This window comes from Caretta caretta, chromosome 12 (assembly GCF_965140235.1).
Source record: "Caretta caretta isolate rCarCar2 chromosome 12, rCarCar1.hap1, whole genome shotgun sequence".
Lineage (NCBI taxonomy): Eukaryota > Metazoa > Chordata > Testudines > Cheloniidae > Caretta > Caretta caretta.
In genome coordinates, this window is record NC_134217.1 from 35,146,168 (window position 1) to 35,290,346 (window position 144,179).

General features: G+C 41.3%; 1 protein-coding gene across 2 annotated transcripts; it reads right to left on the reverse strand.

Annotated features, from left to right (window-relative positions):
* Positions 1–3,480: 3,480 nt before the first annotated feature.
* MLYCD (malonyl-CoA decarboxylase) lies at positions 3,481–50,298 on the reverse strand. Of its 2 annotated transcripts, none has more exons than XM_048870746.2 (5): positions 49,823–50,298; positions 31,847–31,959; positions 29,481–29,637; positions 28,599–28,748; positions 3,481–4,937 (listed from the first exon to the last, which is right to left on the reverse strand). In XM_048870746.2, exons 1-5 carry the CDS (start codon positions 50,195–50,197, stop codon positions 4,404–4,406), a joined length of 1,329 nt encoding a protein of 442 aa, XP_048726703.2. In that variant the 5' UTR covers positions 50,198–50,298; the 3' UTR covers positions 3,481–4,403. The 2 variants fall into 2 exon arrangements, with proteins under 2 accessions (XP_048726703.2, XP_048726701.2); XM_048870744.2 differs by having other exon boundaries at positions 49,619–50,296.
* Between the last annotated feature and the right edge of the window lie 93,881 nt (positions 50,299–144,179).

Below are 144,179 nucleotides of genomic sequence, written 5' to 3' on the forward strand. Positions count from 1 at the left end.
TTAATAGAAGTCTCTTATTTGAATTCCTCAAACCGGAGGCATTTTAGAGAACAAATATAGGGTTTTTCCTTCACAAACAGCTGTATTTATTCATATATAAAACTGAATTTCATCTTAAAACCAGGAGTATACAGATTAAATTGTACTTTCTAAACCTTGGAGAAGGGAAAAATAAATACACCTGGCTTCTGATCTCTGTTGAAAACAAAAGTGTCATGTCCTGCAGTAATGTGTTCGCTAAAAATGAGATTTTCCTAAGTGACTGACTATCTGGCTGTCAGGGTATCAGACTAAGCACTCTTTTGACAGCAGCCATTGAAAGTTCAGCACCCACACAACAGTTATCTACACATGTTCCCCCTCAGGGTTCCATGTAAAGATAATATTTAATGATGTTACAGACAAAACAGGCTGCAGAGTTCTAGAAATAATAGGGAAAGCACAGAAATGGGAAGGTACTCTTCGCTCATCTTTTCCTTGCTCTGGTCACAATTTTATGCTACAACTTTAGGCCTGATATTTAGATCCTGGCGGGCAACCGTGAGCTTGCAAGTACTTTCAAGGGCACTTTCCTACCACTATTGGCCATGTGGGCAGGTATTATAGATAATGCCTGTACCTGCAACGGTATTTTATCATATCAGTTGCAACTGCAGGTGCATGTGTTAGGAAAGCACAGGGTGGGTTAAAACCCCATTTAAAATCAGATCCTTATTTTAAAACGGGTCTTTTTCTTCATGTTGTTATAGAGAAACAGAAAATGACAGGTTTTTGTTTGTTTTGTCTTTAATTTTAAAAGGCACCAGTCTACACATAGCATTGGGGCAGGGGGGTCATACCAGGTCAGATCATTCATCCATCTAGTCTGGTATCAAACTATTGTCGAATCAAGGGGACCTTTCATAAAACTTCTACAGCACACCTACTCAGAAAGGGAGATTTTTTCCTCATCCCAGTAAGTGATCATCTTTTTCCCTAACACTATCCTTTATAACCACTCATAATTCTTATCTTAGCCAGTGTAACTTCAGATGAGTAAGTGCCTCTTGGGAATACATGCTTGAAAAATTTCAGGTTCTTAAATTTAAGCTGTTTTTCCTTAGAGAAAATATTTAACCCCCCATTTTTTGCTTTAAGTCCAAAAATTAGGTTTTTTTGAAATAAAAAAAGAAGAAGAACTTGCACACCAAGTTTCAGAAGGATGAAAGTTCAAAACGGTCCTGCTAGAACCCCTAGAAAACTGGGGTACTAACACAGAAGGAGCAACTGACTATTCACTATGGCAACACTAATGGGTGCCACTCCAGTGCAAGGTCTGGCTGACTTCATTTAGCAGGTTTTTAAACTCTTAAGTCCTTGAGAGTCTTTAAACATGGATAATATCCTCCCTTTAGGCAAAACTGACATTTTATATATAGCAAATGCTGAAATTTACTCCAAGAGCCATCGACAGGCAATTTTGGACAAGTTGAAGCGATGACTGACTGGAAAGGACCGGGTACACTCTGCACTGGGAAAATGCATCAAGAAGTACACGTGTTGTCATTCATACCTGATATTAATGGTCTCCATAGGGACGACGTTTATCCTGTGAAGTCCCAACCCTACACCTTTGGCATCCATGAAAGGTTTGTCATGGCCTTCAATAGCACCAGGATTAAGCCACTGTTTATAATGCCTATTGGCGTGTGGTGCGGAAGCCTCCCAACTCCCACTGATTTCAGTGGGGGGAGGGGAGGATCAAATTTTCAAAAGAGCTCAGTCCCCAACTGCTTTTTTTTAGCCATATAAATAACTAGGTTTTTCAGACATGCTGAGCACCCAGCAGCTCCCACTGATCTTAATGGGTGATGAGCAGGTCTGAAAACCCTAGGAAACAGCAGGTTACTCCGAACAGTAACTCTGGTTTCAGATGCTTTTTCCATATGGATCCCTCTCATGGTATGTACATGCCTCATTTATGCGTGTTTGGAACCTTTTAGCTGGCAGTGTCCATTGGGGCCACGACATGTTCCCTGCATGCCTGTGATCCCTCGCCTGAGGGCATAAAGGCAAGTACAGTCCCAAACACCACAAATGGCTTGTCCACATGGGGAGTTATTCCAGAATAGCTCTTCCTGATCAACTGTGTGTGTGGACCCTCTTAATCCAAAAGAAGAGCATCTTATTCCAAATTAGTTTAAAGTAGATTAAGCTAGTTTGGAATAAGGCACTGTTATTATGGAATAAAAGTTTCCATAAATGGAGTAAAGCAGGGATAGGTAATCCACTTTAAATTCACACCCAACCTTATTCCACATTAACCTTCATGTGTACACAAGCCCACCGTTTACTCTCACTAGTTGAGTTGGTACACAGTGGGGTCAGTCTACTCTCAGGTATTATCAGAAAAAAACACAGCACCCCAGTCCTCACCCCATCAGTGAAACACTAGTTTTAGAATTAAAATAACTGTTTTCTTGTCCTGTTGGCAGTCACCTTTACTCTAGGCCACTGACTGATTGATTAGGCTGAGCTGCTTTCCCACCACTGACTAAACACCGGACAGTGTCCAGTGGACACTACTCACACCAGAAGATTCCAGAAGTTTGAGTACTTAATTCCGTAAGTGGGAAATGCAGAGGCAAACTGAAGAATTTCCTGATTCTTCTCAAAAACTTTACAGTGTTTTTTTGGCTCATGTGCAACGAATCAGGTTAGTCAGAGCCAGTGAAAAAGCTATATTTTGGCAAGTACTGTGTTGCTCTCTGGCATTTTCACAAAAACTACAATTCAAATTGAGCAAAGAGTTGCTTAATTTTCCTTAAAAATTTTGGCAATACAATATTGCTCCCCCACAAGAAGCTGGTAGTCATTTTTTTTTTAACTGGTATCTGATCAAAATCCATGGGTTTGCCTTAATTTGTAGACATAAGAGATACCTGCTGACTAGATGTGATGGCTTTTGGAACCATTCTTAAAAACATAATGAAAGCAGCATGGCATAGGCTAGTTGCCATTGCTAATGTGAAGACCAGCTGCTATGTAAAAATGACTTTGTTCTGAAGGGAATAGTGTGTAGTGAATCCAGCCTCTCTGTATCATCACACTCAGAAATCTGCCATCAGCTGAAGCCAGGGAACCATTGAAGCCATTTAATCTCTTTAGCAGATATTTAAAACAGGCCACTCAGTAGGTGGGAAGTTTTTTGTTTAGTGAATACAAATAATTCATTTGATTGCCCTTTCTCCTGGAATGAAATGGTACATCTGGACACTTAGGGATCCCTTCACCTTTACTTGCATAGGGAAATAGAAATGTTTGTGTAATTCTCTCAGGAATCTGGTCAGGATTTCACCATACATTGAAGAAGTCAAGAATTCTGCACTCCAAATCTGCTGATATCTGATCCATTGAAGGCAGTTATCTTATTTCACTGGAGACACTAACATCAAGTGTGACTGTAACCTGAATATGGTACATTTTGAGAGAGATATCATGTAACATTTATAGGGCAAGATTTATTTTATTTTAATTTATTGCTTTACAGACCAAACCTGGCTGTTTACTATTAAAAAAGCTTCTTACCAACTTCTAAAATGCCCAATATAATTTATGGAGATTTAATATATATCCAAAAGCTTCATAATTAAGTCCTATAAGCAACAGACTCTCTTGTCTTATTCAGAACCACTGATTTTACCTATTAAACTGTAAATTTGAGCTATAGCAATCTGCAGATACACTGTTACACATACCTACAGCCTTGAGAAAAAGCCACGAAAATACAAGATATCTTGTTGCTCGATCAGAGCAATGATTCAGTGTTGGCACTTTGTACTGTACTTTGAAAGAGCAAAAGAATGGCCAAATCAAGAGGTTTTACCAAAAAAATGTCAGGAATAAAGATGAAGACGACCTTAGTGAAGAAATGCTGCAGATTGCTCTTCTGCTTATACAAATTTGAACAAAAAGTTGTCTTCGCCCATTGCTTTTATCTAGTTATTTGGATATTAATCCATTTAATATATTAGCATACTGAGGAGTTCCTCTGTGCTTTTAAAGATGTACCTTAAAACAACTATACTGATCCTGAGAACGACAACAGGGGCAGAGAACAGTCCACACAAGTTACCACTGGCTTGTAACCTTACTGAGATGAGTTTACACAGCCTTTAATACACACTTCCAGCTCATCTGAACATAAAGTATGGCAATAATTCAACCAGGCTTTGAATATCTGGCAATGCAAGTAAAGAAAGTTAAAGTAATTTTGGCAGACTATGTAATTTTTCATCCTGCTGTGACTAACAACAGAGCTCACTTTTTTATTACAAACATTCCCTTTTCAATAAGGACACCCCAAAATATCATACCCCTTCATTCAAATGAGAAATGTTTGCTCTTAAAATCTTGCTGTATATTTAAAGTTTGCTATTTTGTTGAAATTGAGACACCAAGGAAAGAACCTGTTCTGAGGCTTTGATGTGCTTTGTCCCAAGGTATCCTGCACTGATACTGGCTGTGTCCTCTAAGAAATACCGATAGTTTACCATCATGCCACATGAAGCAGTGATCCCACGGGGGCTTGTGTCTGCCATCCAGTTTATCCGCCACAGCACAGCACCATTCTGAAGATGAAAGTTTGCTACTGGATTAAGGGCATATCCACGGTGTTTCTCTCCATACAGGTACCAAGCACAGAGCCTCATAAATGGTGAATGCAATGCTTTGACCAATTTTTCTGATCTCACCCATTCGTTGTTAGTTAAGAGCCTCTTTAGCTTTTCAGCAGCAGGGTCACCTGTGATCTCAGAGATTTCTTTGCATTCTGCATCTGTAAATAGTTCATTTCTCCCCTGTTCCTTTGTTTGTGAGGACAGAAGTCCAATGAGCCACTTGGTGAATCCTGGGATAGGTGACAGACTAGAAAACACTTTGATCTGAGGAAATTTCCCCTGTAGACCAAAAGAAAAAAAAAATCAAAAATCAAGCACAATAATTGCTTTTTTAAATAAATGAGAACTCTGACTCAATAAGAACTCTCACCAACAACTGTTTAGGACAATTTACTGTCAGTAGGGACAAATGGTTTTGAGAAAAGATTATTTTCTTTAGCCAAAAGTATGATTTACTACACTAGCTACTGGTGTGTGCAAATACCATATAAAATCACCTCTGTCAATAACAGATTAGTTTCAGGTAAGTGTTTGCCATTCTGTTAATATTTTTCCTTTACAACTGATAATTATAATCTACACAGTAAACCTCATCTAGGTCTATAGGTGTGTGTGTGTTGTGCCCATCAACATAGTACTGTGCCCATTAACAATCCTACCCAGAGGAGTAAGGTGAAAGGATTTGGCCATTTTATGACTTTCCTGCATTTTTATTATAATTTTCCCCTCTTTTGATGTGAAGAAATGTATGGGTAATTAGGGAGTGAGGGAGGGAGGGAATGAGGCTTAGGCTAAATTTCTATAATAAACTCAGGAGGCTTCTTCCGATTAGATACAAAAGGCAGTGTGTCTTGTTTAGGTTTTTAGTCTTGACGTCAGTAGCCCTTTTAGATGAACTAGTGCCACTTACGCAAGGATTTTTCTGAATCCAGCGTTTACTGAAGTCTGAGAAGAGATTATGTACCATTGGAAGCTACTTTTCGTACTATCCATGTGAACTGCAAACTCTAAGATAAAATTTTATGTTGAGAATAACACAGTTGATCCCATCAATCAACATTTATAGAATCAGCTGAAGTATCTCTTAGGTACTAACAGACACATGAACAGAAACCATTCCCTTTGGTAATTATGACAAAAATGAATGCTGGTATTGAGGTGCACTGATATCAGCACTAGCTGGAACCACCAAATTCACGGTCATTTGGATTTAACACATCAGGAATTAACTTGGATATCAAACCTGATGGGTGAAGGAGGGAGGAAGAAGCCAAAGTACAACAACGCAGAGTGCTTTTTAAAATTACTTTTCACACTGAGGGGGAGGAGGTTTCAGACATTTATAGACTTTACAATAACATCTTAACGTCAACATAAAATTGCCTTCACAATACATTTTTCTATTTTGAGTATTTTCTAGATCATCATTAAAAAATCATCTTCATTCAGATGCTATCTTAAATTGACAAATGCTAACGGCAATCATGCTGCTAAGGCACTGCACAGCAAATTTACCCTGTAAATTCTAAAATACGACAGTGCCCTATCAAGTGTCAGACACAAACATTGGAAGAAGAGCCCTTTTAAACTCCTGGATTTCCAAATGTAGGACTCAATCCCCTGAGCCCCTGTGGATGCCCAAAGAAGTGAAAAAGGCTCCGATGGGATCCAGCCATATAAAACAGCTTTCAGGACTAGAGTCTAAGAAACCTGAAATATGAAACACACACACAAAACCCCAAAATGTATGTCTACACAATTTAATATTCCTAAAAACAATACAAATTCTGCAAGAATAAAGGAATCTAGTGTTTGGTTAAAATATTATGCTGGTCACCAAGAGATCAAGATCAAAATACAGTTCTATATCCACTAGTCCTGTTAAAAAATAATTAAGCATACTTGATACCCAATATAATATGGAGTCTGATTTTCAAAAATTACCCACACCTAATCTGTTTGTCAATTACTTTAAATACATACAATAGTCAGCATTTGTGCAAAGAGCTTTCAAGTCAAAATGTGTAAGTGGCTATTTGTGCAAGCCAATACCAAATATGCATGCAAAATGACATGACAGCACCCCCTCAGGGAGCTTGGTCTGGCAGGGCAGTCAGTCAGCTGCTCTTGCCCGAGTCCTTATCGTAGCCCCATTCTTGGGCTATAAAGTATGTTAGTCTCAGTCCTATTGGGGTGTTCAGATTTCCCATTACAACTGCAGGGGTTAGCTGGTCCTGGTTGTCAGGGTGTCTAGAAACCCCTTGGGGTCTTAAGTCTCTGAGGGATGGAGAGGGAAACCCAGGTGTACCCACGCCACTGGGTTGCAGCTCAGGGCCCTTAAACTAGAGAGGCAATATCAAGACTCAACAACTCATTTTGCTGTGCCTTGAGTTCTTTCCTACCTCCCTTGGTTAGATAGACTTCCCCAGCCTGTAGATCTGGTTATCCCTTTGCTGGGGTTGTCTCTGGGTGGTTTCTCACCAGCTTGCTGGCAGTACCTTCCTTCTCCAGTTTTCTTTCTCTGGGGAAACTGTCCTGCCCCCTCTGCTTCTCAGCTCTTATTCTCCCAGCTGCTGTGAAGTTGCTAATTGGCACTGACAGGTGGTTACTGCATTAACTCCTTTGTCACCAGGCCACCATGGGGTCCACAAACCTCATCACATATACGCATCTGTACATACTACAAACTGAATTTGAATGTAACTCAAAATAGATTCCCCCGCACCAAACATTTAGAAGCTTGTCTCCTGCTAAAAAAAAGTCTTAAACAAAACAAAACTCACACTTCGGCCTAATGCGACAGATATCCTCTGCCAAACATTGCAATCCAGCAACTGAGGTAGTACATTTATTAGTCAGCGGGAAACATAAAGCATGCTATTCATAATGTTAGAATGTCCTGACCAGTCATTATTTAATACTATCTGTTAGAGAAAGATCCTATTAGTGAGAAACACAAATGTTCACTCTGCAAAAGTTTGAGAAAAACGCCAAATATTTGTTAGCCAATGGAAGTAATTATTTGCCTCCTACTTTTTTAATGGTATTGCAGCAGTGCCACCAAACCAATGCCTCAAAAAAAAGTCACCGTACTGGCAGCTCTACAATGAAAAATAAATCAGGGATACCAATACCATCCCTGTAATTCTAATTCAGCTTTCCACTAAAAGCACTGCAGGACTGCTTAATGCTGCAGATAAATAGTTAGTGTATTCTAGAAATTTAGCCAAGTTACAGAAATATAGAAAACAATTGAAAACCTGTATACATCTGAACACTGAACAACACTTCTTCTTGTAGCTATGGCAACAAGTTTAAAAACATTGGTGAAAAATATAATTCTACGGCACAATTTACTAAAATACATGACTTACATCGTTTACTAATTATATTGTTTACTAATTGCTACAGTAAAGATTCATACCATAAACTGATCTCCCATGACTGACACTCCTAGAATCATCTCTCTCTTCCTATCAAATCCCACACAATTCAATTTAAAGCAAGAATGAGATTGCCAAAGAACTCAAGTCACATAGACAATACAATACAGCACTGATAGAATGAAGGCTGTGGAGCACTGAGCAGCATCACTATGTACACACAATTTTAATTTAGATATGGTATAAATTTTAGCTTGGACTGTCAAAGGAGCCCAAAAGGAATGGAAAATCAATGGAAAAATGGGAGCCTAAATTCCTTTCAAAATCTTTGCTATATTCTCTAGGTGCCTGGGAGCTAGCAAACTGTTTCACAGATTCTAAGAACTTGAAAACATGGGGGCTCTGAACAATCTCAACAAAAGCAGAATGGACAGTGAGCAGTGATCAAGTTATAGAAACCAGTGACCCTTCAGGATAAAGTCTAGGGACACATCTCTGGTTAAGGGTACACAAAGAACATCATATACAAAAAGATAAAAAAAAAAAAATCACAGAGTGTGTAGGCAGTGAGCCTCAACTTTGATGCAAAAATTAAGTTATTTTAATATATTCTGAAATGTTAGGTTGTTACAAACTTGCTTGTGCCTTTATTAAATTTGAAGAATTTCTTACAAATACTTTTATACATATGATATTGGAGAATAATAGTGTATGTATTTAGTTTTTCCTTCTTGTTTTATTAAATTTCTTTAAATGCTTAAAAATAGCATAAGCTTCTTTGGAATACTACCTGCTTAATACTACTGCCATATAAATAGTAAGATGTCTTATGGACACATATAGCATCAAATAACCTTGCTATCACTGTTTACTGATGAAACCAGTGACCCTTCAGGATACCTCTCTGGTTGAGGGTACACAAAGAACATCAGATAAAAAAAAAAGATTAACAAGATCACGGAAGTTTGTAGGCAGTAAGCCTCAACTTATATATGTATGTTTTTAATTGGGCAATTAATTATCTGGCAATTTCCCTATCAAACTCAGAAATACAAGTACCCTCTCCAAAGATTTTCAAGAAGGAACAGAATCTTCTGTGTAGACTATTTAAGCTAAAAAGGCTCTTTAAGAATCATGTAAGTTTTAAAAAGGCAATTTTGAGAACTTGACTTTTAATACAAATGTATTTGTACTTATTTGAAATAGAATTTCAAGTCCTACTAAACCCTAATAAAACTACAAGAATAGCTCAGAAAATGGGCTAAATACGAGAGTTAAAACTCTAACCTAAGATGTTCTGACAGCTCCCTCCACAAGAACAAAGACAGTTATTACAGGTTGCATATTCATGTTCTAAAGATGCTACCAGGACCACCTCACTAATGTCTTCAATCACAGAATGGGTGACAACAGTGAATATTCAATTTGAAGAACGCCCTAAAAGAGGTGTGTCTTGAACCTCTAGTCAAACTATGAAAGAATACATTTTTTCTGAATTAAGCAAGTAACATGAATTTTGCTCCCATCTGTTGACTTCAATGGCAAATCACACTCATCTCCTCTCATCCTGTTAATATCATCTCTTTAGAGCACACAAACAGCAGCATGACAACAAAGAACAAAGACGACCCCATACAGCATTAGGAAGGAACAACCTTCCAGTACAGCACTGCTTCTGGAACACAATGAGATCACTAAGATTTCAACATCAAGGGTGAAAGATTGCCAATGCACTAGATTTAATGTTTTCTTGTAATGATTTTAAATGAGATATTGAAATGCTGTTCTACTTTATGATAGTAATGGCTTCTCCTGTTAAAACACCAAATTGGTTTAGATTATATATTTCCAGAGGGGAGACATATGCTAACCTGGATAAACAGAAAGAAGCATTGGATTTAATATGAATATTAGAATTCTTAATATGCCTGTCTCAAGAGAGATCCTTGAATGACTTCTCTCAAGTAATCTAATTTAAACACCTTCTTTGCTTTCACAAGACCTAGTTAAGATCACTCAGTTTTGCCCATTTATAAACTCTTTACGTCATCTTTAATAAACTAAAAAAGCACTCACCTACCCATAAACAAAAATTTATTTCCCCATCTATAAAACACAACTCACTACTAGTGTTGAACGTGTACTTTGGTCTTAACTTATCTAGATAAAAGTGCCCCACCGGGGGCAGGCCCACTCTCAAAGGTATAATCTTGGTTAAAAAATTGCCACAGAGAAACATATACAAGAGATTGTAACTGCAGTAACCACTGTATATATATTTTTTGTTCTGTTTTTAAATTTTTCTTTCTTTCTTTAATACAGTCATAAATAATAATAGTGATTATTTTTTTATTTTTAATCGTGGTGTTCCGTAAGCCATGGCAAACAACCCCAGGTGACTCAGATAATGGGAGTCACATCCCTGAATGGATATTAAGAGAAGCAATTTGATTTGGCCTACCATTTCTTGTTTATTGAGACTACAGATTTTAGTAATTTGGGGGATAAAATTAATTGATGCTCAATATCTTAACACCACTTCTTATCCTACAAGTTAATAAGCATGAAAAATTCAATTGCAAGTTGGGTAAAGGAATTAAAAAGAAGCTATACATGTAGCCTAAAGACAAGTGTCTACCACATTAGCATTAATGAAAAAGTAGCATTAACGAAAGTAACATTCAGCTCATAAGAACAGCCATACTGGGTCAGACCAATGGTCCATCTAGCCCAGGATCCTGTCTTCCGACAGTGGCCAATGCCAGGTGCTTCAGAGGGAATGAACAGAACAAGTAATCATCAAGTGATCCATTCCCTGTTGCCCATTCCCAGCTTCTGGCAAACAGAGGCTAGAGACACCATCCCTGCCCATTCTGGCTAATAGCCATTTCATTCCTGGGTAAGCTGTTTCAATGGTTAATTACCCTCACTGTTAAGAATTTGCACCTTCTGTCTAGTATGAATGTATTTAGCTTCAGATGCCAGCTGTTGAACCTTGTTATATCCTTGTCTGGTAAAAGAGCATTAATAGAAGTTTCTCTTTACGTAGGTACTTAAACTGATCAAGTCACCTTTTTACCTTCTTTTGACTAAAAGTAAGTAGACAGTGTCTGCTATAAGGCATGTTTTCAGGACCTCAAATCATTTTTGTAGCTCTTTTCAAAACCCTTTCCACTTTGTCAGCACCCGTTTTGAAATATGGAAACTAGGAATGGATGCTGCATTTCAGTAACAGTCTCACTAACATCAACTAGAGGAAACAGCATGTCTCCACTTCTCATTGACATTTCTCCCACTAATACCTACAAGTATACACCAGCTGTCTTAGCCACACCCTCACATTGGGTGGTCATTTTCAATGGGTTAGACAAAGACCCACCCCAAATTCTTTTCAGAGTCACTGTTATGTAGGATGTTGTCCCCCATCATGTAAGTATGACCTATGTTCTTGGTGCCCAGACGTATGACCTTGCATTTGGCAGGATTCAATTGTGTGTTACTCAAAGGAGCTCAATTATTCAAAACATTTACACAAGTAATATCCACTAACAATAACCAGTTAGTGATTTATGAAAAGATAACATTTTACAGAAAATTCTTCAGGTAATATTTACCTTGCAAATAAGCACTGAACTTTAGAGAGAGAGAAAACTCATGGAAGAATCTAGGCAATCTAAATGTGTAATATTTAGTGTAGATATTGATAGAGGTTTACACAAGAGCTACTGACTTATGTGTTTTAGGCTTTGGGCATCTAGATACAAGTAAACAGGATGCATTTCCCAGGAAGCTATTGAAAATGATCACCCACTGCTGATCTGTGCTTAGCACCGGAGCTCAGGGAGAACCTCAATGAGTCTCTGATTCTGGGGCTGACAGGCCTACCTCTTGTGTAAGTTAGAGCAGCCCTATACCCAGCTGCCCATAGCTAGAGCCCCTGCGGAGATACAAAATGTGTATCTGCAAACACAGTCTGCCAATATCTGCATCTGCTCCAACAAGTCATTCCAATGTCCTGAGCTCCAGCATTAAGACAACGCATATAAGAAAAATATGTTTACATATAGTAGTATGGGGCTGCTAGTTTCTTGGGCTACTGATGACTCTGTTCATGTTTATTTTCTTGTCAGAAACACTCACACCATCAAGAAGCTGCTGGTGGTGTTGTTTTTGTTTGTTTTTTTCAGAATACTGCAGATCCCATCCTATTATTCGTGACTCATCTGAAACCGCTGCATTCCACACTAGCTGAACAATGAAAGCAACAGTCCAAGGTCACATTTTTCGCCAATGAAAGCAAAGCTTGTGTAGGAAAATAAGTTCTTACCAGGTCACCTTGAACAAATTAAAGTAGTAATTATCAACAACCCAACCAGAAAGTCAAAATCTGCTCCCAACTGTTATGTATTTTAGAAACTGTTAACCTGGGCATCCTGTCTAGTCTCAGTTTGCAGGTATAATATGTCACTGTATCAGCTTTTTACCAGTTCTCTCAAATGCACACCTTGTCGTGGTTATCCATGTCTTTGTCACCTGCAGACGGAATTACCACAATGCATATTCTGTGAAGAATATTTGAAAACTTCAGCTAGCGAGAAATGCATCTGTCCATATGCTTACCTATCTCAAGACATTTTTCACCAGTGCTCTGTAAATTACATTGGTTTTCATTTCTAGGTGCAACACAAGTTTAAACTTAAGCCCTACATGGATTTGTATCACTTGTTCCCAGAGACTACTCACCCTTGGTTATACCTGGAAGCTGAAACTAGACAAAATGCTCGAGTTAACAGTTCCTAGATTTGTACATCAGGAAACTGGTGCTAGAGTACTGTCAATGGAGAGGCTGTTGGAAAACTGTGTACTGAATTGTGCTAGTCATACATATAACCCAACCCATTAATATACTAAACAATGTTAGAGAAATTATTGTCTACATTATAGGAAGACACAAAGGATTTTTTTTGTTGTACATGTCTGATGCAGAATTTCAGAATTTAGCTGAAAAATGGTTGTGTAAGCCATGACAACTGGTTTGTGTGCCTTACTCCGTAAAACCTTGGTCTAGGTAAATAGCAGGTGAAACCATCTCACAAGAGAATTGTTAACTTCAAGTCTCCCTGCAAAACAAGTTAACATGCAAAAACCCAAGGCCACAAAAGCAGACCATTAAGATCAAAAAGAATTTGAAGGTACCAGTGGGGTTGACAGCAAAGAATAGATCACAAAAGTTAGTTTTAGTAAGGTAAGCAAAAATGTATTCGTTTAGATGTATTAGGTTAATTATTGTGATTTATGCATACAAATGTTTACTTGGGGTTTAGAATGGATCGGTATGAGGCAAAGTTATGGAACAGGGTATAAAAGACAATGATTGACAACAGGCATGGAAAAGACACAGGGGAAGAACACAGCAGATACCACAGATTTGAAAATAGCTGTCGTGTCCCCAGGAGAGGTAACTTCTCTTGCCTTAGCTGTTTTTGCTTGTATATGTAATTTATAGGTGCTAACAGCACTGTCTTAAAATGTACAAAATAAAGGCTACCAGGAACTGTTAAAGCTAAAGGGGAGTGGATCTCATCTGCCTTCCAACAAGCCCCGATTCTGAAATAGTTTGCCTCCTTGGCTCAGGGTCCAAATCTGTGGATCTTCAGGACACACCCTTGCAGGATCCCAGAGCTTGGGCTCCAGCCTGAACCCAAACATATCTACACACAATTTTTCAACCATAGCCCTGTGAGCCAAACTCAGCAGACGTGGACCAGTGTTTTTAATCCCTGCATAGACATATCTTGAAAGCTTATTTGTCTAGAGTGAGTTTGACTGGGTAGAGAGTATTTTAGCAGACACTGCCTTAATTTATCTTTAATGACTCTATTCTAATTTACATGTGAATCTAATACATTGAGTAAGGTTCATTCTATGAACTGAGATAAATATTGAGACTGGAATGTTTAGTGCAGCATACTTTCTCCCATGACTCCCTTTGTGCGTGGAACAAACCAATCTCTAAAGCCACTGTTCTGATCTCCTATAAATACCTCAGAAACCATCTCTATCTTGATGCCTATGGTAAAATGCCAGCTGATAATGGTTAGGTAGGTTGCTAGTAAGGACAACTAATATTTAAAGATCATTCCAACTGTTAATTGCTCAGTTAGGAAGATGTATTCACACATGCTATCACTGTTTGCCTTGCCATCAACTTCATAAACTCCTCTATTTGTTCTAAATTAGACTAACTCTTTTGGACAGGGGATGTGTCTTGCTATGTGATTACACAGTGCTTGGCGAAGGTGGGGAGGGTGGGTGGGTGGCTCACAGACCTAACTGGGGCTTCTTGGGCTGCAATAATACAAATAGTAGTGAAAATCCCTATTTAGAAAAACATCCATATGGGGGCATATACTTTAAAAAGTGTGTGTGCAGTTGTTTGCACCGGCAAACTGGATAGAGAGCTGGTCCTATATGTCCTCACACTTTAGTAAAAAAGCCATGTCTATATTAGGAATGTTTTGCTGGTATAGAATCATAGAATATCAGGGTTGGAAGGGACCCCAGAAGGTCATCTAGTCCAACCCCCTGCTCAAAGCAGGACCAATTCCCAGTTAAATCATCCCAGCCAGGGCTTTGTCAAGCCTGACCTTAAAAACCTCTAAGGAAGGAGATTCTACCACCTCCCTAGGTAACGCATTCCGGTGTTTCACCACCCTCTTAGTGAAAAAGTTTTTCCTAATATCCAATCTAAACCTCCCCCACTGCAACTTGAGACCATTACTCCTCGTTCTGTCATCTGCTACCATTGAGAACAGTCTAGAGCCATCCTCTTTGGAACCCCCTTTCAGGTAGTTGAAAGCAGCTATCAAATCCCCCCTCATTCTTCTCTTCTGCAGGCTAAACAATCCCAGCTCCCTCAGCCTCTCCTCATAACTCATGTGTTCCAGACCCCTAATCATTTTTGTTGCCCTTCGCTGGACTCTCTCCAATTTATCCACATCCTTCTTGTAGTGTGGGGCCCAAAACTGGACACAGTACTCCAGATGAGGCCCCACCAATGTCGAATAGAGGGGAACGATCACGTCCCTCGATCTGCTCGCTATGCCCCTACTTATACATCCCAAAATGCCATTGGCCTTCTTGGCAACAAGGGCACACTGCTGACTCATATCCAGCTTCTCGTCCACTGTCACCCCTAGGTCCTTTTCCGCAGAACTGCTGCCTAGCCATTCGGTCCCTAGTCTGTAGCTGTGCATTGGGTTCTTCCGTCCTAAGTGCAGGACCCTGCACTTATCCTTATTGAACCTCATCAGATTTCTTTTGGCCCAATCCTCCAATTTGTCTAGGTCCTTCTGTATCCTATCCCTGCCCTCCAGCGTATCTACCACTCCTCCCAGTTTAGTATCATCCGCAAATTTGCTGAGAGTGCAATCCACACCATCCTCCAGATCATTTATGAAGATATTGAACAAAACCGGCCCCAGGACCGACCCTTGGGGCACTCCACTTGATACCGGCTGCCAACTAGACATGGAGCCATTGATCACTACCCGTTGAGCCCGACAATCTAGCCAGCTTTCTACCCACCTTATAGTGCATTCATCCAGCCCATACTTCCTTAACTTGCTGACAAGAATACTGTGGGAGACCGTGTCAAAAGCTTTGCTAAAGTCAAGAAACAATACATCCACTGCTTTCCCTTCATCCACAGAACCAGTAATCTCATCATAGAAGGCGATTAGATTAGTCAGGCATGACCTTCCCTTGGTGAATCCATGCTGGCTGTTCCTGATCACTTTCCTCTCATGCAAGTGCTTCAGGACTGATTCTTTGAGGACCTGCTCCATGATTTTTCCAGGGAATGAGGTGAGGCTGACTGGCCTGTAGTTCCCAGGATCCTCCTTCTTCCCTTTTTTAAAGATTGGCACTACATTAGCCTTTTTCCAGTCATCCGGGACTTCCCCCGTTCGCCACGAGTTTTCAAAGATAATGGCCAATGGCTCTGCAATCACAGCCGCCAATTCCTTCAGCACTCTCGGATGCAACTCGTCCAGCCCCATGGACTTGTGCACGTCCAGCTTTTCTAAATAGTCCCTAACCACCTCTATCTCCACAGAGGGCTGGCCATCTCTTCCCCATTTTGTGATGCCCAGCGCAGCAGTCTGCGCTGTCTGTATAGCTATATCAGTCTGTATAGCTATATCAATATACTGTACTGCCAAAGTGTTCCTATTGTGGAAACAACTTATACGAGCAAAACTGTGCTTTTGCTGATATAGCTTAATCCAGCCAGCTTCCATCCCTGACTGAAATAAGCCATACCAGTAAAAGTGCAGTTTTGAGGTCATAAATGTGTCTATACTAGGGGCTTTTGTTGACACAGTGGTCAGATAGATATCACACCTCTTCATACCCCTGACTGCAATAGCTATGCCAACAGAAGTCTGTAATGTAGACATGGTCTTTGTCAACCTCTAATCAAGAAAATTAGGAGGAAGTTTACCATATGGGCAGGTTATTACCTAATTGCTCACTTTGAGGGTTACTTTGCAACTTCCTCTGAATTGTCTGGTACAAGCCACTGTTGGAGACAGGATACTGGACTACACAAATCAATTCCCATATTCCTATAAATTCAAAAGTCCTTCTAAATAAAGAACTAAATGCAAAGAGTGGTTATAAACATATTTCTAACTCAGTGGCTGTCTTTTCTGATTTAATGATATAACTTCATGACAGAATGTTTTGTAGCTTCCCTTATGAAAAATGGCAACAGGGGTTCCATTTTTGAAGTTATACTGGCATTTACAAGCAGATGTGTCACAGCGGTTTAAGTTAAGGCAAAGTCAGAAAAAAAATGAAGAGTTTTACTGGAGGATGAAAACAAGTTTTAAAAAATTGCAATGCCTTGGGAAATCATGAATTGAATAACCTTCTGCTGCTCAAGCAGATGTCCACAAAGGTTAACTCAAAACATGTGAAGGGTTACAGAAATGTATTAAACATTAAGTGTTTAAACTGTAAGGGAAAAAATAGATAAAATATTGCTAAAAAGTTTACTCAGTTCTCTCTCTTCCCCCTAATATTTTACGGCAGCGAAATTAAAAGACTTTTTCACCATTCCTAAACTGCATCTTTTAGCACATAGTGGTTGAAAAGATCTGTGTGTTTATTATATAACAAAGTTTGTACACAAGTTTTCCTTCTCTGTACATTACTCCCAAATCTACCTATTTTTCACATAAATAACTTAGCTTACACTGATGGCATGCAGTATCTTAACATCAACAAAATTCTTGCTGTGCTACACGTCTTAAGATGCTGCCACCAATTCACAGCTGACTCAGCACTGTAATTATATTGTTGGCCCCTTTAAAGTCACTGTGGATAGAACGGTGCTCCAAACAAATGTCTGCACTGAACTCAGGCAGCCTTGGAAAGTCCTTCACTTTTAGCTGACCCAAAATACAGAGCAAACAAATGCAATGAAGGAGTATTATCAGAAAGTTGAGCCCTTCTGCCAAAATTAGGCTGCCAATAATATTGATGATTATATGTTCCTCTTTTGCCCTCGCTGCCACAGCTCTGCAGAAGAGGTTCCATAAGACAAGTGCTTTCAGGCTGTAATGCACTAGATTCCTCCCAACTGGTGCATGTAGCTCAGTTTGGGGGGAGGAGGGGAATAAAACCTACTGTTGTGGGAGTCATACTGAGGTCATGAGCAAGGTAAACCTTAAACACGTATTCAAGTTCACCAAAGAATCACTGAGTAGTATCACTTAGACAACATAATGGTAAACACAGTATAAGAACTTAAGACGGAAAGAGGAAGAAAGGGCTCTTCCCCTTCAAATTGTCTAAGTCAATTTGGCTGAAGTCACCTGCCCCTGGTTCAGTCAGAGACTGAAATTACTGAGAGGGTAATCATGTAATCGCATTAACTGTTTTTCATTTACAGGATTGTGTATAGTATTTAAAGGATGTAAAATATCTAATGGTGGTTCAAAACAGAGCCTGTCTGGTGTTGCAGAATTTGAGACAGGAAGTTCTCCATGTGGAAAAAAAAAATCAGTTCTCCCCACACATAAAATAAATAAATAATCCCATTGAACAATCTAAGAATCTTTGTCCAAAATCTAACCCATTTCCAGGTGGCTGTACAAAGATTGTAAACAGTGCTATATTTGATATTTCAGAGTTTCAAGAAATAACATTCTCTCATTAAAAAACTAAGTCTCTCATGTTAAACTAAGTATACTTTGCTACTTATTTGGTGTCAACACAACCGCCTGTAATCAGCACTGAAAAGGGTAATTTCCATACCTGCTTTAACTGAGAGCCAAGCGGCTAATTATCACAATTTACACAAAAATCACTTCCAAAGATATAACATAAGACTTATCCTGACATTAAATTATGCCAGCATCAAGCCAGCATTTCAAAACCTTGCAGGCAAGCCATCAATTTTCCACACCTACAGGAGAAGTCTGTTTCCCCCTTCATATATAAACCCCAACCACTTCCCAACAAAACTACAGATTCATAAAGGTTAGATATCACACTGGAGTACCTAAAACAAATAATAAATACTAAAACATGTCAATTTCTCCCCTAAGAATGCAGAAGCACTGTTAATGTTATGCTAAATTATTACAGCAATGAGAGCGGCTCACACAGTCTCAACGTACTAAATTTTGACACAGCTCTCAATCCTGGCCCATGTACATTTAATTAGGCAGGATTGTGCCCGATCATATAATCCCAATCCAATTGGACACAAATTGCATCCTCCCAGGCAGCATGGGGCCATAAATTCTTGTAGTTTATAGGCACCACAATCACTAATAATGGAGAAGAGCGCTGCTAGGGAGCACGTGTGGGAAGTATGGCAAGGTGGAGTTTAACAAGGACAACAGGTAGAAAGGTATGAGAAAAAACTGAGCAATGGAACGAAGGAACAAGTGGCAAGAGGCAGAAGGAAGAGGAAACAGCCAGAAAGAGGGAGAAGGAAGAGAGGAGAGAAAGAGTAAGAGACATTACAAGACAAAGGAAGGACAGCAGAGAACCTGAGAGATACCTCTTCTCAGAGACAAACAACACTGGCTCTAATAACCTTCTATGCCCCATCTCCTTCTTGCCACCAACCTACCCAAATCACATAACAGAAAGGGGAGAAATGATGCGAGTGGAGAAGAGGAGCCACAGAACTCATCATACAAAAAGTAAAATAAAATGAGAGCGTAGCCCTTCATTTTAAATGCTGTCAAGTTCCACAAATTCCAGCGATGCGCCCTTCTCCACCTATTAGTTATGTCTATATGCTTACAGAAAGATTTTCTGAAATGTTATATTTTTTCTTATCCTTTCAGTAGACATACTGATCCTTTGTGCACCTGGGTGTTTATGTTGTCAGCATATCTTTATCCACTAAAGTAAACGAAGCTATGCTTTGATCTTAAACAAGAAATGTTGCTGAAAATTCAGTAATCAAAAGCTTTTTCTTGTCCTGAGTCCCCTCCATTATTTTCATTGAATATAGCCAATGTAACAGGCTGAGCCTCTGATTTTGTAAGACTGGAGACGCAATACATCTGTTTAAAAACAAGTGATCTTAATTTACAAGAACTGGTTGGAATTAGCCTGTTTGAAGTTGGTTAGAAATCACAGACTGATTAGTGGGGTGCCATTCACTCAGACCGAGTTTCAGAACAAAAACCGGATTTATGATACCACCTTATTTTGATTGCTATGATTCAAAAAAAATTATTTTTTAATATAAACGCTACTGGTATCCTGCTGAGTAAGCCCCTTTCTCTCCCTTCTCCCCATCCCTGTGGCAAATTACCATATTTCATATTGAAAATTAAATCTTTTCAGGATATAGTGTGCTATATGAGAGAAACATTCATAAAATATAATCGCTAGTAAACTGTGATCATTAAGTTGCTAGTTTATTGATTTAAAGCGTGTATTGATCCCAGCAAAGACAATATGCACCTAGAAATGTCATTACTATGACATTTTAAATATTTATTATTCCTTCACCTGCAGCTTTAATTTCCTTTAGGAAGCTAGTATATTTTGTTTCTGCAGCTGAGAGAAGAAGGAAACCATGACTGGTATGAATGCACTTTTGGCACCACAGAAAAGAGAACGGACAAGTGGATTGATCATTTTTGTTTTTCCAACATTATTGGATAAGGACCTATATATTCTTTACTTTAATGAGTCAAAAGGCTTCCATTTATAAGCGTCTGGCCTAACTGTAGTTCTGTATTACCTAGAGCTCCAATCAAGGCAGAGGATCCAGTTGTGCTAGGCGTTGAATAAAGAAAAACTAAACTCTCTGCCCCAGACAGATGCAATACACAAAAAAAGGGAGAGGTGCAAGGTAACAGTGGAACAGTTATGCATAACTAAGAAGGCCAACGGGACAAATGTGAACACGACATTGCACTGAAACATTGTGATGAAACATTATGTTCTATTTTAGTGTCAGCAGTATGTTGCATAGATCCTTTTGTTATTTAAAAAACAAACAAACAAACAGTTGACATCCTGAAAATGAGGTTTGCAGGACTGCTTCTTCACCCTGAAAATGTGAGACAGTCCCAGAAATACTTGGATGGGTGGAAACTATTACTGTGTAGTTTTAAACACTATGCAACTCCCGGAGAACACAGCAACAAATGATACTCACAGTATTTCTAGTGGGTTCCTACAGGAATTAGTTCTTGGACCTATGCTATTTAATATTTTTATCAGTGACCTGGAAGAGGACATAAAGTCATCCCTGATAAAGTCTGCAGATGACCCAAAAATTGGGGGAATGGTAAATAATGAATAGGACACGTCACTGATACCGAGAGATTTGGATCGCTTGGTAAGCTGGGCACAAGCAAACAATATGCATTTCAATATGGCTAAATGTAAATACAGCTGTCTAGGAACAAAGAACATAGGCCATACTTACAGGATGAGGAACTCTATCCTGAGAACCAGTGACTGAAAAATATTTGGGCATTGTGGTGGATAATTGGCTGAACATGAGCTCGTGGTGAGACACTGTGGCCAAGAGTCTAATCAGGTCCTTGGAGGCATGAACAGGGGATTCTTGAATAGGAGGAAAGAGATTATTATACCTCTGCACTTGGCATTGGTGAGACTGCTGCTGGAATACTGTGTCCAGTTCTGGTATCTACAATACAAGAATGATGTTGACAAATTGGAGAGGGCTCAAAGAAGAGTCATGAAAATCACTAAAGGATTACAAATATGCCTTATAGTGATTGAGCTTCTTGAATCTATCTATTTAGCTTAAAAAAAAGAGAAGGTTTAGGGGTCTCTTGATTACAGTCTATAAATATCTATACATGGGGAACATATATTTAATAATGGGCTCTTCAGTTTAGCAGAGAAAACATAACCCAGTACAATGGCTGGAAGTTGAGCAAGTCATATTCAGACAGGAAATAAGGCATACATTTTTAACAGTAAAGGTAATTAACCACTGGCACAATTTGCTAAGTGTCGTGGTGGATTCTCCATCACTGGCATTTTTAATGACTGGTTGTTTTTCTAAAAGACACGCTCTAGCAATAATTTTGGAGAAGCTCTGTGGCCTGTGTTGTATTGAGGAGGTCAGACTACATGATCACAATGGTCCCCTCTGGTGCTGGAATCTATTAATCTTGCTTGCCTACAGAATTTTACAGGATTCTTGTGACAGTTTCCGGTATTGTAAGATCAACATCATCTGGGACTATTTAAAACTTGAAAAGAAATCATTAAGAATGGTAGTTCTTTAAGTGTTTAAACATTCCTTCTTAAAGTTTGGCTGTAGAGGTGTTATGTGAGGAGATAGAAAAGTGCGAAGCAAAGTTTCATGATCCAATTAAAGTCTGCAAGTCAACTAGCATCTTGGCACTGCAGAAAAATAGAATAGCTAGAACCCAAACAAGGAAGAGTTGTTCTTACAAAAAGACAGACAGACAGACAGAAAGGAGTCAGACGTGGGATAAAAAGTGGCTTTTCATAGATTCATAGAGTTTAAGGCCAGAAGGTACTATTAGATCATCCTACATATCACAGGTCATGACATTTCAACCACTTACCCCTGTATTGAGCCCAATAACTTATGTTTTCTCCAAACATACCTTCCAGAAAGGTATCCAGTCTTGAAAGACTTCAAGAAATGGAGAATCTAACCAATTTCCTTAATTGTTTCTTCCAACGGTTAATCACCCCCACTGTTAAAAGAGCGTGCCTAATGTCTCATTTTAATTTGTCTGACTTCAGCTTTCAGACATTGGTTCCCTTTGATACCAGTTATTTGTGAAATGGTTTTCATTCAAAACCATGGAGACAAACCAAAATACTGTTCTGAGGTGGAGAAAGTGCGATGCCTTTTTGTAGACAAGGAGAATATTTCACTACAATAGAAAAGAAGTGGCTACGGCAGAGAAACAAAACACACTCCTTCTAGAGCTTCACACATAGTAAGAATATCCCCATTGTGTGGGAAACGAGGTTAACACAACACATCATATATTGTTATTGATTGCCTACGTGGCTAGAATAAGGTACAATGAGGCAAGGCACCAGAAGAATGGGGAAACAAGGGTGGTTGTCCGTGAATCTGAAATTTCAAGAAATCAATGAACCTGCTGCATCATTCGTTTTTACTTTATTTAATGCAAAAAAGCTGAAAGAGGACAACATACAAATTATAATAGCATATCATCTCTTTGCAGCTACACGCTGTTCCGTTACATGGCAACTCTGCCAAAATTAGGTCACTTTTCTTACAAACAGCACAATTATGTAGGCGTACCAGGCATCTCATTTATGTAATTTAATACTCTTCCTGGTAAAGTACGTTGAAAGACTAACTGTATATATATTACAGTGAGACAAAATTAGGAATGTAAACAATTAATTTTTCAGTACATTAATTCCAAACTTCTTGTGTAAATCTCCATCAGAATCATGCTTTCTCAAGTAATGCTGCATAGCATAGCAGCATGTGGCATTTTAATGATAGGCAAAGGAGGCCATCATTCCAACCTCTATCAGAGAAGGTAACACTTCCAACAAACTCAAAATCAACTAATGTTAATCATGTTACGTGCAATGATAGAAGAATCTGTCATGATATAATAGGAATATCTAGGATAGTAAATTTTCAGCACACTGACCCTTGGTAGTGTGGATTGCTAAATAGTGTTTTAGCACCTACATTATTCCACATCTACACAAATGACCAGTCAAGCTACCCTGGCACAAGATACTTTATCTACACAGATAATCTGTACATCACCACAAAGCCCAAGGAGTTTGGCATATTAGACAGTACTCTGGTGAACACCCTAGACAAGTACTATGCAGCCAACCGTCTGTAAACCCAGCAAAGATGCAAGACAGTGCATTCCATCTCAAAAAACAAGTAGCCAAATGTGAACTCAATGGCAGCTGGCTTGGGACAAAACTTAGTCATTCCATAAATCCTATATATCTTGGTGTTACTCTCAACCGCACACTCTCCTTTAGAGATCACATTGAGAAAACTAAAGCCAAGGTTAGCAGATGAATCAACATTCTCAGGAAGCCGGCTCCCAATAGTCAAGCACCTACCATCCAATGCAGGTCAGCTCTGGACTACATGGTATTGACTTCAATGACTCCGCACTGGCGTTGCCCAGTCTAGAGATGCGATGATCAAGTCAGGCTACATCACTGGCCCCAATACCTGTAACTGCGGCAGAGAGCCTCAAAATATGAAGCATCTCCTGTGATGCCAGCTGTTGAGCACACATGCTCTTCCAGTGACCTGGTGGACTGCAATGACCAGGCAATCACATGTGCACAGATGTGATGGGAAGCAGTATTGGGACACTACATAAGATTTGAATTACTCACATGAATCTGTCAAATTCTCAGTGGTTTTCCTACAACACTTTATTTGTTTAAATAATGTAGTTTCCAGCATCACCAAAAATTTTAAGCACTGCCTGACCAGACTTTTAGAAGAACACGCGTTCTATAAACAGGTGAAATAGTTTCACATTAAACAACATTTGCAGAGGGGAGAATATTTTTGTTTAAACAAATATGGCTTAAACATCTGATCTAGAATGACATAGTCCTGCAACAATGACAAGTGAGGTATACTGAATAATTATTAAATATATTTTCATGCTTCTGTTCTCCACAGAGTGTGACTATTTTAATAAATTCTAATAAATTTATGTTTCACCAATTTATTCCAGAGAAGGGGAGTTTACCAATACTGTAAATGTTACTCAAAAGAAATATGGGTCTCTTTGTAACTTAACTAGCTACAGAGCTGTCCTAAGTGTACTGTAAAATTCCAGAAAAATTTCGTCCATCCCCTCTGGAATATCCATGACTAAGACATTTGTTTCATTTGAATGAATAGCATTTGCTGCCTCTTCATCCAAATCGTTTGGCAAGCTGACACCTTGACTTGTTCTTTGGTCATAAACCTTTCTTTTTAAGCAAATCAGCACCATTTTGGCCTTTTGCTATTCATTACATTAAATCTGAATTGTGTAGTAGCCAGTGGAGCTGCAACAGACTGAGATGTTTTACATTCGATATAGTGATGCTATACCTGTATTACTTCTTTCTGAAGAAACTTCAATCATTTTCTTCTTGATTCTACTGAAGTTTGTGATTACCCAACCCATGTACAAGTTCCTGAATAAAAGACAACAAAGAATAGGTTGCTGGGAAACTTTTTAACTGCTCTTCTGACATACTTAAGCCCGTTTCATCTTTCTAATAATAAAACTTTCTGGGAAATATAAGATGAAATGAAATCCAAGTTTTTCAGTCTGAGGCAATTAAGAACTTTGAATTTCACAAAAATTCCCCCAGAAAAAGAGAAAATATGTTTCATAAATCATTCAGGTCTTAACATTTTGAACAAGCTTTCAACTCAGTTTGTAGTCTGCTGAAAGGTTATTCTTTTATGACATTAGAGCAGACTGAAATATGGTAAAACTGATGGTGACCCCACGTGCCATTTAAATCTAAAAACTACTGAATATGCAAATATCATTTCTCTCTCATACAGCGCGTTTCATCAGTAGATCTCAAAGCACTTTACAAAGAAAAGGAATAAATTGATAAATATTTATGTATTGACAAATATTTGATAAATATTTATGCAACATTCTTCAACACGTATGAATACAATGCATAATCTTAGATGGGTGTTGTGAAGTCTAAAATTAATGTCAAGTTTTTTCCATTCTACAGGTTGATTTTCAGTTGCTAATATTCTCCCCCCATCTCTTCATTTTTGGGCTGAAATCAGCCACATCTGTTCTCAGTTTGATTCCCTGTTTGGGTATTTATTCTGTTATTATTTTTTATGATTAAGCGAAAATGTTTCAGTTGTCTGAAAACCAAGAAGGTGGAAAAAAAAATACAATTCACACAACCCCCTACATTATAAAAAATAAATAGTGGCCTTTTTCACTGTACTAGTATTTCCACAGTGGTGGATATCAGAATCTATAAAGACCTTGCTTCAAGAAATATGTCATTGTACTTATTCCATAATGCAAATCCACCAAAAGTATTTCTATTTCCAACACATTGGCAAGAATTCATTTGTAACTTAACTAGCTACAGAGCTGCCCTAAGTGCACTGTAAAATTCCAGAAAAATTTCTCCAGAATTATTTCTCTTGCATAGTTCAAACATGAAGATTTGGGGGTTTTTTTGAGAAATTTTGTTTTTCCATCAAATATATTTCCCTATTACATCTGACCTAAAAACTAGTCACAGAACACGCCAAGAGTAACAGAAAACCGCTCATAGCCATCCATCACAAGAGCTTTTACAAATTATGATTACATAATCAAAATCATCAGTACACTGACATATAAAAGCACAGAGACTGTATTCCAAAATAAACACATTGTTCGGAAACCCTATGTACAGATGATCAATTTGTTCCTAAAATTTTCCAAATTCCAATACACAGTTAAAATATAGCTCCAGTATTCTGCCAAATGCTCAGCTATCAGGTTCTCACTAATTTTTACATTTAAACATTTTCAAGATGGCAACATTCAGAACATGGTCATTTCCTTAGGAAATTAAAAGTTACAGAGGCTTGAAATTAAGTGATTTGGAATTAATCAAATATAGTGGAGTGTAAACAAACAAATAATAGTACATATTTTCTCATATTGTCATTATACTCTCTTTGTTTATTCTCCCCAAGGATTATTTTTTAAAATCAAGGCATGAGAATAATATTACTGCCTAACTATCTATGGGAATGACACCCAGCAAGTAGAGCAAAACACAGTAATTTAGTTTGGCACTTAACATGAGCAAGCTAAACTTTTAATGAGACAACTTCCTAAATGCCTGTCTAAAGCCAAAATTAAAATGTTTAATGCCCAGAATGCTTGGATTTTGAATTTCACTATGTAACAACACTATGAATCCCAATTTAGGACATTAAAGGATTTCTAACTTTGTAGGGTCTAATTCTCAAAGTTGCTGAGAATCTTCAGCTGTCATTAAAATCAAGCGAGAACACCACTTTGCATGACTCGGTTATAACACTGTATGTAAATTTCACTCCCCATCTTTTCCAGATACTCTTGTGATTAAGTTCTTTAGTCTCTACATCTACAAAAAGATCGTTACAGTGAAAAAGAGGCCTATTTGCCTCTCTCAGGCATTAAACAGCCTACTTCTGTTTTCAACAAGTGCGAGTAAGATGGGGCCCTACATTTAAATTGATAGATTTGCACTGACTTTTCAGTACCATCTTGGAAAAAGCAAACGTGACTGCATTTTTAATATTTTATTTTGTTGACTAAAACGTTACTTTTTAAGAAGTTGACAACCTAAGTGTCTGACCTAACACCAAGTTCATACAGAAGTTAATCCTGTAACAGAAAACCAAATTTTTCCAGAACTCACAACAACAGATTCTGGGCAATCCCTGGGAACATAAGTGCCTGAGCACATGTCAAGATTGCTTAAATATTAACTTAATAAAATGAGAAGTCAGGATTTTCTAATGCCTCTCTCAGTAAGAGTATTGTTTCATACTAAACATTTCTTATACTATTAATGCTTTCACTATATTTTATCTACCTTGCTTACAGTTCAAAGCAATTGTTTAGTGCAATACTAAGGATTAATGCATTATTCTTTTCTTTAAATTCTTTACAAAACTAACTGACACATTGAAGTTCAACTACTTCATGATGTATATGTTTCTGATTAAAACAGGAGAGTCAGAATATATGCATTTCTGATAGCCCCAATTTATGTCAGGACTTATGTATCTGTGTGTATATGCTCCAATACCCTATCTCACTAAACTGAAAATGTTAATTCAGCTTAATTGGAAGAACAGATCCTCCAACAGTTATTCCTAACAGCTACAAGAAAAATAAACTCTTCTCCAAGAGTCTAGAATGGTGGATGTGTTTGTTACAATAGGTAAAATAGCAGACACACACAGACATTTTATTTACAATTACAACGCAACTGATAGCCCAAATGCAGTAGTGTTTTCACATACTATTTCTAAATTCTTATACAATCCATACTCCACATCAACTATTTGGGTGCACAATAGAGTGCTATTCTCTTATTATAATTAGAGGTGGTTGGGAAATTTTAAAAAGGAAAGATTTCTGCGCGCGCACACACACACACTCACTCGCTCACTCCATTTTTTGATCAGCTCTAATTAGAATAGGAGACATGTTGATCAGTCAGTTGTTCACCTTGCAGTGAAATGTTAGTAACAATGCAAAGAAATTGCCAATGATAAATAAATAGTTGCAATTACTTTAATATGGACCTAGACTTATCTGCAATATTCCATTCCACAGTTCTCTGTACTATACCAAAATACTACATTCTGCACCAATGTAGAAGTTAAATTACCTGTACTAAGAGGTCAACTTCAACAGTTTAAAACAATCAGTAAATAAAAGACATTTTTAGGAAAAGGAGGAGGAAGAGGAGGAAAAGGAGTTGTACCCTGGACTTGGACCACAAGAGGTCTTATTTTACACCTTCTATATCAGCTCCTAAGCCCTTCTAACCTCATTATTTTTAAAATCTGAACCTCAAACATCTAACTTATTAGTTTCCAAAAACAAAGAAGAGGGGTGTGTGTGTCTCTCTCTATATATATATAATATCAATGACAAAACATACTATAATGCACTGAGAAAAAAAATCTGCATTCAGATAAGAAAAATCCCTTCTAACTAGGTCAGCTAAGAGGTATTTTGCTAAAGAAAGCTACCAAACAAGTTGAAGAGACACACATATTTTTTAAAAAATAGAAAATCAAAGAGCCAATATTAAGGTTTAGTGCCAATTTACTAAATACAGATGGGAAAAAGATTTTTCAGCCCTCGGAAGGTCAAAGGCTTAATGGGAATCCATGGCAGCTCTACATCTTGAGCAATGAGGCACAGTGACTACCGAAAAAAAGGACTCTGGCAGAACAATACCCCGAAGTGTAATTTACCACACCTACCTGTAATTCTTTAACAACTCGTTTGATGAGGTGAGTCCCCAGTTCTACACCCTGAAGTCCCTGCTGCGTCAAACTGATTGAATAGAAAATGGCTGTAGTAATTTTGTTCATATCTTCTGTTTCTAGAGGGGGAACCTCTTTCACTATGGCCTGTGAAAAAAAATTAGTAAGAGTCACCATCACCACAAGACTTATTTCATTTTACTACTTTTTAATTTATTAATAACGTTGACAGTTTTTTCCATTCTCTTACTGTATTCAATCTATTGAGACAAAGTCAAACTCTAGCACAGTATAAAAGATATTCCAATCACTACATCCCGCACTCCAAATCCCCCGTGGCCGTTCCTCTGCCTAGAGCAGCAGGGACATGTTGCCACTTTCAGGGAGCCACCCGGACGGAGCCAGGTAGAGAGCCTGCGCCAACCGGACTTTCAATGAAGACCAGACATTTATAGCCAGTTTATAGAGCTTGCCGGTTGGTGAAGTGCCAGACAACACAGCTTTCACTGTACTTTGAAAGCTAGCTCTCTAACCATTACCACTGGGGGTGGGGGAGTGGAGGGAAAGAGACCAACCACCCATTACTAGCAGGTATCATTAACACAACCACCAAAATAGACCTTTTTCTTCAATGAACAAAAGATTCCTGCCACTTATTCTAAAGACTGTATTACAATTCACATACATCACCTAAATCATTAACTCACTGAGTTATTCTTGAAAAAATAAGAAGTGCCATTAGTAGCACCAAGAACTTAACTTGGATTTTTAAAATGAGAGTTTAACACAGACTTCTGATCCATTCTGAACCAACCTTTTTTAAAAAAGCCTATTTAGCAATTTAAATATTGGAGTAGGTATAGAATATGCTGACTGTACCTGGATGCTGCTGGAGATTTCATTGGTTAGTGCTACATGCAAGACTATCAATGGTTCTCTGGGGATTGCACAGTGGGCAAAAAAGTAGCACCTTCTATATGACCCAACTCGACGCTTCATATCAATCCAGTTTCTGACAGGATGCACTGCTTCAGAACTGAATAGGAGGTTAAAAAAATTAAGATTTTCATCTGAAGAGACAGACTTCACTCAACCCACTGTATCAACCCAATGCTGCTCCCATTAATGTCAATAGCAAAGCTCTTATTGACATCAATAGGGCAGGATCAGGCTATAAATGAAATTCACCCTCAAACTGTAACATAATAGATTTTGTAAAATATATCTCACTTACACACACTCTCTGTCTGTCTACAGCCTTCTCTGGAACATAAATTCCAGCTTGCAGTTTGTATTTTACATAGGAGATCAGATTAGATCACTATGCCACTGATTCACTGAATGACCTTGGGTATATCACATCCCCTCAGGCATCAGTTTCCCCAACAGTACAACAGAGAAAATATTTGATCGCCCTTGTAAAGAACTTTGAAAGCTTTGGATGAAAAGCACTACACATTAAGCGCAAAATGGTTCCTCACAGTATTACCGTCTATCCTGATGGAATGCTATTTTCAAATACAATTTAAAAATCCAACCTCCTCATCCCATCCTATTGCTAATACTTTTGTTGCATGCACACAGAATGTGAAGTCTCTCCTCAACCAGTTTTAGTACTCTATTCAAATCCTTTAATTTATCAATATCCACAGATTAATCACATATAGTCTTAATTAAACTAAATAACTTTTATTAAGAAGTTTCTGTAGAACACAAATTCCCTCAGTCATCTTTTTAAATACTCATTGAACAAACTTTAGTCTTAAAATTCTTATGCTCCAGTCTCTAGTTTGGAAGACTTGGATTTCTATTACTTATTTTTGTTTTGCAGACCTAGCTTGTATCACCATTTTACTTTCTTTGTGTTACAAAGAACAGATGAAGTTGCCTGCCCTCACAACTCTTTCTTTAGAGATGTTGTTTTCTTTAAAGCTTTTCTTAGAGTTCAAAGTATGGCAAAAAAATTTCAGCACAATAGAACTTTGATTCATACATTTCCAATGGAATCAATGCAATTCTGAATACAAGACAGGAAGATACAAATAAATATTGTTGATTGTCAAGGCACTTGTATAAACTTGACCTCAATTTACAAGAAAAGCTGTGTTATCCGGCACTTTACAAACCAGAAAGCTCTATAAACCAGCATTTCAGGAGGGGGTACGGGGTCTGGGAAGGAGTTTGGATGGGGGAGGGGGCTCGGGGCAGGGGGTTGGGATCTGGGAGGAGTTTTGGGGTGCCGGATCCGGGGCAGGGGATTGTAGTGCGGGCTGCCGGATCCGAGCGGCACTCACCTTGGGCAGCTCCCCACAAGCAGCAACGTGTCCGGAGAGGCGCAGCCAGTCAGCTTCGCGTGCTGCCTCTGCCCACAGGCACCGCCCCCGCAGCTCCCATTGGCCACAGTCAATGCTCCTAGGCAGAGGTACAGGCAGGGGGCTCCGTGCGCTGCCCCCACTTCACCCCGAGCACTGGCTCCGCAGCTCCCAGTGGCCAGGGACCGCGCCAATGGGAGCTGCAGGGGCAGTGCCTGCAGGCGAAGGCTGCGTGCAGAGCTGCCTGGCTGCGCCCCTCTGGACAGGTCACCGCTTGCGAGGAGCTGCCTGAGGGGAGCACTGCCCGGATCCGGCAGCTCAAACCACAACCCTCTGCCCCGAGCTTCCTCCCACCTCCACCCACTCCTGCCTCTCAACCTCCAGCTTCCTTCTGCATCCAAACTTCCTCCCTGTGAGTTATCTGGAATTTTTGACTTACCCATTCCCTGAACATGCTGGATAACAAAGCTTTAACTGTAAATTTTACACTGAGTTCTGCATACTGTACATGACTGCTGAAGAATTACAATAATATTTGATTAGATGTATCGTCTTGGTACACTATACTGACTTCTTACTATGTAGAGTTCACCAGCAGCAGAATAGACTTGTGTGTCTTTTATGGCCATCACAAGAAAGATTCTTCTTGGCTCTAAGCATACTCTCCCAGAGCCTACAGCTCTAATTTATGTTGAATAAGACCATAAGAATGAATCATCTCACGCCCCAAGGATATTGTTTATGATCTACATAATTCTGTTAAAATCAACGTATGTGCTAAACAGTATGTGTAAGGTTGCAATTCTTTAATCGTACTTTGCAGTAGAGCATAGGAATGCAATTTCTTGAGTTGGGACCTGCACAAGTGTCTGCAGAAGAGCCAACGCGTTGTTCAAACTACTTCGACAAACATTGGAAATTCTTGGCACTTACTCACTAATCTTTTGAAGCACTTCACAAGGTGACTGCCAGGTGACTCGTTCCAGGTTTAGGAATCCGGTAGAAAACCATTCTGAAAGCATGCTCTTTAGCGTGCCATTCATTTCCTGGAAACAGGAAGAGAAAAACTGACTCATTACTTTGAATAAACTGGGTGCAAGATAACAATCTGGGACAAGGCCATCTATTTCATTAATGATTTTTTGTTTATTTTTTACCATTACCACACTGAAAATTTTAAGCAAGTTCTTGGGTCCATTTGAGAAAGCTGATTGCAAATCATCTGAAGCTTGAATAAATAGAAATCCTTTTCATCTAGGTCTAAAATGATGAAAATGTTTACAAGATACGATGCAGACATTCTCCACAGTGCACTGCAGATTAGAACTCAAAACAGTTAAGTTGAAAAGGACACACCAGAACAGCATCTGAGTGGTCTCTAACACTGACAAGAACTGAATCTCAAATCATGTGTTTGCTCAGATGCATCAATTTGGATGCCAAAAACAAATCAAGGAGAAGGCTTTCAGATTGAATGTCTCATGTAATATTCTGTCTCGATCTCTGCTGAATACTAAGCAGCTCACATATTAGGAAGTTAACATCATTACATCAGTATTACGGTCAGCATTCATACATACTCTTTTTAAACCTGGTGGACAAGTGGTAAGATATTCTAAGAAGCAAGTGATATTCTAAAATCACTGAAGAATTTTTAAGTCACTTCTAAAAAAAAAAAAAAGGAGTACTTGTGGCACCTTAGAGACTAACAAATTTATTTGAGCGTAAGCTTTCGTGAGCTATAGCTCACTTCATCGGATGCATGCAGTGGAAAATACAGTGGGGAGATTTTATATACACAAAGAACATAAAACAATGGGTGTTACCATACACACTGTAACAAGAGTGATCAGGTAAGGTGAGCTATTACCAACAGGAGAGCGGGGGGGAAATGGGGGGGGGGGACTTTTTGTAGCGATAATCAAGTTAGGCCATTTCCAGCAGTTGACAAGAACGTGAGAGGAACCGGGGGGGCTAGGAGGGGAGGGGGAATAAACATGGGGAAATAGTTTTACTTTGCGTAATGTCACTTCTATATTACTCTTTGTTCACTACTGTTTTTGGAACTGTTTTAACCACCTCTTCACTGCTGGATGCACAAAGAATAAAGTGGGTAAGTATTATCTATTCCAGTGCTACCTATAGCACTGACAACGCAGGAAGGACCTTTTCTGTATTGTTACCTCCAGAACCAAGATTACTAGGTCAGGTGAAAAAAGCTTAGCTGAGTCTGCTTGTAAACCTTGGCAACCCACTTCTCTACACTGGCAGTTAGCACAACTCACATATGCATGCTTCTGCTTTAGACAGATGCCCCTCAAAGAAATGTAAATTTTACACTGAGTTCTGCATACTGTACAGAAGAAATGGTAGGGAAATGGTGTTCACAGATAAACTAGTTGGGATAGCAATCCTTGAAATGTTGTAGTATATCAGCACACTGACCTCTAGGGAAACAAAGTAAAACTCTCTCTGATGTTGCAACACTTGAGTTTGTTCCAATTTATTGCCATACTCTGTCTGACCTTCAGAGTATTCTGTATTGTGGTCAGTAACCAGGTTTCCATAGAATCCCCCCAATTTTTCATTCATTCTCTAGTGCTGCTCTATCGTGCCTAAAGTAACACTTTTTTTTAAAATGAATATAAAATGAACCATCACGCACCATTTTCTAGATCACTAGCAAACAGATATTTAATCATCAGAAATCACTTAAATACAAGAGATGCTCACCAGCTTCATGTCACGATGACACGCATTAAAGAACACAAATAACTTGGCATGCCAAGTTACAAGATCTTTAGTTGTAATGTGCTATGTATTACCGTCCCTCTGTATTCCCCCTGTTAGAAGCTGAACATGATAAAAATAAATTATCAAAAGAGAAGATTCTGCCGCATAAAGAATAAATCTCATTAAGAAAAAAATAAATGGGTAGGTTTGATTTATTCGAACAACAAAGGTACTCATTCCCTGGCTGCGTAAGGTCAGAAAAGACTTCCAATGAACAATCAGGATTCAAGTGACCTGTATCTCAAGAAGGATAAATTTAAGACAGCTATATATTGCACCACATACGAGCACACTGTTGAGGGGCAGATATAATTATGTGCATTGACTATTCCATGCAAAGTTTCATTGCCACAATTATGGAAGCAAATTCATTTCTGGTATAGCTCCAGTTACTTCAAGGGACTTACACCATGGATGAATTTGCCCCACAGTCTCCTTCAAAAAGATCCCAAAACTACTTAAAACTCAAAAAATAATTTTAGAAATACCAGTTAATAAAGCTGGCATGTGTAGGATATTTGCATCTCATTTTTTATATTTTGATTATATATTTATACTCACCCAGTGTATGTTACCAATGTCTAATTATTTAGTTATTAAATATGCATATTATGGTTGTGTCAAGAGATTTTAATCGGGACTTTACTGTGCAAAACATTTTCTAAACACAGTAATTGGCATGGTTCCTGACCCAAATTACTTGCATTTTAAAATGGGAATCATCTTATGAAGGGTGTGGGTTGAGGAGACAAATCTCATTTTATATAAATATTAATTTATTTTTATTACATAATTTATTCCATAATATTAGCTTTCCCTAACTACCCATCAGTCACCTGCAAGATGGCCTCCGAGTCTAGCAATAAATTGTTGGCAAGTTTCATATGGGCACCAGGGCAAAACAGATCTTGGAAAGTGATATGAAAGAGAGGCTAGCAATTTTATAGATCAGTTCAGGGAGGGGATTACAAACTGAACATAAAGTACATCTCTTGAACTCCTGTCTCTTAGCTTTAGTATCTCCCATCACAGATCTGAGAACAACTGCCAGCATGTCTGCGCCTAATAGCCCCCAAATTTTCTACTACTATCTACCAACTATGACCTAATAATTAATTTATCTAAAGGCAGGCACTTGGAAACTGTTTCCAGAGAGCTAGATCTGACACTCAGCCAGTGTTCCTGGCCTGCGCAATACCACACAGTCTGATGAAACCGAGGCTCTTGGGGCTCTCTTTTTATATCCTTGCCTGCAGAACATTTGGGGCCCTAAGGGAGGGTGCATGGGTCCTCCAACAGGTGGAGATTTTAGAGGTTTCCATAAAGCCTGCTACACCACCAGCACATCTCCCATTATTGGGAACACACAGGGGTCTACTTGAAGAATTTCAAAACTGTATTTGTAGTTCACATGCAATTCAACTGTTCAACTGCCCCTGATCATTCTCTTTCACCTCAGATGATCCAATTTGAAAGATCCAAGTCACTAACTCATGTAATGCTTTTCTTCCCTGGTATCTTTGTTTTTATTGTTTGCAATTTAGATATATATGCATTTGGGCAGCAATAGAAAAGTTACCAATAGTAGGAACAGACATGGCTCAAAAACCTTACTCCACACTATTAAATGTTTTACAGGGTACAGAACTACAGCATTAGACATGTGGATTCAATAAATATTTACTTGTCTTTACTCTGGTAGACCCCAAAGTGGCTGTACTGGAACCACCAGGAAAAATAAGCAGCAACACTCTGCGTTGCTGTAAATCAGAGCATGTGCAATTCAGAACATAAAGACATTACTTTAGCACAATGTTTAAAACTCTGGTTTTAATAATATTTGAGCATGACCTTTGTCCCTCCTATGAACATAGAAGATGGGTCCTTGGGGTTTTGTTTGCTTGAATATGCCTCATATTTTTCCCTTTTGCTTTGAGCTGTAGCTCACAAAAGCTTATGCTCAAATAAATTTGTTAGTCTTTAAGGTGCCACAAGTCCTCCTTTTCTTTTTAGTTTTAGGTGGATTCAATTGTGACCAATCACAGGAAGCACAACTATCTAGCTAATAGTACAATAACAATTTGTAAAGTGTTCTACTTTCAATTCTTATCGTTATACCAGATACTCATGCAGAAGAAAAGTTTTTTCTGGAGCATCAGATTTTAATTCCTTATCTTCCATTTAATAAAGCACTTTAATACAAGACATGCCTGACATGACTGAACATCTTGCTTCAGAGAAAAAGCTGAAATGCTCAAGAGTAAAATAAAATTGGGAACAACAGGTTAAGGGGAAGGAAGAAAAAGGAAACAAAAAAACTGGAGGAACAGCCAGAGAAAAGGAGATGGACAGCAACTGTTGAAGATGAGGCGGGGGAAAAATCTAATGAGGGTCACATTTTAAAAACTCTACCTTTGGGAGCCATGAATGCTATTTTTTTTAGATTTTGCAGAGGAAACATTTTGGCCTGTTATCTTTCTCCGCTGATTTCAATGTGGGTCTAAGCAATTACACTGTTTGCAACATTAGGGTCAATACCAGTAAAATAACTAAAAAATGAAATGAATCAAACGAAATGTATCCCCATATACAAATGAACATAGCTAGTTATCTTTAGTTTTGTTAGTTAATAGTGAGCTAGCAAATAATGTAAAGCTATTGACAAATTTATAGCATGCTAAGAGCACCATTTTATTAATTCTAGCCTTGTAACTTCAATCATTCATTATATAATGTAACAGCATTTATTATGACTGGTAAAATGTATGTGACCTTAAAAGAGAATCTGCTCAACATCAACAAGGAGAATAAAGACTTTTCAAAGAAATGTGAGCACTTTTTTTCTGAGATCTTTTTCCTGCTAAAAAATTCACTTAGTGTAAGTTATGGACTTCATATTTCACTTCTATAACTTAGCCCTTCCAAAAAAACAGTTCTAAGAGAACACTGAGCTAAATACAATAGATCCTTCATTGCGTTTAGTCTTAAACCTGGTTTTCAGCAATAGTTTTTACCAGCAAACAAAATATAGTTAACTTAAAAACGTAACCTGAAAGTTTATCACTTTTCTCTAATGACAGGTTTCAGAGTAACAGCCGTGTTAGTCTGTATTCGCAAAAAGAAAAGGAGTACTTGTGGCACCTTAGAGACTAACCAATTTATTTGAGCATGAGCTTTCGTGAGCTACAGCTCACTTCATCGGATGCATACCGTGGAAACTGCAGCAGACTTTATATACACACAGAGTTGTGTATATAAAGTCTGCTGCAGTTTCCACGGTATGCATCCGATGAAGTGAGCTGTAGCTCACGAAAGCTCATGCTCAAATAAATTGGTTAGTCTCTAAGGTGCCACAAGTACTCCTTTTCTTTTCACTTTTCTGTAGACTAAACCAAAAGAAATACAATTTTAAGGCTGCTGTAGCTCAAAATCCCCATAGCAAACTTTTCCACAATATGCATCATATCCCATTACTAGATCTCCAGACCTCAGGATAGAAGATTTAAACCTTTAAATGGGATGTGACCACATGCAGAGGTTAATAGAAGTCATCTGCCTAAATCCCATGTAAATGTGAAATTTTTTTTGAGAACGAAAGAGTGAAGCAGCAGCATATGAATATAAAATTCAGCAAAGGGGTTAATACACACAGAATACGCACACAGTAAACAATACACACAAGTGCACTGTTGAATAATTTCAAAAAGCAATGAATTTTATCTTCTTCATTTGCTTTCATCTATCTATGTTACAGAAGATTGCTGCAGATGCAGAATTACTTTCCAGACTGAAATGGTAATTCTTAACCTTAACCAAAGTATGGATCTCCTGCAGTGATGTTCTGTGGCTAATTTTTTTTTTTTACAGTAGTTTATATTACACTGTACTCATATTTAAAAAGCATCAAACTACTAGCTGCCTGAACAGAGACTATCATAAACAGGGCATTTTTTACAATTAAGAACAGTTGAGCCACAGACTTTTAGGATAATTAACTGGTCTATTTAACTTACGTACAACACTCAGATAAAAATAATTCTCCGTTGCACCCTAGTTCTCTAGAAGATTTTTATAAACAACTATTTCATAGAATCATAGAAGGTTAGGGTTGGAAGGGACCTCAGGAGGTCAACTAGTCCAACCCCCTAAGCAGGACCAATCCCCAATTTTTGCCCCAGATCCCTAAATGGCCCCCTCAAGGATTGAACTCACAACCCTGGGTTTAGCAGGCCAATGCTCAAACCACTGAGCTATTCCTCCCCCCAGCATTTCTTGAAACAGTTTCTGAAAGTGTGTGAACATTTCCTATAATGTCCTAACAAAGATAAAAGTAGAAATGTTTTTAAAAGGCATACATCAAAGGAAAACGCTGTTGGCCAAGGTAATTGCTATAAACAATCCAAAATGAAGATAGCTTTTATCACAAAAACCATGTTTTATCCCTTAAAACACCATGCTCGTAAAACTCTGCTTTTGCAATTCCAGACTCTTCTTGCAACCCATCTACACTAATCCACCTAAAGTTATAATTAAATTAGTTCTTCCTAGAAAAACTCCTAAAGCAAAGTTGTTGATAATGATCACAGTAATGGAGTTTGCAAGGTAAATTCCCAAATCTTCGCTTTTTTCCCAGACCTCATTTGCAGACTCAATCAAGTTAGCCACATTTTCCTTCACATAAAAAAAATCTGCATATTCAAAAATCTTCCTCTCATTTTCTTCCCACCCACAAGTTTAGCCTTTACTATGTTAGACAATGCATAAACTTCTCAGGCTGCCATGATCCAGTGATAAAGCAGACACAGTAGAGACTGTTCAAGGACCCTAGAACAAAGCAGTCTTTCACCCTGTAATGGGGCAGCTGCCCCACTCCCATGGCAGATTGGGGTACAGCAGGCCAGAGCAGCTGCACAAGGCGGCAGCCAATCACGGAAGGCCTGTTAGAGAGCCATCAGGGCTGAGCAAGAGGCAGCCAATCAGGGCCAGGCTAGGCCCTATATAAAGGCTGCCCAGGTGAGAAGCAGGCAGTCTCTCCTAGATCTTCAAGGGGAAGGTCTGCCTCCTGAGTGAGGAGACCAGCACCTGGGACAGTGCAGCGCTAGGCAGGCTCAGGGGAGCAGAAGGGAATCATAGAATATCAGAGTTGGAAGGGTCCTCTGGAGGTCATCTAGTCCAACCCTCTGCCCAGAGCAGGGCCAATCCCCAACTAAATCATCCCAGCCAGGGCTTTGTCAAGCCTGACCTTAAAAACTTCTAAGGAAGGGGATTCCACCACCTCCCTAGGTAACGCATTCCAGTGTTTCACCACCCTCCTAATGAAAAAGTTTTTCCTAATATCCAACCTAAATCTCCCCCACTGCAACTTGAGACCATTACTCCTTGTTCTGTCATCTGCTACCATTGAGAACAGTCTAGAGCCATCCTCTTTGGAACCCCCTTTCAGGTAGTTGAAAGCAGCTATCAAATCCCCCCTCATTCTTCTCTTCCGTAGACTAAACAATCCCAGTTCCCTCAGCCTCTCCTCATAACTCATGTGTTCCAGTCCCCTAATCATTTTTGTTGCCCTCTGCTGGACTCTTTCCAATTTTTCCACATCCTTCTTGTAGTGTGGGGCCCAAAACTGGACACAGTACTCCAGATGAGGCCTCACCAATGTCGAATAGAGGGGAACGATCACGTCCCTCGATCTGCTGGCAATGCCCCTACTTATACATCCCAAAATGCCATTGGCCTTCTTGGCAACAACGGCACACTGTTGACTCATATCCAGCTTCTCGTCCAGTGTCACCCCTAGGTCCTTCTCTGCAGAACTGCTGCCTAGCCATTCGGTCCCTAGTCTATAGCGGTGCATGGGATTCTTCCATCCTAAGTGTAGGACTCTGCACTTGTCCTTGTTGAACCTCATCAGATTTCTTTTGGCCCAATCCTCCAATTTGTCTAGGTCCCTCTGTATCTTATCCCTACCCTCCAGCGTATCTACCACTCCTCCCAGTTTACTGTCATCCGCAAACTTGCTGAGGGTGCAATCCACACCATCCTCCAGATCATTAATGAAGATATTGAACAAAACCGGCCCCAAGACCAACCCTTGGGGCACTCCGCTAGATACCGGCTGCCAACTAGACATGGAGCCATTGATCACTACCCGTTGAGCCCAACAATCTAGCCAACTTTCTACCCACCTTGTAGTGCATCCATCCAGCCCATACTTTTTTAACTTGCTGACAAGAATACTGTGGGAGACCGTGTCAAAAGCTTTGCTAAAGTCAAGGAATAACACGTCCACTGCTTTCCCTTCATCCACAGAACCAGTTATCTCATCATAGAAGGCAATTCGGAACTTTAGCCTGGTACCTGCCAAGCTGCAGGCCCTGATACAAGGGCCCACAAGGTGCAAAGGGGCCAAAGGGGAAGTGACCCAGGATGGAGAGGCGGACAAGGGGAGCGAAGGAGGGCAGGGAGGCTGCTGCCAGAGGGTCCCTGGGCCTCCCTCCCCCCCCTTCCCCATTGTATTACACCCAGCTATTAGAAGTGGCCATAGCGGACTGCACACGACCCCTGACAGAAGGGGTTAGACTTTAGTGGGGGTGGTTGGCCACTGTGGCTGGACTGAAGCGGAAAGACTGCTATTAAATGCCCCCCCCCCCCCAGAAGGGGGTGAGCATGGACTAGGGGGCACTGCTGTTGGGCAGTGTTCTGAAGAGGACTCTGTGAGAAGGGAACAACGCGGGTCCAGATGCCAACAGAGGGTGAGAGACTGACGGGACACCATTGGCAAAGGGCGCTCCACATGGACTGAGCTAATTCCCGGAGGTACCAACAGAAGGTGCCGCGGTGGTGAGTCTCAACCCCCATCACACACCCCAAAGTATTAGGGCTTTAGTGGCATACATGTGCCGAAATGGAAAGTTGTTTGGGATTTTTTGAGGCACATATTTTACAATACTACCTAAGCCCTACTGTAGATCTAAAAAGGTCACATATCCTTCGCCACATAGAGAAGAAAGAAGTCAAATGTGAATCTTCATCTAGGAGTCAAAAATTCGAAGCCAGCCAGACTTTGTTGGCCTTCCTTCCTAGATGAAATTCTCTCAGATTTAATATCAGGTGTCATTTTCCAGCAATGTATGACAGCAGGTAGTTTTCTTTCAGCTGCATTTCCATCTGATCTATGCCCTAATTAGCAGGACTGTACAAAATTATGTTCATAAGCATTATGTTAATAAACACCTAATATGACTGAGAAACAAATGCACAACACAACAGAAATTATGTACAAGAAGTTTATCTCAAAGCACATATTTATGTTCTTAAGCACATTCCTTAGAGAAGCACACTCTCCCACTAGTCACTACAGCTGAACTACTGAATTCCTGCCATTTGGTGGGAAGCAGGGACACAGACTTCCAGAGAACCACGAATGCTATTGTCTGCAGAGTGTGGGATTCTAGAGCAGAGGCTATTAAGGGTTCTATTAAATATCTGCCACAGATGAGACTTCAAATAAATATCATTTCCATACAACCAGCAAGTAATGTAATAAGTGACAAAAAATTAATAGGCAATTCTGTTCCTTTATCAGTCATTAGGCAGATAGGCATAGTGTGTGTGTGTATCTAAGTGAAAAAATGAGAGAGAGGCCATAAAGGGGAAATAGAATTAACTCTCATAGGGTCCCAAACTGCAAGAGAATCCAGCTATTCAAGCAAGTTGCATAAATGGAATAAGAAAACATACAGAAAATTAAATTTGGCACCCAGACTTTCATAACTGAACAAGTTACTTTGTCATGAAAAGAAAAACGTTTTTTTCTATTTTTGTTGCAGAGGAATAAGGGGGGGGGGGGAAATCAATGATAAAGGATCTGTTAAGTTGTAAGTGCATCATAGTTTGTGGTGTTTTTGTTTATACTCTTCAGCCTGCCTTTAAAAGATAAGCACTGCAACAACAGAACCTTACGTAATGTTTTCTGATGTTTAGCCATTTCATTAATTTAAATGTAGTTTAAATACAAACAAAGGACTTTACTATTCACTGGTATTTATGAATACCAGGTTTTACTGAGGAGGCTGAGGAGCAGGGGTGTGTACTGCCCCACTACATCTGTCTCATCTTCAATAGAAAAGGGATAGAGTGACATGGGAGGGAAGGTGAACAAAAGGACACTTCACATATTGGAAGCTCTGAATATAATCAGAGCCCTCCAAAGTTCCTCAGTAAAAAATGAAACAAAAGACACGTGCGCGTGCACACAAAAAGAAAAATAAGAGTTTAATCTCATAAAAGTTATGTCTACACTGCAAAGTCAAACCCACCGTACCAAGTCTCAGAGCACCTGCAGGGCTCAGCAGAACTAAAAATAGCAGTGAATATGCTCAGGCTGGCGCTTGGGCTCCCAGACCCTCCCTGCTCACTGGGTTTCACAGCCCTTGTTCCAGCCTGAGATCCTAAAGTCTACACTGCTATTTTTAGCCCCGCAGCCCGAATCATGGGAGCCCGAATCAACTGTCCCAGGCTGTGAACCCCAGATGCTGTGGGTTTTTCTTTGCAGTGTAGACACTGCAAGAAAAAAACAAAACAAAACAAAAAAAAAAACACACACCTTAGGGACCAAGAGTACTAGTTTAACTCAAGCACAATATGGTATTTTGCAAGCCTCCCCACACAGCTCTTATACTCTACATATTTCAAATAAAACCCCCAAACCTCAACTACTCCCGATGAAACCATTCCATAGATAACACTGATACTTATAGATTTAGAAAAAGATCATTAAAAAACTGTCAGAGTAACTTCTGGCTATCAAAATCTGAACTTCAGCTCTCAGTTTAACAAGATGGAGCTTGTTTAAAAATTCAGGACACAGCAAAATATTAAAGTTTCCTGTATACGGGCACAACTCCAAACTGTTCTTCTCTCTCTTTGGTGAAATTTTTATATAATTTCTTCTACTGAAAACTGTTCTAAGTAATTAATATATTTTCCATTAACTTTCTGTTTACACATTACTGGTACAGAAATATTTATGAAACACACTATTTAATTGTATCTACTGAAAATCAATGTACTTGAAGGAAGATCGTATTTGTTCCAAATTACACCACAGTTGCCCAGATTCTCTGTTTTTCCATTTGTGCTAACCACAGGAATGGGGCTAGGAAATAGAAGGGGGCATAGGTGGCTTTAAGTCACATTTGTGCGCTACATATCTGGGGCATATTCTACACAGCCCACAGCGTAAATTAGTCAGGGAGGCTCTAATAAATATGGTTGTTTCCTAGATCCCTCTATTGGCTATGGGGACTCTGGCCTCACCCATGACAGAGGACAAGTTGTGGGAACATGCTATAAAGCTCTTACCAGCTTCAATGCCAGGGGTAAGACCCCTGTACTGAGAGTAGGCTCCCAGGCCCATCTCCAGCAGTTTTCTGCCTCATGTATGCTACTGTAGTGTCATGCAGGGAAAAGACTGCAGCAGATTAAGCAAGTAACTTGGTACTGTTTTCCATTGTAAGCAAGAGGTTTTTCCACCTTGTTTTGAACAGTCTATGCACACTGTAAGGAGTCCACATTTACTCCTTTCCTGAGGTTTGCTTTACTGGCAAATCAAAGGATACCAAAACGTGTCAGCCAAAGCTCTTTCTATCAAGGCTACCTGCTCCTAAGGCTTCCTTGCTGGACGACTTAACCAAATCCTCACTCCCTCTAAGGGTTTGTCTACACAGGAAAGATTTTCTTGGTGTATTCATACGCCCCTTCATCTTCAACCACCATTCCAGAGGACGTGTCCGTGCTGACAGGTTCTGCTCAATAACAATCCAAAGCAGTGCAGACCGACCCATGTTCACTTTCATCATCTGAGTCAGATGACACCAACAGAAGGTTGATTTTTTTCTGTTTTGATGGTTTGGGTTCTGTAGTTTCTGCATTGGAGAGTTGCTCTTTTAAGACTTCTGAAAGCATTCTCCACACCTCGTCCCTTTCAGATTTTGGATGGCACTTCAGATTCTTAAACCTTGAGTTGAGTGCTGTAGCGATCTTTAGAAATCCCACATTGGTACCTTTGCGTTTTGTCAAATCTTCAGTGAAAGTGTTCTTAAAACAAACAACATGTACTGGGTCATCATTTGAGACTGCTATAATATGAAATACATGGCATAATGCATGTAAAACAGAGCAGGAGACTATTCTATACTATTATCCCCCAAGAAGTTCAGTCAAAATTTAATTAATGCTTTTTTTTTTTTTTCCTAATGAGCATCATCAGCATGGAAGCAAGTCCTCTGGAATGGTAGCCAAAACATGAAGGGGTATATGCATGTTCAGCATATCTGGCATGTAAACACCTTGCAATGCTGGCTACAAAAGTGCCATGCAAATGCCTGTTCACTTTCAGGTGACACTGTAAATAAGAAGCCGGCAGCATTATCTCCCGTAAATGTAAACAAACGTGTTTGTCTTAGCGATCGGCTGAATAAGAAGTCGGACTGAGTGGACTTGTAGGCTCTAAATTTATATTGTTTTGGTTTTGAGTGCAGTTATGTAAAAAGAATTCTACATTTGTAAGTTGCACTTTCACAATAAAGAGATTGCATTATTGTATGAGGTGAACTGAAAAATACTGTTTTGATTACAAATATTTCCACTGTAAAAATTATAAATCAAAAAATGTAAAGTTAGTAGCGTGCACTTTGTAGTCTGTGTTCAAACTGAAATAATATATTTAAAAATGTAGAGAAAACATCCAAAAATATTCAATATATTTCAATCGGTAGTTTATTGTTAAACAATGTGATTAAAACTGCAGTTTTTTTAATGGCAATTAACTCATGCAATAAACTCAAAATTAACTATGATTAATCAACAGCCCTACTAAAGACATTTCAAAGTGCACAAAGGTTATAGGCATTCATGGCTATTTTTAATCAGACCCTCAATACTAGTAGTCACTTGGGTCTAAATCAGTAACAGCAAACTGTTTATTTTGCAGTGCACTTTGCGCTGATCTGCAGGTCTTATATAAGAGTTTAAGGCAAAGATAGCAGTCCATTTTAGGCACACAATACTTCCTTGGGGCTACCTATATAGGTGGGGTTGCCCTTCCATGGCTGCATTAGCTGAAGGAAAAGGGAGTACGCATCCTGTCAGACAGCAGACTCAGAACACCAAAAAGCATTTTTGCATACCCACAGGGGAAGAACTATATAGTTACCACCAACATAGTCCACAGCTGAACTTTTGTTGCTAGCTTTGTCTAAACAGTTCTGCAGCTGGGTCAGAAGTATCTATCATCTTCTATGAGTCTACCAGGAAGTCATTTACTGTTTCTTAGCAACTAGTCTATGAAGAGTCTAGTCATTTTCTCTGGGCCGTTAGTCATGATTCTGCTGTTTTACCTTAGAATACTAACCCTGAATACAAATTCCTCCGTATTTGCAGGGTGTTCTTTTCTTTATACTACCCTCTATTCAGTGTTCAGAGTAGCAGCCGTGTTGGTCTGTATTCGCAAAAAGAAAAGGAATACTTGTGGCACCTTAGAGACTAACAAATTTATTTGAGCACATGCATCCGATGAAGTGAACTGTAGCTCACAAAAGCTTATGCTCAAATAAATCTGCTAGTCTCTAAGGTGCCACAAGTACTCCTTTTTCTATTCAGTGTGTATACAATGCCTTGTTCAATGTTTATGTTCAGATTCTTTGGTCTTCCTGAACTGAAAATTGGGACTATTCTACTCAGTTTCTTAGATTTTGTTTGCTACAAATAAAATAGTCTTTTGAACTAAACCTACCTTGATAAGGCTCATGACAGCTATGCCACTTACAAAAAAAAAAAAAATCAAGATCACCACTGAATTATGCATAAAAAGAAGGAGTTCAGTCACATCAGCGCATGGCACCTATCATCATCCATTTACCAACCACATTTAAGAGTGGGATACAGCCAGGCACACAATACCTGGGCACTGTGTCATTATGGAACTGAATCAAATGAGGTGAACACAGAAGGAGACTTACCTCTCTGCATCCTAACGATTTTTATCTCAACATTGGAAAAAGCAGTATAATTCATGCAAACACTTATTTATTTAAGTTTTTACCATCAATAGGCTGGTTTAAAAACTGGACCAACCAAGTCTATTTATCCATTACACTGAAGATATAAATACTCAGGTATAACTACAGAATGATAAATGTTGCATCCATTTCACCATCTACTACAGTAATGATTCAATAGCAATGCACCTGTGGTAGAGAAATAATCACTAAATGGTCTGCCATCCTTCCATTTAAACAATACCTGTAAAGATTTTGATGGAGAAATGGTCACATATTTAGTTCTAGTATTGCAGAATCCAGCTACCAGCCTTACCATAAGTTCTGAGAAGACTGTTCTGTGCCCTTTTCTATAGTCTAGCACTCCTCCTTCAGCTCAGAGGAAGACAATAGGGGGCAGTACAGTTGTTTTTTAATCATCTGCCGGACTAGGATCAGTGGTTACTGAACCATCGCAGTGTCATAACCAATACTGAGAATAAACATTTCCAAGAGAACTCTGTTTTTTTCAACAAGATTTGTGATCAAAATCAAGTCAAGATAATTTCAGCTTTAAACGGAGATATCATGGGCTGAGTTACGAAACCCCATTGTATGAATCCTCTCTACTGAACTGAAGGAACCAATGCATAATACGATGGCACCAAAATAATTTTCCTGAAGAAAGGCTGCCAATAATAACCTAGAAAAAATAGGAGGGATGTGCCCCACCCATTTAAAACAAACAAATAAATCACATCCAGACATCCACTGTTCTCCTGTTAACTTAATGAGTTCAGCTATATCAGATCACTAATCAGAGACATCATCAACCAAGGTGTGGGGGGGGTTGGGGGGGAGCAATTGAAAAAATAAGAATTACAATGCTGGCACATGAAATAAGATTTCATTAATCAATGGGCCAGCTGTTTGGACATAAGGCCCCAACTGGAAAAAGCAGAGCCATGAACTGCAGGAAAAAAATGCTTTTATAAAGACTGCATAAAATTCACTAGAGGATGGAGTTTACCCATCCTGCAGGGAATGAAGGAAATATGCATCAGAAGGTTTCATTAAAAAGAAAAGGAGTACTTGTGGCACCTTAGAGACTAACCAATTTATTCATTAATCCGATGAAGTGAGTTGTAGCTCACGAAAGCTCATGCTCAAATAAATTGGTTAGTCTCTAAGGTGCCACAAGTACTCCTTTTCTTTTTGCGAAGACAGACTAACACGGCTGTTACTCTGAAAAAAGGTTTCATTAGTTTCATATTGAGCAAACAGGAGTTGCAGAACTGTAAACAAAAACCAGCAGTTACCACACTATCTTTAAAATTTCAATCATTAAAACAATCTTTAAAAGAATGAACTAAGGGAGCAGTCTGATTGGTTGATGAGGATACACTGACATGTATTCACAAGAAGAGCCCTACACAGATACAAAATTTATATCTGCAGATGCGGATATCCATGGATATAAAGTGGATATCTGGTGAGCTGCAGGGCTCTACCAGGAAATGTAGTAGCGAAAGCAGCAGCATGTCAGGCAGTCGCTCGCAAGAGCCAGCGCCCATCCTGGGCAGTTCCTCTGAAGTGACTGTACGACCCCCCACCAGGCTCACCAGCAGCTGTCCCTGGTCACGCTAGTGTGTGCAAGCAGCTCATATGCTCCCGGACAGGAGTCCCTTCCATCCAATGGTCTGTATCTCCTGCGGTTTTGCCATTGCAGTTCCTGGTAGAGCCCTGCAACTCCCCGGATAACCACTTTATATCTGACAGGGTTTCAGAGGAACAGCCGTGTTAGTCTGTATTCGCAAAAAGAAAAGGAGTACTTGTGGCACCTTAGAGACTAACCAATTTAAGTGAGCTGTAGCTCACGAAAGCTCATGCTCAAATAAATTGGTTAGTCTCTAAGGTGCCACAAGTACTCCTTTTCTTTTCACTTTATATCTATGGATTATCTGCATCCGTGGATATAAATTTTGCACCCGTGCAAGGCTCTATCCACAAGTCTCAGAAACAAATGAGCAAAAACATTAAAGTGATTGTTTTAAAATTGCAACACTATCCAAACATGCTAAAATATGTATATATTTTAGAGTATTTCAAACAAATTCCTCACAAACATCCCAGGTAAGCGTACACATGTCCCAGAATTGGATATATTTCCCTCATTTATTGCTCAAATTCACAAGCCTTGCCCAGCTCATGACTTCACTAGTTAAGAGCAGTCAAAAAACAATAAGATAATTTTTTTAAAAATACTGCGCTATAGTTAGAACTAACAACTCGAGACACTAAAACTCAGCTATTGCCCTCCCTCTATTCTTTTTCTTTTCTATTAAGAAGTTTGTAGAGAGGCAACTCTGGAGATATATGCAATCCTTGGATTTCCTTGACATTTAACAGGTGCATCTTATGTAAAAGAAAAAAAACAGAATTCAGATCTAGTTTCCTGTAGTAAACAAGTGAGAATAGACTAAACTAAAGCCTCAGATGAGAGACAGAGCTAACACTTATATAGTAGAACTTCAGTTACGAACACGTTGGGAATGGAGGTTGTTCATAACTCTGAATAAAACATTATGGTTGTTCTTTCAAAAGTTTACAACTGAAAATTGACTTAATGCAGCTCTGAAACCTTACTATGCAAATGAAAAATGCTGCTTTCCCTTTTTCCCTTTATTGTTTTAGTAGTTTATGTTTAACAAAGTACTGTACCTGGGGTTTTTTTGTGGGGGGGGAGAGGGGAAGAAGAGGAGGTGTCTGCTGCTGCCTGGTTGTGTACTTCCAGTTCTAAATGAGGTGTGTGGTTAATTGGTCAGTTTGTAATTCTGAGGTTCTCCTGTAGTAGCTTCTTAGGGTATGTTTACACTGGGAGCATGCCTCCCACCCTTGGTAACAGACACATTCTAGCACCACTTGAGAGAGCACGCTAAAAATAGCACTGTCCTTGTTGCTGCCAAGCAGTGAGACCCAGACATTTGGGCTGGCTTGCCACCGCCAAGACACCTCAGGATGACACCTCCTAACATTTTGCTTCATTAACATTATACTACACCTCTACACAGCATTTTGAAGTGAGCCTTCGAGACATACTCAGGCTAATGGTATTCATCCTAGTACTCTACAAATTGCTCTCTAGACAGCACTCTTTGAAGTTGCGGCTCCAGATCTGAAGCCCACACCACCCTCTAGGCTTCAGAGCTCAAGCAACAGCTACAAGACTCCGTCTGTACAGCTATTTTTAAAGCACCCGTTTGAGCTCCACTACCCTGAGTGTGTCAACCCGAGCTGGCAGGCTTTCTCCAAAATGCTGTGTAGACACACCCTGTGTGTTGTACCAATGTAGCTAAAGCACATCCTTGGAATCAGAGTACATTCACCTCACCAGTTATCTCATACCAAGCCAATTATTCCACCTGCCAAAATGGAAATTCTCACACAAGTTGCAGGACGCCCTGCTACGTCCTGTTATTATTTTCCACAAGCGTGTTGCCTCGTGCCAATGGCTCCCTTCCTCCTGGCTCATCTAACCGCTGGCAGAGACACAACAGCTCCCACCTGCAGCCTACACCACGGGCAGCTGGTCTTCCTGGTGCCATGCCATATCATGTCCATCAGTGCACCATTTCCTCCACAGCGTGCTGGATTTCCCACCCCTCACACCATCATTATCTGTATTGCCGTGACGGGCTCCTCGGGAGAAATCTGGGGCCCAAGGTACATCCTGTTCGCTGGGTCCCACCTCCTCTCATTTCACTTCATTGACACAAACACTGGGGGGAAGGGCTGACGAACTCTGGGCCCCCCTCTCATCAGCCCGGCACCTAGGAGCCCCACTGCCCCCCGCGACCCGTGCCCGCCCTCCCCTCACCCTGACGTGCGGCCCCTCCGCATGCCGCGCCGCCAGCGCCTCCACCAGGTCGCCCCTGAGCTCCATCAGGAAGCGGAGCCCGCCCTCCAGCCGGCCCAGGTGCTGGAAGAGGCCCCGGTAGCGGGGGCTGAGGTAGTAACGGAGCCGGTCCTCGGCCTGGAGCAGGGCGCCCGGCTCCCTCTGCTGCTCCCGAGCCTGCAGCACCTTGGCGCTGAACTCGGCCACCCGTCCGTGGTCCACGCCGAAGTCCCGGGCCAGGCGGGCCAGCAGCTCCGCCCGCGGGGGCCCGGCCTCCAGGGCCCTGTAGGAGCGCATGAACTCCGCGCTGCGGAGCTCGGCCGGCGGCGGCGCCTTCTCCCTCGTCTCGTAGGGGGGCAGCGGGGGCACGGAGCGGCTCAGCAGCTCCTCCATGGCCAGGCTCGGAGCCGCTGGGCCCGAGCACAGGGAGGCGGCGGCGCCTGACCCCGCTAGGCCCGCGCAGGGTCCCGTCACTATGGAGACGCCGCTAGGCCGCCTCGGCAGGACCCAGGGCCGGCGGAGCAGGCGCGGCGCAACCAGGAAAGGGCCCAGCCGGCTCATGCTGGCCAACCCGCACCCGGCCGGGACCCCCCAGCCAGCGGCGCCGGGCTCCTCTCTACGCCGTAGCACTGCTAGGCCGCACGTTTTCGGGGACCAGCCAAACAAAAAGGCTGATTGGGTGGTGTTGCAGATTGCTGGCGGCGACAGCGAATCAGAGAGGGAGTGGGCGGGGCGTTAGCGTGCGTCCTAACTGTGTCTGGCCGCCATCTTGAGTGTGGCCTGGAAAGCCAAAGGAGCGGTAGGACGTGACTCTTCCTTTAGGGTGGGGAAGCAACGGCCGCGCTCCGCCTCTCCTCTCCTCTCCCCTAGACCTGGCCTTCCGCACCCATTTACGAGTCTCTCCCCTCAGGGCTCTGCCCTGTTGCTTCTTTCCCCTGTAGCCACCCGCTTTCCTCTTCTCCTGCTGTGTCCTTCTCCTCAGGTAGCATGGGCCGCCATTTTATCCTCCTGCTTCCCCCTCCGCCACGCACGTTCCACTCATGCCTGCTACTCCCTCCTCGCCTCCCTTCGAGGGGGACCCCGTTTTCAAAATGAAAAAACAGGACATATGCCAGAGCCCCACCCCTCTCTGGGGCCCCGCCCCTGGCTCCTCCTCTTCCCCCAAGGCCCCGCCCCTGGCCAAGCCGGGTGCCAGAGACAGGCGGTGACCAGCGCTGCAGAGCATCGGGGACGCTCAAGAGTAGCCCCGGGCTGGTGTTCCCACACCCTGGGACGTGCCACCCAGGGCAGATGGAGAGTCTAGGACTCCGAGGTTCCCCACAGCGGCCTGGGTTCCCTGGGCAGCTCTTACTACTTCCCAGCTCTGGCTTCTGGCCTAGCCAGGGGCAGGGCCTCGGGTGGAAGTGACTGGTGCCACCCCTGAACCTCAGCCAGGTGCAGCGCTGCAGGGAATCCAGGCAGCAGGGCAAGTTGGGCGGCACCCTCCAGTACGCAGTACCAGCAAGAGATTTTTAGCAGGTCTGGGGTAGCGGAAAGAGTTGGGGCTAGCCCCCTTCTCTTAAAGGAGCAGAACGTGGCTAGTGAGGGCATTCATTCTTTATATGGCTTTAACAGCATAATACATATGCTAACAAAAGCTTTGTTTAAATTTGTTAGCATATGCATTGTGCTGTTAAGTTGGTCAGGAGTCTTCAAGAGGGGCGGGGTGAGGAGGATGGAAGGTGTTTAAACATTGTTTTTGATTCTGTTTTTCCCCATTGGTCTGAATTATCCATGACGTTCATACTGCATCACATCAAGTCCAAATCATTAGAGGAATGCCTCTGCTTGCACTGACTAGAGGATGTTTGGATTCTGATGTCAGCCCAGGCTGACAGGAATCAAGTGTTGTCCCCAGTGTACATAGAATTCTTCTTTTCAGCCAAAATAGTCTAACTTGCATTTTGTTAACTGGAACTGGAGCAGCAAAACAAAGAAAACAAGTGCCTCATTTTCCAGCTTTGCGGGTGAGAAAACTATAAGTGAAGATTATAATGCCGGACACTGACGGACTTAAACTAGCTGCCTCGGGAATCTGCCAAGAACTTTGCTGAAAGTTACTCATCTTAATTCCTAGCTTGGTAGTTATCACACATCTGCCCACCTTTATTTGAATGAAGCTCCTTCTGATCTGTCAGCTCTGGCATTTTTCAGAGGAGCAGCCGTGTTAGTCTGTATTCGCAAAAAGAAAAGGAGTACTTGTGGCACCTTAGAGACTAACCAATTTATTTGAGCATAAGCTTTCGTGAGCTACAGCTCACTTCATCGGATGCATACTGTGGAAAGTGTAGAAGATCTTTTTATACACACAAAGCATGAAAAAATATCTCGCCCCACCCCACTCTTCTGCTGGTAATAGCTTATCTAAAGTGATCACTCTCCTTACAATAAGAAAAGGAGTACTTGTGGCACCTTAGAGACTAACCAATTTATTTGAGCATGAGCTTTCGTGAGCTACAGCTCACTTCATCTCACGAAAGCTCATGCTCAAATACATTGGTTAGTCTCTAAGGTGCCACAAGTACTCCTTTTCTTTTTGTGAATACAGACTAACACGGCTGTTACTCTGAAACCTCTCCTTACAATGAGTATGATAATCAAGTTGGGCCATTTCCAGCACAAATCCAGGTTTTCTCTCCCCCTCCCCCAACCCCACTCTCCTGTTGGTAATAGCTTATCTAAAGTGACCACTCTCCTTAAATGTGTATGATAATCAAGGTGGGCCATTTCCAGCACAAATCCAGGGTTTAACAAGAATGTTTGGGGTGGGGGGGCAGGGGTAGGAAAAAACAAGTTTCATCCAGAACAATTTCAATTTACAACCTTGGAACCTAATTCTGTAAACCCTTAATCGTTTGATCAATTCCATTGAAGACAATAGGACTATTTGCATGACAATGAACCACGTTTGTGTTAAGAGTTTCTGGAGTCTGTTCTGTTCCTATAAAGGAAGTTGAATCTCCCATTGAAATGCAATGTTTGGGTATAATACCATAATGCGTTTAGGATACAGTTATACTTAACATTTGACTTTTAGTAAGTCGAACATATGATGAAATGGCTCCTCACACAACTCCAATATTCCATATAAACAGACTGAAATACTACATATTTGGGGGGAAAGTGAGTAGTTAAGCATGTTGATGTTTGTATATACAAACACCCATTTCATCACTGTACTGGAAAATATAGCTGAATTTAATTTTCTGTTGAATTTGAAGAAAGTTTAACAGCCCTAGTTGTTTTCTGTGTTAATCAATCAGTGTGTACCTGAAAAAAATGCATGCCTTCTAAGAGAAAAGAATCAGTCCACGCTTACTGAAAAAAAAATTCCTTTCAACTGGTGTTCAGACGAGTGCTACAAGACACATACATAACCTCATGAGCAAAGGGCAGAGAGGATACCCTCCCACATTATGACCAGCAAAATAATAATAATTAATAATAAAATCTCAAAGAGGCAGAGATTCACAGATTTGCAAACCTAAAAACCTGTGTTATGCTAAACCACCTCAGCACATACCAGGCCGATGAACATTAAAAAGTTAACAGTGTGATGGGGCAAGGCCAGATGGCTATAGAAAAGTAGTGGGAGATAGATATATTAGCTCCAGGCTAAACAAATCCCTGGCACCAGGATAAGTAAATAGCAGCTGCTCCAGGTCAGTTAAGACACCTGGGGCCAATTAAGAACTTTCCAGAAGGCAGGGAGAATGCTAGGTTGATTGGGACACCTGAAGCCAATCGGGGCCGGCTGAAACTAGTTAAAAGCCTCCCAGTTAGTCAGGTGGGGGTGCATGTCAGGAGCTGTGGGAGGAAATTGTGCTGTTGGAGAGACTGAGTCGTACACACCATATCAGGTACAAGGAAGGAGGCCCTGAGGTAAGGGTGAAGTAGAGCTTGAGGAAGTGAGGGCTGCTGTGGGGGAAGTAGCCCAGGGAATTGTACATGTCATGTTTCTAAAAGGTCAGCTACCATAGCTGATACTATTAGGGTCCCTGGGCTGGAGCCTGGAGTAGAGGGAGGACCTGGGCTCCCTGCCCTTTGCCCCCAATTAATCACTGAGACTGGGAGACAACAGAGACTGTGCAAGGAAGGATAGCTTCTCCTCACTTCCCTAGCTGGCTTATGATGAAATGGCTCTGTAGACTGTGACCCTTCTCCCTAGAGAGAGAGAAGGGCTCTGTGGAGAGTCACAGCGAGCCTTAGAGGCTTGCTAAATCTGCCAGGAAATGTGGGACCCATGGAGGCAAGGACAGAGCTTTGTCACAACACCTAAAAATTAACCTTGCCCTTGTAGACTAAACAGTGTCATGTCACTGGCTCCATCTCTGTTACATAACCAATAACAAAAGTACAGTGGGGCATGTTGCTGGCACAGAGGGTCGCAGGTACATGCTGTGATTTTTCAGACTCTCTTTTGGCAATTGTAATGTACATTAAATAGCTGGTACTTATGATTATTCTCTTTCTATGCATGTATATTCATCTTGGTATCTGAAGTTATGAATATTAGATATGTTTGCTTGCTGCTGTGGTAATGCCCACAAAGTATTTAGCCAGCACATGAAGAGACAAGTCAAGTTGAATGGCCCATTGAGGAACAGTTAGCTCACAGTGGACCCTAGAAAACGCCTGCCTACATTTAATGGACTCTTTGTGAATGTTCTAACTAGAATATGGGCTGGGCTGATAAACATGTAACTTGCTCATGTGACTCCAAACACCATCTTTCACAGTGAGAACAGATTTCCCTTTACTTGGCTCTTGGCAGAAGCTAAAAGGCCCTGGCCTTGAAACATCTCCATTTTGCCTCTTTCCTGCTCCAGCCTCTGGACTATGAACATATACTAATGGGAGCATTCTAACCAAGAGACTGAGGACTTTAATGTAATCTGGAGCCTTCATATTTCCTTGATCCTTTGCAGATGGATTTATGAGTTGGATATGGTACAGAGACTGTTCTAACCTCATTGATTGCTGATTTCTGCCTTGCAATGGACAAGATCAGATGTCTGACTTTCTCACATGAGTCAGCAACCTTCGATATTTGCAGCATAAGCACACCTTGCTTGAGTGGTTTTTTCTTTCCTCTCCAAATGTCAAAACCTGTTCCCATTGAACTCAATAGCAAAACTCCTTTTGATTTTAATGGGAACAGGATTTGGCTCCAAGAGATCAGAGAATGTGATTTTGATCAATTGCTTATCTCTCCAGAGACAGTTCTCATGCACATTCTGCCAAGCTGATTTTGATTGCCCTTCCTGTATGTCATGCTGAAGAAAATAATAAAACAAACTGGGCTGTAGATCTATCAAGATGTGCATGACACACACAGTTCTATGTCTCTTTTCCCTCAAACCCAGATAGCACAGTATCTTTGCTTTCCTAGTGCCTGGCACTTCTTATTGCTTGCAGTGTCTATGGGCCCAATTTTAATTCAGTGTAAATTGGCTATTAACATAACTGGGAGCAGTATTGGGCCCCATAGATCTGATCCTGAGAGGCACTGAGTGTCCTTGACTCCCTTGTACTTCACTGGAAGCTGAGGATGCTTGTCCCCATGCAAGATCAAGCCATCTATGCTAGTGAAAAGCAATACACCAGAGCAAACTATTGTTAGTTATATTATGAAATGTAATTAAATGTTTCTAAAACAACACACTAGGGTCACACAGGCAGAACAGAAAACAAGATTGTCACAGCAGTCTCACATTTGTGCAGTGTAGGTCATAGACTCAGATAACTGAAGGGGGGAAGGCAACAAGACTCAGGAGCATTAAAATATGGAAAATAAATATCTATTAAAGTGTGTGAGGACAGAATCTAAAGTTAACTGAATCAAATTACAGAAATTCCCACAGCAACCTCAGAACAGTATAGCACCCGCTAAAGTAAAAGCCCCTGGAGTTGCAACAAGCTTTTATCTGGGCTAAACAAATCTTTTCAGGCTGCTGAGTCCCTCTGTCAGACCCTCAGACTAAACTCAGGGCTCAACTACTCTTGAAATGCTACAGTTGCACTGCTGTTGTGCTTCAGTGTAGACGCTATCTGCACTGATGGGAAGGGTTCTCCCATCAGCATAGGTAATCCACCTCCCCTTCAGTCAACCTAGCACTGTCTACACTGGAGGTTCAATCGGTTTAACTACACTGCTCAGTGGGGTGGATTTTTTTCACATCCCTGAGTGATGTAGTTAAGCCAACTTAATTTTCTAGTGTAGACTAGGCATCAACCTTTCCAGACAAGAGCAAGCCTCCGTGAGTAAGGTTTGCATGCTAAATTTAGTTGTAGGCTAGCTGTATTTCCCAAACCTGGAGCAGGTTTCTGTCTAACCCCAACCTTCCCAGGCCAGACTGACTCTTTCAAAGCTGGGGCAAGCTTTATAGCCCATGAACCGTGTTCTCACTAAATTCCAGGCAATTAGCTAATATTATCACCTTAATAAAAATTTAAGGTGAACAGCAAAAATGGGATTACCCATTTATACCCAGCCAAAGCTTGGTTTAGATCTCATGGTGTTACACTGGTGTGCGACTTCCATAAAGTTACTCCTGATTTACCCTGTCATGAGATGAAAATCAGAACCTGGCATCTGGCTCTATGCTTATATAGAAATACATTTATTCCTCCTTGACACAGTTTCCATTAGACCACATGAGTTTATTTTAAAAGCACATATAGTGGCATCGTTAAAAGTATTTGGCTCAGATTTGAGTTTCAGAATAGATTTAAGTGAGCACATGATTGGGCCCTAAATGATTAGATCCTGATACTGCAATGACTTCCATGGGAACCTATGTGCCAGGGGCATCATTTGCTATGGGACCAGAGATCCATTTACCCACCCCCCAGCTTTTTATAGGTCACTATGCTCCATTATGGCTGCCACTTCCTGCCCCCAACTTTGATCTTAACTCTTGCTATGCCAGCAAGCATTCATTATTCATCTATTTTTGCCATCCCCAGAAGTTTTCTGAAGTGATGCCCTGCTCTATGCCCACAAGGTGCCTCATTAACTTCAGTGTGGCTCCACATGGGGATAGAGGCTCCATCTAGATGGAGCTCTTTGCAAGGCCTTAGACTTAATATTGGAACAAATATCAAATTTTTGAAAGACTGCACTGTTGCATTATTATTCCTTTCCCCCCTTCTCTGTAATATGATTGTGGATTTTCAATTTAATGAATAAGGTAATATTGATCCATTCAGATAAATTATTTATTTAAAATTGCAGTAAAACATGCACAGGAGGAATGTTTTATTCAATTTATTTTATTGTCACTGTCACAGCTCTTAAATACTTGACAACTTTGTGTGATACTGTCACATCTAATTTTAATCAATTTCCCCCCCCCCCAAATGCACAGTGTTAATCAAAATCAATGTCTGTCTTCAAATTTAATTTAATTGTAAATATGGGGGCAAAATCCCAAATTGCTAAGTACTTACCTTGTGAGGATGCAATACCAAAAAAACATAGGAAGAGCTGTTAAGATACTATTGACTTATTTAATTTCTTTTTTTTAAAAAGTATTCTACTACAGAACCAAGTCTGAGGGTCCTTGCTGCAGTCATTTTCCATTGTCAATGGGTCAGATTTGGAGCTTGTTAATTTTTAACATCCTCCACAATTGGTATTTCTGTTGGAGCTATCCGCAGGCTAAGAAATGATCATGGAGAAGGTGCTACCCTCTCACCCTTATATTTGGTTTTTCTGCTTCATCACTGGCACGTACAACATGCCTATATTTGTATCTGCTCAGTTGATAGAGGTACTGCAGCTTTAAATGGTGTCAAATAAACTGGCACCTTTCACAAGATCTCTTTTTTTTTTTTAAAAATCACTTAAGTCTGAACAAAAGACAAGAGTATCAAACAGCAACATTCGTTAAAAAGAGTGGACAAAATGAAAACAAAACGATGGAGCTTTTTTAAACATTTTCCCCCCAAAATTATCTAGCTCAATTAGTTTAAAAAACAGTTGTCATGAGAGGTGTGACTATGCTAGGTAACGAGTGTGTCCAGCAAACCACTGAGGGCCTGATCCTGCAAACATTTAAGCATATGTTTAATTTAACTAGCATGAGTAATCCCACTGAAATCAATGGATTTACTCATGGTAGTAAAGTTAAGCAGATGCACAAGTGTCTTCGGGATTGAGACCTTTGGTTCTGGTCCTGCATCCCTACTATTAAATGGGAAAATTCTCTCTGACTTCAAAAGTATAGGATCAACCCCTTAGTAAGCTCCACTTCCACTTCTTAGTGTTTGCCTCAGGTGGCACATGGCCAGGATTCATCACCATATTTGGTCCCCTGGTTGGATTATTAGTTTCCCCAATTTGGGTCAGGTACTGATGGATAGTGTGACGTGAACACTAATCCATGCCCTCCCACTGAAGGCAGCAGAGGGAATTGACAGCATGTAGGCTCAGATCCTCAGAGGTATGTAGGGACTTACCTCCCTCTAATTTCAATGGGAAATAAGCACCTGAATACCTTTGAGGATCTGGGTCTCAATACCTCATAGAATCAGGCCCAATATTTAAACCTTAATTACATAAGTATAAAGTGCTTTTCCTCCCCTCACTCTGATAACTCTCTAGATTGGCCCTTTTCCTTATTCTCACAATTTGTTTCTACATAAACTATAAGCCATTTAAAAATGTGCCTACATGCATTGCTCACCCACAAGTGCCATCATGAAGTAAGTGAGAACTTTTTATTAAAAGTTAGACTCATTATTAAGTAGATTCATTTTTTCAGGAAAAACAAGTACTTGCATCAGTGTTTTATTGGTTTTAAAAATAGAAATGTTTCTTCAGAGGGAAACTTGAGTTTATATCCAAAAGGTAGGTAAGCAAGTAGTTCGGGTCCAAAAATGTATTTTCCTTGAAATCAGATTTTATAAAACCCAGCATGAACAAAAATGTTTTCATGACATTTAAACATGCGAAAAATTCCCTGGCTTCATTGAAAAACCTGAACACAGTACTATTGTGCTAGTTTCTGTAAACCAGAAAGTGAAATAGAATGTAATTACACTTTAGGAACTGTAATTTGAACCAGTAAAGTTTCACAATCCCAGCAAAAAGCAAGCTACCAGTATAACTGGTGAAAAGTCAGGCAGATCATTCAATTGCTCAGGTGATTTCTACCCACCTTCAGATTTTTATTTTTTAAATGAAGCTGCACAGTTTTCAAAATAGACAAAGGAAAAATATTGTTTTGTACAAAATAACTGCCTGGGACTGAGCTCCTTGCTAAGTGCTCATTTGCTAAATTTTATTACAATGTCTACTGAATGATACTATCATTTTAAGAGTAAATTCAATCATGAAACCGTTTATTTGACACAACAATCCATTTACATATGAAAATCATTTCTGACATTATGGAGTATCTAATGTTGTAAATAAAAACATGCATCGCAGGTCAAGTTCACTCCAGACTGAAATGCTTAAAGGAAACGTATTGGAGGTTTTTATTTTTCTTGTCTAAGCCTCTTCCATCTGCAAGTTGTCAATATACAGTTCTAATACTAGTGAAATCTATTTCACTATCTCACTCACTTAATTCCCATTTTCAATAGATACCTCTAAACTTAAATATAAAAAGTTTATCATTAAGATCTCTGATCCTGCAAACAGTTATGCACATGCTTGCCTTTGCTACTGTGAGTAGTCCCATTGACTAGTGAGACTATTCATGGTAATAATGTAAAGCACATACATAAGCATTTTCAGGATTAGGTCCTAAATAGAGATAAAGGCCCCAATCCTGCCTAAATTATTCTCATTCTTAATTTTAATATGTCATTTTAGATGTAAAGTAACAGGAAAAAATTGTAGTCCAGATTCTCAACAACTAGAAATTTGCTTAGCTCTGTTGAAGTCAAGTAAATGAAGCTGATTTACACCAGCTGAGATTCTGGTTCTAAGTTTCATTTTATCAGCAGCCTTTTTAAAATTTTTAGTCAAAACTTGTGGCACCTTAGAGACTAACCAATTTATTTGAGCATAAGCTTTCGTGAGCTACAGATCACTTCATCAGATGCATACCGTGGAAACTGCAGAAGACATTATATACACACAGAGACCATGAAACAATACCTCCTCCCACCCCACTGTCCTGCTGGTAATAGCTTATCTAAAGTGATCATCAAGTTGGGCCATTTCCAGCACAAATCCAGGTTTTCTCACCCCCCTCCAAAAACCCCACACAAACTCACTCTCCTGCGGGTAATAGCTTATCCAAAGTGACCACTGAGGAGAGTGGTCACTTTGGATAAGCTATTACCAGCAGGAGATTTTGGATAAATCACAAGATAAAAAAGAAACAAGTTTCACTTGAACTTTGCGCATGAGAGTTGCAGCACATATCCAAAGACATGATCCATTTGAATGGAATGGTAGTTACACATAAGTGTAACTACCAAGTATTTGCATAAGTTTTTGTAGGAAAGGGGCTTAAATGAGGCCTGGACCATGGTGCCATTGAAGACAATGGCAAAACTTCCATTAATTTCAATGGGAGCAAGACTAAACCCAAAGTACCCAACATAATGTCTTACTAGGAGAAAAGCCATTCAGCGCAGGTGTATAGTGCTGTCTCTGAGGTGCTCTGTGGGGAGATATTATTCCACACCTGCAAGAAGGGCACGATGATTTTAAAATTGTTATACATCAAGAATTAGAAGCATACAGGCGCTTTCCATTGCTTTCAGACTAAAAATGCTGAAATAAATGTTGAACTGATAGAATGTATTAAAAAGGCCTAATGGTGTATTTAATTTAGAACAGCCTTTTTCATTTTAGAATGAGTAGCAAGGATAAGAGGTGGTAAAAGGTTTCCCTTTTAGTGCTTAGTAAATTACAGGTGGAAGCAATAGTTTCAGGTTCACAGCACAGCAGTAAGTTGTTTTAAGCACATTTGTTGATGGATTTTTGGGAGAGCCTTTAGGATAATTTTAAAGAGGATTTGGTTTTGAAGATTTCATAAATCTCATACTGCATTATTGAAAACAAACTGACACTAGTTATTTTGTAGAAAGCAGAACTTTTTCAGATGTAGCAATGGGCCTTCAATTATTTAAACCCTTCAGTTAGGGTTGTTAAATCTGACAGGATTAAGGGCTGTTTAGTTTACTAAAATTAAATGACAAAGTTGTACTCGTAACTGCAACTAATGCTTAATTTTAGACTTAATTTTAGATATGTACAGTAATGTCAGTAGAATGATTTAGCTGTAAATACAACTCTACTTCATAACATTAGGCTAAACTCGAATCCCAAAGCTTCCATTACCTTCAAATAGAATTTTGTTTTTAAGGATTGCAGAATTCAGCTGTATGGCCCCAATCCTGCAAATGCTTATACATATGCTTAACTTTACTATCTTGAGTAGTCCCACAAGAAGGGACTCAATAACATGCACGTGCAGTTATTTTGTACAAAATAATTTTTCCTCTATTTTGAAAACTGCAGCTTTATTTAAAAAATAAAAATCTGAAGGTCAGTAAAATCACCATTTTATTAATGACAAATCAAAGATAAAGCTATTATGTTTTGAGTGTGTTGGCAAGTGCTGCAAAGTTTAATATTGTGGGTGAGATTCACAAGGGAGACTTAGATGCTGCAACACCGCTTAATTTTAAAGTGCCCTGTTGCCTAATAGAATTCACAATCCTAAATTAAGGTGGCCAGGCTCCTTATACAATGCATGGGAGAGTTAAGTGCCTAAGAATGGCATTCACAAAAGTCAGCATACTAAGCAGGGAGCCACCTAAACTAGCCAAAAGGAAATGCTGGGAAGAAGGGTGGGGCATAAATCCTGCCCCTCCTAAGAAGTTAGCTACCTAAGTCTGGGCCAGAGGGAGATGCCTGTTTCCACTCGGCATTCACAACTGTGAACCCTCTTCTGGAGTTAGGTGCATAAGCCAAATCAGCATTCTTTCAAGAAAAGTGGTTGCAGTGTTACTGCTGCTCTACCCTTATAACCTGAAGCCCACCGGTTAGAACAGGCTGTGGGATCAAATCTTCCCTCTGCCTGATGTAGAGCAAGAATCTGAATTTAGGTCTACCTCTTAGGAAACGGCTCTTAACGACTGAAGTATTCTGGGACAGGCCTTCCACAGTCAGATTTTAAGGCCAGAAGGAGCCATTATGGTGGTCTAGTCTGACCTCCTGTATAACATAGGCCATAGAAAACTTCCACAAAATATTTCCTATAACATATTTTTAGAAAAAAAGCATCCAACCTTGATCTAAAATTTCAGTGATGGAGAATCCACCATGACCCTTGGTAAATTGTTCCAATGGTTAGTTACGTTCACCATTAAAAATGTATGCACTTTTTTTTTCAGTCTCTTGTTAAAGCTATTCCACTGTGTAAAATACTTAATGTTCATGTACATATGTTACAGGACAATAGCAATTTTCACCTTGCACTTGTTTGTTTTTGTATCCACTTGTTACATTTTTTACCTTGACTGAGCTAGCTCTTTTACAATTGCATGAGTTTTTGTTTCCAAGCAGCAATTCTTAATGTGATTGAATGCTAGCCTGCAGTAACCAGATTGACTATTGTAGTGGTAGACTACCTTCACTTTGTTCCAGACCATAACCTGGATTATAAAAATGGGGGGCAGAGGGGAGTGCAATAAAAGCTCTGCATAAAAACTGAATATGGAAGAGAATTTACATTCTAGCCTTTTCACGTAGTTCATCACTGAAGCCATTTGGCTTCTTTAATGAAAGCTCTCCTCTTAATGACCTGTCCAATCAGATAACTGCCCTTTCACTCTCCTCCTCATCCCAGTGTCTATGACAGGGGTGGCCAACCTGAGCCTGAGAAGGAGCCAGAATTTACCAATGTACATTGCCAAAGAGCCACAGTAATACGTCAGCAGCCTCCGTTCCCAGCGCCTCCCGCCCACCAGCAGCTCTGCCGATCAGCACCTCCTGATCAGCTTTTTCATGGCGTGCAGGAGGCTCTGGGGGAAGGGGAGAGGAGCAAAGGCACGGCAGGCGCAGGGGAGGGGGCAGGAAGGGGTGGAGTGGGGGGCAGAGCTAGGGGTTGAGCAGTGAGCACCCCCCGGGACATTGGAAAGTTAGCACCTGTAGCTCCAGCCCCAGAGTGGGTGCCTATATAAGGAGCTGCATGTTAACTTCTGAAGAGCTGCATGTGGCTCCGGAGCCACAGGTTGGCCACCCCTGGTCTATGAACTGGTTATAGATATTGGACCAAATTCATCCCTGCTGAAACAAAGCACATTTTAGAATCTTGCATGAATTCCTTGCAGTCCTCTTCACTTTTCTCTCTCTCAACATAATAGAGGAGCAGTTAGATTAACAGTTCAATACAAACTAGACAAAATTCAGTTTGAGTATATTGTAGCACTTAGAGGATAAATGGCCTGCAGCCCTGGAAATCAAAGTCCTTTATTAAAGCAGAGGGCTGCTGGGTGTAATCGGTTTCAGTTCAAGCTGATACATTGTCCACCAATGACCTCAACATTGACCCTGGGAGGACCAATCTCTTTCTCTGCCTCCTTGAGATTAGGGTGATTTAGTTTCCATGATTCAGCCCTAGCCTTGGCTGAGCAGACATGTTCAAGAGCGTAGAGTTTAGCAAATTTTATGAGGAGCAGTTTTATGATGTACTGTAGGCTTCTGTTTACTCCATAAATATTATTTCTCTGACAATTACTGTTTGGACCTAAGAGGTGAATGTAAATTATTGGTTACAGTCCAGTACAACTTTATTTTGTATAGAGTTTTTCATGTAGCCAAAAACACTCTAGAATTAAATGAAGCAGAATGAGAGAAATTAAAATATCTTCTAATTTCATTAATTGTTCTTTGCAGCACACAGTGCAATGTTTTGGAAGTAATGTGGTTGGATGCTTTGGGGTTTTTTTACACCAAAATAATGGCTTTTGAGTATCTTCAGATGATGTGTTCTATATTAATGGGCGTATTGGAAGAAAAACAATTTTGAATAAGGTCTGACTATGGAATTTTTCGAGGAATTAGGGCAGAGGACTAAGAATTGGCATTCCTGGCTTCTAACCACTGACTTTGATCCTGATCCTGGCAACATGTAAGCATATGAGTAGTTTTACACATTGCTCATATGTGTAAAGATAAGCTTGTTCTTAAGTGTTTACATGTTTGGGGCCCTCACCTTGCTGGAACTCACTTTCCTCCTATGAAAAAATTAAGATAATATTCTACTCACAAGGATGTTGAAGCTTAAGTACAGTGAAAGCTGTGCAACATTAATCTGTCACCTGCTCTAATGGCCAGTAAGATCTTTGTTCTCATGAAGGTTTCTCCACAGCAATCCCACCGTTGCATGACTACCCATCATTGACCAGGAAAACAGAAATCCCTCTAGTGGCCATAGTCATTAGGTTTCACTGTATTTGATGCTTATAAATTGCTTTCCTTTTCTCAGATGAAAGGTGCTGTATGAGTGGAAAGACATTATTTGCTTAATGTAACTGCTGTGAGGATGACTTGTTTAGGAACCACTGAGCATTTATGCCTCATTCATTAGTGGGTAGACATTCATTTTACTATTGTACTGTAGTAGTGCCTAGAGACTCCAATCAAGATCAAGGCTGCATTGTGATAGGCAGGGCATGAGTGTAAAGTAAGGTACAGTCCCTGGCCCAAGATGGGGAGGGATATAACATATGCATTTATGAAATTACCAAGATGCATATTTGAAAGAATAGCTGCTAAATTTGTGGAATAAAATGTACTTTAGCTCTCTATTATAATAGCTCAGAAGAGGCAAGTATAAATGCCTCCTCTCTAGAATCCTCCTTTCTTTTTCACAACTCTTAGAAAACCACTTCCATCTGAAATGAGTTATGCTTTTGCTTTCCTGGGCGCAATGTCTGGTTGCAGACGTCACGTTTGCTTTAGGCAACCCAATGTAATTGAAGGATGCATGAGGCATGCGTGTGTCAAGGAAGGGGATTTGAAAATCTGTCTAAACCATCATGAGGGTGGTTAAGTCATGGTTAACAAAGTACCGGCATTACCTGTGGGTCAGTGCATGTACCTTACATTTACAGGCACACAGATTTCAATTTAAACTCGGTGTTGCACTGGCCTTGAAATAACTATGCAAACCACAAGCTACTATGTCAATGGATTCAAGGCTCTAGGGATAAAATGTAATACATACTTATTTTAACAAGCTTTTTCAGAATGAAATTTCAGCTGTGGTGCTACGTTTTTTCCAGGGTCTAATTTTTTTTCAACAGAACTATAAACAGTTGATGTGACTAGTGTATGCCCGTGAGGTCTGCAGGCAGAAATTGCAACGTAAATGTTTGAATCCAATTTAAGAAGGAAAAAACTTTTGAAGTTTTGCACGAAAGTGTGCAGGTGTTAGGTTATGTCATTACTTAAAAATGTAAATGCAACTCTAGCCCAGTACATAGTTCTCATTTAAATTTTCATTGATTACTGACAATGAAAAAATTACCAGCAGACTGGAGCATGAAAGACTAAATGTGGGTGGTGAAGAGATTTACTTCAGTTAATGTGGCAGTAAATCTAGTTATTCAGAAGGAGAAGAATCCTTTGAGGCCTTTCTTATAGCTACTGTTGGTTCTTGCAAATACTGCACTGGAGTTTGATAAAATTTAAAAATGTGTAGGCAAATTACAGAGACATGGATACAAGATCAATTTATAGCACAAAAGAGATTGTAAATTGTAGGGATTCATGGGGAATGCTCCCCATGGGAGGAAAATGCTGTTTTGGGTCTCTGGATACACCACTGTTCATCTCTGTACTTGAAGCTGAGTGTTGTAGAGAGGATGTGCTGAATTTCTGGATTGTCTGTTAGAAATGATAGAGAATAGAGCAATTATGGTTCAGCCACAAGTTTCACATTGCAGTTATGGAGCAGATTTTCAAGTTTTGTTGTGCACAGATGCATGCATATAACTGCACACATCTACATGGTGTGCACATGGCGTGTTAGGTTCCCAGTAGTCAGGTGAACATATCTGCTATAGGCATATGTAATTTAGATATCTACAATTTTGTGTGTGCAATTGCATACACCTAAATTTGAAAATGTAGCTTTGTTTGTGCACATTTTAATGCAATAATTCATTATTACAAACACAGAATAATGATAGTGGCATGCGAGGCTGAAGCAATTAAATAATCTTCTTTTACACATTGTTTGCAGTACCACTTGATTTTAAAATCAAAGACTTTTTATTTCCAGATGTTCTTTCAATTGCATTTGTGTGGATTAACGAAGACTAGCCTGGGAGTTTAAAAATTGAGCAGTTTGAGATATAGTGCTTTGTATTGCACCTTACATCCCGAATCTCAAAGCACTTAATAGATAATTCAGTTGTAAAATACCAGTGTATTGGATAAGTATTTTATAATTAATACTAATTATTAATTAATACATTAATTAATGTGCCATTTTACATCTTTGAAGTGTGTTACACACAATTGTCTATCTTACAGAGAGGTAGCAAGAGAGACACAAATTGAATTTGTTCAGGACTGCACAGCTACTCATTAGCAAGCCTGAAAATGGAACTCAGGAGCTCTGGTTCCCAAGTAGTGTTCTCTAAACTCTGTGCAACACATTATTTGAGATTCCCAAAGAATATAGTATACAACTTGTCAGCTTTGGAAGCAGTTGAATTCAGGTGAGACTTTGTTGGTCCTCACTAATTTCAAGTGAAATAAACAAAAGCAAGAAGTTTTTCATGTCACTTTTTAAAGGATAAATAAATTGATAAACAAATAAATTGGTTAGTCTCTAAGGTGCCACAAGTACTCCTTTTCTTTTTGCGAATACAGACTAACACAGCTGTTACTCTGAAACCTGTTTTTAAAGGATGTTTGTTGACCCCTTTGGCTGAAGATTCCTTTAAAAAATAAGACCTTCTGTTTTCCTTCCCTGGTTGTGTTTCTAAGTTTTTTAGTACAATAGCCTCATCAGGGATCACAATTGTAATCAGCAGTGTAACCAATTATGAAAATCTGGCCTGCCACTCATGGGAAGAACCTGCATACCACATCTAAGTGGAATGTTCAATCAAGCCAAATGCTTCGGTGTGCCCTATAGCAAGCCAACATAAATTTAGGGTTTCAAATATTTTAATACTGTTTACATTCATTGTAGCAGCTATGAATCCGATCATGGGAACAACAACTGAAGTATTTGTTTCACATGGAGAATGTAGGACTACGATACTTAATTTCCTATGATGGCTACTGCAGACAGCACCCTCAAGGAAAGCTGTGCTTGAGATATAAAATGGTCGAAGCTGAAATGTGCAAAGTGTGTCTGGATACCCTACTAAAAAAGGAACAATCCATAAACACACTGAATTCTTTTTCTACTACTTGGTATCCTTAAATATATTAATATAAAAATGGGAGTATCGTAGTAACTGATACATACAGCATTATTTTTTTCAGAATCCAACTACACTTCAGAAGAATAATCGAAGGACAAAATCGTACTCTCCTTTATTTTCCAGTTATTTGAGCTTGCTTTATAGGAATTCTTTGTATAATACTTGCCAAGTCAGTCATGAAAAGGATTCATGTTTGGAGTTTTTTTTTCTAACTTTTTAGCACTTGCTGAGTTTTTAGCAAGCTAACTTTGACTGCCATAAGTTTGTGTGTTGCACTCTGGGTCAATGCATGCGTCTGTGAGCTATAAATTATTTGTTATGTACTCAGTATTTTGAGGCATGCAATGAAGGGTCACTATAACAGCCATTATATATGTACTATGTCAGAAATACGAGTTTTGGTCTTTTGAAATCTTCTGGGATGTTTAGGAGTTAGTTCATGACTGTGGACTGTGAAGTTAAAGGATAGCTCTCTGCTCTCTCAAATGTCTTTTACTTCTGAATTTAATGTGTGTTAAATATTTCCAGACACTAATGAAAACCACCATTCCCTTCAGCATTTTTAATACAGACATTTGAAACTTCCTTTAATGGAAAATTAATAGCTCTCAGTGAAATTAATACCTAGTTTATGCAGCCCATTAGGAGCCAAATTCACCGCTCTGGTATAAGCAGATTCTTCCACTAACTTTTTTAGCAGAATTGAGCCCATTTACACCAGCAATGAGTTTTGTACCAAAATCTTCAGTGTTTTGTAACACTAGCTAATTCATTCGATGTACAATAAAGCTGTAAGCAGATGATGCTAGCGTAGACCAAGGTTTCAATTCTGTAATTGCATATTGGTGGTTCCCTGTGATTGCATGAGTGGAATGCAGGATCAGGACCTGAGATTGCCACCAGCCTAGTTTTGGGATCTTGAGACCCGGGATTAAGAAGGAGAGAATGGCCCGTTTGCTTTATGAAGAAGAAATATCATTATGGATCATAATATCATCCACCACACTTAAAATCCTGTACTGTACAGTTGCATTGCTCTTTAGCATTCTGCAATAGTGAATTCTATGAGATGACTTCCTGGTGCATGTGAAGAACTTCCATGTTATTTGTTCTGAATGTACCTGCCATTCACTTGATCCCTTGTTCTTAGAACTACTTAATTGGACACAATAAAAGAAAATATCTGGTCATTTGTTGCATATATAATAAAGGAGGGCTCCATTGTTACATTTAAACAGACTTAAACAAAAAGACGCAAATACAGGTTAAGCCTGGCCCACTCCTTGTCAGCTCTTCTCTGTCTTGATCTAGGTAAATGAGCATTGAGAAATGTGTTTTTCCAAGCAAAGGTTCTAACTCGGTGTCTGCAGCGCAATCATTTGCCAGAAGTGTCATTTCTTTATCCACTCTACAGTGTCTCATTGCGAAGATTCCCAATTATAAGTTGAGAGGTTCAAGTTGGCTATTATCAGTGTTTACTTAGGCATGCTATTTGTGTCTCATCCTGTAATTGATTTCCATATATTCTGTCTTGGGATCTGACACATTTCCACGGTATTATCCTTCCAAGTATATTGCCTGAGCAGCACTAAGAAAGGTGAAAACTGTCTGTGCTGGGTGTTGGCAAAATAGCAGGACTCAAAGGAAAACCTTTCTGTCTTGTGAAAAACATTGCAGAGTTTTGGTGATTTATCTAGTATCCAGGTCTCACAAGAGCACACGCTCCCCATCCCCTTTCTGCTGGAATTCTATTTGCCAAAAATGCACATGGAAGAACCGAAAGCAGAACAGGATGACAATTACTGATATGAAAACAGCGTTTGTTTGTGGTGGACCTTGATGATATGACTACAGTTGGCACTCCTAACATAGGATAAGAGGACATTAAGTATTGAGAACTGCCAACTAAAAAGTTAAATATGTATCAGAAGAACATAAGTAACCTAAGCAGAAACCCAGTCTGTATGAAGATCTTTTTATCAGAAAGACAACACTATCCACTGATATCTTATAATTGGAGGATAATTGTTGGGCATCAATTTTATTTGCATTTTGATAGCCTCTAGAGACCCCAACCAAAATCAGTGTCATTGAGCTAGGCACTGTACAAAAATATACTAAGACAGTCCTTGTCCTGCGGAGCTTATTCTAAATAGACAAAGGGTGGTAGGAGATGTAGCTTGTCCAATGTTGTGCAGTAACAGAATTCGGGTCTCCTCACTGTCCTTCCAAAGCCCTGTCCATTAGACCATGCTACCTTTCCATTATGTTTCCCAACTTCATCTCTGGGGTTAGCTTTGGTGCTTCTAAAAGTGTTTTTCAGATGTGTAGTCACTTGTTTTCACTTTTATTTCCTGAGGAATTTCCCCTGCCCTGGGGATTAATTTATCTCCTTTCTACCCATGGTACTTGTGGTGTTAAATAACTTTTATTTAAGCCAGGAATCAGCAACCTTTGGCGCACAGCCCACCAGGGTAAGCCCCCTGGCAGGCTGGGCCGGTTTGTTTACCTGCGCATCCAGAGGTTCAGCTGATCGCATCTCCCACTGGCCGCAGTTTGCCACTCCAGGCCAATGGGGGCCGTGGGAAGCAGCAGCCAGCACATCCCTCTGCCTGCCCCATGTGCCAAAGGTTGCTGATCCCTGATTTAACCCATGCCCATATAACCTAGTTATTTTCTATTTAAATGTTCTTCATGTTTAGGGGCTGGAGTGTCACTTCAATTTAATTTAAAGCTTTTATTTTCTGAATTCTAGAAATTGTATTTTTCACCTGCTTTCATAGTTCATTATTTGTAATTGGAGCAACATGACGTTTTTTCCAAAAATGTCTTGAAACCAGGTCATGAGATTTAATTACTTTACTGATCCAAAACTCAGGTCAGGTTTTCAGATGTTTGCAAACCTATGGGCAGAGTTTTGAGCAAAGCTGGGCAGACTTATGATTTTAAGTAAAAACTCAGCAAAACCCTGTCGTTGTTTTTCTTTAGCATCCTTTTTCTATTGTCCCCTGACTCTTGTTCTTTCATGTTGCCCTTGGGAACCAGTTAATCACTTTCTTTCTTTAATCAAATCTTTCCTTAAAACACACTTTTTAATTAATCTGATCAACAATACCCGCCACCCCCAGAATGGAAGTATGTAAAATTTAAAGAGAAATTGGCACCATTTAGGAGACTATTTTACCTAGTGCATTGTCCTAGCACTGTATTGCCTAACGTAGGCTTCAATACTGCAAACACTTATACTTGCTTATCTTTAGATATGAGTTGTCCCATGGACTTGGTATTTGCAGGATCTGGGCCATCCTAGGTGAATGGCCCATAAGCCTCTGATTTGAACAGCACTGAGCACATGGGCAGCAAACAATAAGCAAAAGTAAACTTGCTGGCAGCCCCAGAAGCTCTAATGTAGCTTGTGGAGGCTTTCAGCAGCGACTAACCATTCACTTGTTTGCTGAATGCTAGCACTGTGCACAGTGTGCTACACAATATGGGGGGCCTTGTTCAGGTTTTGAAAATCAGTCATGACTGAGCGGCAGGACACTATGGTGGAGTTGGTGATGCTGATACTCTAATTACGGTGGTTTCTAATGATCCATCACTAGAAGAACATACAAATATTCATTGGTTATGCATTGGACACTAGTTTTACTCCCCCCCCCCCCCCCCCGCACCCACCCACTGTTCCTCAGACGTTCTTGTCATCAGCTGGAAATGGCCCACCTTGATTATCACTACAAAAAGCTTCACCCCCTCTCCCCCCACTGGTAATAGAGCACCTTAAGTGATCACTCCGGTTACAGTGTGTATGGTAACACCCATTGTTTCATGTTCTCTGTGTATATAAATCTCCCCACTGTATTTTCCATTGCATGCATTTGATGAAGTGAGCTGTAGCTCGCAAAAGCTTATGCTCAAATTTGTTAGTCTCTAAGGTGCCACAAGTCCTCCATACTAGTTTTGTATCCTATTCATCAGCATGTTTTAGAATTCTATTTCATATTATCTTTTCTTTCCATTTACCTGCTAATTAAAAAAAAAAAAAAACCTCCATAGGTTTGCAATTCTCAAGTTCAACCCCAGCACCATCATTTTTTAGAGGTCTGTACACCTTTGCTGTCCTCTGGCCTTCTGGTATGGTTATTGGTTTTAATGTGTGTGTATTTTTGTTAGCAGTTCAATCACTTTAAAGTTTTTCAGAATTCTTTAATATATATCTGATGCTCTTTAATCTGATTTATTCCAGTAATATCTATTCTGACACCTCAATATCTGAAAGTGCTTCATCTTTATTACCTGCAGACAATAGGTCCAGGGTAGATGTCTCACCGGTAACTTAGCTTCTCAGCAATGTTGTCTCTGTTCCTTTCACTCCCTGATAGTTCAGCACACCCACCAGTTTTCTAAGGGACTTCCTGCTTCTGTTATGCTTAAAGAATTCATTTCAAGTCTTTGAATATCTACTTTTGAAGATCCATTTTAGTATTTCTAATTTCCTTTTTATATTTTAATTGCCATACTTTAAGAGCCCTTCTATTGGTTTCACTAGCATTGGATTTCAATCATCTGAAGTATCTCTTTGGAATGAATGACCTCTTGAGCTTTGCCACTCAACCATACAGGTCTTCCTTTTCTCTTGCCTTCCTTGGATATGGAGAATTAATGGTAGATTTTGTATAGGAAACAGCAAACTTAATAAGGACTGTGAGGTGTGGATTGTTTTTTCTTTTTTTAAAACCTGGTAAATTAACTATGTATTTTTAACCAGTTCTCTAGCCTCAAGGAGTTTTTATTAAAGTTCTTTACTGCTCATTCAAAATATTCCATTTCCCCCTCTGATTCAGCAGCCGTGTTAGTCTGTATTTGCAAAAAGAATGGACACAAATCAGATGTCAAGAATTATAACATTCATAAACCAGTCGGAGAATACTTCTGTCTCTCTGGTCATTCGATTTCAGACCTAAAGGTCGCAATATTAGAACAAAAAAGACTTCAAAAACAGACTCCAACAAGAGACTGCTGAATTGGAATTAATTTGCAAACTGGATACAATTAACTTAGGCTTGAATAGAGACTGGGAGTGGATGTGTCATTACACAAAAACTATTTCCCCATGTTTATTCCCCACCCCACCCCCCACTGCTCCTCAGACATTCCTGTTAACTGCTGGAAATGGCCCACCTTGATTATCACTACAAAAGGTTCCCCCCTGCCCCCTCCCCCCGCTCTCCTGCTGGTAATAGCTCATCTTAAGTGAAAAGAAAAGGAGTACTTGTGCCACAAGTCCTCCTTTTCTTTTTGCAAATACAGACTAACACGGCTGTTACTCTGAAACCTGTCATCTTAAGTGATCACTCTCCTTACAGTGTGTATGATAACACCCATTTTTTCATGTTCTGTGTGTATATAAATCTCCTCACTGTATTTTCCACTGAATGCATCCGATGAAGTGAGCAGTAGCTCACAAAAGCTTATGCTCAAATAAATTGGTTAGTCTCTAAGGTGCCACTAGTCCTCCTTTTCTTTTTTTCTTGAGGCTGTCTTGTTCTTTGTTAGGATGTTGGGATGCAGGAGAATTTTTAACAGGAATGGGAGGCTACCTACATCTCAGTGTTGATTCAGTCCTCAAAAAAATAAGGATTTCATTAAGGTCATCGATGTTTAGAAATGACACTTCTCACTTTAAAATATGCAGCTTCTGCCTCCAAGTTGTCTCTGGAGGCTCTTGTATTCGTGCCCAGAAGCATCACTGCTGCGGCAAATTTAAGATCCTTGGTGCAAAGTTCAATCGTTATTATTTTAGGCGACTGAACCCATAGACTGAGGTTCTTGTTAATTTGATTGTTTCTAGTAAATCTTTCGGCAAATTCTCCTGTATCCCCAGACTGCCTGTCTAGCAGGATCCTGTGACGGATGCACCATTGCTGTAGTGTGTGTGGCATATATTAAAACAAAAGCAAAATAAAATGAATCCCATGTGTGCCTGTGAAGTGAAGGGAGGGTGGTGGTATTTGTTTGCGGGACGGGAGGAGGGGAGAGAGACAGTACCTTGGTTATTGGAACTGAAATCTCTGGTCAGCAGTCTCTGCAGTTGCAGGTGCCTCCTAACATTGATCTAAGCCATAGATAAGCCTTAAGCATATTACATTTACAGAAAATGTATCTTGATCCTAAAATAATAGACCTGAGCCAGCAAATTCATTTAAACAAATAAAACCAAGCAAACCAGAAACTTCCTATGATGATTCGAGTTGGGAAAATGTTTAATCCTGCAAACACCTAATACTGGTAGCAAACACTACACCCATTAGTAAGCATTTGCAGGATAAAGCCCTTGGATTGAAAGTTCCTTGGGGCAGGGATTACCTTGCGCAGGGCTGAGCATGTTATTGACACTTAATAATTAGCCTGCTATTGGTCAAGCTAATACAGTATCTTAATTTCGGCAGAGGAAATAAGTTTTTTTGATAAGCTAAGCTGGCTGATATCTTTTATGAGCAGAGTGTGTCAGGAGTGTCATGGAAAAGTGTCATTTTCATCTGTGTCTTCACTGTGATGGGAGCAGAGAATAAAGCCAACACTATTAAGAAAGTAATGAAAACTAAATCCAGATCTAATGAGGAACCAACAGAGGAGCTGTCTTTAGACAACTATGGCGTCAAAAAATGACAGTTTAATTAAAATTGGAATCACCATGGAATATAACTTTGTGTCTACAATGTGTGCAAATATTCTTGAAAATGTACATGCATTTGGTTACTGGCTGCATAGAGAGCATTAATGCTGACAGCACGCATCTCCACTATTTGCAAAGCTGTTGTCTAGCAACACTGAAGAAGGAAAAAGTATGTTGCTTTGATTTTGTGTGACCAGCTTCTGAACTATTGTGAACAGCAGATATTAGTGGTTCACTAGCATTTCAGGTGCATCAAAGTGGGGTTGCCTGATCAGTGTTTGTGTGTTATGGAGGTTGTAGAAAAGAGCTAAGTCAGGAGCAGGGTGTGTGGCACTTTCCTAATGAATTTCAAAATGGGGTGGAACTTGGGTTAGGGCTTCAGTACTTGAGTTAGGACCAGCTAAAGGTTTGCTGTTGATCCTGAACTCTTCAGCAAAAATGAACTGAGTTTCAAGTGAGGTTGAGGTATTGTTTCATTTGAAATCATGTGGAATTGGTAGCTTCTGTCCCAAACCAGAGACACTCACACATTGGCTTGAGTTTAATTTTTGTTTCCTTCATGAAAATGAACTTCCCCAAGATAATTCCTTTTCATTTTGTATTACGCAGTGCTTCACAGCACTGTATGAACATCAGTTCACTCTACCACTGTGAAGGCATTAATCGTCCTCATCTTGCAAATAGCAAAGCTGAAGGAAAAGAGAAAAGGAGTACTTGTGGCACCTTAGAGACTAACCAATTTATTTGAGCATAAGCTTTCGTGAGCTATAGCTCACTTCATCGGATGCATGCAGTGGAAAATACAGTGGGGAGATTTTATATACACAGAACATGAAACAGTGCCCATTGTTTCATGTTCTGTGTATATAAAATCTCCCCACTGTATTTTCCACTGCATGCATCCGATGAAGTGAGCTATAGCTCACGAAAGCTTATGCTCAAATAAATTGGTTAGTCTCTAAGGTGCCGCAAGTACTCCTTTTCTTTTTGCTGATACAGACTAACATGGCTGCTACTCTGAAACCTGTCATTACTGAAGGAAGAGGCATTCAGGCATTTGCCCATGGTCATACAGCAAGCTTCTGACTGAGCCAGGGTTTGAATATACAAGTTGCTGTCTCTCTTCTCTGAGCTCAACTCACTAAACCATGCTTCCTTAGAGTTAAAAGTGGGGGGAAAAGTTTCATGTGAATCTCAGTAAATTAAAACCAGTGAGGGGTTTTTTATCACTCTAGTCTAGAGGAGTGTTTAGTTCTAATATGCTCTGAGCCACTTGCTTCTTCGGGAATTTCAAGCACACTTTTTGACCACCTTGCCCTCCTTTCAACCCAGTTGGAACAAATGGGGAAAACGTAATGCTGTTGGAAAGGAAGAGTCTATACATGAATGGAATGAAAATGGATGTGATTTAGGGTGAGCAGGTGTCTGGCTTTTGGACTGGACCACCCGGTCAAAAAGGGATCCTGGCGGCTCTGGTCAGCACTGCTGACCAGGCTGTTGACTGTCCGGTTGGTGCTGCCGCCACGCTGCAGTGCTCCTGGGTCAGGAAGCAGCTGTCATGTCCGGCTCCTAGCCTTAGGGGCGGCCAGGGGGACCCGCGTGCTGCCCCAGCCAACGGGCGCAGCTCCCATTGGCTGGGTCAGGGCAGGGGTGGAACTAGCGTGAGTGCTCAGCAGGCGGCTGTTGAGGGGTTGCGTGGCACGCGCCACTTCCACTGCTGCTCGGCCGCCCTCCTGTGGCCAGGCTCGAGCTGGAGCGCACGCCCTGCGGCAAACCACAGTCTGTCACCCCATTGCCAACATCCAGGAGTTCAAAGTGTGTGTGTCTCAGTCTCCAAATGCTGGGAATGCAGCTGCACCCCAATCCCCCCCCCTCACTGCATCCCTCTCCCATCCCATCCTGTTCTGCCCCCTGCTCCTACCCATCCCAGCTCTGTACCCCCTACAGCGCTCTCCCACCCATCCTCTCCATCTCCCAGAGCTGCCACCCCATGTCCCTCACCTCCCACAGACCGGCACCCCATTCACCTCCATACACTGCTGCACTCCCATTATGTTCCCCACAACCTCATGCACCTGTAGCCTTCTGCCTCCCTCTGCATTACCATCCACCCCCCTTCCCCCACCACACCTCCTCCTCTCTCCTTCATTGCCCCCTCTCACCCCCACCCTACTATCGTCCTTGGCCTCTTTCCCTCCCCATCCCCTCTTCTCCAGCCCACCCTTCTCCCTTCCTGGCTGGGTGATTTAGGCAACCTCTGGAAAAGTGTATGAAAGTGTCTCTCTATAGGCAAGTGTGTGCATGCATGCACTGTATGTGTGTAAGACTGTATCTTTGTGTAGGGAGGTGTGTGTATTGCAGCATGTGTGTATCTGTGTGAATAAAATTTGCTGCTTAACTTTGATTTTTTTTATTACTTTTGTTGGCTTGCGCACCAAAACATTGACATAAAATGTGTTCATTTCATAACAAGTTCTTAAAAGAGAACTCTAAAAGAAATGTATTGAAAAGTGAATGTTGTTGGCTAGTAATTGTAGAAGAGCCAAATGTATTGTACATTTCTCCCCACCTTTGTCTAGCACCATTATAAACTTTGTTGCAGACTCTCTCGTCATGTGTGTCCAGCACTTACCAACCTGGAGCCCGATCTTAGTTGGGGACTCTAGGCACTAAACAACAATTGTAATATTAAATGTGGAAGTACATGTGTTAGTGCATGCTGGATGTGTACACATGAATACACCTGTGTATCTGCAGGTAGGGGTGGGAGTCGGTTTCTACAGATTTATTTATACAGGTATCTGGACAGGTGCATTTCTGTGGTGGTGCTCTATCGATTTGTATTTGGGCTTCAGGAGTGGGCCTTTAATGGATCTGTTGCTGCTATGATGATGTGTGGTCCTAATTCTACACTAACATTACAATAACTTTAGAGAACAAAAAAACATGGAGCTGGTTACAAAAAAGGGGAAGAGGGGAGGGAAAGAATCATGAAAACCTTTGTGAAATTTCTTTTTATTTAATTATCCTTTTTTGACTATTTTGTTGCCAGCTCTAGCATCGTGTAACAAATAAAACCTGAACTTTGCATAATACATCTGTCAAAACAATAAATATGCCTGTTTGGGCCTTGCAGTGAAAATGAGCACGTGCGAGAAGATGGGGGGGGGGGGGGGGAAAGCAAGTGACGGCGGTAGGGGGGGACGTAGTGAGCGAGTCGGGGCCTTGGGAAGTGGTGGGACAGTGATAGGGGAAAAAAAACCCAGAAAACGACCCTATAATCATGTAAAGCTACGCTGCTGTCTTTTTTCTATGCTTATCTGTCCTTTCTACTTTGTTTATGGATAGAAAGAATGTGAATTGTGTGTAACCTGCACTCCCTGCTTTTGGGAAGAGAATTCCTTATACAGATAAGCCTCCATGCTCGTACCTACCCCAGAACTTCAAACAGACTGGGTTAACCGGTTCGAACTGGAAGAGATATCACAATGTATGTTGAACCAAGCTATAAAAGCTCATCCCTGTTCTTTGTTCGGGGCTTCACCATATTCCTCTGAAAAGGAATTGGTGAGCCCTTCAGCTGTCGTATTTGCTAGCAATAAAGTGCCTCACTTTATCAAAGAGCCAAGACTCTGTGTTTTGTTTGGCTAATACAGAAGTCCAGGGAAGGCTACCCTCCTAACCCTAGACGGGAGGGGAACCCTTTTTCCCTAACAGGGTAAGCAGTGGGCAGGGCAAGGGTGTCCATTTTTCCGGAATTAGAAAATTGGCAACCCTAATAGTCTGGTCCACAATTTGATATTTCAAACACAGCTCTTTTTCTGACCCAAATGTGTACAAATGGGTCTGAATTTTGCATAGTTATGTCACTGGATTCTGTGTATCACTGTCTTCCTACAGTTTTTCATCCTTGTTTCCTGCATTTTCTTGGCTTCTGTTTTAGCTCTTTTTATCACGCCAGTGCTTAAAACGAACCTTTTAGGGCCAGAATTTCAAAGCTTACTTGTATGGTTATAAATTGAATTGTACAGATATAAGTAGGGTGTGCAGAAAAGTGGACTATAAGATATTTTCATACTCTTAATGTTTTACTTTTTATACTTTATAGGCTTCTGCTACTGATTTGTATGGTCAGTCACTGTAAATTTCTTAGGATTTTTTTTTAAATAGCATTTTCTTTCCATACCACCTCCTCCCATTTTTAGCCCTTTAGCAATCCCAGTTTCTTACAAGTTTAGTTGGGTCTTTGTGTCCAATTTAATTTATGCTTCTGCCAGTGAATGTTTTAAATAAAATTTGACTAACTCTACAAGAAACCCCTGGAGGAATACATTTTTTCAAGAATGAGATTCTTTCCCCCAGGAGTGAAAAATGCTTATGATGATTTCCTTCTGAGGCTCCTGTGGTCTGTTGGGTTTTTTGATTTATGCTGTAAAGTACACAGAAAGGTCTGGGGTTTAAAGACGGGGCGGAAGTCCACATTACCAGTTGCATTACTACTGTTTTGCCTGCAATTTTTAGTGCTGCCATAAACATGCCCAACCCTATTGGTAGTTCAAAGTTCATACACTGGTGATGGTATGAAAAAGATGGAATGCTAAAAGTCTGTGGGTTATTGCCATGCAAGGGAGCACACCAAACATCATGTTGCTTCAGAATTCTTAGATCTTAGATTCTTAATCTGTGACATTGCCTCAACAAACTCTCACGCTATTTTATTAATTTAAACTTTTATTGTGTCTATCTCGCTCTCCAAGACCAATTATTTTTAAAAAATCAAATGCTAACACTATGCAATGAATACATCTCAAGCAAATCTTTTAAAAAAAACAACATTCCTAGAGAAATTCCTGAGGTGTAGAATATTTTTTTGCCACATTTATTTGAAGGTTCTTAGGAGTCTCCATGGCAACCTCCCAACCTCAGCCCACCTGGCCAATTCCTCTTTCCCACCCACCCAAGAGAGTCTTAGAGAACAGGTGCATCTCTCTGGTCCTAAAAGTAATCAAACCTGAGTTTTGGGAAATCAAGGTAAGAAGGGAATTCCAGAGTTCAGGAGCCCTTGTGCAGCTACTGTTCTATCATATGAGGAGAAGTGGTTCTGGGTAGACAGGGCTGGAACCATTTTGGACTCTGTCTAAACCTCTTTTAAACTTTGCCTGGAAATCAACTGGCCAACCAGAAGCCAACGAAGTCCATGAGACATCAGTCACATACTCCTGATGGAATTTGGGGATGCCACATCTTGAACTAGTTTCAACTTCTGAATTTTAAGGTGCAGCCTTGGCTAAAGTCCAATCTAAATATCAAAGTGCATTATTATAAAGATATCTTGCACATCCCACTATACGCAATGTAGCGTGATCCATCACTGAAAGAATAAATGTATTACTGCTCAAAGTGACGGGGGGAAGCAAGTGTCCATAGTGTTTGCCAATTACTTGAATTGCTGTAGCTGGGATATTTCAGACTACGCCTAGTATGAACCCCAGGAGAAACTATTCCTCTTTCTCAGACTGGTATTTGATTATCTCTGTGTGTGTATAGAAAACCTATTAGTTTGCAAGTGTAATTGGATCAGCAAAGCTTGATAATGCCAACAATTTCCTGGGGATTCCACTACAACAATCTAATTAAAGGGGTGGAGACTTGAGGATTTGAAAAGAGAACCTTGGAATATGCAGTGCAGAAGAATAACAAGTTTCTGAACAATGTGTTGTTGCAAATAGCTGGACTTCGCTGTGCAGTTTATTACAGCACATCTGGCATTGCATATACCTTCACATGGGAGTCTGTCTCAATCCAGTTAAGCAGAATTAAAAAGAGGATTTGGGGACTAGCTACATATCAATTAATTGGGCAGTGATAGTGACAGAATAGACTTTCCCAAATGTGTGCCATTTTTGCTTCTGTTTTAAAGACACTGAGAATTTCTGTTTAAATTAGAGTGTCACACTTAAGGGGGGGAAACATTGCTGGAAAGACTGGGAATTGATAATAGACACCTGGTCAGTGACCTTGGATTGAGAGTTCACATCTCAGAAAGGAGCAACCTGGATTGAGTCTGACTGTGCTGAGGTTAACAGGGTTTTGCGTTACAGCTGTACTTATTGTGGTACAATTTAGCAATTTCAGTTCTGGCTGAACCACTCACTTTAGATGGAGGTTTAAAAACAAAACGAAAGAGTGAGGGGAACAGGACACCAAAGGAAATTTAAAGAATTGTTTAGGGTTAACCAGCCTTGTGGAAAGCTGTCTCATAGCTCTTCCTGGATTAGAAGTACTTGATGTGGGCAGGAAGGTTTTCTAAACCATGAAGACTGAATAAGAGAACTAGCACTGAAACCATTCTTTACATCGAGGGCTGCTATGTAATACCTGACAAATTTAAACCTTTTTTAAATGTAGCCTATGTTACTGAAATACATCAACTACTGGTTTGGGGTTTTGGGGGGTGAGACATATCCTTTTTGCATTTACAAATCAGGTATTGTGTGTCTGGTGTATGCCTGTTTGTCACTCTTCATTGTGTTCCTTTTCCAGCAAAATGATGGCGACCTTCCCAGAGGCAGACTAAGAGCCCTTCTGTCCAGCCAAGGAGGACAGGAAAGAAATAAGGAAAAGAGGCTAAAAAAGATATTGATGTCCCCTGATTTAAGTAACAGCTGGAAATTTAGTTTGCATGATGATTTAGAGGTGACAGAAAGGAAATCTGTATTTCTGTATCTAATATAATCTGTCATTTGTACTTAAGTAATAGAACAAGACAGGATTCAAGACATTAAAAAAGGAAAGTGAGTCTAAAGGTGCATGACCGAAATGTTCATTGTTTCAAATCATTCCTATGGTATTCCTCCCCTTTTCAGGAAGGAGTTTTAGGAAGAGTATTAATATTGCGGTACTTTATAAAGATCAAAGGATATCTTTTTCTCTGTCAAAACTTGAAAGTCCATTTCAGTTCAAAAACCAATCAAAGAACCAGAATACTCTGATTTCATGCCTGTCCACCAAGAGCCAAGGAAAAGATAAGAGGCCAAGGATGGACGAAGTGGTTGTATGAGTTACTCTGAAAACCATATGCACTGGAGAGTAAGGCAGGAGAATGAAGTTGGATGGTTCATTCAGTATGGCAGATGAAAGAAAATCTCTATGGCATGTAATAAGGCAGCTATATAAAAGCACCTGATGTACAGACATGGATGAATGGCAGCTGGAAATGCAAAAGGGGGTGGGGGTAACAAAATAGTAGAATGCCAAAAAATAGAGGAATGAGAACTACATACAGATTCTGGCCCATACTGCTGTCACATTTCTCTGTTGCATTGTAAATGACTTACCACATCAGCAATACACTGACCCAGCACAACCAAATGAAGCCACTTATGCTGAAAATGTTCAAGCTGGTACCAAACGAGGCAGCCCTTCTGCTTTAGCAACACAGCTTACCATATGCTGCATTCCCACTGGGCATGGTCCAATTCTAGCTCCATCAGGGCTCTGATATTCAAAGGCCTCCATGAGATTGGTCCAAGCCAGGCATAAAATCCACACCAGTCCAGGAGTGCTGGAACAATTTTTATAGTGCAGGTGCTGGGAGCCACAGAACCAAACTGTAAACCCTGTATAGAATGGGAACCACTTCAAGCCAGTTCTAGCACCTATGCACTAGTCTCTCCAAAGGTTTTGGTACACAACATGGAAGTATCCAAATGTGAGCCAGGTTAATTAGATTAGACGAGCAACATAGGTAATGCAAATAGCTTTGTGTAGTCTTCAGCTCTTCTTCCTTCTCTCCTTCTAGGAAGGCCTTCCTGGAGAAGGAGTAAATAGGGTGGGGGTAGATAATATAAATTTTCATTTTGGTAATAGTGTGTAGTACACGATTTGGGCCCAAAACCTTAAACCTATTTGGCTTCTAATTTCCATGGAAATCACTGGGAGTTGTATGCTTAAACATCTTTGAGGATCTTGGCCTTAGTGCTTTTTTTGCAATCTTTAGGCTTTTGGGGTAGGGAAGCTACTGAATCAATCTCTCTCACACACTCATGCACAAAATCCTGAACTAAATTAGTAACAAAAAGCAGGAACAACGGTACCCCAAAATGTATAACTTGCTGTGCATCTAGGAACACCCTTACAGGGAGTTTATTCTCATTCCCAATGCATTAGCTTTCATTTCCAGCTACTTGACAAACATTGCTTCTGACTACATTCCTGTGAGGTAGGAGTATAATCCCCGTTTTACGCAAGAAGAAGTTGAATAACACTTGCAAGGCCACAGAAAGAATCATTGTTGAGACCTGGATTATACAATTCTTGCTTTTCAGCTCTTTGCTCAAAGAGTAAACCATGCATGATATGATGATCAGCTGAGCTACTGGAAAAGTGATCCATGCGGAGAACATTGCCAAGGTTTAGATTAAAAAAATGTTGGGATTAAAGAGATTATCACTATATAATGGAGATGTAGCCATAGTTTAAAATGTTCAATTTGGGGGTGTATGGACTGCTTATGAAAAGAGAGCATTCAATTAGCAATGAATTATCCTTCTGCAGTGGCAAAAAGATACTAGGATTATATTACCATCTAACCAAAGAGCTAGAGCTAGCCAGATTATTGTGGATCACCACAACAAATACATTTTGCTGTTTTTAGACCATCAGTATCTCAAAAGTCAATGGGGAAAAAAAGCTTTATCACACCACATAAATATTACATTGTCTGCAATGTGCTACAGTATTCTCTGTACACCCAAATGCCAGCGTTTAATGAATAGAAAACATTTTTACAGAACCTTATGCCTGTCACAGCAAGAAGGATTTTTCCAATAAATTTATATTCTTCAGAAAGTTCCTCAGCTGCAACTTTGTACAAAAGCTTCTTATTTTGTACAGATATTAAGATGCAAACCTCTGTCAGTCTGAATCTTCTCTTCCTAGAAATGGAGCCTGCTCTTACTTCAAAGACATTTTCTTTCTTCAGTATGCATTGCAAGGAGGCAGTCATATCAATACATAGCAGAATGCAGTCCATGATCTATTGATTATTATTCTCCATATAAGAAAACAAAGATTATTTTGAGTTTACAGAACCAAGGGTGGTTTGAGTTTTGACAAGCTGTAGATTCAACATACAAGATGAATGAATAGCTTGCAAGCGTGATATAAGTTCCACTGTGTGTGTACACAAGTACCTTTTGGTTGGGATTCTGTTTGACACTTATTCTGTGAATTAAATGTATTCAAGGGTAGTTGGGAGAGAAGGGTAGACAAAGGATTAGGTAAAAGGAAAAACAAAGGAAGGCAGAGGCAAGCAGGGGTGTGATGCAATGTACAAACCCCACACAAGTCAGGAAAAGGTTTATGGGCAGCTGGGGGCTAGAGGGAGGAGCTAAAAAAAGATGAAGCCCTGCCTAACTGCTGCCTGGCTAGGTGGAAGAGAAGTCTTTGTGCTCTCAAGTGGGAGAGAAGTCTGGCTGGGGTCAGAAACAGGGAAAGACTGCTGCCTATCCAGGCCTCCCTGAAGGAAGGGATGAGTTTTACATATCATTGTGTTTAATTTGGACTTTGGGTACCCTGGGAGGGGTAGAACTGTTGTGTGATCTAGCCAGGGGGCTAAGTTATCTCAGCGTGGAAAGTGCTTGGAGGATGGATGGATCTGCTGAAGGCACAGTGGCAAATAGACAGAGCTCCTGCCACACAGAACCATGCCAAAAGGGGGCATGCTAGGAGGGTATGTGGCCACAGGAAGAATAAAGAAGGCCATGGAAGGCAACTGGAGCAAGGCTGAAGCAAAGAAAGTGGGAGGAAGGAATAGGTGGCTGGAAAAAGTTGGCACAAGGTAAAGAATATTTAGAGAACTATCTGAGGACAACACCAATATTCAAAGGCCCCTGCTTAAACATTCTTCTGGCTTTTGTGTCCAGGTGGCTCCCCTCCAGGGTTGTTTTTATTTTTTCTTTCCTTGATTCCCACATCAACATTAGAATTTTATGAATGAATTAAAAGTGTGTAATGCCATCAAGCACCAAACATGATGATTAGATTAAACTATAACTTTTGGTTTCAAGTCTCTTCAAAATTTCTTGCTCTTTATCTATTAAAGGGTCAGATCTTGCTATGTCACACATTAAAGCTTTAAACATAGGTTGCCAGTTTTGCCAACATAAATCCAACTGAACTTTTTATTTTAGTATGGTTGATGTGAGTTAAGTGCATATGAAAATAGGAAATTAAGGGCACTGGTTGAGAGCCAAGCAATGTGAAATTATGCACAGAGTTTTTCTCTGTCCCTTCTCCATGCAACTCTCCCAAGATTTCTCAGCCCTGCACTTACAGCAGCCCTGCCATTTGTGTTTTATTGGTGCCAAGTTGTGTTGGTTTTGTGTTGTGGTTAGATGTTTGCTAGGAACTAGGGTGGCATCAATCAATACAGGTTCCTGGTGAATCTCCTGAGTTTAGGCCCCAGATTCTGGAGGGGAAAATGCACTAGTCCGCTACACCAATAAGATATCACCAGATCAGGGTTTCTAACATTGTGTTAAATTCAAATAACATTAAAAAATGCAGGTGGTTGTTACCTTTTTTTATATAAAGCGAATGAATACCTGCTCTTCTTCTGCAGCTCTTTACATTTTGTCAATTGTTTGATATGCCTTTTTTCAGAGGGAGAGAGAATCTAAAGACAGGAAAGGAACAGGAGGAAATGTCAAAAAAAGAAAAACCAGAATGAAGTGAATAGTGACTGTCTGCTTCAAAAGGTTGGAAAATACAATCTTCTGGCTTATAGGACAAACTCTGTGGGCAAAAAATGTGTACTTCCCCCAGCAATCAATTTAAAGTAAACTTACTGCTGACTGATTCCCCATTGACTTCATTAGCAAAGAGAACTTTTTCAAAGTGTTGTAGGTTTGACTGTCTTTCAGTTTAAAGAAACAAGGTAGGTGAGGGGGTAATATTTTGGACCATCTTCTGTTGGTGAAAGGTACAAGCTTTAAAGGTAATGAGTGAATTAAACAAAATCATACAGGGACAAAACTTTCCAAAGAAAAGCAAAAATAAGTGAACCTCTATTCTAGAAGCCAGAAATTCTTCCTTTCCACTGAATCATAGAATCATAGAATATAAGGGTTGGAAGGGACCCCAGAAGGTCATCTAGTCCAACCCCCTGCTCAAAGCAGGACCAATTCCCAGTTAAATCATCCCAGCCAGGGCTTTGTCAAGCCTGACCTTAAAAACCTCTAAGGAAGGAGATTCTACCACCTCCCTAGGTAACGCATTCCAGTGTTTCACCACCCTCCTATTGAAAAAGTTTTTCCTAATATCCAATCTAAACCTCCCCCACTGTAACTTGAGACCATTACTCCTCGTTCTGTCATCTGCTACCATTGAGAACAGTCTAGAGCCATCCTCTTTGGAACCCCCTTTCAGGTAGTTGAAAACAGCTATCAAATCCCCCCTCATTCTTCTCTTCTGCAGGCTAAACAATCCCAGCTCCCTCAGCCTCTCCTCATAACTCATATGTTCCAGACCCCTAATCATTTTTGTTGCCCTTCGCTGGACTCTCTCCAAATTATCCACATCCTTCTTGAAGTGTGGGGCCCAAAACTGGACACAGTACTCCAGATGAGGCCTCACCAATGTCGAATAGAGGGGAACGATCACGTCCCTCGATCTGCTCGCTATGCCCCTACTTATACATCCCAAAATGCCATTGGCCTTCTTGGCAACAAGGGCACACTGCTGACTCATATCCAGCTTCTCGTCCACTGTCACCCCTAGGTCCTTTTCCGCAGAACTGCTGCCTAGCCATTCGGTCCCTAGTCTGTAGCTGTGCATTGGGTTCTTCCGTCCTAAGTGCAGGACCCTGCACTTATCCTTATTGAACCTCATCAGATTTCTTTTGGCCCAATCCTCCAATTTGTCTAGGTCCTTCTGTATCCTATCCCTCCCCTCCAGTGTATCTACCACTCCTCCCAGTTTAGTATCATCCGCAAATTTGCTGAGAGTGCAATCCACACCATCCTCCAGATCATTTATGAAGATATTGAACAAAACCGGCCCCAGGACCGACCCTTGGGGCACTCCACTTGATACCGGCTGCCAACTAGACATGGAGCCATTGATCACTACCCGTTGAGCCCGACAATCTAGCCAGCTTTCTACCCACCTTGTAGTGCATTCATCCAGCCCATACTTCCTCAACTTGCTGACAAGAATACTGTGGGAGACTGTGTCAAAAGCTTTGCTAAAGTCAAGAAACAATACATCCATTGCTTTCCCTTCATCCACAGAACCAGTAATCTCATCATAGAAGGCGATTAGATTAGTCAGGCATGACCTTCCCTTGGTGAATCCATGCTGGCTGTTCCTGATCACTTTCCTCTCATGCAAGTGCTTCAGGATTGATTCTTTGAGGACCTGCTCCATGATTTTTCCAGGGACTGAAGTGAGGCTGACTGGCCTGTAGTTCCCAGGATCCTCCTTCTTCCCTTTTTTAAAGATTGGCACTACATTAGCCTTTTTCCAGTCATCCGGGACTTCCCCGGTTCGCCACGAGTTTTCAAAGATAATGGCCAATGGCTCTGCAATCACAGCCGCCAGTTCCTTCAGCACTCTCGGATGCAACTCGTCCGGCCCCATGGACTTGTGCACGTCCAGCTTTTCTAAAAAGTCCCTAACCACCTCTATCTCCACAGAGGGCTGGCCATCTCTTCCCCATTTTGTGATGAATGTTGATGGTGGTTTAAGTTAGGTGGTTTAAAATTAACTGAAAGACTCTTATTGACTTCAGTGGGCTTTGGATCAGGTCCAGATTGAATTATTAGAATAGGTTTTGTTATACAATGATGGATTGTTTTTATTTTTTCCTCATATGGGGTAAATCCTTGCTCAGAGTGACTTTAGTCTGCAAGTAGTCCACTGAAATGTATGGACTACTCAGGTGCTGTTGTATTGAGCATGACTAACCGAATCAAGCTGAATTCTGTGGCAGAAAGATGTATGTTAAAGGCATGGTAAAAGATAGGAGAATCCCAAAAGGAAGGTTACTCATCTGAATGTAACCAACAAACGCAGTCTGCTACCTTTATAATAAACTATGCAATTTGAAATTCACTTGTGATTATTCCAGAATTTGAGCTAGAAATTCACTTTTTGCAAGAATTTGTGCTGGTAAACCTTAAGCACTCAAATGAACCTGAACATGTAAGGGACAAGAGCACTGTCAAATCATCATAATTTGCTTCAAATTCAAATGACAGTAGTTGGGAACTTCTTTCCTAATTTTTTCCTCAGTGTTAACATTTATACCAATTCATCCAAACGTCTAAAATGTTCTGATTTGAGTCAGTCTTTGAACTCCAGCAGCTTCATTGTCCTTTTGCTCAAAAATGTTTCTCCTGATGTTTCCATATAGAAATTAAGGTCGTTGACCTCTTCATTACACACTAAATATAATTTGGGTGCAAGAAGGTAGTATGTTCACAAAGGTCAGCTGACTTTTTTTGTAACAGAGCCACTAAGAACCTGCTCTTTCCTATCTTCAAGACTGCTTAGAAATTAGCAGCTTGCAAAATTCTGAACACTTAAACCATCAGAAAATGATGAAGCCACAATAGGTGATGGCTTAAATCTACTAGGATACCAGCTATGAACTCATTCCAATGTATGAAGTGAATGAATTGGATGAGTAATGTGGAACCGTTATTAAGCCCTAAGGTTTTCTAAGTGGAATTTAGACAGTTGCTCCTAGAAAAAGTGCAACATAATTTTCTTGGGTCAAACTAGCTTTAATGAATAATAAATCTGGAATGAAAAGGCCATTTTAAGTTACACCAGGCTGGCATACTTCTAAAGATGCCAGAATGATGTTTGGAATTCAGATGCTATTAAGTTTCTTCTGAGAGTTCTGACTGGGAAAATAGCATATCCTTGTCATAGCACCATCTGAAATGTGTAATGGAATGCACCCCTCTAGTCACACCCTACACACTATTGTAATAATCTTTTCACAAAGTATGCCTTGTGAGGTATCATCTGAAAACTCATAACTTGCTGATCAGTAATATCATGGTAAAATTCAAGTAGCCATATTATGTGTGTGTATTATGTGCAACATAAGCTGAGATCATGACTGAAGTGTGTTTTCCAGATAAGTCTGGGGAGTGGCTAAACCAGTTGCTCAAAGACAAAGAGCAAGCTGATGCCCCAGCCAGATATCTGCAAAGCTGATGGTCCATCACTTATCAGGTGGCCATTCTTTGGCGAGAAAAGGGGTCAGGGACAAAGAGCTCTGCATCTCTGCAAAGAAGCAGCCTAAGGTCTCCTTCCTCCATCAGAACCCCATGTCTTTTGGTTCTCATCTGGAAATGCTTTTCAAAGAGGGGCTGAAACTATAAAAAGGAGGGGCAAACACCCCAAAAGGCCCTCCATCTCTCTCCCTGTCCCTCTCACTCTTTGCACATGAAAAGGCTAAGGAAGAAGCGGTTGGACTCTGGAAGACGGTCCTGACCTGAAAGTTTGGTCAGTAATACTGTTGGAAGCACATGGTAAACTATACTTGAATCTAATATTAGTTTTAAGTTTTTAGCATTAGAAAGCATTTCTTTATTTTTCTTGTAACCATTTCTGACTGTATTATCTATGCTTATTCTCACCTAAAATCTCTCTCTTTGTAGTTCATAAACTTGTTTTATCTAATCTAGCGTGTTTAAATTCAAGTGTCTGGGTAACTCCATTTAAGGTAGTGAGTTATGTGTATATTATTCCCCTAAAGGGACTGTCCAGGAGCGGGCTGGGTAATACAAGATATACTTTTGGGGGTGAGGAAGGGGATTTTGGAACTTGGTAGTGTGTTGGGGTCACCCTGTGGAAGTAACCGAGGCTGATAAAAGCCAGCATGTAACCCAGATGTGGTTGGCAGATTGCAGTTACACACAGACACTCTGGGTGTGACTTGCATGACAGAAGGCTGTTTGTGAGGGGCCAGGTGGGAGCTACTACAGCAAGACTTTGTAAGGCAGGCAAGGTTGCAGCGCAGGGTGACATAGCCCTTCATGGGTCTGGATTGCACCCCAATATGTCACAGTAGCATCATCTGAAATGGGCAAGAGTTTTTATCCAAGGAGAGTTTTGCAGAGCAGTTGTCTTTCTGATCATGAAGTACAGAGAATTAAACTAAAAAAATATATTCTCCAGAGAGCTGGGGAAGTGAAGCTGAGTGAGTTATAAAAGCTTTTCCTCTTGATTGTTAATTTTCAGTCAATGCCATATCCAATGCAAAAGCCACCTGTACTCAATTTACACCAAAGCATTTTAGTCTCAGACCAAGAGTTATTTCCAACAGAAAATAATGTTCTAACAACAAAAAGGGATATAAGGGATAGAAGCACTAAGCTGGGAAATGAATATGAAATAATCCACTATTGCTCTTGATTATGAAGTGGAAAACAATTCCTATAGAAAAACATACAGGAAAAACATTTGAAGAAAAAGATGGGTAATAAACAACCTACCTACCTTCTCCCATGTCCTTTTTCAGGCTTGCTTCAAAACAGCTGGGAAATACCAGAGTCATGTATTCTTTTATGCTTTTGTGAACTCGAGGAATTTGTCTATGGTGTATTTTTAGAATACTTCTTCCTAATCTATTTCATTTTGAAGAGTAAAAAGAATAACCATCTTTGCAATCATTATAGAATGACTTATTTCTCTTGCCAGCAGACAGTCAATTTTGTTAAAGTTTGAAGAAATAAAATCCTGACTTTTCTATAGCGGACTCTAAAAGGCAAAGTACTCTAAATTGTAGTTATTTGTGTAGAATTGCCTATGAACCTGATTCTGCCAACGTGCATGTGAGTAACCTGATTTGTGACAGAACAGAAATTGTTCCCATGCATGAGTGTTTGTCGAAGCCAAGTCTTAAATCAGAACATATACAAAATGAGCTAAAATTCTGCTTAATTAACACCCTATGCAACCCTGTTAGTCAGGTGGGTTGCACAGGATTTAAGTTGGGCAAAAACATGGCTGAATATTTGTGCCAAAACAAAACCATGAAAGTACCTCCAAGGGGAGGCAAAAATGTTCACTCTGCACAACCTTGTCTTCACTAATTGGAAGCAGGGTGTTGCCTCTGTTCCCTTAGGAAGTTAATCAAATCATGCCACATGACACTTCATTCTGCCTGTGTAATATAATAATCTCATATGCCTCTTTAGCAAAGGACGCCACTGAAGAAGTAAAGTTACACCACACGTTTTAATGGTGAAACCAATTATCACTTGTGATGTCATGGTGTCCATGATCAGCTGGCTAAAATTTATGAAGAAATAAACCATTGCCATGCTGCTGATTACATTTCTTAGGCCCAGTGCCCTCTACATTTAATCAGCACAGGAGTCATTAATTAGTTTGTAAACCCCTGCCAATAAAACACTATTGCTCAATTAAGTTGCTCTTGACTAACTGCAGAACTATTAAACAATAAGACACAATAGCAGCTGAATTATTACACTATAATTAAGCCCTGAAGTGTTGAAGTAACAGATTTAGATCCCAAATAGTTTTTAAAAAATTTTAAAGATCAATTTTAAATAAATCCATTAAAATCCTTCATCAAAAGAAATTAATTCAAGAGAACTTGGTAATATCATAGACCAAGAAAACCTGGCCAGATTTGCATCCACTGAGGATTTGGCCCTTTAAGTTTGTTTACATTTATTCCTTTAATTTAAGGAATAGAAAATTCATCTGCAACATCAAAAAAGTTTTAAGGTTATTCTTGCTAATATTTCTATGCTTTTTCATAGTTGCATATGCAGATGCTGGTATGGTTAACGAGTTGTGACCAGAGATGTTTGTACATTGCATTACAGTAGTACAAGTCAGCAAATCCAAAACCACCTTTCTTTCCTCCTTCCATTATTATAATTTCAGTTAATAAGTTTCAGAGTAGCAGCTGTGTTGGTCCATGTCCGCAAAAAGAACAGGAGGACTTGTGGCACCTTAAAGTCTAACAAATTTATTTGCGCATAAGGTTTCATGGGCTACAGCTCACTTCATCGGATGCATAGAACGGAACATATAGTAAGATATATATATATATATATATATATATATATATATATATATATATATACACACACACACAAAAAGGTGGAGTAAGAGGCTAATTAAGATGAGTTATCAGCAGGAGGAAAAAAAACCTTTTGTAGCGATAATCAAGATGGCCCATTTAGACAGTTCATCTTGATTATCACTACAAAAGTTTTTTTTTCTCCTGCTGATAACTCATCTTAATTAGCCTCTTACTCCACCTTTTCGTGTGTGTGTGTGTGTGTGTATATATATCTCTTACTATATGTCCCATTTTATGCATCCGATGAAGTGGGCTCTAGCCCACAAAAGCTTATGCTCAAATAAATTTGTTAGTCTCTAAGGTGCCACAAGTACTTTTTTTTTTTAGTTAATTATAAGTGTCCTCTTTCTGTGTTTAATACTTCATTTGTTAGAGGAATTTGTGGAAAGGCTTTTTGACTTAAATGTTCAATGAAACTCACTTTCTTTTGATTTTTTTTTTTGAAGAGTGATCTGCACCTGTTGAGTATACCTAGTTCTGATATGACAATTGATAGTCCTTGCTAGGCACTTAATGTCTGAAAGTTGAGTTGATAGTTTAGTTGTTAAACATGCTTAAATGCTTTGCTGAATCAGGGCCTTAAAGAGAGAATGTTATAACAAAGGACCCAAAATGGGAAGTATGTTAGTTTTCCTGGTCACTGTTCAATGTTAGTTCACTAAGTAAAGGTATATTTGTCAGCTCTGAATGTAAGCTTTTCTGTGGGACATCTACTTCAGACAACATAATAAAATCTCTCTAATTCTGACTGTTGCTGTGTGTAGGAGGGGGGGTTCCCCCTGCTGAACTCTAAGGAAATAGAGCAGGAAACACAGACAACTAAAGGAGTGAAAAAGAAAGCTAAGCAAGGAGAGACTGCTTCAGCCCTGAAAGTGAAGCAGCACCTGCAGAGGAGATGGTAAATACCTGTTAAATTATACGTTCCATTTTAACAGTAATGCATCACAGTGAGAGAATCTACTCTCCGATCCTTAAGCACTCTAAGTAAATATATGCAAACTACCATTTAAGACATGTCAGCTGCCTTTTGTTGACAATAGAATCTGTTCTGTAATTGACAATCATGATTATGCACTTATAAAAGAAAATTCTGGTTGAATACACTTACCTGTTTTCAGATTCATCTTGGAGAAGAAAGATGCCAAACGAGTGAAAAGCAGGGTTTAAATTTCATATTTCATCACATCTAATTATCTCTGCGGGTTTAAATAGCTTTGTATAACTTGAGGTAGCATAACATTTTTTCAAAGCACAACCTAAGACCATGTGACCAAATTCTGTAAAGGCAACAGGGTAAGGGTAGAATTCTACAGTGTTCCACTACAGAATTTTTTTAAACCCAACTATGGTCCCAAACCAACTCCTGGAGGTACAATAACGGAAACTCCTTTGATATTTTGTTAATGGCAACCTGTTGTTGTTCCTCTTAATATTGTATCCTGTCCTATTTCCTAAGAATACTGTCCTATCCAAGGCCAAGACAAACTGAAGTGTAAACATTGGGTCAACTCCACAAACCGTTTGGGTTCAACAAGCCAAATAAATAGAGCCAGATCCTGAGCTATGGCTAAGATATGCTTCGTACAGCTCAAGAGGCACATTAAGGACCTTCACTGATTCTCAGCTTGCTAGGTGGCAGGCAAGTCCCTCAGTGTGTTGGGGATGTGATGCAAAGCCTATTTAAGTCAAGGAAAGCCTTTCCATTGACTTCTGTGGGCCTTGGATCAGGACGTAGGGGGATTATTCAAGTTGCCGGGTAAACCAGCTTTAAGGTTTTTTTTTTCCTGTCCAACGGTCTGACCCGTAGCTCATATATAAAGTATTTGCTGAGATAGTAACAAAATATCTTGTGGCTAACCTAAGTTTTCCGCTTATTGGTGTGCAATTATGTGACATGACAGCTTAATGAGGAAAGGCCAAACATTCAGACTAATGAGAAAAAGTCTGAAGGGAGACACAAGTGTCTATAAAACCCACATTATAACGAGGACAGTGATTCATTAGTGTCACTAGTCAATTTGGAGAGAGCACAAGCTAATGAGCTGAAGATGCCACTTAGCTTAACTGTTATGAAAAAAAATTGACTGATAGGAAATGTCCAGAATTGGAACAAGCTACCACAGGAACCAATGGATTTGTCACTGTTGGAGATATGAAAGGATCAACAAGTGGAAAGATTGGGTGACTAAGGATAGTAACATCAAAGGAAATGTGCAAGTGAAGTTTAAAGTAAATGTCTGTTTATGTCAAGGTTCCTCCCCCACTCTGAACTCTTGGGTACAGATGTGGGGACCTGCATGAACTAAGCTTATCTTTACCAGCTTAGGTCAAAACTTCCCCAAGGTACAAAATATTACACCCGTTGTCCTTGGACTGGCCGCTACCACCACCAAACTAATACTGGTTACTGGGGAAGAGCTGTTTGGACGCGTCCTTCCCCCCAAAATACTTCCCAAAACCTTGCACTCCACTTCCTGGACAAGGTTTGGTAAAAAGCCTCACCAATTTGCCTAAGTGACTACAGACCTTGGATCTTAAGAACAATGAACAATCCTCCCAACACTTGCACCCCCCTTTCCTGGGAAATGTTGGATAAAAAGCCTCACCAATTTGCATAGGTGACCACAGACCCAAACCCTTGGATCTGAGAACAATGAAAAAGCATTCAGTTTTTTACAAGAAGACTTTTAATAAAAAATAGAAGTAAATAGAAATAGAGAAATCCCCCCTGTAAAATCAGGATGGTAGATATCTTACAGGGTAATTAGATTCAAAAACATAGAGAACCCCTCTAGGCAAAACCTTAAGTTACAAAAAAGATACACAGACAGAAATAGTTATTCTATTCAGCACAATTCTTTTCTCAGCCATTTAAAGAAATCATAATCTAACACATACCTAGCTAGATTACTTACTAAAAGTTCTAAGACTCCATTCCTGGTCTATCCCCGGCAGAAAACCAGCATATAGACAGACACACAGACCCTTTGTTTCTCTCCCTCCTCCCAGCTTTTGAAAGTATCTTGTCTCCTCATTGGTCATTTTGGCCAGGTGCCAGCGAGGTTACCTTTAGCTTCTTAACCCTTTACAGGTAAGAGGAGCTTTCCCCTGGCCAGGAGGGATTTCAAAGGGGTTTACCCTTCCCTTTATATTTATGACAGTTTATAAGAAGAAATATAGATATATCTAGCTTTATTTTGCATGTAGTTCACCCTATTGTCTTTTTTTTTTTTACTTTTTTGTAAGACACCACTGGCACTGGTCAAAAATATCTGTCTCAATAGGGGTTTTTGTTCTTGTATTTTTTTTTTGCAGTAAAATGATGGCTCATTCTAAAATATTTTTGCAGTCTTTGTACTAACTCCATAATTTGGACCGGTGAGCATTTGCTTCCACTCTCCTGATTTTTAGTTTATTGGTAAACAATATAACTTGTGTGCATCCACTTCTCTTAGGTTGATAGCTCAGGGTTGTGAAGCTGATAGCAATAAAATATGTAGCTTTTAATAGCTGGTATTCAGGAGTGTAGGCGAGCATGCTGGCCCTCCGTGTCAGGGGGGGTCACGGGGGGGCACGCCATCTTGAAGTCTGTATCTACTGAAGCCTTCTCTGAGCAGAAAAAGAGTGGGGGAATGAGTGATTTACAAAAGGGCCCGGCCTTCAAGTGAGGTGGGCCTTATACAGTTTGGGCTCTGGTTTGTGACCAGGGAGCGTTGCAATGGCCTACTCACCCAACCCTGCAGTTAGGCTGAGCTGCAGCAGTCTATTCCCTGGGTCTTCAAGCAGGGTGGGGGAGGTACCAGTTAAACTCTGGCCTGCAATCAGGCAGAGTGATCATAGTCTATTCCCCTGGCCTTTAAGCAGGGTGGGGCAGTCAGCAGTTAAGGCTCTGGCCTGCAATCAGGCAGAACAGTCATATCAGCCCAGTGTTTGGGGTGAGTGCCACATGGTCTGTGGGATTCCGGTTTACAGTGAGCGCCACACACAGTCTATGGGGCTCTGGTTTGGGGTGAGATGAGGAACACAGGCCTTCTGGCCTATGGAGGGGGAGTACTGCTACCCCACGGTTGGGGTGGCGGGGGGATGCAGGCCTGCCCAACTCCACCGCGTCCCAATGCAGGGCCTTATCAGTGGCGGAGTAGTCCACCACTTGGTCAGCGGGGATCCACCCGCAACATGCTGACCTGATTTCAGGCTCACTTTCCGCCAGACTATTGTCTGGTTCCCCGGGGTTGCTTCCTTCTCTCCCCCTCCGGCATACCTGTGTCCAGGGGTCATCGTCAGTCTCCCCATGATAGACTGCCGGGGTAGTGGTAGCAGTTCCTCCATGTCAAGAATGTCAGTGCTCCCTGGAAGCGCAAGTGGGTCCCTGGGGCAGCAGCAGTTTCCCTTGACACTCCTCTCCAACAGCGGGGAAGAAGCATGTCTCCTCTAGCCGCTCCCTGCCAACTGAGCTGCTGGGCTGGCCTTTTATATTTTCCCTTCCTCTCCCAACCCTCTGCTTCCGGCATGTGGGGCGTGGTCCTCCTGGCTCACCCACTAGTGGCTTGCAGTGCTCCCTCCGCGTCTGCCTCTGAGAGGGGCCACACCGCCTCACTACAAGGAGGAAAATCAAAAGACTGAGCCTGAGAAACTCTTGGTCCTGGCTCTTCATTACTCTGTGAACAGAGGGAGATGGTGGATCTCTTATGTGAAGTGGCTTTTCATTAACGTCACTGTTTGTTCAAATTATACTGTCACTATTATAGAACTGTTACATTTATGCTTACTTCTCATGGTGTTATGTTTAGAGAATAAAGCCAGGTCTACTCTACAAAGTTAGGTTGATGTAACCCTTCTTACACTGACCTAGTTGTGCATGTGTCTACACATAACTTTGTCTCCCACCAATGTAAGCGTCCCATTACTGTGATGCAATAATGCCACCTCCCTGAGTGGCATTGAGCTATGGTCAATGCACTGAGGTTGATGCAGAATGAGTGTAGATACTGCATTACCGATGTCAACCCTCACCTTCTTTCAGCAGCTGTCCAGTAATGCCTGGCACTGACTGCTCAGGTCAGAGTTGTGAACTCCATTGCCCAGAGGTCATGGAGACCAGAAGCCTCCCCACTTTTAAAACTGCAATTTTTAAATGCTTTTTCCAGTTCAGCTTGTTGAGCGCACCTAGCAGTTCTCCATTATTGAGTGCAATTGCCCAGCTGGCAACGCCGTCTTTAGCTCCGGACACGCTCCTGCCTAAAGTAAACAGGAGGTGTTGGATCTCCTGGGCCTGTGGGGAGGAGAAGCTGTGCAGGCACAGCTATGGACCAGCCATAGAGATGTGGACAGCTATGAGCAGATTGCATTGGGGATGCAGGAGAAGGTGTACGACTGGGACCAGTAGCAGTTCCGTGTGACAGCAAAGGAACTGTAGCAGGCATATCAGAAGGCCAGGGAGGCCAACTGTTGATTCGGTTCCAAGCCACAGACCTGCTGCTTTTACAAAGAACTGCATGCCATGCTTGGTTGAGACCCCAACACCACTCTGCAGACCTTTAATACCCCTGAAGAGCCTGAGTCAGAGACCCATCCTGTGAACAGCGAGGAAGAGGATTGGGGACATGTAGCCAAGGGATCCACCTATGCTGTGAGCCAGGGCCTGTTTGAGACTCCTCCACAGGCCAGACAGGTTTGGCAGTTGAGTATGGCTGAGCAGTGTATATCAGGCAAGTGTATAAATGTATTTCCCTTTACAGTGAGGCACACATCTATCAACTTTTAATTAATTTACTTGTACTAGAAGAAATAACAGTACAACAAATAGCAGTAGGGTTAATATCTGCTTTTCATCCCCCTGTACAGCTAAGTGGAGGGATGTCCCTAGAATCCCTTCAAGAAATTTTAATACAACTTTCATGGAGGTACTCCTGTAATCCTATCCTGAAGGTTTCTAGGGATGGCAGCTTTATTTCTTCCTCCGCTTCCATGTTTTCCCATGCTCATCGGCAAGAACTTCTGCGGGCACTATTGAAGTAAACAGGCTAATGGCCTACAAGCCTGGGTAGCTCTGGGACACCTGCAGCAACGATATGCTCTGTGCCTTTGTCGCCCTCAGGAGTGAGGCATCCGCTAAAATCACCAGCGCTTGTGGCAAATGGTGCCAATAGTCAGTGCCATCACCATGTACTCATTGTTTAATGGAACTGAGCAATTCCCTCTTCTTTTCCCTCACCCTTGGCAGGCCATACTGACCATGGCTGGTGTTTGAGTGCTGTCATGCACAAGCACTCTGAAGCAGAAGTGTCAGTAAGTATGTCCTGTTTAAAACTTTAGGGGGAAAAGGAGTTCTGAATCTTAACTTTCCCTTTCCATTGTGACTCTACTGACAATGGTCCCTCTGTGGTTTAGCTGTAGCTGCTGTGGCCTTGAGGGGGTCCCCCTCCACACTTGCAGAACACCTGAACCTGACAAAGAGGAGAAAGAAGAGGGCTTGGGATGACCTGTTCAGCTAGATCCTTCAGGCCAGTGCTGCATCAGACCACATGCAGAGGGTTTGGAGGACAAACATTGCAGATTGTATGGAAAAGGAAAGAGTGGACAGCAGAAAGTTCCAGCAGGAAAAGGAGAGGGAGATACACCAGGACATAATGGGGCTTCTCTGGCAGAAAACACAGATGCTGCAGACTCTTGTGGACCTACAAGCTCAACAATCGTGGGCTCGACTCCCTTTGCAGTCTGTGGAGAAGTCCATTGTAACATCTCTTTATACCTACCCCCTCCCAAACATTCCATGTGGTATGAGGGGCCACATCCTTACCCCCCACTGTTCCATCCCGGGGGGACATAAAGGACAACCACAGCTTCAAATACACTGACCTGTAAGAGCCACGGTTGCTGTATGTGTAAATAAAATGTACCTGAATGTTCTTTCCCCTAAGTTCTGTTCCATAAACTTATCTCGTTTTTAATGTATTTGCTTTTAAGTTGCACAGAGGTGGGGGGGGGGGTTTCAGTGTTTTTTGTTACTCAATAAAATTCTGTTTGGAAAATAATTCATCTTTATTAGTTCACCGCATATGCTGCAGCGTGCCTAGCGGTACTGAAAGCACCCATTTGTTATTGTACAGTATGACACAACTCACAGGATCAGTGACAAACACAGTGTAATAATCATAAATGTACAGCAAGCACCACGAAATTAATAGGTGCATTGGCAGTGTTCTATTCATAAATGTACGCCAAGCACCACACAATTTCTAACAGGCCCCAAAACAGCAGGGGTAGGTAAAGCACAGCACACCACAACGCATTATTGTGACTCACTGTTTAAAGTGCTCTTTCAAAGCCTCCCTAAGCCATATAGCTCCACACTGAGCTCTTTGAATAGCCCGTGTTTCGCTGTTCAAACTCGGCAGACAGCCATTCCACTTCTGCCCTTCACCCCGGAGCCAACTTTTCCTCCTTGCTTCATTGACATGCAGGACACAGCAGGCAGCTATAAACATTGGGGTGTCTTTTTCACTGAGATCCAATCTTGTGATTAAACAATGCTAGTGTCCCTTGAATCTACCAAAAGTCCATTCACCTGTCATTCTGCTCCTGCTGAGCTGGTACTTGAATCTTTTCTGGGTGCTGTCAAGGTGGCTGGTGTACAGGTTATGAACTAGGAGAGTAAGGGGTTCCCTGGTTCCCTCAAGATCACTACTGCCATTTCAGCATCGTCAATGGTAATCCATCAGTTGGGGTGGGAGTCCCTACTTGTAGCTTTCTGAACAGTCATGTGTTTTTAAAGATGCAAGCGTCAAGTACGTTCCCCAATCAGTGTTCTCCCAGTATTTCCAGGTTCCCACGCTACTGCAGGAAGACTGGAAGCCCTGGAGTCTCTCAGACCTTGGGATAGACAGCATGGTGGGGCTGCTCTGGGGCCATGCACCCAGGAACCCTTGGACCCTGGTACCTTGCTAGGAAATCTGTCAGGGGACCAGGCAGGCTGGTTTCAGCTGGAACTCTGGCAGTTAGGGTGCAGCAAAAAGTCATCAAATCCCAAGCATTTCCCCAAAACACTGTGGTTTGACACATTGGCATTTTCTGACTCAAGTCTTTCATTGGAAAACTTCTGATCAGCTCTAATCTGCATGATAGTTGCATTGATGGGAAGGAAACTGTATTTAGTCTTAACTTGTCTACATGTGTAGAATCAGAATTCTTGTATCTACAGTAGACCATGCCAGACTGTCTATAGAAATATTGTTGTTTAGTATGTGGACATCCACAAAAATATTTTTGTGAATGTTCCTCTTGCGCATCTAGAAGGATGGTCTGGAACAGCAATGTCTCCCCACACTTTGCAATGGCAGGAAATGGATTTGGTCAAATATTCTACCTCTTCTAATCAATGAGTCTTGCTCTATGATCTGGGAAAGGATTATCAAGGTCCTCTCAGCTGCAGACTCATGGGTTTGTGTCCTTTTGTTGCTTCTCTATGAAGTCAAAAGAAGACCTGAAAGGGTAGTTTTCTCAAGAAAGAAGATGTAGATTGGGATGAAAGGTTAAGTGAAGAGGCAAGGGTGATAAATATTTTTCCAGCAATTTAATAGACATTAGAGTTAACACCTATTTAACACCGCACTAGATACTGTACTAAAGTCTGCACTTAGTATTTTTATAGTGCCCATCTCTATCTTATCTAAGATAGAACATAAATGACCCACCCCAGCCCAAATTACTGTCCTTCAATTAATCAGTTGTCACTTCCTAGGTGCCTGTGGTGATATACATGTTCTATTTAGGTTTTTATATCTCATTCATTACCCTAGTGTCTGAGCACCTTTCAGTAGCATTAAACAATGTGACCAACACCTGTCACGTGGTGTCTGTTTTCCCATCCTCTCCCAAGTGGGGAGATGCTTGTGCAGTGGAATGTCTTGTTTTGTCAGGTTTTTTTTTTAATGTTGCTATGTATTTGTTAGTGAAATCAAAGTCAATGAAATATGTCTTGCACTTGATGCAGAAAGTGGTGAAGTTTGTGATGGTCCTTAGCTTCTGGGGGGTCTCCATTCCAGTCTCAGAGCAGCCCCTGAGGAAAGTTTGGGATCCTGCAAAGATGAGCTTTACCCTTATTGTAGAGTTCCATTGTCATCTTAGGTTCTTTTTAAAAAGAAAAGGAGTACTTGTGGCACCTTAGAGACTAACAAATTTATTTGAGCATGAGCTTTTGTGAGCTACAGCTCACTTCATCGGATGCATGCAGTGGAAAATACAGTGGGGAGATTTTATATACACAGAGAACATGAAACAATGGGTGTTACCATACACACTGTAACCAGAGTGATCAGGTAAGGGGAGCTATTACCAGCAGGAGAGTGGGGGCGGAGGGGGAAACCTTTTGTAGTGATAATCAAGGTGGGCCATTGACAAGAACGTGTGAGTTGCAGGAGGTGTGGGGGGGAATAAACATGGGGAAATAGTTTTACTTTGTGTAATGATACATCCACTCTTAATTCTTTATTCAAGCCTAAGTTAATTGTATCCAGTTTGCAAATGAATTCCAATTCAGCAGCCTCTCGTCCAGGCCATGGAGCGCTTTGAAAATAAGGACCGAGACAGTGAACTTGATTTGAAATTCTTCGGGAAGACAGCATAGGTGCCGAGTTTCTAATTTGCCGGGTAGGGGGGTGCTCCGCCCAGGCCCCGCCCCCACTCTATTCCTTCCCCGAAAGCCCCGCCCTGCATCTTCCCATCCCACCTCTTCCCACCCCGCCTTTTCCCCACCCAGTTCTGCCCCCTCCCCCAGTGCGCTGCACCCTCGCTCCCTCCTCCTCCCCCCAGCACCTACTGACACCACGAAACAGCTGATCCGGGACAGGCAGTAGGTGCTGGAAGGGAGGGGGAAGTGCTGATTGGCGGGACCTGCCGGTGGGTAGGAGGCACTGAAGGGAGGGAGAGGCATTGATGGGTGGCTGCTGGTGGGGGCAAAGCACCCACCATTTTTTTCCCCTGTGGGTGCTACAGCCCTGGACCATCTACAGAATCAGCGCCTATGGAAGCCAGTGTAGGGAGTGAAGGACGGGTCTGATCAGCTCATGGCAGCCTGTGTTGCTGAGATGATGCTCTGTGGCATTCTGTACTAGCTTCATGCCCAGGTATCTCATGTAGTCCAGCTGAGAGTTGACAAAGGCATAAATAACTGAGGCCAGGCCATCATCTGTCAGGGTTAGCATCTCCTAGTCAACTGGAGAAGATAGAAAGCGCTACTCATGGATGCTGCTATGTGAGAGCTTAGTGGGGAAATTCAAAAAAAGAAAAGGAGGACTCGTGGCACCTTAGAGACTAACCAGTTTATTTGAGCATAAGCTTTCGTGAGCTACAGCTCACTTCATTTGTAGCTCACGAAAGCTTAAGCTCAAATAAATTGGTTAGTCTCTAAGGTGCCACAAGTCCTCCTTTTCTTTTTGTGGATACAGACTAACATGCTGCTACTCTGAAACCTGGGGAAATTCAGGAGCTCTCCTAATCTATAGACTGAGTGGACCAATTGTGGGTGTGTGCTTTCAACCAAAGGAGATGGCACCATGACAGCAAAATCTCCAAGACGCTTTCCTCTACCCACGAACATCACCTCTGTCTTTCTAGGGTTCAGCTTCACTCAGATGTTTGTCACCCTTAAGCTGGTCTCATCTAAGCACAGGGTCACTGTCATGGTAGTGGAATGACTATATCTAAATATTCTCCAGGGGTCCAGAGACTTCCAGGAAAAAAGCAGAATTAAAAGCCCTGAATTCCTGATGGGGGTGGGACAAAGCAGAATATTTGTGGGGTTGGGGGGACTTAAAGGCCTTTATATGTTGTAAAGAGCCAAAGAAGACAAACATCCAATTTCCTCTCCACATTTAATGACAGCTTGACAAAAATAAAATCTGGATACAACCTGCATTCTTCAAACCTTTCCACTTTGAGCTTTTCTTCCTAATCATGATTCTGAAATAAATTAATTTATGGCAACTCTATTTGTCTGCACAGGTGAGGTTTAAATCAATGTACAATAGCTTCATCTGTACATGCATCTGTACATTTCTGACAGTAATAGACACAGGAAGAAATGGAATATTGTATAATCCTCTAGTGGAGTTAAAGTAATTACCAAGGTGTAGAACACAATTAAGATAAAGTGAATACTTGTCTCCCAATATTAGATTAATCTCTTGCTTATCTGTATTTGCAGATAAAATGGTTACAAGATTTATGACTTCTCTTTGGGCAGTCAGTGACTTTCCTCTTTGAAAAACTCAATGTTGCTTGAGCAAAAACTCTGGGGTAGCTGCTGGCATCCTTACTATAGAATCTTTTACCAAGGTCCCAGTTTCCTATTCTGTTTTCCTAATGATGTTCCACCCCACTTTACTCTTCCTGACTTTCATGAACTGGCCTAACAGTTTTGAAAAGAAACTCTTGAGAGACCACATAGACTCACATTTGGTTGATTCTTCAGTATAATCCAAACCCTATTATTGTAGCTGCATACAAAAAAATTGTATTAAAAGAACATTGAGGATCAAGAGCTCAGATGTTACTATGTGCCAGAATTAATGTAGCCCATGCATGACTGTCTAGATAAATTTCGGGCCCCAGGACATCATGTTTGCGGGGACCCTATCCCCTCCCATTTAACTTTCTTTACACAGATATTACAGACACTTTGGGGGCTTCTTAAGCATAATATAATTGTCCCCCCTTCCCTCCTCTGGTCGGCCGTGAGCCTATGCAACCTTAATTCAGCCCCCTTGTACAGATGCATTGTGATGGTGTTGCCCGTGAAGACAGATGAAGTCTCTCGTAGAACTAGAAATCAAATCCAGCTCTACTGGGTCCCAGTCCAGTGCCTACAACATAAAAGAACATCCTTTTCTTACTTGCAATACTCTGCCACTTTCATTGTCTATCCTATTTGCTGATGAGTCGGGGCTCCTGTACAACAGAGTACATAATCATATAATTAAAGACCATATCATAATGCATATGATCAAAGGGAAAAATTAGGCACACTTAATTCTGGTATTTTGTAACTTTTGCATATTTGACTTTGCAATAGCAACATACTTTCAGAATGTTTTTGTATGTGATTCCCGAGTTTGCTTAAAAAAAAAAATCTGAAAGAGCAGAAATTCCATCCTGTGGAACCTTATTGTCTGCTCTTTGGGTCATCAGAGAGAATATATCCTAGGACCTTTACATAGAGTGATGGATAGCAGTCGGCTGTTATCCTCAATATGGCCTTACCATTAGATGGGGCATGGCACACATTTTGCCAATAACTTATACAACTGTTTTCTCAACAGCAGTTGGGAATTGCAAATTGGGGTTCTATTCCTGGCTTTGGAGGAGTGTGTGGTCACGTGGTCAAAGTCAGCACAACAAAGTACATGCATTCTGAAATAGAATATGATTAAGTGGATGAGTTGTGGGTCTACCATATTGGAGACTAGAGGCAAGATGCTGGTTCCCACTTGTATGCTGCTCCAGCAGAATTGTGTTCACAGACATCCAGACCAGACTTGCTCCATATTTTTTAACCCAAATCCCAGTAAATTTGCAAGGGAAGTGTGCTCCTCTATTTTGCCCTACTTATCCCAGATGAAATATTCCTTGACACTGGTTACTGGCGCTAACCCAGATGTTTTTATTTAAGAGGATAGAAACATCTACATAATTCTAACCATATCTAGCTTTTCTCTCTACCATTTGTAAAGTTAAATGGCTTTGCTTTTCCTGATGCTGTACTTTGATGTCTCTGGCCAGCTGAAGGTAGCACTGCCATACGTATTAAAAGGTGAAAAGCTGCTGTTTGCCATTTTTCTACTGGAAAGAAATGTCCTGTAATATGCTGAATGTGCAGCTGGACAACAAACTTTAAAACCTCAGGCATTTTGTTGGTGGGGATTCTGGATGCCTAGGTGAAAGTCTCATTCCTTAATGCTAGAAGTTTATATGGGAACCTGCAGGGGTCCCTGAGCTGCTATTTTCAGTTGCATGTTATGGGCAGGTGTGAAAAGAGAGAACTGGAAGTAACTGTCAAAAATTTTGCCAGAATGAACTTCTATAGCTAGGAGAAGTAGTGTCATGGGGAACTTAGTCCTGGCTTTCAGTACAAACCTATAAAGAAAAATGATTTATTCCTAGATTCTCTTGCCAATTCTGGGACACCTGTACTCACTTGGACCTTGTCAGCATAGCAGAGCCAGTGCAGCTATAGGAATATAGATAGATGGATAGAGCTAAGCAGGAAATAGTTTTTCTGACCTGTAAAAAGATAGATTAGATTAGATTAGATTTTAATTTTGTCCCTATTCTGCATCAGAATGAAACCTAGAGTTTTTCTTAAAAAAAAAAAAAATGTGGAAAAAACAGAGACTGCCATCCCAGAACAGCTGTCTGGGCTATTAGCTATTCTGGGCTGGGTCTGACCCTTTGGTTTTGACCAGAAATCTATCTTGAACTTCAGAAACCTTCCCAATGAAGATTTCATTGGAACTGGTACATTCCTGCAAAAAGGGTACTGTTTTGACAAATCTGCATTTTCTGACGAAAAAACAGTTTTGCTGAAAAATTCCTCTGCTCCTGGATTCTGTTCTGCCTCAGGCTCCTTCAGCAAATGGTCAATGGAAAACTTGGTCTCTTTCATGCTCATGAAACTTGAACTCATTTCATGGACTCTTGTACAAATGTGAAAATGACACAAATGCTGCGAAGCAAATTAATACTTAGATGCAAACAAATATTCATGGGACGTGTCTTCTGCATTAATTACTCCCACAGCATGAGTTGTGAATTTTGCAACTGAATGTGCAATTCTAAATTTGCTTTTAGCAAATATTTAGTCATTTGTGCTAAAAATCACATTTGATGTCGATTTGCATTAGTAAAGCTTAAATGTTCATGAAAAACTAACACGAAACTCTTGTGAATACTGATGAACAGAACCTTTTCCAAATTTTCATGAATATCTGTAGGCAGTTTTTGCCACTATTTGCTCCAGCTGCATTAATGACGAGCAAAATTAACACATATTGGACTAATGGAGCACTGTATCTATAAGTGAAATAGCTCAGGTGCTCAAATATTTGCCCATGCCTATATCTGGTGTGTTTAGATGATTCCTAGTGCTGCTTTGTTCTTCGAAAAAAACAAGCTTTTATTTGCTCTCTTTAAAATCATATTTTCGTTTTCTGTGAGCAATCTGGTCATACTGACTTCAGTTCATGCTGGTTTTAACTCCATGGCTTATCCCTTTAATCTTGTTCCAAAACCTCAAAAGCGTTCCATTGTTCTTTATTCAGTGGGAGTCTTAGACAGAAATGCCTTAAGTAGAATTTTGATAGAGGATCTGCAAAGGACGCTGTACTGTGGAAGGAAGAGAAGTACGCTATAGGCGTATGCTGTAAGGAGGGATGCCACAGCTTGTACAGTGTGACCTAGAGCAGACTCTGGAGCAGGCCTGCAGCAGACAACATCAGGCTGACTTTATTGATAAGTCTTGATCGTGAATTTAGCCCCTGTTGCTTGCAAATCTTTTGTGTACTTTTCTATATGTAGACAGATCTGTAAATACGTGTTCAATAGCTTTTGCAAATAAATTCCAGACTCTGCACTGCTGGCAAGCTATTTGCCTTGGGCGTGTCTGATTTATTCTGTGAATTGTCACAAGGCATTGCTTCTGTTTTCTGACTGAGTGACTTTGAAACTTTACAGAGAAGATAAACAAATGCTGAAGAATGCACTTCTAGTATGAATTTTCAGATGAAATGTCACTTGTGCAATTTCCAGGTTTCATGAATATTTCGGACAAACCAGTGCCCATCCAAATATTTGCTAACGGATTATCTGAACCTATGAATAGTAGTGGTAAGTTTGCAATGTTTAGTCATGAAAACTATTTTCAAACCACTTTCTTTGGAAAGTTCTATTCCTTTCTCCTTTTTCTACTGAAGCAAACTAAGATCCTCTTCTTTCCAGCAAATTGTTGCGGTTACCTTTTGAAAATGAATAGTTTTCCCAATGCAATGCCCAGAAACAATCAAAGCATGCTTTGATGTCACAAATCAATTCCTCATAAATATCCGCGTTCACTGTTGGGTTAGTATTTATTGTACTAGCCTTTTAAAATTATAGTGTTTACTGGTAAACACTTTCTTTGTGCATTAACTAATATCCAACACTAGAAGGACATGGTCCTATAGAGTGCCATTGATCTATTTCCAAACTCAACCAAAACTTGCACTCTTTCATTGCCTGCACCTTTCTCATCCGTTTACATTTGTTATTTTTAACTTTGTAAAGCATTTTGGGCTAGAGGGCCTGACACAAAGCCCTTTGAAGTGAATGGAGAGGCTCCCATTTGCTTTGATGGGCTTTGGGGCAGACTTAAGGACGCTATATAAAGAAAATAGTATTGTGCATATTTCAGTCCAAATCCTAAAGTCTTCAGTAGGGTTCTACCATATTGAATTCGATGGGATGAGTAAAACCTGTGTAAGAGCATCAGGCATTTGGCCCTAGGTGTTTATATAATGGTAATATAGGGTACTGCATCCTACACTTATGGAATTTTGCTTTGTAATGTTAAAAGTGTGTGTGTGTGTATAATTAGCTGGTATTAGAAGAAATGCTATATATAAGTAGAGCTGGCCGAAAAACAAGAATTCCATATCGCAGTTGTGACATTTGTTTTTCATTCCCCATTGGAATTAAATGGACCCCAGTCCCAAAATAGCCAATAACACGGGGATGAAGGCACTCCCTGGGGATGTAGAAGATCCAGGTTCAGGCTCTGCCTTATCCGGAAGAGGGCCTTGAACGTGGGTCTCCTACATTCCAGATGAGTGCTCTAACTGCCAGGTTATGGAGTTAATCGCTCCCTCTTCATCTGGCCTGTTGAAGCTGTTTCATTTTCTGTAACTTAATTAAATATCCATTGGGCCAGAGACAGCAAGACTGACTCTATTGCCTGATCGTTAGGGGGCTCACCTGGGATGAGGGAGACCCATGTTCAGGTCTCTGCTCTGAATCAAGCAGATCCTGAACCTGGGTCTCCCTCTTCTGAAGTGAATGCCCTAATAACCACAGGGGTATTTTGGGTGGTTCTTTTCTCCTCCTCTTCCCCTTCTCCCCCCCTCCCCACTGTTTTGACCAGAAGTTCTATCCTGGACCTGAAAAACCTTTCCAACAAAAAGTGTATGGGGATGTGTAGATGTCTGGGATGGTTTCCTCTCTCTCTCTCAATCTCTCTCTCTCTGCCCTGTCCTGTTAAACTGAAATATATCTGTAGGCTCCTCCGCTAAATAATTTACTGTAAATATTTCACTATAGCTTGAATTAATGAGGAATGGTGGGGAGTTACTTCCATTTTCCTTCAGCATTAAACATAACGGAACAGCAGATTCTTTGCACTTACTTTAAATGGCTTTGGGAGAACGTGGATTCATTCTCCTGGATAAGTCTTTGGCTTGGTCTACACTACTGCTTACGTTGGGATAACTTATGTCACTCAGCTATTCTCCTGAGCAACGTAAGTTACACCGACCTACTCGCTGCTGTGGACAGCGCTATGTTGGCGGGAAAGCTTCTCTTGCCGGCATAGCTACTTCCTCTTGCAGAGGTGGAGCTAAGTCAATGGGAGAGCTCTCTCCCGTTGGCATAGAGCGTCTTCACCAGATGTGCGGCAGCGGTGCAGCTGCACCACTAGCCCTTGGTCTGTGGCAACTACATTTGACAATGGTGAGGCAGCTGGTGTGTGAGATCACTGCCTAGTGTGCTGACCAGGACTGGCTCATTGTTTCCCTGGAGAACAAGGAAAACTGATTTATGGTCCCCTGTAGCACAGCACTTAGCACGAGGGGGTCCGGGTCCATGACTGAGGCTGCAAGGTGCCACCGCTACCCTAATCTTGAATAATTAAAAATGAGCGGACTTGATCTGAGTAGGTGAATTGTGGCAGCCCAGTGCATCTATTTGTTCTGTAGGTGAACTTGCAGCGCCATTGGCATCCCCATAGATAAAGCAGAGGCCTCCAGCCTAAGATTTTGCTAGTGAGAACTCAACAGAGAAGCTGTATTTAGAAACAACAAGAAGAAGAAACCACTGCATAAATGTTTCATTGAACCTGTGGAGGGTACTTTGTTTGATATTTAGCTTGGAAGCCTGAAGTGTCTGAAGCAGGAATTGCTTGTAGGTAGAAGAATATTATGTATTACCTGTCTCTGTTCAATCACCTGTCTTGCCTGCCATCTATACACATGTATAGAAGTATAGTAGAACTGGGTGAAACCTAGAAAAAAAGATCTGTGGGTATTTGTACTGGAAAGTGGATTCTGCTTCAACTATGCTTGTACCCCTTTTCACTTTCATAGACTCATGGGACTGGAAGGGACCTTGAGAGGTCATCTAGCACTTTCCTCTGGTGCTTATGCAGCTGAGTTTTACGAGTCTGAATACTGATAGAAGGCCTGCTCCGAAGTCCATTGAAATCAGTGGGTGATTTTCCCATTTACTTCAACAGGCTTTGGACCAGGTCCAGAAAGGAACCTTGAAGCTGGCATGCTCAAACACTCATGGAAATCAAACATTTAAATTTGCTTTTTGGAGCCTTCTATCTAGCAACCTGATAAGTTATGTTCATCCAATTGGGGAATAAAAACAATACCATGAGTGACTTACACATCAACCATAACTGAGTTACAAGATGAGTGCGGTAATATTTTTTATCAGGCCATCTTCTGTTGGGGGTCTCCCTCACCCACAGAAGTCGGTCCAATAAAAGATATTACCTCACCTGTGTCTCTAATATCCTGGGAGCAGTGCAACTCCTACAACACTGCATATAACTGAGCTGCACAGTTTGGATTGGGAAGAGCAAGCCATTGTAAATGAATTTGGAAGAAAAAAAATCATTGAACAACAATTTGAGAAAATTGTCTGCAAAAAAGATTGCAATCTGAACAGAAAGGAAATAAACTCAGTCAATTTAATTCATTTATTTATTGCCCAGCATTCATGTAAGAAATTATTTTAAAATGGTGGTTGAACCCCCACAAGAAAAGTTTTAGATCTGGATTCACATTTTTTCCCAAAGCTCCAGCAACATGGGTAAATGGCGTTAATTGTCCCATCTCTAGTGGACAATACAGATTGGTTGTTGCTTTCTTTTAATAGCACTTTCACATCCAACAAGGGTGGCAGAATTGGTTTCCGAGCAGATGCTGTTGTATGCTCTATAGGTCAACCACTAAAGAATGGGATTGTGTGGGGTAGTGGCGGGTCCAGGAGGTCAATATAAGAAGGAGTAGCTAGGATTCCCTTTTAATATACCCCATCTGCATTGAGACTGTCAGGATTCTCCAAAATTGCATTTCCTGGGGAAGCGGAGAGCCTGTTTGCTCATCAAAAGGGCACTGGTCCTTTGTCAAAGACAAGGAAGATGTATTTGAAAATTAAATGGCTGGGTTTTTTTCCCCACGCAACTTTTGGAGAGAGTTTTTAAGTGAAGTTTACATAGTGTAATGGAAAGCTCCACTGTACTATTTGGGGAGATAAGCTGCTGCTCACTGAACTTCTCCAAGCATTGTACTCTGGAAGCAACACTCAGTGAATGCTAATGGGAACCACAAAAGCACTTTTTTTTAATCTTGGTCGAGGATCTCTGTTCTTAAAGCTAAATCACTCATTCCCCAAGGGCAGCTGCTCTTTAATAGTCTCTAACCTCACTGAGATCTGTGTTTTAGGCCCCTTTGTATCCCTCGTTATTTCTTGAAGAATTCTGCATCTGTGTTGTATTTTTTCTTTTCTGATCTGTGATATTTGTGATTCTTCATATCTGGACTTAGTTCCCGTTTTTCATGTTGTTTTACGTTCTTTTTGTAGGGATGATTTTTTCTTCCCTGGGGTGAGTTAGTATGCAGCAGGTTTTGGATCCCACGTTATTTCCACAAACTGGAGGCAAAAAAGAGGTTTTCTTCTTTGATATCCTTTATGCATTGTTTCAGAGTTGTAAAGGGACTGTACATGCTATTTTTTGATAGAGAAAAAGGTTATTCTGCCAAATCGATATCAAATCTAACAGACTGAAGCAGACGGGTTCTTGGAAATTCAATATGGGCAAAGTTTTGACTTCAACAAACACTTTCTCACCCTAGAATTATAATGAGGAATGACAAATAGATGCTTCAATTACCTGATTAACTTCACAGTAGTTGTAATTTTTAAACCTATTTACTGATAGAAAGTGACTCTGGGTTTTTTGATGACAGTTAAGGAGAGAGCTTTAATTTCATATTCCAGCACAATCTGCTAGTGTTACATCAACTCTTTCTGATGTCCTGGAAGAAGACTTGAAATGTTGCCAACAGGCTCATTTCACCTGAGTTCAAGAAGTGAAATAAATTGCTCCCATGTGAAAGAAAACCTTGTCTGCTTCCTGTTGTTGACCAATGGACCGTACAGACCATTCTGAAGGCATTTTCTGATGGAAGAAGTCCCCGGGATGTAAATGTAATTCAAATACTTCTGAGAGCTGCGCTTCCACTTCAGAATTTTATGAAAACTTGGAATTGAGGTTTGGCCCTAAATACCTGAATATTTCTGAGATATAGAGCTGAGGTTGGGTGTGACTCTTGTCTCATGGTTTTTCCTGTCGCAGTCCAAGTCTTCCTTTTTCGCTTTCTGCACAGTATAAGCTACAGGGCTACTCCTGAATTGTCCTCAAGTCAAAGGGCCATTTTCAATTTAGACCCCAATTTACCTCCATCCTGCACAGGATTAACTTCCTCACTTTTACTGTTGTAAATTATTGCCATCAGCAATGCTGAGTCATGAAATAGACATGCTATATGCTAAAAAAATATGAAACCCACAGCGTTTTGTTTTTTTGAACAATGGCTCCCCAGTGTCCCTAGGCCTTGGTAAATGGAGAAGCATGCTTGCTTGGCTACTACTTGCCACATTCTGAAACTGGCTTTTACCACAGGCCCTCTTTCTTTTGGCTAGAGCTGTCCCAGTTACTAGTGTCTACCTTTCATCTTCATCCATTGCTAGCCTAACTATTTATGCATCAGCTCAGCTTGCTGTATCTTTTTGATCCTTTACTGCCTCTTCAAACAACCATACCGTTCTTGTGAAAAATAATAGAAACATTTGCTTTTATGATACCATATTCTGAGGATCCCTGGGAAATATTAGATTATTTTTCCCCATTCAAGCCTACAGGGTGACTCATGAGGACAGGCTCTCTCGATTTCTTCCCTGAATTCCTTCTGGCTTTGTTCAGGCCAGGTAACCTGGGAGGAAAGTCTCCCATTGTATCCTGCCAGTTTCACTAAACGAGGGGAAAAAAGCAGAGTGAGGAGTGGGTGCTATCTAAACTTTAAAAAAAGCTTCACATGAATTTAGGATCCAATTTGATGTTTGGGCAATGGTTCAGGTCAGTACCTATTTTAGGTTCAGCCAGCACGCCCAGGCCTAAATTGGATCCTAAATTCATGTGAAGCTTTTTTTAAAGTTTAGATAGCACCCACTCCTCACTCTGCTTTTTTCCCCTCGTTTAGTGAAACTGGCAGGATACAATGGGAGACTTTCCTCCCAGGTTACCTGGCCTGAACAAAGCCAGAAGGAATTCAGGGAAGAAATCGAGAGAGCCTGTCCTCATGAGATTACTGGGCTTGCATTTTACACGCCAGACCAAAGAAGCTGAGATATTTTGGATGAGACAGTATCCAGTATCAGTGACATGATTCCTTGAGTGGTTTATCTGCATGATTTGACCCCAGGGCTTTTGGATCTAAAAGCATGAAGCCTCTACCACCTAAATTAATAGGCCAGTGCTGTTAGCGTGGATGCAGTAGCAGACTCCTAAACCTCCGTATGGTCCATCTGCTACCAGGGGACTAGTACTAGTGTGGGTCTTTATCTGGGTTACATATGCCTTCAAACTGTTGCCTATGTGCCGGGCTGGCCCAAGGCATGTACAGTACAAAGCTGCAATGGACTCCAGTTTTGGGGACCTCATGCCCCTGGAGCAGGGATATAAAGGACTAGCTGCTTACCCATGTGGACAGTCTTGAAGAGCACATACCTGGTACATGCAGCCTGGTTTCTCTCTTGCCCCTTCCTGATGCTGAATTCTTTTCTTCAAAATATTTCATAGGAACCCTTTTGAAAAAGAAAAAAGCTCACGTCAGTACCCTTGAAATAACCAGTTTATCCCAAAATAACCAAATACCAGCCAGAGACCAGTCTGACCAAGTATCAGCCACAGTCGCAACCTGACTCTAGCTGATAGCAAAGCACAATTCTTCATCTGCCCTAGCCTAAGTGTAAGCATGGTGGCTCCTTATTTATGCTAATAATGGTGTTTGAACTGTACTTGAGCATCCCTTAGCACTTATTGCTCCCAGGAAGAGCAAAATCTTCGAGTTAATAACCCTTGTGTATATAGTTTTATATGAACAATCCTATTGTCTGATACCGAGAGGGGCGTCAGATTGCTCAGAGGTACTTGTACAGATGTTTGAAGCCTCAAATTGTAGCAATGCTAGGATTCTCGTTAACATTACATAATACTGCAGAGCTGGTTCCAATCTGCTCACTTGTGCACATTGTGTATCTGTTTATTGCACTTTACAATAAAGAAGAACATCCAATATCTGTGAAACAAAGAGGTACTTATGAGAGCCCTGGTTCTGAACTCTTTCCCCCTCCCCACCCCCCTCCATCCAAGTAGCACGGCTCATATCAACTGTTCAATGTATATGATGCATTGGGTGACATGCAAATTGATAAATCTTAAATTACTGATTGGCCCTTTGTTTCCTGAAATAGCTGAATAGTCCAAAGTAGGCTCAAGTAGGAATGTTGGCCATCATTTTCAAAAGTGATTTAGGCATGTAGGAGCTTAATTCCTATTGAAAGTCAATGGACCTTAGCTTCTTGCATCAGTTCTGTTCTTTCACTAATAGGAATCTCGATTGATTACATTTCTTTCAAACTTTCACCTTCCCTGATGTTGATAAGGGTGCTGCCTAATGGTATGAGCATAGCGCTGGGATCCGGGAACTACTCCTGTGTTCTAAGCTTGGACACAGACATCTTTTGTTGTGTTGGACAATTCACTTAACCAGTCTTTTTTTTCCCTTTTTTATAAAATGAGGTACTATTTCAATACATACTTTAGCAGAGTCCTGTGAGAATTAGTGCTTGTAAGACCTTTTGGAGATGAAAATTATAGAAGTCCTTATTACTGAGGATGTTGCATTGGGATCTTGGAGGTGAAGTTGCATAGTTTGAAGATGCATGGAAGTTGCATTGATTTTGTTGTGGGAGCGGGAAGATTGGGTGGATAAGAGTAACTCAGTGGGGAAGAGATGAAAGGATGAGCTGGAATCAAGTACTGGCATGAAAACTTTTGAAATGCTTATGCTTTACAAAAACATCTAGCAAAATAGAAAGCAAGTGCCATGATATGGTCAAAGATCAATCCCTTTTGATTTCAAAATTCTAGCATGGGTAAAGTGAGGGCTAATATAACAGATTAGTATCAGTGCTTTTCTTCATCACACTGTAAATAAAGAACGTTCAGCAACAGTAAAATGTGACCCTAGCTGTTTCTATCCTGAGGAATTGTCTTTCTGGTAATTAAAAATACGTCAGACCCCTGCTGGAGGTAATAAGTGAAAACTCTTTCATTCAGCTCCTAGAAATGTATTTGCCTTGTGAGTGGCTCCCAGCAGATGTCTGTGGAAAGTTTACTTCCCCTATTACGAATTGCACATGGGAGGAGAGGAAATAAGATGGTATCAAATGAAAGTTTCTGGAACACCAGGGTCCTGTGTTTTTGCCCCAGCCTATGATCCGCTGCCTGCGGTTGTGAAGTTTTATTATGATGGTAATCACCTACCTAGCAAGAATATTGCTCAGTGGGTATTAATGTCCTGTGTAATGAGCTCATGCATGCTAATTGTTTCAATATGGATTTTTATTTGGTACTAGGGTAGCCACTGCAATGAGTATGATAGTTTATATAATTGATCTATTCAGAGCAAACTGAACTCTGAATCAAGAAGATATTGTGTGTGTGTGTGTGTGTATAGATATAGATTTTGTCCGTGTATTTGCTGTTCCTGGTAGTAACAACACTTTATCCTATAGCAATACCATTAGGAAAAGAGCCATGAATTCTGGTGCATGTGGGGAAACGTCTCAGTTTAAAATATTAATCTGAACACTCTGCCTAATCCCCACTCCCTTTGAAAATCAAATATTGCTCATTGATAAATCCTGGGATATCAGTGTGCTCCTGCACATTCTTATTTTTTCTGCATACACACAATAATATAGATAAGACACATGGGTCTGATCCAAAGCCCACTGAAGTCAAGGGAAGATTTTCGTTGATTTCAGACAGGCCAGTGTAGCAAAAAGGAGCCAAGTTCAATGCCGGTAGCAGTATATGCAAATCCTTTGACTTTGTTAGAGTTACCCCAATTTATAACTGTGGCGAGATGGACTCCATATGCCCGAATACATAGGAACACATACACAGTTTACTTTAAAATGCCAAACTTCCAACATAATCAAATTCTGAAGACGCACTAAAGCATTTTCATTTGGCAGTTTCATATGTAAAATCTAAGTGTGTCACTCATGGAGGGTTTTTTTTTAATTATACAATATAGTTTCCAATTTGCAGACTTTTTTCCATATAATGGGTGAGTGTTTCTCAGATCAGGTTGCATATTTGCATGTCCACTGAGGTTTGCATGGCCTTAGCAATTTATTCAAAGTTCAACAGAAAAAAGTGGGTGGGGGAAGAGAAAATTAAAATATATGTATTAGGTTCAACAGTGCCAGTTCTGGTATATTTTCCACTTTATCTTTCAACCTGCATTAGAAAATGACTAATTTTATTTTATAACTCACTTGAAAAATGCACATAGGCTCCAATGTTTAGTGGGTTTTGCAAAGGTTGACCTGTGGGTGCCAGCGACATAAATTGCAACCAGGTCGGCTCTACTGTCCATAATTCGTATAATTTAATGCCTCATAAAATGTGAAAATGAATACACTGGAATTTGTGGAGGGGAAAAATCCTCCTTCAGCTTTAGGAAGAGCAATAAAATGTTGCAGTATTTCTCCATACAGGAGCAATAAGCAAAAATTTTCTGACCAATAATCTGATTTAATGTGAAGAACCATCAATTTGCTTAACAGTGAAGCTTAATATGTATTTATAGTACACATAGCTTATGTGTGCGGGTCAAGCTACATCAATAATGTGGTGCCTATTCTGATTTTTCAATAAAATAATCTCAGCTAGGCTCATATTGCTGATTCAGAGACAGAATTCCTAAAAATGCTCTGGCATTGGCATACAACTGTTCATTTTAAGATGTTAAACAGAAAACTCAGTTCGGAAATTTCTCTCTGCCTCCCAAACTTCTCCCTCCATCACTAAAAATTATTTACATTTCAAAGTAAAATAAAATAAGGAGTGTGCATGACTGAAACTGGGGCCTCTGTGTCAGTGAAAAGGGATTTATTTCGCTTAGGTTAGAGAGAACACAGAGAACACATCATCATCATAGCTTTGGCGTACGGGACAAAACCTGAAAATCAAGTGGCAACTGCATGAACGACATTAAAATATGTCAGAAAAATCTACGATAGGTTTAAAAATGGATCTGTGTTTTAAAAAGATGAAAGGGTAATTGACGAAATGGCCTTCCAGTAATACTCTAATGTCCTGCTGTAGCTGAATAAGGAAAGCTATTGAAGTAATTCTGTAGTTTCAGCAGAAACTATTCCGAGCTTACCATGCTGATTAAACTACATGCACTTGTAATAGCTTTAAAATTCCAGGCTTATGAAATACAAATCAAACACTATGAATATCTTATAAAGCCAGCTTCCAAATGCGAAGTTTAAATTTAACTGTAAAAGAAACAAAACAATGGAGTTGAAATAATTCCCCTTTTATGAATGCAGCATGTGACATGCTGCCATCACTGTTACCATATACTGCTCATCCACCTTTCCCAAATCCTCCTCCATCAAATACGTGTATAGCACAAGGCACATGGGCCAAATGCTGCTATGTTCTGTCTGTTCAGTCTCACAAGGAGGAATGCAAGCAGAATTTGAGCCTTCATTTCTAGAGTTCCGGGTTCAAATCCTGCCTGTGTTGGTGCTGATCTGAAGTTGCCATTTGAGGGCTGTTTAGTCTTGGGTTTCTTTGTCTCCGGCTAGTTACCAGTGGCTAGATGACTGAGCAGTAGCCGTTGTGGCAATTCATGCTAATTGGCACTTTCAGCAGAGAAACAAAGGTTTGACCAGACAGGGAAGCTGCCCATTTCTGTGTTACCCCGAGAGGTGTTTAGTCTGGGACAGGGTGGGAGCAGGGCTCCGGGGACGGGACTTCGGCCGCCACTACCACCCCGGGCCCATTAAATCGTCCCCAGAGCCTGCCGGAGCCCTGGGGAAGTGGTGGCAGGGCTCCGGGGATGATTTAAAGGGCCCAGGGCTCGGCCGCTGCTATCGCCCTGAGCCCTTTAAATCGCCCCCCCGGCCCTGCCGCCACTACCCCAGGGCTCTGGCAGCGGGGATCTGGCAGCAATTTAAAGGGACGGGGGCTCCAGCTGCTGCTGAGAGCTGCAGGCCCTTTAAATTGCACCTGGGGAAGCCGATCCACCCCAGTACAGCGCACCGGCTTTTGCCGGTACACTGTACTGGGGCGAACCGGCTTACTTTCACCTCTGGTGTGAGCCCCTTACTGAATGAGGGAGGCAGCCTAGTGACAGAGGATGTGGAAAAAGCTAATGTACTCAATGCTTTTGTTTGCCTCTGTCTTCACGAGCAAGGTCAGCTCCCAGACTACTGCATTGGGCAACACAGCATGGGGAGGAGGTGAGCAGCCCTCTGTGGAGAAAGAAGTGGTTTGGGGCTATTTAGAAATGCTGGACGCACACAAGTGCATGGGGCCGGATGCTCTGCATCCGAGAGTGCTAAAGGAGTTGGCAGATGCGATTGCAGAACCATTGGCCATTATCTTTGAAAACTCATGGCGATCGGGGGGAGTTCCCAGATGACTGGAAAAAGGCTAATGTAGTGCCCATCCTTAAAAAAGGGAAGAAGGAAGATCCAGGGAACTACAGGCCAGTCAGCCTCACCTCAGTCCCTGGAAAAATCATGGAGCAGGTCCCTAAGGAATCAATTCTGAAGCACTTAAAGGAGAGGAAAGTGATCAGGAACAGTCAGCATGGATTCACCAAGGGCAAGTCATGCCTGACTAATCTAATTACCTTCTATGACAAGATAACTGGCTCTGTGGATGAGGGGAAAGCAGTGAATGTGTTATTCCTTGACTTTAGCAAAGCTTTTGACACAGTCTCCCACATATTCTTGCCAGCAAGTTAAAGAAGTATGGGCTGGAAGAATGGACTAGAAGGTGGATAGAAAGCTGGCTAGATTGTCGGGCTCAACGGGTAGTGATCAATGGCTCCATGTCTAGTTGGCAGCTGGTATCAAGTGGAGTGCCCCAAGGGTCGGTCCTGGGGCCGGTTTTGTTCAATATCTTCATAAATGATCTGGAGGATGGCGTGGATTGCACCCTCAGCAAGTTTGCAGATGTCACTAAACTGGGAGGAGAGGTAGATACGCTGGATAGTAGGGATAAGATACAGAGGGCCCTAGACAAATTAGAGGATTGGGCCAAAAGAAATCTGATGAGGTTCAACAAGGACAAGTACAGAGTCCTGCACTTAGGATGGAAGAATCCAATGCACCGCTACAGACTAGGGACCGAATGGCTAGGCAGCAGTTCTGTGGAAAAGGACCTAGGGGTGACAGTGGACAAGAAGCTGGATATGAGTCAATAGTGTGCCCTTGTTGCCAAGAAGGCCAATGGCATTTTGGGATGTATAATTAGGGGCATTGCCAGCAGATCGAGGGATGTGATCATTCCCCTCTATTCGACATTGGTGAGGCCTCATCTGGAGTACTGTGTCCAGTTTTGGGCCCCACGCTACAAGAAGGATGTGGAAAAATTGGAAAATGTCCAGCAGAGGGCAACAAAAATGATTAGGGGACTGGAACACATGACTTATGAGGAGAGGCTGAGGGAACTGGGATTGTTTAGTCTGCGGAAGAAAAGAATGAGGGGGGATTTGATAGGCTGCTTTCAACTACCTGAAAGGTGGTTCCAAAGAGGATGGATCTAGACTGTTCTCAGTGGTAGCAGATGACAGAACAAGGAGCAATGGTCTCAAGTTGCAGTGGGGGAGGTTTAGGTTGGATATTAGGAAAAACTTTTTCACTAGGAGGGTGGTGAAGCACTGGAATGCGTTACCTAGGGAGGTGGTGGAATCTCCTTCCTTGGAAGTTTTTAAGGTCAGGCTTGACAAAGCCCTGGCTGGGATGATTTAGTTGGGGATTGGTCCTGCTTTGAGCAGGGGGTTGGACTAGATGACTTTCTGAGGTCCCTTCCAACCCTGATATTCTGTGATTCTATAAAAGCAGTGCCCAGCCTTCAGCTATATTATTTCAGCTATTCTGTCTATTCCACTCAGACTGAAATGCCACCCCGCTTCCCAGCTTCTCTTCCAGCCCTTAGCTGATCTGCTAACAACTGAATGTTTGCTGCAGCACTGGAAGTTCCATAATTAAGAGGAGGAGCCCTGTTTTCTAGCTGCCGGAGGTTTAACGAGTTAAGGAAGACATCAAAAACCTTCGCATAAGTTCAATGGCTCTCATTTAAATTTAAAATAGATCTATCCACTTATGCGTGAGAGCGGGAGATGGCTGCTCAGACTTTTTTCCATGGACTCATGTGGGCAGTAATTGTTTTTTCTGAGAGGCATAATTCTCATCAATAAATCATTGGATTTTTCAGGCCCCGTCTGATGCATTTTTATAACTTCTCAGGGAACATTTACTTCCAGCTGCTGAAATGTCCCATTTGGACACACTGCAATAAAGTCTTTTAAAGCCGAGGTCAAAAGTTTATCAGGATATTTTGTTTTTCCTTCAAGATGTCAATTTTCAACTAGGCCTGTGGCACAAAAGAACAATTTTGCGGTAAATACACACAGAGACGTGCTGGTGGTTTTCGTTGCTCATCATATCCACTTGGTTGCATGTTTCAAAATTTTGACGATAACTTTTTGGAGATAGAAATACTCAAGCTCACTCTCATTGAGCTAGCATGCTGAATATAATAGTTTAGTGCCCATAGCGCGGACAGTGGTGGGCTGCAGTGTAGGCTGCCCCGAGTACAAACCTGCCTTGTTCCATTAGGTCTGTACTTGGGGTGACCGGCACTCACCACTGTTCATGCTACCATAGCTCCACTACTATCTTTTGTGTGCTGGCTCAATGCGAGCGAGAGCGAGGCAATCACACTCTTCGCTCTGAGTGCAGACGGAGCCTTACTGTTACGATCATGTGCTGCCTGATGCTGCTAGTAAAAGAGGATGTCTTTATCTTTGGGTTAGAGTATAATGCCAGGACTTTACTCGGGCTCTTGAATTCTGTTCCAGCATTGTCACTGTGACTGGGCTGTGATGTTTGGCTAATTCCTTTATCTTTTTGTGCCTCGGTAGCTCTCTCTGTGAAATGGGTATAAAAAAATACCTGTCTTTGGGGACTGCGGGTGAGGGCGGGAGGTGTGGCTGGCTTAGGCTGTTTCTAAAGCTTTATAAGATACTAAATTATGGGCACGCCACACTGGCACAGCTGGATTTCAAATAACCATGTTTATGAACTATGTACAAATATACAAGGCTTAGCTATCTATGCACATGGCTGCGCTGGCAAAGTTCTGATGGCTTCTGCAATAGAAGACAGGATGGCCCTCTAGAGGGTTCCCAAACTCTTTAAAGGGATATTACCCAATTCATTGGCTGTGGAGTTGTGGGGAACCATCTGGACCATGGCCCAATCACTTTTTGGCTGGGCCAAACCGGAGTAGTGCTGCAACCATGCACATCATTTTTCAATGACATGCACTCAGATTTCGCCTGGCCGCCTCTCCAGGGGTGTCTAGGCTAAATTTGAGTGAGCAGCATTGCAACCTGGTGCGCAGGGTTATGGCAGCACTCTGGTTTGGCTTGGCCACCGCTCTTTGATGATGGAGAGGTGGCCGGGCCAAATTTCAGTGCCTGGCTTTGCAACCTGGCATACAGGGTCACTGCACCCTTCAGGTTTGTGCCAGGTCACAAAGCCACTCACTCAAATTTGGAGTGGGTGGCTTTTAGATGCTCATGAGCATAATGGGTCAGGTTGCTGATGGAGGTGGGGGTGGGGAGGCCTGAGAGAGAAAGAGGAGGGTCAGGCAGATGGGGCAAATCTAGGGCACCATCACTTTCAGTGGTGCCCCACAGCCCCGATCCAATTCCTATACACTGCAACCTTTATCAGTAACGCAATGCGTACTGACTGTATGTGTGTAATTTATTTTATTTATCATTTAAATGCAGAAATTTGGCTGCCCATGGAGAGGATATGGGACCCACTACTGCTCTCATCTAAGGAAGTCGAAGAAGCCTGTTTTCTGTAACTGAAAGAGCAATGTTCTAGTTCTGCTTCTTCACGTGAACTTGAGATTTATGAAGTAATTGTCTGTTGTCTGAAGTGCATGGATTCCTTAAGTTAATAGCTAATTCATTAATGGCCTCACTGCGGCCTATTCTGTAACCATGGCTGGCGGTGGGACTTTTGCTGTTGATTTCACTGAGAGCAGGAACAGGCCTTTTGGTTTGGAAGAGCTTGATCTGTTTTAAGGGCCCAATCCAGTGAGGTCCCCAGTTACTCTAGTGAGTTGTGCTTCAGGTCCTAATTCTGCAAATACAAATGTGGGAATCAAAATCAGAGGATAAATTTATGTGTGTCAGTAGATGTTCCTCCAAGACTGTACATTGCCTTTATTTTCTCCCACCCTAGAGTTGCATTATCCTTTCATGATACTAAAGGGTCCAGGAGAGAACAAGAGTATTTACATTCAACCAGAGGTGTCAGACAGACAGACATCTACTTCTGGCCTGGCTTACACTTAGATTTCACGCTGCAGCTGATGCCTTTTGTCAGAACCAAAACCAATTTTTCATCCTGTCGTAGGTCAGACTTTTGCTTTGTAAAGGGATAAAAGCTCTCATAAAAGATGCATGCGTCGTTTTTGTGTTTGTTCATTGGTCTCAATGTGTTTCTTTGCACTTTCCTTTCAACAGTACATCAAATACTTAATAGACTACCAAAAATTAGATGTAACTGGGGCCTCAGGCTACCTGTGTACTAATGATGGAGTTATCGCTAAATTGTTATTCCCATATTGAGGTGTGATTCCAGCTAGATACGTGCTTCTCTAATTATCTGCAGAGAGTCTGTTTCTCGACAGTTCCAGGCTCTTACTCATTTCCAAGGTAATGATACGTCAGAGTTGGCAGATGTGCCTCTGACTCACTAGAAAAGCTCCCCAGGGTGTCCAATCCCATTTAGAACCCTTGTTAAGCCGTATGGGAGAATGCAGTATCTTCTTGATCAATAACACAGGGAATCTCAGATAATTTGTATTCATCAGCCTGAGCTAAATCCTTCTGAGTATGAGTAAATTCGAATCTGACTAGGTTAGCTTGGGCTTCAGAAGTGTATAAGCTCCTAAAATGTAGCCAAATATAAACGGTCTCTTAAAATGATGAGTCAAGCTTTTTTCTGAAGGCATAATTCCCTTTGTTATACTGGGGAACTTTCTTTAGGAGAGGCCTGATTGCACTTTGCGCCTACTCCCCAGATCCTACGGACTGCTTTTGAGTGAAGCATACATAGAGGGAAGTGGAAAGAGAGGGAGTCTTTAAAGTAGCTGGTCCTAACTTGTTCAGGGCTTTAAAGATAAGGACAACGACTTTGCAGTTTACCCTAAAACTAGATTGGCAGCCAACATGTAGTTTGAAGTAATGGTGAGAATGGATCTTGCCAGTTGGCCCTTATTAGAAGGTGGGCACACCTGTCTGCTGCACCTGTTGCCCTCTATTGCTATTCTACCTGGGGCCTAAGGGAATGAGCTTAGTTGTCAGGAGCAGTTAGCAGGCCAGTATAGTAATGCAATACAGCTCATAATTTGACCAGTGGAAGGCAGTTGAGGGTGTTTTATCAGCATGCTCCCCACTGCCTCTGGCCTACCTGGATTAGATTTGAATTTACTGTCCTTAATCCAGATGCCCACTTCACTCAGACACTGTCATTCAGGGAAATGGGGCACTGAAATTAATGGTCTTATTTCCCTAATTCCCAAAAGGAACAGTTATTTCTATGGCACCCATTACTACAGCATTCAGGAAATGCACGTCACTTTAAATACTATATACTTAAGTTGGTCAGGTAGGCATTTATGTAGAAGCCCAATGGCTACATCCATTACCAGTGGACCTCTCTTCACTGCCATTCTCTTTGCCCAAAGTCCTGCTTAAACAGAGGCACCTAACTGTAGCTATAGTCCTCCAGAGAGGGTGAATTCCATGGGCCAGGGGCTGTCTTGAAAATGCACCACCACTCCGGGAAAGTTCTGTCAAAGGATACCAAAGCAAAATGCTCACAGCCAGTCTTAAATCTAATTGATAGACGAAAATTTGTCATTTCAAAACCTGAATCCATCTTGGAAACCCCAGTTCTCATTTCTCAAGCTGTTTTAACATCAGAGGTCTATCAATAATAATTATTTTATTAATTTCCTACTACCAAAAATAACTAATTGCTCACATTTTTCAAAATGTGCAGCAAATTAAGAGGCTGGAGTGCAACATCTTTTGCTAATTATTGCAGGGAGAGCTAATACACAGTGTGTGTGACCTTTAGTAAATTTGGATTCGGATGGCATTTTCCAACAGAACTGAGCATTGATCTCCATACAGTTAATTTATTGTTTAATTAAAAAATCATAGTTCACTGTATTCTGATTGCACATCCTTTTCCCCATCAGCCAATTAAATGTGGAGAGCCATCACGAACCTGTCATTTTTTATTATATTTTTTTTATAATGGAGCTTCCCAGAAATGCAGGTCTCCTCTCACCTAACCCACTAATGGCTTGGAAAGTCTTTAGCATAAATGACCTGCTTGAACTGCTCTGGAAGATAAATTCTGAGCATCTATCATTATGGTGCGACTCTGAGGTGCTAAACTTCCTGGACTAGATTGAATGATTCTGGAGCTTGACTCTGCCTTTTAGGTCACCAAAACCTACCATAAAATATAGATGGGCGGTTATTAAACTACAAGTCATCTCAGTCCATGGTGGTTCGCCGTACTGTTCTTGTGCAACAGGTGAAGAAGCTATGTTTCTTTCTTGTATGAGACAATAATACAATCAAAGATTTCACCGTCTGATTCCCCTCCTATGGGTGGAAAATGGTGCTTAGAATGCTATGTGAGTTACTGTCAAACTGGCTAGATAGAACTATAGTTTGCCTATATGAATACGAAACATAATAGAACAATGCTTAGAATGGCAACAGCAATTCTACATAAACTTTGAGAAGGCTTTTGATAGCATTCACAGGACCAGCCTGTGGCGCATTCATGGAATCCCTCTCCGTATAATCAACATCATTAAAACTTTTTATTTCAACTGTACATGCAGTGTTAATCACAGTGAGCTCAGTTTTGAAGTTAAAACAGGAGTACATCAGGGGTGTGTCATGTCTGCAATCCTCTTCAATACTGCCATTGACTGGGTAATGTAGTGTACAACAGAAGACATGCCAAGAGGCATTAAATGGACACCCTTCTCATCCCTTGAAGACCTGGATTTCACAGCTGATCTCGCTCTCCTATCGCATACCCAATACCATATACAAGAAAAAACAACTTGACTCAATGCATTCAGCCAGCAAATTGGTCTGAAAATCAACCGCAATAAGACAGATATCATGACCTTTAATATTGCCTCACCATTACCATTACAGATAGAGGATCACGTTCTCACCAATGTAGAAACATTCACATACTTGGGCAGCACCACCAGCCAGGACGGTGGAACAAGCCAGGACATCTGGAACAGAATCAGTAAAGCCAGGAACACCTTCAGGAGCTTAAATACAGTCTGGAAATCATCAAAATACAACACCAAAACCAAACTCAAGATTTCTCAGAGCTGGGTACTTTCAGCATTACTTTATAGTGCAGAATGCTGGGGAATGAGAAAGTATGACATGTCCAGACTGTCTTCATTCCATACAATCTGCCTCAGAAAATTCCTCCGTTTCTTTTGGCCCAGAACAATTTCAAACCAAGATCTATTGACACAGTGCAGCCAAGAGGATAAAGGCACCATCATTGACAAGAGGCGTTGGAGATGGATTGGCCATGTGCTTCAGATGGAAACTGATTCCATCACCAGAACAGAAATAAGATGGACACCTGAAGGCAAGCGAAAATGAGGCTGCCTGAAAACAACATGGTGAAGAGCTGTGGAAGCCGAGCTGAAAAACCTGGGGCACAGCTGGGGAACCACTGAAAGCCTTGCCAGAAGCAGACAGGAGTGAAGGAGCTTCGTCATTACCCTAAACGCCAGAGGTGCAGTGGGAACATGATGATGATATTAAGTAAGTAGATTACTACTCTCATCACATAATGCTTGTTGGCACTATCTGTTGAAACTGGATTGGTGATTTTAACATCTAGGCAAGCTGACTCAAGCTGTGGTGTACTTTGCAGAATGTCTGAGCATTTGGTCCCCAAGAGCCTTGAGAAAGACATCATAGAAATGAACTCCTCATTTTCTCTTCCTTGTGTTTCTATGGCTGAATAGTTTATTTAATTTATACTTTATTGAAATTTAATGTCTTTTTCCCTTGCTTGATGCTTCATCAAGAATCCCATGTGAGCAAGCTTTTAAATCAAGAAATCCTGGTGGGCCCAATTCAAAGCAGACACCTCTTCACAATCAGATCTTTGGAATATATTAAGATTGTTAGGATATAGATATTCAGGCCTGTTTGTAAAGGTCTATACTCTAAGAATTTAGGTGTATTCTTATCACTTGGCTAGTTATAGAGGTATAAAAGAAAGAATCAAAATCACTGTCTGCTGGTGTAAGAGCCTTCTCTTACTGAGACAGTCTGAGGCCCTATTCTTAGGCTAAGGCCTTTGGCTAAGCAACAGAGACAGCCATAAGTTGGGAAGCAAACGGTCACATCCTCACATTCCAAACTAGTCACATTGAAAGAAGGTGCTATTGGACTGTTAGGAATACACTCCTGTCCTGATAATGCCTATCACCTCCAGAGAAAGGGAAGTGCCTAGAAAATGTAAAAGGAAACTTAGTTTGATAGCATCCTGTCTGGCGAGAACTCACTTATCAATAGCTGGGATGTGAAATCCTCATTTCTTTCTTGTTCTATCACTGTAGTCCCCATTTCCCTATTATTTGTCTGTATAATCTCTGTCTGCTGTATAATTAATTTTGCTGGGTGTGAACTAATTAAGGTGGTGGGATATAATTGGTTAAATAATCATGTTACAATATGTTCGGATTGGTTAGTTAAATTTCAGGAAAATGATTGGTTAAGGTATAGCTAAGCAGAACTCAAGTTTTACTATATAGTCTGCAGTCAATCAGGAAGTGGGTGGGTCGGTGGGGGAAATGGGAATCATGTTTGGCTAAGGGCAGAAATGGGAACAGGGACACAGGTGTAAGGCTCTGTGGTGTCAGAGCTGGTAAGGGGGACACTAAGGAAGCAAACTGGAATCAAGCTTGCTGGAAGTTCACCCCAGTAAACATCGAATTGTTTGCACCTTTGGACTTCGGGTATTGTTGCTCTCTGTTCATGCGAGAAGTAAGTGGGTGAAGGAATAAGCCCCCTAACAAAGATCTTCCCCAAAACAGGTTGCCTTGATCATTTAGGTAGAGCCTTATCATATGAAGTGCTATAAAGTGGCATCTTAGTAGATTTATTTAGGTAATGGGTTTGGTTATAGTACTTAACTATTTTTAAAGGTTTAAATCGTTTACTCCTTTACTGGCTACAGAAGTGATGGTGGGTTTGTGCTGGTTGGTGTGCACAAAAGTTTTACTCCAGCAAGTTTCCTTTTGATTTGTCTGACAAATAGGAGTTCTAGAAATGATCTCAGGCAATCCTGGGGATTGAAAGACTAAAACTCTTGCTTGGCACATTACTGAGCAGGACAGAATTTCCATGGGGAGCTACTGGAGAAGATTGGTCAATATTTAGGAGGGACTAGAATGAGTCTTGGTATGTTGGTTGAAAAATCCTAAATATTATAAAAATGTTTAAAATGAAGTCAAATACAAAGTGTGCATGTAAAGGGGAATTGGTTGAAAAATGCCAATTCTACTGTTTGTGTCCAAATTGGTTTTTCTTCCAAAATTTTCACGGGAACATTTTTCATTTTGTTTTTTAATAAAAAACTTGAATGTTGAAAACAAAAACAAAAAAATAAGAACGGGTTTTGCTTTTTAAAAAAAGACTGAAACATTTTTGTGGTTGCTGTGGTTGAATTTTTTTTTTTTTTTTTGGTTAGGGCTAGAAAATTTTGACCAAAACAACAACTCTCCAGAATATTTTCATTTTGGTTCAAAAGCTATATTTTGTCCAAAAAATTTTTTGACTAACATTAATAAAAGACTTCTAACGGATTTTTGTTAAAAAAAAAATCTGTTGGCCATCTTATTAGTAAAATTAATTAGTAAAAAAGTCCCAAAACAAGTTTCCAAAGCACAGACGCTTCTGTTCAGCTAGTTAGGTAAGTCTTCCCTGCCCAGCCATATTCCAGAAGAAATCACATGTCAAAGCAACATGTGAACAGAGGTCATCCCACAAGCAATTACAGACCTAGTAGGTCTCCTAACATGATACTTTTGAAATGAAAAACAAACTGTTGAATCTCAGAAAACATTATTAGAAGCCCATATTTCACTAAAGCAAGAAAATTAAACCATGGTGGTTTTTTTTACAGATAAAGGTATTTCTAAAAGTTAACAGAAACTTTGGATATATCCTGACAGAAGCCCCTGAAAGCAATTAATCTTGGCTCTTTTGAAAAGAGGTGGGTATCATGATCCCTGGCTAGGCTGCCCCTTCTGAGACCCTTTTCTAGTCCCCCAGGTGCACCCCTTTCAGGTGACAGACCCAGGACTCCACTTCTCTTTGGGGTGGAACCGTACAATCCAGCCATTCTCCAGCTGTGTCTCTGGGTTACACCTCCTCTGGTTGCCAGCCGGCTGTGATACCTAGTGGGCTCAATGCACTGGGCACCTCCGAGAGTTTTCCTTTGTGAGTCTGTAGCCAGTAAGATCTTAGTTCTCAGTCTCTCAGGCTTGGATTCTACTACCTAAAACCTCTTTGATAAGTTCTGCCAGGGGCCAGAGGGAGGACATTGGTGTATTCTCCCTTTAGTGTTGGTAGAGGGGTGTTTAAGTTACCCTATTGTCCTGTTTCCTGCTTGTTTTTCCAGTCACCTGTGTTGCCGGCACCCAATGCCAAGAGGCAAAACAACAGCAGGGGTTCGTTACCCGGTGTGTTTCACTTAATAATCACAACGGGGTGGAGAAGCAGAAAAGTTTATTTGCAGCTGCAAACAAGGTACAGGGAGAATAGAATCTCAAATCCTGCACCCCAGAGCAGGTCATTACACACACTTTTATATTCCTTAATGCTACTGCACTACACATCAGCCAATTAAAACTTTGTACAAATACTCTGCCTTCCTTATATGGGTTACAACAATGTTTATTTCCTGCAACCTCTAACAAGCAGTCCTAGCAACTTAAACAACCAGCACATTCTGTCTGGCCTTGTAGTTGTTTCTCTCCTATTATCTTTAACTTGGCGTCAGCAAACCTTACACTATAAGGTATTATCTGCGGCTGCAACATTGTTTTAAGAGCAAAAGAGCTTACTCAAACCAGCCAGGCCTGAATTCTATTAAGGGGGGTTGAGAAGAAGCCCTTAGGCCTTCAGCAGGGAGACTTCCTCAGCCCTTATGGCCTTCCATCCCCTCAACTTAACCAATGGCCATGCCCTGGGGTCTCCAACAATTCCCTCCTTTGAGAATACTCATTTTATTGCTTGAGTATTCTTATTTTTATTTACTTACTAGTGGGCTATGCATAAAATTAAAATGTTCAAAACTATGCAAAATAAGCATTTTTACACAGGACCACATACAACACCATAAACATAACATGATTAATACAGGGAAAAAAAAAACTTAAATAATAGGCTAAACAACTCACTTAGCCACAGGGAAAGGCCCCAACCAGAAAATAGAGAGCCTAGCCAATCCTCCCCAGTTTGCTGATGAATGCCCTTTACCAGCAGCTTTAGGCGTTGTAAATCAGCTTCTACGGATGGCCCTGCATCTGTTATATTAAAGCAACACATGCCTGCAAACTCCTGCATAGGTGACCATGGCGTAGAAGCAAATAGTCTTGATCCTCCCTCTGATGGTCCTTACAGTGTCCCACTGCCACTTCCAAAGGGAGTTGCACTGCCTCTAGAAGCCGGAGAATTTGGGGCCCATACTTGACTGGGGAGCCTTGGGCTGTCAGCATTTCCCTCTGCTTCCACAGGCCAGCATGAGCATGCAGTACACCAAAAGCATATTTGGAATCAGTGAAAATATTGACCCATTTTCCTTTGGACAGTTCGAGTGCATGGGTCAGGGCCACTAGCTCAGCCAACTGGGCAGAGGTCCCAGCGGGCAAACTTTTAGCTTCCACGGTGTCATTGAGGGTCACAATAGCATAACCCGCCCTTCTTTGCCCATTTATCACCATGCTGCTGCCATCAGTGTACCACTTATAATCTGCATTTGGGAGGGGCACATCCTTCAAGTCCGGGAGGCTAGAATACTGGGCATCTATGATCTTCAAACAGTCATGTTCCTGTTTCTCAGTTTCTGGTAAGAGGGTGGCAGGGTTAAGGGATGGACAAGGCTGCAGCATGACCTCAGGGTTCTCTAAGAGCTTTGCTTGGTATCTTGATATACGCGCTTGTGTGAGCCAGAGGCCGCCCTTAACATCCAGTAAAGCGCATACCATGTGGGTGTAAAAACCTGTATTGTTCCCCCTAGTGTCAGTTTCTCTGCTTCTGCCAGGGTCAGGGCACTGGCTGCCACTGCCCGCAGGCACGCTGGCCAGCCCTTGGCTACTTGGTCCAGTTGTTTAGAAAAATATGCCACTGGACGTTTCCATGCTTCTAGCAGCTGTGTGAGTACTCCCAGGGCCACCCCCTTTCGTTCATGTACATACAACTGAAATGGCTTGTAGAGATCTGGCAGACCTAGAGCCGGGGCTTCCATTAGCTTTCTTTTTAGGATTTTAAATGCCCTGTCAGCCTCTGGGGTTCAGTGAAAGGGGTCATGGTCTGCTCCTTTTACACAGTCGTACAGGGGTCTAGCCCATAGTCCAAACTCTGGGATCCATATCCTACAGAAGCCTGCCATCCCCAGAAATGCTCTGAGCTGCTTGCGATTACTCGGGATAGGAACTTGGCATATAGCTTCCTTCCTCTCATTTGAAAGCTGGCGTTCCCCCTGCCATATGTAGAATCCGAGGTATTGTACTTGCGGGAGAGCAGTCTGAGCCTTACTTTGTGCTACCCGATATCTTCGGAGTCCCACAAAATTCAGGAGACTCACGGTGGCTTTAAGGCAAGGAGTTAAGCCCACAATGGCAATTAACAGATTGTCTACATATTGCAAAAGGAGGGCTTTCTTATTATCCCACTCCTTTAGGTCCCTGGCCAGAGCCTGGCCAAAGAGGGTGGGGGAATTTTTAAACCCCTGGGCTAACACTGTCCAGCAAAGTTGCTTTTTAACTCTCCCATTCGAAGGAGAAAATCTCCTGTAATGAGGTGTCAACTGGGATGGCAAAAAAAGCATCTTTTAAATTAAGAACTGAAAAATGGGTATACTGTCCCCTATAGAAGCCAATAGGGTATACGGGTTAGGGACAAGAGGGTGCAAAGTCTTAACCCGTTCATTAACTGTCCTTAGGTCTTGTACCAGCCAGTACGTGCCATCAGGTTTTCTGTACGGGTAAAATGGGAGTGTTCCAGGCTGACTGACATTCCCGGAGAATACCATATTTTAGAAATCGATCTATGGTTTCCTGTAACCCCTCTCTGGCTTCCTTCTTGATTGGATATTGCTTTACCCGCACCGGGCCTTTCCCGGGTATGAGCTGGACATGAATGGGGGTTTGGTGAGTAGCTTTTCCTGGGATCCCTGATGCCCACACAAGGGGATACACTTGGACTTCCCACTGGTCCCATTCTGGGGCTTGCATAGCCGAGGGTTCAACTGCAAGGGCCATAATCCATGCATTTTCAGGGGGTAAGGTAAGGATTATTTCATCTTGAATAAAATGCAGGGTGGCACCTAGGCGACACAGCAGGTCCCGTCCCAGCAACGGTGTTGGGCATTCAGGGAGGTATACCAGCTTATGGGATATGGTTCTGTTTCCCAAAGCACATTCTGCTGGGGCATACACTAGGCACTTGGTATCTTTGCCTGTGGCCACTGTCACAGTGAGGGAGTCTGCTACTGGCAACTGAAGGGGTTGATTTAAAGCAGTTTGCGCCGCTCCAGAGTCCACTAAAACATCTATTTCTTCATTTCCCACCCGCATATTTACTCGGGGTTCCGGGGGTAGGATGATCCGTCTCCCCTGACACCCCTATTCCTGTTCTTCTATCGCCATTATAGAGGTACCCCCCCTTTCCTTCTTGTTTGGGCACTCATTTTTCCGGTGTCCCTCTTGCCGACACAGGGCACACTGATTGTGCCCCAGTCGTCTTTCCCGCGGGCCTGGACGTCCGCATCCACGGCCCCTTCCTTCTCGTTCACTTTCCTTCGTGCCTGCCTGCACCGTCGCTACCATTAATCTCACTTGCTTCTTCTCCTTCTCCACTTCTCTTAAACTATACACTCGATTTGCTGCTTCTAAAATCTGTGCCATGGTCATACCCATCAAATCCTCCTTTTTCTGTAGCTTTCTTTTAATGTCGGGGGCTGCTCTGCTTGTAAATACTCCTTTAATAATTGCCTCAGTTTGTGGATCATTAGGATCTGCATTGGTATACTGTTGGATCGTGTCTTGAATGCGCTGTAAAAAGGCTCCAGGGCTTTCCTTTGGATCCTGCACTACCTCATATGGTTTAGTCCAATTATTCTGTCTGACAGCTGCATGACGGAGTCCATACAGTAGCAGCTCGTTATAGGAGGTGAGGTGGGTCATAGCCTGATTGTCATTTGGGTCCCACCTAGGATCCTGATTATCTGGGGTCGGGATATTGTTACGGTCCTGGTCATATCGCCTTTTTGCTTCCTCCCTTTAGCTATGATCTGTTCTCGTTCAACCTCAGTCAATAATGTTCGCAGAAGGACATTACAATTATCCCAGTCTGGCTTGTAGCTGCTAAGACATCCCTCAAAAACCGATACAAACTTGCTTGGGTTGATAGAAAATTCTCCAGCCTGTGCTTTGAAAGTGGCCAGGTCCATAGGATTAAAAGGTGCATGAGTATAGACTGCATAGTAAGAGCAGCTTGTTTTTTCTATTGCATTATGGGCGATTTTAGTCTCGGTAAGTAATGGGTATAATCCAGCAGATGGAGCTCGAACCTCATTATGAGCTTCACTAGGAATCTTACTTTGAGCCTCGCTCTGTGTGGGTGTAGGGGCCGAAGGGGACACCGGATCTGCCATTACATTTGGGGTGGGGGTCCGGGGACTGACATTAATTGCTACCGGGCCAATCGGGGTTAAATTACAGCATTGTAAAATATCAGTACGAGACCACAAGGTCATAAACAAGTAAGCATACGAATGCTCATTCCACTTCCCCGTTCGCTGACAGAACAGGAGTAACTGGAGGATTGTATTATGATTTAGTGATCCTCCAGGAGGCCACTGTTCCTGGTCCTCTAATTGGTCCTGAGGCCAGTCAACCATACAAAATTGCTTCAGTTTACCCTTAGTCATTGGATCTGATCCAAATACCTTCCAATTTACTAAAATACACTCTAAGGGCATGCACCGTACCCTTCCTCCCATGCTTTGTTCCTGTCCCATACCTACAGGGTAACTCTGGGCGTCCCCAGGTTCCAACAGAGCATATAATCCGGATTTTAAAAGATTCCTACCTTATCCAAGGGACCGGTTCCCCACCGTCGCCTGCAGCTGCTTCTCCACTATGTGAGTGCGTTGCACCGTTGCGCCCTCCGGGGTTGATCAAACTGCGTCTCCTCCGAGGCCCCCGATGAACTCACCTGTGCTCGCTGGGCGTCGGTTGTTGCTGCAATCCTCGACCGCCGGAAGGGATCCAGGCAAGGCTAAATTGCAGCCTCGTCGCCCCACGTTGGGCGCCAAAAGCTGTTGCCGGCACCCAATGCTGAGAGGCAAAACAACAGCAGGGGTTCATTACACGGTGTGTTTCACTCAATAATCACAAGGGGGTGGAGAAGCAGAAAAGTTTATTTGCAGCTGCAAACAAGGTACAGGGAGAATAGAATCTCAAATCCTGCACCCCAGAGCAGGTCATTACACACACTTTTATATTCCTTAATGCTACTGCACTACACATCAGCCAATTAAAACTTTGCACAAATACTCTGCCTTCCTTATATGGGTTACAACAATGTTTATTTCCTGCAACCTCTAACAAGCAGTCCTAGCAACTTAAACAACCAGCACATTCTGTCTGGCCTTGTAATTGTTTCTCTCCTATTATCTTTAACTTGGTGTCAGCAAACCTTACACTATAAGGTATTATCTGCGGCTGCAACATTGTTTTAAGAGCAAAAGAGCTTACTCAAACCAGCCAGGCCTGAATTCTATTAAGGGGGGTTGAGAAGAAGCCCTTAGGCCTTCAGCAGGGAGACTTCCTCGGCCCTTATGGCCTTCCATCCCCTCAACTTAACTAATGGCCATGCCCTGGGGTCTCCAACACCTGCTATTAAACTAAACCAACTTATTCATGCAGTAAACATCCAATATAGTCATGCAGCACACATCCTAATAACTGGGTCAACATACAGGATCCATAACTTATTACTACCACCACTACACCTGGTATTTAAACATTACTGTAGATAATGCTGAACCTATAAACCATATACTTGAACACTGTAGGTATCTTTTATAATATATGCATTAAAAAGCATTCAGATCCTACTAAATATGCATTTTTAGCCATTTTACTAGGATTAATTTTAACCCAATGGCTTATTAATGAAACGTGGGAAGCAGTGAAGTTGGAGGTAGTGCTTTGCATTCTCAGGGCACTTTAATGAATATTGGCATTTGTTCTGCAGTAGTCCTAATGAAATGCTGAAATTGTCAGTGTGTCAACTTATTCATGATCAAATAAGTTGAATGCAGCCATCCTAAATATTCATGGAAATATCTCATTATACAAATCATCTCATTAACCTGAAGTGTGCTCTAAATGAAGCAACCAAACTGTTGCCTACTTTCCCTTATAATTGCAATTTGAGTATAATTATTTCTCAATGCTTAGTTCTATTTACAATAATAATAGCATTTCACATGTGCTAAGACGAAGTCCTAACAGTAGAATAAACTTCAGGAACATTGTAGCAAAAAGGCCATTAACCTTTCATGTTTGTGTTCATTCTATTCACTGTTAATGTTCATTACTGAAGACGATTGTATTTTACCAAGCGCTTTTATGATCATGTCTCTTCTCTTTCTGGTGACATACATACATGGCATCACTAATGTCACCATCGTTTTAAGGTTATGCCAGTCTGTTACAAACACCTTGTTACTTTATCTAGCTATTTCCTGAAAAACAGCTCAACTTTAATGTAAAAATTATTTCTGGACTTGAAATTGAGCATAAAGTGTCACAACCAGAAGTAAACATGTGACACTACAGAAAATAAAAGAAAGACAAGAGAGTCTTGGGTTTTAGGAAAGCAACTTATTTCCTAATTGACAAACACAAGTGGTTACTCTTCAAATTAAATGGCTACTGCATATAAGAATTATGGGCTTCTTAGCACACATTTTCCCCTATTCTTTGTACTCAGAAGCTCTGCATGCTATGAAGGTGTAGTTAGATATGTATCCAATGCTTGCAAAGGCAGAGCCCACCCTTTCGAAAGTCTGAATGACCCATTTTAGCATATTGTCAATTCACAAGGCCCTTAACCAGTGATGAGCTGCCAAAATCTTAACAAGGGGTTCCCTCCTCACCCCATGAGGGGGTCGTTGCCCACCCCCACCCTCCCGGGACTCCTGCTCCATCCAACCCCCCCAGCATTCCTTGACCCCCCCCCCAGGACCCCTGCTCCATTCGCCCCCCCTCCCCTGTCCCCTGACTGCCCCCAGAACCGGGCAGGAGGGTCTCGTGGGCCACCGTAGTGGGTGTCCACCCCTAACAGCCAGAGGCACCTGCCGGGGGGGCGACGTGGGGAGTCCCGGAGGTGCTTACCTGGGCAGCTCCCAGGAAGCATCCAGCAGGTCCCTCTGGCTCCTAGGGGCGGGGGAGCATAGCTAGGGGGGAGCAGAGGAAGCGGCCGCTCCCCCACTGATCACATCAAAAGTGGCGCCTTAGGCGCCGACTCCCTGGGTGCTCCGGGGCTGGAGCACCCACGGAGAAAATTTGGTGGGTGCAGAGCACCCACCGGCAGCTCTCTGCCCCGCGCCCAGCCCCAGCTCACCTCCACTCCGCCTCCGCCTCCTCCCCTGAACATTCCGCCCCGCTCTTCTTCTCAGCGTGCGTCCCTCCCCAGCTTCCTGCAAATCAGCTGTTCGGCGGGAAGTCTGGAAGGGCTGAGAAGCAGGCGGCGGCTTCCCGCTCAGGCCAAGGGTGGCGGAGGTGAGCTGGGGCGGGGAGCGGTTCCCCTGCGTGCCCCCCCCCGGGTTACCTGCTGCGCCATGGGTGGCCCTCCTTGAGACCCCTCCCCCTGCCCCAGCTCACCTCCGCTTCCCTGGGCCTGAGCGGGAAGCCGTGGCTTGCTTCTCAGCCCGCCCTGGCTTCCCGCGCGAACAGCTGATTTGCGGGAAGCAGGGAGGGGTGGAGAAGCAGAGTGGGGCAGCGCATTCAGGGGAGGAGGCGGAGGCGGAGTGGAGGTGAGCTGGGGCCGGGCGCGGGGCAGGGAGCTGCTGGTGGGTGCTCTGCACCCACCAAATTTTCCCCTTGGGTGCTCCAGCCCTGGAGCACCCATGGAGTCGGCGCCTAAGTCACCACTTTTGGCTGGTTAAATTTAGAAGCCCTTTTAGAACCGGTTGTCCCTCGCGGAACAACCGGTTCTGAAAGGGCTTCTAAATTTAACAACCGGTTCTAGCGAACCGGTGCGAACCGGCTCCAGCTCACCACTGCCCTAAATACTTCCTATTACAGTGATGGCTTATCTGTTTTTGTGAAGAGCTAATGTGACCTTGTTATATTTGAAGATTTTCTGTGGAAGACCCCACGCAGAGAGTGAGCTAAATATTATTTTATACATTAATTATAGTAGTAAAATCTGTTAACATATTACTGATAATTAGGAAGACAAGTTTTTTGCTATGAGGAGTTTACACTCAAGACAGGTAATTTGCAGCTATCTTGAAACTACTTCCCTTATTTGTCAGTTACATGAGATACAGGATGTGAGACTGCCTTTCACCGCGACGCCATTCACCGAAATACTGCCATTATGAGCCAGTATTTTCTATAGTGACAAAAGAAAATGCATCAACCAGGCGATGTCTCTGACTCTGCAACATCACTCTCAAAAGTTAGTCTGTCTAGGGGCATTTCTTTGGTACCTATGACCATAGTTTTTGAAACACCACTTTCAAGGAGAGAGATAGGAGCAAACTTTATTGGACTGTGTTGATGGTTTTCTGGATACAAGACCTAAGCACCCACAAAAATGGTAATTGGGACTCAAAAGCAGTCAAGTTTAGTTTGGCTTCCCTCCTCTGGCCACATTATCTTTCTCGCTTTACCTGCCTCTCTTTTTGTCTGCTCTCACTAGTTACATTGTAAGCCCTCTTGGGACAGGTATTGTCTTACAATGAGTTGGTATAGCAGCTAGTGCAATGTGGAGGCTGATCAAGTTTGGGGCCTTTAGGCGTTACCGTAATTCAACACATAAACAGTGATCATTTGTGCCTTACCACTGACTACCTTGAACTGCATTCCATTTGCATACTGGTGGAGAATGAAGGAAGCTAATCATAGAACCATGGGGTAGAAGGGACCACAAGGGTCATCTAGTCTACCCCTCTGCCAAGATGCAGAATGTGTTGTGTCTAAACCATCCAAGACAGATGGCAATCCAGCCTCCTTTTGTAAACCTCTAGTGAAGGAGCTTCCACAACCTTCCTAAGCCTCGGTTCCATTGCCCTCCTGTTCTTACAGTTAGGAAGTTTTTCCTGAGATTTAATCTAAATCTGCTATGCTGTAGTTTGAACCCATTGCTTCTTGTCCTGCCCTAATGAAGTTTCCTAATGGGAAAGTTGTGTAGGAATTTGGTTACTGTGTCCTGGATCACCACTGAGAGAGAACCGGTGACTTCAGGATGGAACCTCCTGCCTTGTTTTATGGGTGAGGGGATGCTGAAGGAGGGAGTCCTGCCAGAAGATGATGTCATCAAATGCAGCAAGTAGATACCAATTTTGCTAGAACAGGTTTTCTCCACAGTGGCCAGAAATGCTTGTGAAGCTGTGCTGTGGCTATTGTTGTTGCTCTTTCCCTTAGGGGTGGGAGGAGCGAGGCTAGAAGTTGCCCAGGGAATGGTATAATTTGAGTTTTAGACATAGGATAGGCACAGCACGTGAAGTTTGAAAAATTCTGGGGACAAATTTCATCCCTGATACAATGCCACTGAAGTAAATGTGACTTTCATCGGGTAAATTTGGCCAGATGAGTCTATGCAAATATATTTTAATAATATACTAACACTCTGCACTTCAGCAGTGACTTTCATTCGACGATCTCCAAACAGTTCACTGCCAATAACAACCCCTTTTGTTTAAACTAATCCAATAAATGTTTCAGATCCTCTTGAGGGCTTTGGATATGTATTGGAATTTTGGTTGTTTTTAACTAATATAGAAAATTAACCAGTAGTGTGGAAGCTTTTCACTCCTGATCTTTATTTCTTTTTTAATATATTATTACCGAGTAGACTCTTCAAGGAAGAGAGTTGGGCACTTGAATGGCTCTATGGTCATAGGTTGCATACCCTGATCATCTATCAAAATCTTTTCTTTTTTATTATAAGAACATCTCTTGCACACAAGGAGTAAAAGCTGGATTTTTTCACATGTAACATAATTTCAAACAAATATCTGCTCAGCTGCAGTGCTTGTGTGACAAGCAGTACCTAGTATGCAATTATGATATCTGTTTAAACAAAAGATTTCTCCCTTATGATCCAGCTATTTATCCCCACTGCAATAAAATGACCATTCTTAATTCATCACATCATCATCTGCTCTCAAAGATTACAGGATCACCTCAGCTTAATATTATGAGTCTCAGCAATGAGAATGGACTGAAAGGCTCTTCCTAAAACACACACAATCATCAGTCATTTATTATCAGGAACAGGGGGGAAATATTCACTTTCTGATACAAAGGATGGATTTTTCATTTAATATCTGTGAAATTCTTTTCTTGCATATTTTTATTAATGATATCAAGAAGAAAAGTTTTCACAAATACAACCAGTGTATCTGTTTCCTCTGCTAGACCAATAGGATGTTGACTTATACTATGATACCAGAAGAGGTATTTGCTATGTATTGCAGTGATTTGTGATATTGTTTTTGTAATGCTTCAGTTCTCTCTCGTTGGTAATTTTTGTTCATCTACTCTGTCAGGCTTTTTCAAAAGCATTCTACATTAGCCTAACTTTGCCTTACACTGTAGTCAATGGGAGTTTTGTGCATGCATGTGAGAAAGAGAAAGACTCCTGTATTCTGAATAGAGCTGAGCAAAAATGAAAGTTTCCGTCCCATGGAAAATTTTGATATTTCAACATTGGCTTTCATTCTGAATCGGGACAAAAATTTTAAATACCAAGATATTTTGAGGAACAAAAAATTTCAATTGGGAAATGGGAAAACATTTTGATTTGATATTTTTGATCAAAGCTCAATGTTTCAGCATTCCTGAATGAAAACATTTTATTGTGGCTTGTTGAACCAAATTGGAAACATTTTGTTTTGAGTCAGTTTGACATTAAACTGTATCTGCTTATGGTGCTGCACTGCCTCATGGGAGTAGTCATTCAGGTTCCTCTTGCTCCCATTTTCCCCTATCCACTGGGCTCCCTGACTGGATTACTTCTCCCTTGATGAACCACATGGCTTGGTCAGAGGGGAGACTGCAATACATTATGGGAGTCACGTGATGGCAGGTGAGTGAGGCACTCATCCAGGAGACCCAATTTAAAGTCCCTGCTCCAATGAATATTATTTATGCACAGTGGAACAGCTTCAACAGGTGAGATTGAGAAACCCAGCCCAGAATAGCCTACAGACTGTTCGTTAGGGCACTTACCTTGGAGGGGAAGACCTGAGTTCAAATCCCTGCCCCAGAATGCGGATTTGAACCTGGGTCTCCCACAACCTGAGTAAGTGTCCTTATCACCGGGCTAAAAGTGATAAGGGGGCCACCACCACCTCCTCCTCTGTCCAGTTTGTGAATCTGTCCCCTCTTTCCTCTTCCCCCGCCCCCCGGCCAAAAAAAGTCTGGTTTAAACTATTCAGCAAACCTGTGTTAAATTCAGGAATCAGTGAGACAACTCAAAACCGTATTTTGCCCGGCTCTAGTTTCAGTCTTTGAGAGTTTAAGAGAACCACAGGACTGAAAACCGAAGTTCATCTTCTGGGGGCGGGGGAGGAATTAGTTGCTCCCCAGAAGCAGCGCATCAGGCTGAGCAACCCCACCATTTCCCCTCTCTGTGACCAGCGCACACGCCGTGGAGGGTCTCAATCCTACCACCTCTTGAGAGAAGGCTGGTTTGTGTCCTCTTTCTGATTCGAAAGGGATATCCCTCCTGGCAACGGAGGGATGACTTTCCAAATGATGGTTTTATCTCCACCCCACTGCCTCTCATTTCCTTTGGCTCTAGAATTCCTTGGGTATTGATTCTGCAATGTTTTTCTATCCCTCTCATACCATGCTCTGTTGGCTTGGACAGCTTCGCCATTACTAATGCTGAGCCTGTGAAAGGCTGTGCCTTGCTGATTTGACACGGTGAAATTTGTTGTATTTAATGCTTTGTTTTTTGCTGTGAGGGGTTAGTTGAAAGTTTTTTTTTCTCGCTCACTCTCTTGTTTTTTCCTGTTTCATGGCATTTTCAAGCTAATAGTGAGTGTGCTGTTGCAGCAACGTGTTCTAGCAGCAGGAGCTTTGATCTCCTTGGCTATAGATGGAAACATCCCGGATATGAAGCTTTTATTTCTTCTATTTTTATCTTCATTTGCCATGCTCGCAGCTGTTTTAGATTTGCATCCATTACATTGGGTTAAGTCACTTTGGAAAGCAAATCCTAATGAGCTGTTGAGTAGATTTAGGGAGATCTGTAAATTGGGCAAATCACATATTTGATTGAAAAGGCACTTAAAGAACGTCAAACCTCCAGCTCTGGGTCTGTTCACACTAAGAAACTTTGCACCAGAGTTCATAAATGTAACTTCCATCTTGAACTGCATGAGCGTAGGCCCACCTTCTGTTCTTACAGTACATCTACACTGGGGCAATTACATCAGCGTAGAGGAGACATTTTTAATGTAGAGCAGCCATCAGTGTTTTTAAAGGCTTGATAGTGTTTTAAAGAATCTTAGAACTGAAGGACTGGAAGGGACCTCAAGAGGTCATCTAGTCCAGTCCCCAGCACCCAAGGCAGGACTAAATGTTATCTAGACCATCCCTGACAGGTGATTGGAGATTTTAAAGATCAGATTAAACAATGTCGGAGATTCCACAACCTCCATAGGCAATTTATTTCAGTGCTTAACCACACTGACAGGTAGGAAGTTTTTCCTAATGTCCAACCTAAACCTCCCTTACTACAATTTAAGCCCATTGTTTCTTGTCCTCTCCTCAGAGGTTAAGGAGAACAAATTTTCTTCCTCCTCCTTGTAACATCCTTTTATGTACTTGAAAACTGTTATTATATCCCCCTTCAGTCTTCTCTTCTCCAGACTAAACAAATCCAGTTTTTTCAATCTTCCCTCATGGATCATGTTTTCTAGACCTTTAATCATTTTTGTTGCTCTTCTCTGGACTTTCTCCAATTTGTCCACATCTTTTCTGAAATGTGGTGCCCAGAACTGGACACAATATTTTAGTTGAGGCCTAATTAGCACAGAGTAGAATAGAAGAATTTCTTCTTGTGTCTTGCTTACAACACTCCTGCTAATACATCCCAGAATGATGTTTGCTTTTTTGCAACAGTGTTACACTGTTGACTCATATTTAGCTTGTGATCCACCATGACCCCGAGATCCCTTTCCACAGTACTCCATCCTAGGCAGTCATTTCCCATTTTGTGTGTGTGCAACTAATTGTTCCTTCCTAAGTGGAGTATTTTGCATTTGTCCTTATTCATCCTATTTACTTGAGGCCATTTCTCCAGTTTGTCATTTTGAATTTTATTCAATCATTTTGAATTTTAATCCTATCCTCCAAAGCGCTTGCAACCCCTCCCAGCTTGGTATCATCTGCAGACTTTATAAGTGTACTCTCTATGCCATAATCTAAATCATTGTAGATGATATTGAACAGAACCAGACCCAGAACTGATCCCTACAGGACCCCACTTGATATGCCCTTCCAGCATACATTAGGTGTGTTTGCTTCTTTTGGTTCTACCCACACGGAAAAGCTGTTACCTTCCCTCCACATGCCAAATTCATACATTACGGACCAGATTTTGCAGAGTTGCACCTAGACTCCAATTTTGCAGACTCATCTGCACTGCTCCCATAATTTAATATCTCTAAGTAACTGCATCCACTAATTATATCATGAAGTTGTCTGCCTACCTAATTTACAGGTAAAGTTTGATATTTAGAAGTCTGAAATTTTGAACCCACAGTGAATCTCATGGTAACGTCATCTAAATTTATGATACCTGACAAATGGAGTAACATGCATTATTGCTATTACCACTTTTAATATCCATGTAAATAGTTATACTTTGCAGAGATGTCTTGCCTTTCATCTAAGGATTTCAGTGTGCTAGAGACATTAATTAATTACCGACCATGCAGGGATGTTGTGAGGCTCGATTATTATTTCCCTCATTTTATATGTGACAGAGAAATTAAACGACTTGCCCAGGGTCACATACAGAATATGTAGCACAGTCAGGAATAGACCCCCCCACGCACACGCACACACCCACACCTCTAGACTCTTAGGCATCGTCTACACCTAAAAATTAGACCAACTTGGTTACATCACTCAGAGCTGTGAAAAATGTCGCACCCTATGTGATGCAGTTAGGTTGACCTAAAACCTACTGTAGACACAGCTAGATCAATGGAAGTCTTCTTCCACTGACCTAGCTGTCACCTCATCCCTAGGTGCTGGGGCTTGAAGTGGTTTCTATTATATACAGCGTTTACAGTTTGGTTCAATAGCTCTCAGCACCCCCAATATAAAGATTGTTCCAGCGCCCCTGGATGCCTGGACCATACTTGTGCCACTGTAGCTGCTGTAGTGTAGACATATTCCCCCTACTCTTTACTTTCAGCCATGGTACTGCCTTGGAAAGAACTGATCACACACTGTGTGTATCTGCATAGATACCTTACAGACACGCATTTTAAGGAGAATTCTATAGAGGTGTGTCTACTGAATCTTGCACGATAGGGGACATCAACTGTGTTAATGCCCAGAAAGGGAAATGTCTTGAATTTCTTCTGAACGCACACATTCTCCTTGTTGAAAAGTGACACATTCCAGTCCTTATGATCATTTTATGTATAGTTTACAGGTAAGGCAAATATGTGGGAGATCTTATTTGTCTGCAGCAAAAACCTGTCAGCTACTAGGACAAGATTTTAGTGGCAGGCATTCCAAATATACCGTGTAAGTGAGCTGCAGTCCAGCTTACAATATAATGCATAATAATTGCTATTTTAATATTTTGTAGGAGGAAAAACCAGGTAGCAGTAGCAAAGAAAACATGGAGGCAGCATAAGATCATTGAAGTTTCCTCCTTAAACAGAATTGTCTTCTGACTGTGCTCTGAGTCCTGAGAGGGGGTAAAAATCTAGGAGGCTGTTGTCCTTCTAATTGTTTGTTGTTGTTGTTAACGCTGAGTGACAACTGAAGGTCGAAACCATTTGTATTTGGATCAGTCAGCCGCCTTTCGTTACATTATCTGAGAGGCGATGAATGTAGCAGCGTCTCAGCCAAGCTCAGCCCTCTGGCTTCCCTTTCTGAAAATGTCAGCCGCAGCAAAAACTGTTCAGGGGGAAGAGGGCTCACAGAACACGGCAATTTTGTATTTAGGGACGCCTCCCCTCCCCCCTCTTTCTCAACACACCAGCACAGACCCCACCCACCTCTCATTGTGGGAGGGAGATCTTGATTGGCCCTTAAAGTTCAGCTTTAGTTGTCAGTAGAGCTTTGTGGGGAATCATTTCCCTGTCCCATGAATATTTTCAAGATTTCAAAACATTTCCCATTCTATTTCAGGACAAACCCTGAGCCCTTTCGACATTTTTCTCAAAAAATGAGAGAGAGACACCCACCCCAGATTAGTCAATAGCCCGGCAGTTAGGGCACTCACTTGGGAAGTGGGACCAGGGGGTCTGAATCCCTACTCTGCCTGATTGGGAAGAAGGACATGAACTCAGATTCCCATGGAGTGCTCTAACCACTAGGCCATTGGCTATACTAGGATGCACGTTTCTCAATCTCTCCTGTTGGAGAGACCCACTTAGAATTACCCTACAATGTGACAGTTAGGGCACTCACCTGGGATAAAATGAAAAAACAGTTTCATCAAAAAAAATCCTGACTAGCTGATCAGAACTCTCCAAATGCCATCTTAATGACTCCCACCACCTGTGTGAGGTGGGCAAGCATTGTTATATCCGTTTCATAGATGGATAAATAGAAGCACAGAAAACTTAAGAGTTTCCCAAAGTAACTCACGAAGGCAATTGCAGAGCTAAGAATAGAACGTCATTCCTCATGCCCAGTTCCCCTATCACACACCCTCTCTTTTGAGGTTTCTTGTTGGATGTATAATTAACAGTTTCTTGCAATTTCCCATTTTTAATAATATTTGCACTTGTACAGTATCTTTATCCAGCGTTCTCTATTAGTGCATATAGTTCAGCAATGTTAATTTTAAGATTGCATTCTTGCTTCCGTGTACATCTGAAGTGCTCGTCAGTATTAAAACTGAACGAGTTAGGAGTAGAGCTGGGGCAAAAAAAAAAAAATGGTGACTAGTTTATTTGACCCAAAAATAATTGCAGGTTTGGGTTGAATTTGGTGAAAAGCTGTGGCCAAAAAAAGTGGTGATGGTGGCGTGAAAATCCCAAAATGTCAGTTTCATTAAAATAAAATTAAAATACCCCAAAAGAATAAAATGAAACATTTCATTTTGGGTCAAAGAAACGATTTTGTTCAACCTGAAATGAATTTTGTTTGTGTGGGGAGGGTTCTGTTGTTTTGCTGAGAAAAAATGAAATATTGTCATTTTGGGTTGTCCTGAAATGATTTTATTTTCTAGATTTTTCGGTTCAGCCGCCATACCGAAAAAAAATAATAAAAAAATCACTTATTCACCTAGCTCTAGTTGGGAATTGCTTTTACATATTTTTTTAAAAAGTCAGATAAGCTAAACTGACAATAGGTAACTCTGAATATCAGGGTCCACTGTTTGGAGTTAGTGGGTAGCTTCAGTATTTTAATTATTCTATCCACTGTCCAAACTGTTGGAACCATGTCCTCAAAGATAGCAACTTCCGAAAATAAACCTATGACATAATTTCCAAGAGAGACTTCTGGGAGTAGGTGTTTCGAAGAATGATGTGAAGAGAAAGTGGCCTTTGCTGGTTTGGCGTACACACAGATAGGGTATTTTTGAGGATAACCACAGACCCTTGGTAATGGATATCTCCAATAATATGTCCCATCTCTGCGCAGAGCCAAAAGTTATTTACCAAATGAAGCTTAAAGGAATAAAAGTTTGGTGTAGTGTCTTGGCAGCTTTAAGTCAGCATGAAAGATTCCT

Excerpts from the sequence above, each read along its gene's own strand:
- MLYCD (XM_048870744.2), bottom strand. The coding sequence starts at position 50,197 with ATGAGCCGGCTGGGCCCTTTCCTGGTTGCGCCGCGCCTGCTCCGCCGG. Across the intron at positions 31,960-49,618 it reads CGGAGGGGCCGCACGTCAGG|GAAATGAATGGCACGCTAAA; the intron begins GTGAGGGGAGGG and ends TCCTGTTTCCAG. Across the intron at positions 4,938-28,598 it reads GAGTTGTTAAAGAATTACAG|GGGAAATTTCCTCAGATCAA; the intron begins GTAGGTGTGGTA and ends TTTGGTCTACAG.